General features: G+C 47.1%; 3 protein-coding genes and 1 long non-coding RNA gene across 31 annotated transcripts; 3 read left to right on the forward strand and 1 right to left on the reverse strand.

Annotated features, from left to right (window-relative positions):
- The first annotated feature begins 386 nt into the window (after positions 1-386).
- On the forward strand, positions 387-46,439 carry PRDM10 (PR/SET domain 10). Of its 19 annotated transcripts, none has more exons than XM_035555889.2 (25): positions 4,224-5,846; positions 8,948-9,069; positions 10,625-10,814; positions 12,666-12,830; positions 14,490-14,549; positions 17,340-17,459; positions 18,481-18,688; positions 19,064-19,305; positions 20,362-20,565; positions 22,639-22,711; positions 23,188-23,305; positions 24,254-24,383; positions 26,608-26,835; positions 31,374-31,721; positions 33,523-33,678; positions 34,681-34,860; positions 35,620-35,730; positions 36,821-37,021; positions 37,604-37,747; positions 38,845-39,015; positions 40,156-40,296; positions 40,453-40,621; positions 41,235-41,347; positions 42,924-42,998; positions 44,186-46,433. In XM_035555889.2, exons 3-25 carry the CDS (start codon positions 10,722-10,724, stop codon positions 44,294-44,296), a joined length of 3,561 nt encoding a protein of 1,186 aa, XP_035411782.1. In that variant the 5' UTR covers positions 4,224-5,846; positions 8,948-9,069; positions 10,625-10,721; the 3' UTR covers positions 44,297-46,433. The 19 variants fall into 19 exon arrangements, with proteins under 19 accessions (XP_050571026.1, XP_050571025.1, XP_050571024.1 ...); XM_035555884.2 differs by having other exon boundaries at positions 4,224-4,617; positions 5,680-5,846; positions 42,924-46,433; XM_035555885.2 differs by lacking the exon at positions 4,224-5,846 and adding an exon at positions 1,272-1,379 and having other exon boundaries at positions 8,945-9,069; positions 42,924-46,433.
- Positions 46,440-46,718: 279 nt separating this feature from the next.
- Positions 46,719-65,696, forward strand: NFRKB (nuclear factor related to kappaB binding protein). Of its 2 annotated transcripts, none has more exons than XM_035555820.2 (26): positions 46,719-46,900; positions 47,522-47,675; positions 48,121-48,322; positions 48,418-48,545; positions 49,595-49,769; positions 49,983-50,084; positions 50,663-50,736; positions 51,146-51,230; positions 51,682-51,862; positions 52,592-52,700; positions 53,183-53,309; positions 54,210-54,275; positions 55,068-55,147; positions 55,235-55,278; positions 55,738-55,798; positions 56,683-56,857; positions 57,468-57,574; positions 58,041-58,164; positions 58,629-58,708; positions 59,414-59,634; positions 59,739-60,012; positions 60,338-60,556; positions 61,035-61,820; positions 62,541-62,647; positions 63,405-63,540; positions 64,306-65,696. In XM_035555820.2, the coding sequence occupies exons 2-26, from the start codon at positions 47,541-47,543 to the stop codon at positions 64,429-64,431; spliced, it is 3,924 nt and encodes a 1,307-aa protein (XP_035411713.1). In that variant the 5' UTR covers positions 46,719-46,900; positions 47,522-47,540; the 3' UTR covers positions 64,432-65,696. The 2 variants fall into 2 exon arrangements, with proteins under 2 accessions (XP_035411713.1, XP_035411714.1); XM_035555821.2 differs by having other exon boundaries at positions 55,741-55,798.
- Positions 65,697-69,665: 3,969 nt separating this feature from the next.
- ST14 (ST14 transmembrane serine protease matriptase) lies at positions 69,666-100,935 on the forward strand. Of its 9 annotated transcripts, none has more exons than XM_035555616.2 (20): positions 69,666-69,861; positions 76,582-76,816; positions 89,026-89,185; positions 89,392-89,519; positions 90,062-90,132; positions 90,599-90,759; positions 91,265-91,300; positions 91,735-91,972; positions 92,208-92,347; positions 92,802-92,899; positions 93,455-93,564; positions 94,515-94,645; positions 94,936-95,040; positions 96,065-96,172; positions 96,600-96,713; positions 96,906-97,031; positions 97,414-97,600; positions 99,100-99,359; positions 99,645-99,781; positions 100,349-100,935. In XM_035555616.2, the coding sequence occupies exons 3-20, from the start codon at positions 89,029-89,031 to the stop codon at positions 100,508-100,510; spliced, it is 2,469 nt and encodes an 822-aa protein (XP_035411509.1). In that variant the 5' UTR covers positions 69,666-69,861; positions 76,582-76,816; positions 89,026-89,028; the 3' UTR covers positions 100,511-100,935. The 9 variants fall into 9 exon arrangements, with proteins under 9 accessions (XP_035411509.1, XP_035411512.1, XP_035411511.1 ...); XM_035555619.2 differs by lacking the exon at positions 69,666-69,861 and adding an exon at positions 71,052-71,195; XM_035555618.2 differs by lacking the exon at positions 69,666-69,861 and adding an exon at positions 74,548-74,694.
- A 1,101-nt stretch (positions 100,936-102,036) lies between these two features.
- On the reverse strand, positions 102,037-104,732 carry LOC118252389 (uncharacterized). The gene is made up of 3 exons (XR_004780123.2): positions 104,596-104,732; positions 103,177-103,274; positions 102,037-102,589 (listed from the first exon to the last, which is right to left on the reverse strand). It is a non-coding gene; the product is annotated as an uncharacterized LOC118252389 (long non-coding RNA).
- Between the last annotated feature and the right edge of the window lie 31,724 nt (positions 104,733-136,456).

Genomic DNA, 136,456 nt, shown 5'->3' on the forward strand with positions numbered 1-136,456 from the left:
TTGATTGCTCATGGAAGGGACAGGTCAGTACAAATGGAGATGACTTCAGTATACACCTGGGCCTCAATTTAAAAGACTGTATCAGGCTTTTACAAGACAAAGTGGAGAAGTAGCTTAATTGCACCGACAACTGACCCTGCTGTTATTCTCCTAGGGCAGAGTAGGAGGAGAACCAGTTTTTGTAGAAGCTGTGAGTCATCTTTAACCAAAATCTACCCTTCCTCCATCACTGGGCTTTGGGTCACTTGGCCACAAGAGCCCATAGCAGGGTGTGCAGCCAGGACCAACGCTTGCTGTGCGTGCTGGTGCACAAACACGGCGCGCGGAGCGCTTGGCGATAAACCTGGAAGAAATCTTTGCCGGAGAAATCCCTGCTGGACCGAAAGACTTTCTGAGCATACGCTAATCCCAACTCTGGAATCAACAAAGCTGTATTTTTCCATGCGGCCATACTACAAACACTCCTTTTAGGTGCAGCGACAAAAATATGGCAATAAACCCCACCGGAATGACCAATTAGCCAAATTCCCAATGGCAGTAATTATTGCCCTTGCTCGAGCTGGCATGTGGTGCTCAGACCCGTGTACCACCGTGCCAACCCTGAGGGGACCCCGGAGCCCCGGGGAGCATTTTTTGGGTGCATTTCCTCAGGGTTTGGCCATTCACACATTTTACTAGCTGTGGGCTGAGGCGCGGCTCCGAGGGGAGCCCGCAGCGAGGAGCACTGAGGGGGCAAAGGGATGGGGGTGAGGCGCCCCCCGGCGGCGGGGCACGCGTCCCCCTGCGGCGGGAGCCCACGGGGAGCTGCGGGGTCGCCCCTCGGAGGGGCTGGGAGGGGAACCGGGCCCCGGCCCCGTCGTCCGCCGGCCCCGGGGGCTGAGGGCCGCGGGCCCCCGCCGCCAGGGGGCGCCCCCTCCGCCCCCCTCCACACCGCCTCCCTCAGCGGGGGGCGGAGCGCCGCCATGAGACGAGCGCTCGGATTGGCGGGAAGGCGCCCGGCGGAGAGGAGCGCGGATGAGAGCGGCGCTCTGATTGGTGGAGGGCATCCCGGGGGGAGTGAAGGCCCGGGTAGGGGTCTCTCCCCCCCCCGAGGATTGCCCCCCCCCTCCCCTTGCACCCCGGCCCCCTGACCTGCCTGCCTCCCGACTCTTTTCTTGACGACTTTTGCGCCCCGTCTTGGCGGGCGGCCGCGTTTCAGCCAATCAGCGCGCGGCGCCGCAGACTGTTGCCAGGCAGATTATGGTAATGAGGCCCGGGCGGCCGCCCCCCCTCCCGTTCTGCAGCTACCATTGTGAGGTGAGGACAGGTGGGGGGGTTTGGGGCCGCCGCGGGGCCGCCGCCGGCGGCCGGGACGCGCCACCCGCACGGGACCCCCTCAGGTAACGCGATGGGACGGTCCGGGAGGGAAGCGCGGCCCGGGGGCGCCGCGGGGCCACGCCGGGGGTTTTGGACTTGTTGTTTTAGTCGCACCCAAGATGGCGCCCGGAGCTGGCGGCTCCTTAGCGCTGCGGCCGGGATAAACCGTTCGCTCCCGCGAGTGGGGGGGGGGGGAGAGGGAACAGCGCGCACTCATTCCCCTCCGCCCCCCCCCGCCCCCCCGCGGGAGAGGTACGGTCCGCTCCCCCCCTCCCCGCCCCAGCCGGGATCCCCCACCCGGCCCGGCCGGAGGGAGAGGGGGCTGCCCCCACCCCTGCTCCCCCCCCTCCCCCGATGGTACGGTCCGGACCCCGGCACCTCAGTAGCGGGGGGGGCGGGGGGTGTATGCTGGAGCCATCTTGTTCCCCCCCAGCACTGTGGGCGCCTCAGCCCTCCGTGACGGCGGGCGGCTGCCCTCCCACGGCCCGTGGTTAGGCCGGCTCCCCTCCCCTCCGCAACGCAGCGCGGCCTTCGGTGGCAGCCCCCTTTCCCCCCCCCCGTGCCGCAGTGGTTGGGGCCGACCGGCCTGTTGGGCGCCCTCACAGGGGGCTGCCGGCGCCTCGCGCTTTCCCCCCGGGGGGGGAGGGGCGGACAGCGTTGCCTGCCCGTCCTGGAGAGCGGCGCCGCGTGAGGGGGGGAGCGCCTGCCCCTCCTGATTGGCCGCGTGCCTCGCGCCCCCGTTTCTCATTGGCCTAGTGGGAGGAGGGGGGCGTTGCGCCCCCTCCCCGGATTGGCTGCCCGTGGGGACGCGGAGGTTATATAAGGGGGAGACAGTGGGGGGCACCGCCAGTCAGGTCTGTGAGGGGCTCGGGGGGATGGGGGCGTGGTCGTGGTCTGGGGCTACCATGAGCTCCCCCCCCCCCCCACCTCGAGCCCTGCGGGGAGCGGGGACCCAGGGGAGGGCCCGGGGCTGTGGCGGGGCCGGGCCTGGTGCCCCTCCCGCTGCCTGAGGGGCCCGGAGCTTCGCGGGCTCGAAGTAAGGAGCGCAGCCACGCGGCTGGGTGTGGGGCTGTGAAGTCTGGCGCTGCTGTGCCAATACTGAGCTTTGTACTGGTTTTAGCCCCTGCTAAATACACCTGCGGTACAGATAAAACGTGTGGCTGTCTGATTCCTGTTTATTTCTTCGGTGCTATTGCTGTCAGGTCTGTGGTGCTGAGGTGCCACGTCCTTTCCTGTGGCACTGTGGTGTTGAAGCAGTGGCAACTTGTTAAATTTCTTGCTTGGAATGAAAAAAAAAGAGACCCTTGTCCTCTGCCTTGCAGGCCTGGCAGCCCTAAAGGGCCAGCCGGTCCCATAAAGGGTCACTTTGCCTGTACGAAACACTTCAAGTCAGGCAGAATCACCTCTTACCTCTCAGCTGCTCGTGGCAGACCCTTGAAGTGGTCTTTCCAAAGTTTAAAACCTTCTGGTTTAGGCTGCTGAGCTTCACAGCCCCCAGGGTGAAACAAGCAGTCAGTTTTTGGGATGCGCTTTCTGGTAACCGCACCAACATTTCTGGCACGTTGGGGATGTATTCGTGGTTCTTTGGAGAATGAACAAGCTCAAGGCTGGGTCTCCCTGTGAAATGCGTATTAATGTTTCTCTTTAAAAGATCCAGTCTCTCATGGAGACTGGATCAAACACTTGCTTTCACTTGCTTTTTCACTTTTCATTTCAAACACTGATTTCACAAGAGGGTTATTTGAGTCTTTGGTGGAAATAGCAATTGACAATCTCAAGCTAACACCTTCATTTTTAGTGGGGAAAAAAAGTAAGAAGGTGTGTTTCTCAGCCAGTCCTGAAATGGAGAGCTTGTCTCCTGAATTGTGATGCTTTTTGGCGCTTTGCTGCATGCGTGCTTCTCTTGTGTACCGGGTGCTTCAAGTGAAGACAGCTTTATTTCCTTGGTTATAGGAAGAAATTCAGATGTAATTGTTAATATCTGTTGGAAGAATTGACCGCTTGCTCTTTGAGAGGTGTTGGTGTGAGGAGCTTGCTCTCATCTGGCACCCTTACTGTTAACCTGCAAAGAAACTCCTTATGGTAATTTGCTCTGTTGTTAGCAGCTACTTTCAAGTGTGTTTTTTGACCACCTGCAGCTGCTGTCAGCTGTGTAAACTGAATTTTAATTGACTTGTAAGTGTAGCTAATTATGGAGGCTGTTTTAGTATTGTGAATTTTGTTTTGACTTAAACATGAGATCAGGTCTATTTGCCACTTTTATTTTCATGTTAGTAGAACAGAGAAGTAGAGGTTATATTATAGCCTTTAACTGGCTTCATGTGTTAAGTAGCCACCTGTTTTAATGCACAGATAGCCTGATTTGCCCTCTGGGGTCTCATGCACTTCAGACAAGCAGCTATTTTGGAACAGGCAAGTTTTTTGCCTTTTTTTTTAATGTTCAGAGAAGTGGTAGTTCTGTCTTTTGAGATCTTGAAGCGCAGCAGTGATTTAATGCAGAGAGGTGGGAGGGAGAAAGCAGCATGAGCAGTGTGCAGGAAGGGGAGTGAACTCCACCTTGAAGTGGAGGTAGTTTTGGGAAGGTGCCTGAGCAGGAGGAGGAATAGGAGGCAAAAGGAAGCTGGAGTGAAACTGAGCGCTGTGGGGGTGGTATGGTTTTGTTGTCTTCTCCTGAACCATGAGAGTGTCTCCTTGAAACCTGCATTTGCAGCTCCGTAGATCACATCTCGATACAGACCTGTTCTTTTCCTTTTTTTTTTTTGCTTATGTTATTCTTGAGTAGGTGTCTTCCCTGTTTTGTTCCCTTACCATATTTCTCCCTCTATCATTAGTCAGCCAAATCAATTAAGTGAATGGGGTCACTGCCTCAAGCAGCTGAAGCCTGAGAATTGTGGTGTGTGGTGGTAGCAGACAGTGATATCATAGGGACTTCAGAATACGAAACATTTGAAAGAAGGCAACGTGAAGAATGCGGGAACACATTTAGGAAGCTGAGTATGGGAGGAAGACATCGGTTATTGGAGTGGGTATCTAGTGGTGAAGCAAGTGGGAGGAGAGGTGACTACAAAGAGCATCACGTGTATCTGGATAAATCTAATGAACTTGTCTCTTGTCCTACACAGAAGGCGAAGGACAGATACAGTGAGAAACACGTGGTTATTCAAGAATTTAAATACACAGAAAGAGGGAACTGCGTCTCCAACCCTGTCCGTGGAGGCCCCCTGTAGGATGTCAATACCTCCGGGGGTTCACCTGCACTGGGTGATTATCTCCTGGGTTTTGTGGCATAAGCAGTTAGACTTTTAGCTACTTACGTGATGCACTGAGAGAACAGCATGGTTGCACCGTGCTGGCATGCTTTTGACAAGTGCCGTTGCTATTTTGGCACTCGGGCAATGTCCTTTCTGTTGCACGCCGTAGCAGAGGGCTGGCCTTGGAGATCCAAGAGGCCTCTTGCACTGTTGCTGTGATGATGGATGTGATGCAAGGATATGGGTAGATCGACTCATTATGCGCAATTTGAGTAAAGAGTGAGTTTGTGTTTGGCTGAGTTCTTCTATTTATTATATGACTAAATAAATTGAAGCCATTTTTCCTTTTGTGGCAATAAATAATCTCCGCTGCCCCAGCCTGGTGTATGATTTCCATTTCTAACTCACCAGTAAAACATAAATATTGGGCTCGTATATTACCTGATTATTAACAGTCAGCCAAAATGCACGGGGGCCAGAGTTCCTTGAAACAATATGTGCTTTTGATGAATGAGGATGCAGAGGAAGAGACAGCAGTCGTGACTCAGTAGTCAATGAGGTTAGAAACCCAGCGTGCTTCCCAGCCCTCCTGCTGCAATGAAAGCATCTTCTTGCCAAGGGATCTCAGGAAATGCACCAACTCTGCCTTCTAGGCAGGCTGGGGTAATTAACTTAAGTGTGGGATGTAGCTTTTGCAGACACATGTGATGTTCCTTTTGAGCATCATAAATCATTTTCATATTAAAAGCTGGAGGAAGACCCACGGCCATAAAACCCCTTTTGTAACAATCTTGCTGTCCTTGCATGTGGTTAACATTGAAGAAGGGTGGTCAGTGAGCTCAGTGCTTAAAGGATTAAGCTAATAGTCGCTGCTGTTATTGCTGCAGGGAACCCCAGTCTATATGCGAGCCTCTTTTACACTAGGGAGTAAATCACATTAGCTGCTTTATGCACCATTATTGTAAAGTGGATTCTCATTTGAGATACTGCAGTGGCTTTATGGCTCCCCGAGAAGGGAAGCGGACTTTTCCCCTTGCCCAGCTTTAATATTCCCCTGTTCTTGTCATCTCAGGGAAGGAACAAGAATGGATGTTTGGCAGCCACTGGCTCGGGTGCTTTCTCAGCACAGAGGTCGCTGCAGGTGAAGCCCCCGGAGCTTTTGTCTGTGTATCTTCTCGTAGAGTCCCATCGTTGAGAGAAAGCTTCCTTCCCTAACAGCAGGGATGCAAGGAAATACAGGTGCTGTTGGTGATGCCTTTCTCTGAATTTCAGAACTGAGCTTCCCTTTGAAGCGCCGTGTGCTTTCCCTGTATTCGATTTTTGTCAAAAATTCTTGCGTGCCAAGTACAAAAGACCAGTGCCTGCTGTCTTCTGAGGTCTTAAAACACCTCTCCTTCCCGTTCCCTGCCTGGTAGGGGTCCCAGAGCACCACCAAGGTGACGTGGTTGGGTGCTGGGCTGCTCTCAGGGGTTAGGAAGGGTTCTCAGCAGCACTCCCACCCTCTGGGAGGTGGCTGAGGGCGTGGGTGTCTCCTGCTGTGGACAGCGAGGCTAACAAGGACGTTGGTGTAGGATGGGGAACGAGGTTTTGCCCCTGAGCAGCAGTTTCTCATCCTCCAGAGCCGAATCCAGGGAATGGGGAGAGCTGCTGGTTGAATAACACAGCCTCAGATAAAACAAGGTGCCGCAGGAACAGGAGAGGGGTTGGAGTGTGTTGTGGCGGTCAAAAGGAGTTTTCAAGGGAGATTTCCAAAAGATGACCTGCTCAGACAACGACCCAGAGAAGTTTTGCACACATCAGGAGCTGCAGAGGGGAGGCGTCACCGTTAGTGGCGTTCGGGATTGGATGGAAAAGGCAGGAACCGAAGAGGAAGGCCAAGGCCGTAGGTCTTTGCCAGCTGCAGGTCCCCGGAGGGTATTAACAAAGGAAGGTAAATGTAAATCGCGTACAGAAGTGAACCTGTTTTGTCTTGAAGAGGCTGTGTTGGTTTACTTGTGCTCACCCGATGAGGCAGGCAGCTGGATGTTTTGGGTGCGCAGGCAGGGCAGCACTCCTCCTGCCCCGCGTGTCTGCCGGGCGCTCTGCAGCTGTGGTTGGTGCCCGGTGCCTGTGCTGGGAAGCCTGAGGGAGAAGCGGAGCTGCCTGCAAGCATCCCTTCCGACCTCTGAGCATGCTTCTGCCCCCGAAAAACGCGGGCAGCACCCCAGGGGCTCGAGGGCTGCACCCGTGGGTGCTATCTCAGATTGAGCGCCGTAATCAGAGGCCCGGCAGGCAGACAGACAGACCAACCTCTGGCTGAGCTTATCTCCCATGGGAGCAGACGCTTGGTGCCAGGGTGGGCCCCGCAACGTGGGCACGTGCGAGGTAACATCAGCGTTTGGATGTGCCTTTCTTCTGAAGGGCTGGGGGCTGTGTGGGTTATATCTTACCACGCTGACGCTGCAGCTTGTCGCTGCCCTGCCGCTCTGACACCCTAGAGAGATAAGGGCTTATATTTATACCCGCTAACATTTCAGCCTGTGTCCGGACTGGGTGAGGCATGCCTGCTATTCTGGGGAGGAAAATGCTGTCTTCACGCTCGCTGTAAGCGGTTCAGCATCCTGCGTGTTGGCATCGCTTCCTGCTCACGGGCGCGCTGCTTGTCGGGTTGCACCTACGTGTTGGGGTGGGACAGCTGCGGTCAGCGCATTGGGTGGTAGTTCTCCAAGCACGTGTGCCACGGTTATGCCCAAAGTTTCACACTTATTTTTGCTAAAAAAAACACAAACAAACAAAAACAACACAAAACAAATAAAAAAACAACTAACAAAGCTTTGAGGTAGACCCTTTGAGAGAATGTTTCCTTACACACATCTCCCAAACTGATCAGTGTAGACACCACGTAGTCTAACGTGCTCATCCTGATTCCTCTGCAGCTAATTTGGAAAAAAAAAAAAAATACCGTGGGTACATGTGCTGAGCTGGGCATCTGTTGCTTCCCTGTGCAGTGAGACATCTCTGCGGAGACAAGTCCCCAGGGAAATAATTAGTGTCTTGAGGCACTGTGGCTGTCAGTGTCACAGCTGTAATGGGTTTTGTTAGGGGGATATGGAGGAGAAAAGATCACGTGGGATTAATGAGGGAGAGTGTCCTACGTCAAAGGGCCGCAGAGCAAATGACTTGTCTGTCATCAGCGCTGGCAGACCTACTCAGGTGTTTGTTTTCTGGTAGTTTCGTTGTCTCTGACGTTGGACTGGATCGTGCTCTCCAGCTTGACCATTTCTCAATGCCCTAACCATCTCACTGACTTTGACCAGCCAAATTTCAGAGCTTGCTCCTGCCTCGTGCCCTCTCCGTTGCCTTTCCTGGGGACCTCAGTGGGAGGCTGGCCGCTCTTGCGCTGCCTTCTTACTCAGCAGATCCAGGCTTCCAGGGAAACGCGTCCTTCTGCGTGCTTTTTGCTAGCAGAAATGCTACGAATTCACAGAGATCCAGTCTCCTGTAGGAACGTGTACCAGAGGCTAGATTTTATAGTACAGGAGCTGAAGGCATCAGCAAATCCCGCAGCTGATATTGGCTGCTTGGTATTGCTACACAGGTGGCTGGGCTGAGCAGTATATATACTTTTTATTTCTGTGAAGAACAGCAATAATGTAACAGGACCATTTATAGAAACTACAGCACTAAGCCACTGAATTGCCTCAACCTTGCCTTTTTTTTTCCCCTGAGACTGAGATTTTGCTTGAGATGTTAACCCTTAGAACCATTGCAAAACCTGAAAATACCATCGTCTTCTTTCCTTTCTGACTTTTTAGTACTGTTTTTGTAAATATGAATCTTCGTGTCCAATGTTGTCTGTGAAAGACCTCTCTGAAACCTTGAGTCTCCTTTCTGCTCAAGTTGTAAGTTATTTGTGCCTAAAGGAGTCTGCAGGAGTGAGTCAGCAGCTTCTTACAGACCTCCAGTGTCTGCTTGTGGGGACGTCAGCCAAAAATCCTGCTACTTGTTGCACCATATGGGATTAGCCATAGCCATACCTTTCTCTTAATCACTGCTTAATTTAATTGCATTCTTGCTAATAAGATAATTATATATTAAAAACAAAACAACAGCAAAACCTTGAAGCCTAGTGTTCTTTAATTGTTCTGAGCAATTAGGTATTGCTTAATTGATTAAACTACTGGATAGTGCTAGTGCAATTACCTGAATTGGCTCGTGGCATCTCATGACGGACAAGAAAAAAAAGAGCTATTTGGGATGAACAAAGCCAAACAAAATTGACAGGACAGGCATTTAATTTTATGCAAAATGGTTGTTAGATTGTGTCACTGCCATAAACGCGGTCACTTTTCTTCCAGCAGTTGTGTGATCACCTACACCCGGTGGAGTGAGTGATGGAGTTGGGTGAAAGTGATAGGATTAGATAGGAGGAAATCCCTGAATTAATCCTCAACAACACAGCTTTGAGATCGCTGGATGAAAGGTACTGTGGAGGGATGGATAATGCTTCTTAATACAGCAGAGCTTGTGGGCTGGAATATATAAATAATATTTGTAAATGACCCAATTCAGTACTCAGAGAGCAAGGCTGGGTGTTTGTCCCAATCATTGTTTGTTCCAGTTCACTTCTCATGCTAATGGGATCCCCTTGCTAAAGTGTAGTCAGCAGGTACATGTGTTTTCTTTCTTTTCAGTGCTTTTCTGGATGCCTTGTGTTGAGAAATAGGGAGCCTAGTAAGAAGTTGATCAGCCTGCAGTGTGTTGGGTGCTGCTCAGCATGAGACAGCACGTTAGGCTCTAGCAATGCCCAGAAATATCTTAGAAATACCTTTCCCAAAGTTTCCCTTTGTATATGTGGAAGTAATGTGATTTTTGTGATCCCCTCCCTCCTCTTTCTGTTCAGTGATGTTAGCCTGAGACATTTCTGTACCGTTAATTTATGGGTTCTGGCCGAGGCCCGTGGTGTGGTGCAGCCCGTGCTCGGGTCCACAAAGCCCACTCATTGCTGGTGAAATCAGCAGAAGGCAGAAAGTGCCTGCTGCTTTTCTCCTTATCTTTTTTTAGCTTGTCAATGACAAGCCAACTGCTAGCATTTATGGGAATAAATTATGACTAAAATAATTTGCATTTAAAATGCAAATGAATGAAAGCGTCAGTAAGGAGCCTTCTGCTTTCTTCGTGGCGCACAGACAGGGTACTGGCACGGGATCAGCCCAGTGAGGCACTGAGTATAAAATAAAGTTAATTGGACTAGCTGAAAAATGGAATGGGCTCAGCTTCATGCTAATTCCTGGGCCTGTGATTTAATATGACATTAGAGAGGAAGAGCTGGGAAGGTGCTGAACCACCGACTAAACGAACCACCAGAGCTGTAAATTACCCTTCCGAGATTCCCAATGGCAGATTGAGAGGCCCCAATAAAATTGCAAGAGGTGAATAAAACCTAGCTTGGAAGTGATTTGTCAGGATCTTCAGGCTTACATCACTTAAAGTTTCATTGTTCTTTTTCTGGAAGTTGTCTGTTGTAACACTGCCTGAATACCAACGGGCACTGCACTTCCGTGCAAGGTGAAAGCTATCTGTAAGTGTGAAGCCGCTTGGTTCTTGATCAAAGCCTCTTTCAGATGAACTGGGAAACCAGCACTGTGTTTCTGAATGTATTGGTTTCTTGTTAGGAGCTTAAGGTCACTGCTCTGCACCATGTATTGATTTCTGGGCCTGCGTGTGCCAGACGGGCCGTGTGCCTGTGGACTGCTGGTGGCTGAGGAAGGAAGTGCAGAGGGGATTCAGGAGGTATCTTTCAGTGCAACTTCAGCAATGGTTGACTTGCTTCCTCCTTAATAGGATGTGGAAAATAGTATATGGCATATCAAGAATGGAAAATGTGAATCCACGTGCTCGTAAAGCTGACCCCGCTCTACTCTGGCAGTATGATCCTGTAGTGCAGGAGCTGATGATAACCTCATAGCCCCCTTCCATTGCAATGAGAACTGACTGTTACACTCTTGTTTTGATGTCTCCATCTCCTTTCTTTATAGCCATGTTACTGAAGATCCCCTTGTCTTCTGGAAGGAGAAACACGGAGAAGAGATGAATCTACTCAGCCAGACATTCCTCCAGTAGATACTTCTCACCATGGAGCACCACAGCAGGGAGGAGATGGACTCAAAAGAGGAAAGTCCTCAGGTGTGGCCTGACTCTGCTGAGCAGGAGCAGAATACTGCTCAGGTGACTAGTGCCTTCCAGAGCTCCTGGTTTCTGCTTACGCTGAATTAGGCTTGGCGTGGTGGCTTAGCAAGCAGGCGTTCCAATTCGGCTGTTTTTTATGGTCTGGAAACTCAGTCTGTGTTTGAGAAGAAATACAAACACGTCTGTGATGATTCCAGATTAAAGCTTCAGAAAGTGAGCTGCGCAAGCTGCAGGAGTGAACACACAGACATCTGAAACAAGCTGAATGAAACCAGCTAGTAGCTATACAAGGTTCAATGTCCAAAAATAAATATACATGTATACGTATATATAGCCACATGGGAAAGTGAAAGGGTATTCAGATTAATGAATATTAACAAAATCTGTGGTCTGCGACAGCCCGTTTTGTTGGCATCAGTCGAATCAGTTGGAACTGTGGGTGGACCTTCAGGAAAGTAACATGAGTAATTTTTTCCAGTCAGACATCTGGGTAGTGGGGAAGGGAGAAATGTTAATTTTCACTGACTAATGCAGTCAGATTATGATGTATGCAGCTAGTCCCTCTGTCTCTGAGACAATGCAGCTGAGAATTTCTAGAAGACTGTAATTTGATTTATTCTTCTGAATATGTTATGAAGAGGGTGCTGCATGTCAGCTGAGCCACAAGCCAAGACATCCTGTCTTTCCTGGTAATTTCCACCTTTGAAATTTGCAAAGAAAAACAGCTTTTAGTAACCTGTGTTCCATTATCTATAAGGTGGGGATAACCATGCTGTTGTTTGCACATGGCAGCTAAAAGGTTTGATTAGTATTTGCAGAGTGCTCTCCAAATGTGAAATGCTGTGTGCATCCTTACTGTAGTGTTTGCATAAGGATTTATTGTATGAAATCAGTGCTTAGCATCCCCTGGGAAGTACCAGCTGTCTTCTGAAAGGTAAGCTAAAAGGTGAAACAAAGTAAATAAAATATGTAAATGTGGCCTCTTTTTATGTGGAAACATACAGTTGTGGATGTGGATACTAAAGCTAGGTTTCCTGATAACTGCTACTTTTTCACATGCACTAGAACTGGTTTTTTAGTGTATAAAAGGTGTCAAAAGATGAGTATTCCTATTACCACTGGAATTAGGTATTCTACCTTGTTTAAGGTAGGCCACTGATCATCATTTATGATCATAATGTTCTATCAAAATCAATTTATTTGGATTTGAACAACTGCCCTGGAGGTAACTTGTTCTCAAAGCCTTCGGAATCACTGCTTAATGCTTTCAGTTATATGTTTCTCTGTTTATACAGTTGAATTTTCTACTGATACTGCATGTACATGCTACAAAGAAGCCATCAAACACATACTATTGCTGCCTCTTGATAGGTGCAATCGTATTACTTGAAGCAGCAATCAAAGTTAATAGATACTGCTAGCCATTTGTCAAACAGAAAAAATTCTTCCAACTACAGAGCTAGCTGAATGAAGTAATTATCATAAATCTAGAAAGCAAACTGAAAATAAACGGAAACAATGTACCAATGAATCTTACACATAACACCAGTTCAAATCTGAACTTTTACGAACTTACAAAGGATGATTCAAGAACTAAGTATTAGAAGGCATCCTTTATACCTGTTGGGTCTTGAGTTAAAATGCAGAGTAGAAACAGAAACCAATGGTAGTTTTTATGTCCAGATTTCTATTTCGCTAGCATCTTTTAGATGAGATTTTCAGTTTGTATTATATAGTGAGATTTTTATTGTTTGCAAAACAATTGGTTAGGTGTTTGGGGCAGATGGTTCTCTACACTTTCCAAGGTGCTGCTGTCGCTGATGTGTTTTGTATTGTTTCCATAGGTGTATCTCTGCAGAAGTTTCAGTACAGGATCTGTTTTTCTTTCAGGTGCACTTTGTCCCTGAAGGAGGGGCAGTGGCACAGATTGTGTACAGCGATGAGCAGGACCGTCCCTCGCAGCAGGTGGTCTACACGGCGGATGGCACCTCCTACACCTCCGTGGACACCTCGGAGCACACGCTAGTTTACATCCATCCTGTGGAAGCTACGCAGGCATGTGTGGTTCTGAGCCCACCCCGTTTTGGCACCTAGAAAATGAAGCAATCTTGAGATTAAAGCCAATTCCCAGCCAAGTGATACGACTGGAAAATAGCAGGCAGTTATTCTTAATGCTTTTATCTGCCTGTTGCTGAACAGGGACTTCATGCTGTTCGCTTCAGTCTGATGTGCAAATGTGGTAATCAAAGGATGTTGGGGCTATGAATTGTGAAATGCTTGTTATTTCACTAAAGATGGACGAGATGGTAATTAAATCAAAGGTGTTTTCCAAAACACTGATAATCTCTTCAGAAATTCTGCCTCTTCAGTGCTCAGTAAAAAGCTGAGAGATCTGTGTGTCTTCTGGAAGAAGAGTCCTTGTTTTGCATAGTGCAGCTTTAATAATTGATTGCAACATTAACAGCCTTGCCTTTTTGCAGAGGATCTCAGTGTATTCAATCTAATTTTGTAGTTTCTCTTCAGAGAAGTTGTTGATTGCATAGGCCTAGGTTTTTTCTTCGTAATTAGTTTAAATACTAAAGAGCTTTTTTCCCCTCTGACAGCATGCATTTATATGGAGTTAATATAGTGTGCATCTGTACCTCTGTGTGGACAGATTAAAGCAAAACAAAACAAAAACACAAATAGACATGCTTCATCACGAATGTTTTATGTTCTTTGACAGAATAGACTAGTAGTGCTACGAAGTGCATGTACTTGACACCAGCAGCGCTGGCATAGCCTCGTGTGGCGTGGTCTTTCTCTTGTGCAGTCCTTAGCTATTACATAAAAAACAATTCTTACATGGTGGGATGTTTTGAGAGGATGAGGTATTGTGAGAGGATGTCTCCCAGTAAGTTACTGACCAGGTGACTCCAGAACTCTTTGAATATTATCACTTTGTCTAAATTAAAAATGGACTGTAGTAATAAGACGCTGCCATGCAATTGGGATGAAATCATCAAAAAGCAACAAGGGAATTCTTCTTATACCTTCTTATATCATATATATTCTTTATTTTATTCGTGCCAGATTGCTTCAAGCTCTGGTATTTTGAATGTTGGCAAAACAAGCAAGGCTGACCACTGTCAGTGCATAGTTTTCCTCTAAGTTTTGCTCTTCCTAGATGGAAGCTCTCCCACCAGGGCTGTTCTTGCAGACTACCATAGGAATATTGGTGTTGCCATGTCTTTTATGAAATAAAACCCAACACCCTAGCCATAGCAAATTCACATGGAGGATGTGCCTGATATCTGCGTGCTCTGTTTTGAAGAGCTCTGTTGTGATTGCGGAAAGATAAAGTTAAGAGTTATCTTCTGTCCTGCCCTCAGTATTATTTAGCTTTCACACAGCATTTCATCCTGTAGAATTTATCAAATCATCAATTCACAAAGTGATTTCTGTGTTTTAAAATAAATCACATGAAGCATTTTGAATATATAGATGAGAAGTGCAATGTAAATGTGATACTGTTTTTCAGGAGCAGTACCCAATTTCAGTTTAACTTCTGTGCATGTAGATTCACATGGTTAAGATTAATTCATCTGCTGTGTTAAAACCTAGCAAAGGAGTTATTCTTACATGGATCATTTCTTGGTGTCAGGGTGATATTTGTGTGAGGTGGGAGTAAACAACCCCGAGGCCAATTTGATAAGCCTTTTTCACTTTGTCTAGACTCTGTTTACAGATCCCTCCCAAGTGGCTTACGTCCAACAGGATGCCACTACACAGCAGGTAAGAAAGACATCATTTTCTTTGGCCCTGGAACTGTAAGGAAACTGGTACAGAAGGTACAGGGACATTGTTGTGGTGATAGAGCATAATGAGCTCTCTCTCTGGATTTGTCAAATGGCAGTCTTCAGTCGTTGACAGTCGTCTGAGTGATCATGAGCAAGAAGTGCATGTTAACAAGCTGCTATTATCTTGACTTCTTTGTGCATGAATGTCAATGAAAAGATAAGAGAATTTGAATTTAATTTTTAATTCTTGTTCAGCAAAAATACAAATTTACTGCCCCTGATCTCATGAAAAATCTTTCAACAGTGTTGCTTTAAATGAGTCAACAGACTGATGCAGCTGACTTTATTTTAATGTCATTCTGGAAAGACTGTGTTTGTGGTTGTCCTCATGCAGATTCTGATCCAAAAGCCTAAATGTTCATAAAAGGCTTTCAAGGGATAGAAGTTGGTCTTGATCCAAGTTGCAGATCTACCAGAAACTTCACAGGAAAATAACCATGAAACCTGAAGAAATTCAATTACTGGTTCCCTTATCTTACCAGGGCATCCCAGGTGTTGTCTGATGTGTATGCCAGTATGAAGTGGACTGGGAGCAGAACAAAACTGGAGGCTTTGCTTATAAAGTTTTGATGATACAAAGGTTTTGATGACTTTTCTTTTTTCATTCAGTATGGGTATGAGAGTTTTGTTGTTATTTTTTACTATAATCTTTGGAGACTGCATTGTGGTAGTCAGGTGTAGGTATTTGCAGTTCTAGATTTCGAGTTCAAATTCTACTCTTTTCATAGAGACTTAAAATCATTACTGCTTGTTGACTTTTTAATGACATGTGTGAATCAAAGTGTTAGGTCTGAATCATTACCATATTACTAATGCTATCATTAAAATGTGTACTCATTGGCAGTCTTGGGGCAGAGTAAAGGGTTGAATGTGCATTGAAAATCAAGTTTCTTCTTGCGAAAAGGAGGCCTCCTAAACTGAGGCACAAGCAGGAAGCTGAATGACTCAATAAAGGTGTTAGCTGTTTTCTTCCTGTTCTCTCAACATATTTGAAGGTGTTGTTTTGGATTTTTTTACCACATCATTCTCCTCTTATAAGGAAGCCAAAAAATGCTATCTGATTGTCTCAAAGCTTATTCAACAAGCTTTATCAGTAAATATATGATCAAATTGGAAGGACAGAATACTTATGTGCAGTGTAAATGGCATTCTGACAGCAGAGGATGTGAGCTGTTGCTATAATGCGTTGAGTATCAAGGGCGTAAATACTTGTCCGTGTGTCCTCAGCCTGTCCTCCCTTCCAACCCCATGACAGCAGCCTCAGCAGAGTGGTCTCGTGGCAGTTACTGCCTTTGCAGGTGTTTTTACATCAGCATTTCATGCAGGACATCCCTGAACTAATGACAAAGCTTAAAATAATAATTAAAGCCCCTCTTGTCTCTGAAAAATTTTACTTCAAAAAGAAAGGGAAATGTGGTGGGTTTTTTTGGTGCTTTTTTACATGCTTATATTGCTTGCAGTGTCTGGAAGTGACATGGAAATGAAAGTAGAGATGTTTGAAGGGTGATTAGTAGAAAGAAATGCTAATATGTGGTACAAATAGACATAAGCTTGTATGAACTTCTCATTGCTGGCAGACCTGGAGGTGTGCTATTGAGTAATGATGACTTTTCTATTGCTACTTGGCATCAAAAATGTCAATAGCAGACAGTCAGGGTCAGCCGTTGTCCTGGAGGTTTCCTGTTCACTTTCACACGCTTCCCTGAAGTCTTTTTTTTTTTCTGTAGATTTTTGAGCAGTTTCATAAATTACTTTTAATATATCTTTAGCAACTAGATTTGAAGTTTTAAAACTGTCTGCTTATGTTATGGATTTTCTTGTCTGTTCTCTTACTGTTGGCATACTTCACTGTTCTCAGTTATCGATATTTATTAAACACTCTGTAGAGGGACAGGACGTTTAATTTTCGTGTAAAAGCTGTTTAAAAGTCAGAGACACAAACTAGTAGCCACGTAATGTCAGCCGTAGAGAAGGATGAAAAATCATGCAGGATAAGCGTGCAAGTGGCTGTTATAGATAAGCAAGACACAAAAGACAGGAGAGGTGATTCTTAGGATCTTAATTCTGATTTGTTTTTTATCACTGGGTGGGAGCAGTATGTGAGTATGTGAGCAGTATGCAAGAATTTCTTACTACATATATAAATGAGTTCAAAAACAACCAAATAAGTATGGTGTGACTGAATATTGAAATAAATAATTGTTGGAATCCTCTCACTTTGGAGTGCTTGAACTTCCAACAAGGTCTATGCACCATTTTGTTTTATAATGGGTCTTGGTTTGCTTGAGAAGAAGAAATACAGGCAAAATCAGGAGAAAATGCTTCTTCAAATTTACTTTCTTCCTTTTTCCTTTTCTCTGGAAAAATAAGATGGAGATGGAAAACAAAGACTTCACTCAGTGGTTTTACCGAGAGCCAAAGAGCTCATCACATTTGGTTTTAGTCAGTTTGAATTCCAGGCTGGATGGCACCTTAATTTAAAGCCAGGAGTAGGACATAAGAAACCCAAAAGCTGCAAAGCCTAGATGGAGTTTTGACGCTTTTCTCTTTGTCCCTGGCTTTTCAGGCTTTGTGCAAATCCATCATCCCTGCTACAAACATCATTAAAATGCTGCAGTTTTTGACCTAGCGTAGGACTTCAGGGAGCTTTGCATGCAGGGCACTGCCCATATATAAGTGACTGATGGAAATGATGCAGTGCTAAAATGAGTGCCTATAATTTTAGGTAACTGTGCTCTTGCCTGCTGCTGCTCAGAGCATGAATCCCACCAACCTGTCTGTGCTTGGCAGCGTTGCTGAATCCCCCCAGCAAATGGCTCTGGAGCAGGGTCAACAAGCAGATAGAGTAAGTTGCCAGGCACCCTTTTCTTTTCAATGTGAAAGTACACTGATTTCGTTGCTCCATTGTCTCAGGTGGTGAACCGTGTCTGAGCGATATGGGAGGAGATACAAAAAAAGCTGTAGCACAGATTTGGGCTGTCTTCCATCATCTCACCGTGGAATGTGTGGGGATTTTTAGGAGAGATCATGTACCTAATGTACAGAGAAACCTGTTCTACAGATTGTTCTGTCTTGAGCAACCTCCTTAAAATACTCTTCTCAGCTTTGAAAAACACAGTTAACAGCAGGTGTAACTCTGGCTGTCACATGGGACCGGCATCCACTGGGTCTTTTTGCCAGTCTCTTAAGACAGCTTTACTGTGTGTGGTGTTTCTTGTTCTACACCTGAGAAACCTCTGTGGGTGATGGATATTCTGTGCAACGCACACCAGTTGTTTTTAACTTTTTTTGTAGGGAAAGCAAAGGAAAATCTTCATTACAAATAGTGAGAGAATACAATGCCCTTAAACGTCTTCCATGTCTCACAGTTTATATCTAGTCCTGGTGTTATCTCCTCCCTTATTGATCTTTACATGTGTGCTCTGGGGATTGTTTTCATTTGATTGTACGATAGGAGAGAAAAGATCATATGCCAAAGTACAGGACTCTCCAACTCGTACAAAAGAAGCTAAAACACAGCTTTAGGCGCTGGATAATTTCCACAGAGCCTGGACTTCGTTTAATTGCTGGAAACCTTCCATGAACTGTCCAGAAACTTCTCGCTTTGGTTTCTTCTCCCTTGAAGTCAGCCTTTGTGCCAGGGTTGAATTAGGCAGTGACACAGCTGTCCTGGGTGAGAGTGTCAGCAGCAGGGATGTGAAACATCCCTCGGCAGTCATTTGTTAGGTAGCTTCACTTTCCTTCCTCCTCCCATTACCAAAGGAAGCAGAAAGGGTAGACTAGCAAGAGCCTTCATTGCTTGTCCTTGTGAGAGTGTTTTTCCTTGTGAACCAGTTTTGACTTCTTGTTGTGACTTCTGTCCTCAGGCATCGTTACCGGTGCATAACCAGGTGTTACCTCCTATGGAGGCGGTGGATGGTTCTGACCCTTTAGCACCTCTGCAGAATCAGATGGGAAGGATGGAAACAAAAGAGGAAGATGACGAGGATGAAGATGAGGATGAAGATGGGGAAGACACTGACATGGATGAATGGGACCCAGATCCACCTCGACCCTTTGATCCCAATGATCTGTGTAAGCATGTGAAGCAGTGTGTAGTGTATCAGCCGCCCTTCCCCTTTCTGTTTTCTGCTTTCACCAGCCCTCTAATAAATGGAGTCAAAGACCATTCAGACTTTTGCAATAATAACTAATGTCCTTTATATCCAAAAATGTATGTTCATATTCAGTTGTCACACTTAAAAGACAAGATTTTTGTCTTAGGTGGAAACTGTGAACCGCTTTGTTCTTTATTTTGTGGGAGGCTGGCCTACGTGTTTTAAAATGTAGACAAACTGTTGGAATAAACATTCCCACAGCTGAGCCAAAGATGCTCAGAGAGATAAGACCGTCTCTTCTGAGCTGGTGCGTGAGTGTCCACCTGACAGTCGTGTCCTCTCTGGGTTACAGGGTGTGAAGAGTGTAATAACGCACATCCCTCGGTGTGTCCGAAACATGGACCTCTGCATCCAATCCCAAACCGGCCTGTGCTGACTAGGGCAAGAGCCAGTCTCCCCTTGGTGCTCTATATAGACAGGTTTTTGGGAGGCGTGTTCTCCAAAAGGCGTATCCCCAAACGCACACAGTTTGGACCTGTGGAAGGACCTCTGGTTAGACAAACTGAACTCAAAGACTGCTATATCCATCTGAAGGTAAGGGGGTGTGTGAGGAGGAGGGAGGAATTTGTGTTCAAACTTCGATTTCCATGGATTTGAACCTGTGGCTCTGATGTGCTCAGTTAGTTCACCAGAGATGTTCTGTTACTTCATCTCTGAATGTAATTCAGAAGTATCCAGCTTGCTTTGCTCCAAGTCTGCTCTGCTGTCCAGGGAGAGACAATAACCGTGGTGAATATTCCGGCATTATGGTGTTGTGATGTACGGTACTCATAATATGAAATATGAAATGCTGTGAATCACTCTCACATAGGCTGAAGCAGCATCTGGAAATAAAAATAGCAGTAGACAAAAATAGTCTTGAGGATGTTTTGCAGCCATTTTGCATCATGCCGTAACTTAAGTTAAAAATATTTTTTTCTTCCCTTTTCCCTCCTTCCTCCCACAGGATGTGGGGGAGAAGAGATTTTCTCTCTCCTACTCCCCTTGCCAAGTCTATTGGCATGAGGTAAATGGATTTAACTAACTTCTAGCCATGTATTTACTGGCTTGATTATAGGAGGTAGTCCATTGCTTGCAGGAGATAAGGTCCACAGTCTTAGGAGCACTACTCTCCGTGGTGGTCAGTGTCCAACAAGGACCACAGGCAGATTCGGTAACCAAACAAAAGTTCTTCTAAAGAAGTGCTTCTTCCAGCTTGAGGCATTGTGAGTCAGGGAATAAAGGGAGAAGTGGGTGAGTCAGATAGAAACATCTGACAGCAGACGCCTTATAGCCTACTGAAGCTTCAGCTTCTTGTGCCTCAGTTATAGTCATACATCAAGTACTGTGCATGACCCTTTTAATGATGCTTCTTGCTCATGAAAGCCATGGAAGGGTACGCTGTGCCCCTCTAGTTAAATCATTATCTGTTTTAAAGTATTTTCCTGTGTGCTGCCTGTTTCTGGATCCCCATTAGTAAAGAGAAAATCTATGCCTTCATTGCTTTCCTAATGTAAAAGTTGTGTAGTCGTAGTAGGGTTTTTTTGAAACTCAAAATCTTTTGAACCTGCTGCCAGAAAGTTAGTCATATGTAATGGGATTTTATTACAGGTGTCTCTTGATAAGGGTGACAGAAAAGACAGAGATTTGCAAGAGGACCTGTGGTTTGAACTTTCTAGTGAGGCTCTTTGTAACTGGATGATGTTTGTGCGTCCAGCTCAAAACCATTTGGAGCAGAACCTGGTTGCGTATCAGTACGGCCACCATATTTATTACACAACCATTAAAAATGTGGAGCCCAAACAGGAACTCAAGGTATGGCATTGCTCATGTTTTGAGACTTATTTTTCTACTGATGTAGCAACTCTGAGATTGATTCCCTAATAAGTGTACTTCCAAGTGTCAGAAATGATTGCTGTTAATAGCTGGAGCAATTTTTTAGGTCTTTTTCCTCTGATAAAGCACATGGTGGCCTGAATCAAATGCCACTGAAGTCAGTAGTCAGCCACTTATGGATTTTAAATGAGCTTTGGCTCAGTTATAAAATGAGGAAGCTTAAAATAAGAATATGTAAATGATTTGCTTGTCACTGTCATGCTTTACACTGCATATATTTTGCTGATGCAATCTAATTTTTATTACAGTAGTCTTATTCTTTTTAGTTCTGGATGCCCTTTCCAGTTAGTCCTATGTGCCCTTGACATGTTTTCTGGTGCCTTAAGTGAATGTGGTCTTTCACTTTACCTGGCTTTCCTGGAACTTTTGAAACTTTGCATGTGGAAAATGATAATGGATGTTGTGACTTTCCTGTGAGTTACTTTTTGTTCCCTCTAAAATGTATTGATTACTTTCAGCTCAAAGCAGCATGGCTGGTTTAGATGGCCTTCGTTTTTAACATCCAGGGAACTGGAGCAGGGGGGTGGGAGGGGAGGAACAGAATTAAAAAAAAAAAAAAAAAAAAAAGTAGCAGAAAATTATTGAAATTTACATGCAAGAAAAAAACATTTGAAGAACAACAATTTAACAAAAAAAAAGTTTTGAACAGACGTAGCTATACCACAAGCCTGGTTACACACTTGTTGCTGATTTTTTTTTTTTTAAGAGTAGGATCTGTTTTCCTCCCCTGAAATCAGTCTTCAATTTGTTTAAACTGAATCACTAGGAACCTTGTTTATCCATTTTAAGCATCATTTTTCAACTGTTCTTTAATCAATTTGAAATCAGACCTTAATTAAATCTGTACAGACCTGTCTGTAGAAGCACCATTTTTCTTGCTCCATGTGCTAGTAATGTCTTTTGGGGTAAAATCAGTTTGATAATTGGCAGCAAATTACCCAAGCTCTACAGTGTGTTTTCCTCGCTAAGTGGATATAAGGCATTGATACAAATTCAGTCCAAAGATTGAACTAGGAGGATCAGGCAGTTAAAGTTGTGGAAACTTGTGCATTGCACGTCAGGTGAGTAGTTTAGGAGCTCCAGGCTTCCACCTTTGTCCGGTTAGTGAGGTGGCTGCAAAGTAACACATACCTGCTGAGTGAGTCTTCGAAGGGGTTAGAAGTGTTGTTCTCACCACTGCTGTGAAAACACCTGTGGCCCACTCCACGCTTAAACTTGCCCAGGTTTCTCATGCTGAAAACCTGTTAATGCCTTCTTGAAGAAATCTCTTTCAAAATTGAGTCTTTGTAATAAAACAGTAAGATAAGACGAGAAATGATGCAAAAATTCTTAGTTAAATGTAACTATCTGATTTTAGGCTCCAGTAACCTTTGTCTTTCTCCCTTGTGTTGGTCTCTGCTAAAGGTGTTCCCCAAATTGCTCTTAAAAAGAAAGTGGGTCCAGCATGCTGCAGTTTGGCAGCCAGTCCTCTGTTCCGGGAAGCAGGACCGTATTGCTCCAGTCTTTTGGAAGTGGAGGAACACTTTACATGAGTCTCTGCAGACCATGCTGCCTGTTGTCTGTGTGTAAAGAGAGCAGAAAAGAAATGGGACATCCCCTCAATTTAGAACTGCTCCATTCCTCGTGGTAGAACTGCCCTCTCAAGTTATAGTGCCTTGCTGGCATCCGTGCTTTACAGTCATACAGTCAGATCCAAAGAGATTAATCTCATTTCCTTTAGAACTACTGGTACCATGTGTGAGATTAACATTCATATTAGGAGGCTATACCTTAAAATTAAATGGATGTGCTTTCTAAGCAAAGCTCTTCTATTCATCAGCAGGGGTATATTGATCTCAACAGGCTTTATTATCGAGAATGAAAGGAGCAATAAGAATAAGAGTTGAGGTGAATAAAGTAAATGTGTTGCCTAAAAAATGTTGACGAACACATTCCTCTTAGTTCTTGTTCCATCTAAGAAAGTGTTACGTTACCTTGTATTTCCTGCTGCAGGTGTGGTACGCTGCCTCGTACGCAGAATTTGTGAACCAGAAGATCCATGACATATCTGAGGAGGAAAGGAAGGGTAATAGGCTTTTCTGCTTTCTGTGTTTCTGGCGTGATGGTGCTTGGGTGTTGGATTTCTCGGTTTCAAGTACAGGGCCTATATGCTGCTGGAAAGAAGTGTGTTTCTGTGCTACTGCTTTAGATTGAGAAATTTCTGTTGACCTCACATAGCTTATACCAGAGCCACACAGTTCTGTAGGTGCTCTTCCACGCAAGGGTTTACTTCAAAATCTTCTTGAATTTCAAGCAGTGTATGGAGTCCATGTGAATTTTCCCCACTGACCTTTTTGTATTTCTACAATGAGCTGCAGTCATGTCACAGTGCATGGGGGATAAAAGCAAAGCTAAATGGAGTTGTGCTGGGTATTCTGCAGTCTGTCTTACCTTCAGGGGAGAAATATGGCCCACAGAGGATAGAAATGCTTGGGAAAAAAAATGAAGCATTTAATTGGTGGTGACTGAAATGCTGTTATTGACATTTCCGATGGAATATAGTTCTCAGAGAGCAAGAGAAGAACTGGCCGTGTTATGAGTGCAACCGTCGCTTCATGAGCTCAGAGCAACTCCAGCAGCACCTTAACTCCCATGATGAGAAGCTGGACTTCTTCAGCAGGTACTGAAAGCTTTAGCTTTGTCTTTATATCACTGTGGTGCTTCCCAAAATTTGCAGAAGGAAGGGGTTTTGCCCTACAGATCTTACTAACCAACTTGGGGACACATGAGAGAATGGCTCAGCACTGGAAGGTGAGAATATGGCACCAGGAAGCTGACTGGTGTAAGGGGCTTCACAAAAGAAATAGTTAGAAGAAAATAAATACCCCCATTGAAATTGGTGAGTTTTCTGTTTTTTTTTTTTTTTTTTTTTTTCCCCAGACTTAAACTGCAGTATTTCATTCTAACTAGTGAAATACTGATGCTTCTCCGATGTACCCAGATGCAGAGCTCAGAGAGTGAGACATCTAGTGCTTTGGCTCCCCAGTGAGCTGAGAAGATAGTTACCCCAACCTATTAAAAGCTGAATCTAGAAACATCTTTCAGGGAGAAAGAGACATTGGTTCCTTCTTTTTCCTGAAACTTAGCAAGTGGCTGCTTTTTTTGTTGTTGCTTTTGTTTTCCTTTACACAACGTTGTTCCCTTCAGCTTACTGCCTGACATCAGTGGCTAAGTGCCTTTTTGGGGAGGGATGTTATGGCTTCAGGTTTTAAATTGGTTTCTTTGTGCACTTGTTCCATCTACCTGAAAGTGCTTTTCAGCACACTGTACACTGGGGTGTTGAAGTCGGAGAGTTGCCATGACTGAGGACTTGCTAGAAGGCAGTAGTCCTTTCGGTCCCACAATTTTAATGTGTTCTGGGCTTTGATTTCTCAGAGTGCAACATAAATAAGTACTAACCAATGCACTTTTTTTGCCAGAATTTCTTCAAGTTTTGTTATTTACTGCAGGCCATTGTTACTGAGTTGAATAGGTGAATAACAGTTGCTGAGAAAGAATGAGTAAAATGAGTGGGGATTCCAAATTCATCTCTTTTTGTCTCTAACCTGGAGCACAATGTGTTCTGCAGAGCCAGAGGCAGAGGTCGTGGGCGAGGAAAGAGGAGGTTTGGACCAGGCAGACGCCCAGGGCGCCCTCCCAAATTCATGCGTATGGAAGTAACCAGTGAAAATGGAGAAAAGTGTGAAGAAGGAACACAGGTATACTTGGGGGATGGAGAAGAGGAGAAAAAAAAGATATTGCGGGTTATAAACTTCCAACGAGAAAAAATAGGGGCATCGTTGAGGGTGCACTGCTTTATCCCCAAGTAAATCTTGTTTTTTTCTAGCTGTGATTCTTTGCCAGGGGAACACACTACTTTCCATCTCTAAAGTTTGTAAAACCTCTTCCATTTCTACAGCAACTTTTATCCCAAAGCACTTAGCAGTGAGATAGGTTATTGCGGCTGTTTAGCAGCATCACAGAAGTAATTTAGACAATAAAACTGTAATGGGAATTTAGGTTCACATTTGTCCTTTCTGGAACATGAAGTCAGAGCCTGCTCTTATAACTGTTGCTGGTAGAATTAAATCAGTTTGAGCTATGATTCTTTATAATGTTTTAATATTAACAAAAGGTCCTTCTGTAGACATAGTTACTGCAAAAAGTTCTTTTACAATAAGTTGGTTATAGTTGGTTTTGGCTGCTGGTTATATTCTGTAGGGACCTAATGTGATGCACGGATATAAGTAAAATGCTGAAGTCTGTCTAATGCTGACCAGGCTTAGGGTTACCACCAAGTCCTTTTATGAAAGGTGTCACAAGGAATCAATGGCTCAGTTTTATGACTTAGCTGAAAGCTGATAACCGGAGTGGTAATTTTCCTCTGGCATCTCACTAGGTCATGGTTCAGTGCTGCCTCAGAGGAAGGAATGTATACATTGCCTGTGAGTGCCTGCTGTTTGTTTTCTGAGCATGCAGTATTGCCCTAAATTTGACATTAAATGCAGACAGTTGCAGACGACATCACCCTCTTTGCAAATGGAACCACAAATCAGCTCCATTTAGGCAAGTAAACATAATGCTGCGTTGTAACTCTTCTCTCCAGAGAGACAAGGCTTATTGGGCACGGTCCCACACTAATGGGTGTGAGTGGCCTCAGGGCTGGAGGTGGCTCGCATCCTCTGAGCTTGGAGCATGGCCCAGAGTTAGCTCACATGTGTCTATACAGATGAGCAGGGAAATGGTTATGTCCCAGGTCTTTGGAGGTCTGCCCATCTTGCTAATGACTAGGCACAAGCTCATCTGCCTGAGAACTTGAGATTCGAGATGTCATGACCACAGTTTAGTGTCAGCAAGTGAGGAAATTTGCCACCTAGACCAGGACTGGACTTTGAATAGTATACTGCTCTGCAAGTCTCTCTGTCTGGTAAGTGTTCATGGTTTGTAACAGCTGCACTCCTCTGGCATCTCACTGGTTTTCTTCTCCCTTGCCTGCCTTTGCACTTTGACAGCACCAGCATTGAGCTGATACTTTTGGTGCCCAGTATTTGTAGCTTGTGCTTTTAAGTTGCCTTAGTTGCATTGTAAGTGACTTCACATAAGGATCTATGTGCTTTTAAATTGCCTTAGTTGCGTTGTAAGTGACTTCACATAAGGATCTATGTTGGTTTTTTTTTTTCCTTCAAATACTGGAGGCTTACATCCCAGAGTTACTGGAATTTATAAGGAAAACAAATGTAGATTGTGGCGTGTACTTCCTGCTCCCAACACCCTCCCTCTTTTTATGATAATGTTAAGGAGGAGGAAAACAGCTTTGTGTGATAAATATAAGTAATGTATGCAGCTGGGTAGATGAGAGTATGCAGAGCTTGGAAACTGGATAGTAAAACACACTGCACAGTATAACGATCTCGTTTGTCACTCTCCGGTTCATCATTCCAGCTAGTTTGCTAGAAAGGAGAGACACTGCATATCAATACATGATAATGTTTCAAAATGTCAACAATTTCAACAAGAGAGAATTTCTCTGCTTTTCCTGGAGGCCTGGTCTGTGCTACTCACTTTTGGTCTTAAAATTTCTTACAGGTCAACCTACATCATCTTTGATTAAAGCAGTAATGGAGTCACTAGTGCAGAAGAGTTTGTTTGGCTATTAACAGCTGGATCTCTTTGATTGTCCGTGTCCGATCAGCTGTGGATAATACGATGGCCAAAAAAGTCACCTACCTGCAGCACTTCTTCCCCAGTGCTCTGAATGTTGTTGCTGTAGGTGGAGGGGAACTGCTGAGAGCATCAAAGGAACACATTAGCAAAGAGTTAGTGTAGACACATTTTGTTTATAGCTTGTGATTATGTAGAAATCTGGTTGTCTGCTGAGTAATATCAAAGCATTTTTCAGTGGGTGGGGGGAATAATCACTGGTTGTATGATTTGCGATTTCAGGACTTGCTGCATTTTTCCAGCAAGGGGCAGTTTGATGAGGCCGGACAAGCAACACTGAATGGGTTGGAGCAGCAGGAGCAGACTCCAGTGCCATCAGAGACACAGTCGGCACTGGAGCAGCAGTCAGAAAACCACCCACTACAGATCCAGCCGCAGCACGATGAGAGCACGGTGCCTACACAGAGCACCATGACAGCAGATGACATGAGGCGAGCAAAACGTATCAGGGTAAGCAGAGAGGATGGCGGCTCATGTCTTCTCTCACCCTCTCCACTTGCTGTAATGCACAGAATGCTGGACCTGCCTGCAAGGAGCAGCTGGTCCTTTTTTCCCACTGTAGTATCCATTTCCAAGTCCTGAACAAAGCATCTAATTCCTAGCAAACTTCTTTCTTCTGAGAGTAAGACAAATATCATGTAAAGAACTGGTATCTCATGAGATGCTATCGAGAACTGGTGACCAATTGGAGCTGATTCAATTCCAGCACAGTAATTCTTTCACAGGAGCACAGTCCATCCGAGCTGGCAAGCAGGAGCGCTTCAAACAGCCGGCTGGATCATGGTACTGTGGCACAGACTAATGACTTGTTCACAGCACCATCTGTCTCTCTCAGAACTCTTGGCTTGCAAATAGTTGCCAAAGAGGAACCACGACCTCTGTTTAGATCCACTTACTTGATGATGATAGTGATAAAATACTTTCTTGGGGTAGCAAACCTGCCTGTTTGTGCGATTAAAACCTATGCTAACAACTTTGTGTACAGACAGCAAATGCTTCAAACCTGAGCTTTGTGTCAACTGGGTGAGCTGTTTTTTCTCTACTGTGCGTGGGAGGGAAATGATTCAAGCAAATAATCCTTCAAGCCATGTAACTGTGAGATTGGTTTATTTAGCCGAAAATCTTTGTCTGTCTTCCATGTGTAAAATTTTGATTACAGAAAGGAACAGCTGCAATTGGGGTAAGACTTTTGCTTTTAGGGGATGAGAAAGGATTAGAAAAGAGTTGAGTAACTGTTCTGTATAGGAAGATGCTGAGCCGAATTTTGATCTCAGTTTAGAGCAATATGTGTGCAAGACCAGTGGTGATGGTGCCCCATAAATACAGAAGGAAGATTTTGGCAAACAGTAAATGTGGGAAGAAAAGGAAAGAAATTCTGAAGTTATTTATTTTTGTGGCTTAGCTTTTGTTCCCTGAAAACTTATACAAATGTATCACAAATAAGAGGAGTGCAGTGGTGGTTTAGTCCTCAGTGACATGTTTGTATCACCAAATCCCCCCAGCTTTGTATGTATGCAGCAGCTTGAGTTCAGCAGAGTCCTGGAGATGTTTCAAGATAGGGGCATTGGCAGAATGGCACACGGGTTGTTGCATAGCACCTTTCCACATTGCGTCAGGCTGAGCAACAAGAGTTTGAGATAACAGTAAACTAGCTGCATTACTTTTTAACCACTGAAAAATCGCATCGAGCTCTGGCACCCTATACATGCTCATTCTGTCCAACTATTCACAGCACCTTCTTATAATAGCATGAACGTAGTATTATAAAAGAGCAAATACTTGGTTTTATAAGAGCGTAGTATGTCATTAATTTCCAAAGGACAGGTCGAAAGTCTTGACTGTTGCTTATGATCTGGAGACCTGTGTAGCTCTAGTTCTTCCTTATGACTGATGTAGCACTGCATTTGCAGAAACAATGATCCTTTGTGAATTGCTTCAGCTTTTCTAAGGTTTAAGGCAGTGATGTTCTGAGAGTGCTTTCATTCTAGCTGGAAGTACTGAGCTCTGGTGCCCTAGGTTCAAGTCCTGATAGGATCAGTTCATTTTTCAGCCTCTGCTTTAGAGCCTGTGGAGTTTCCGTGGAGATCTGCCCTTAAGTATGGCAGTCCTTCATTAGTATTGAAAAGAGATACACCCACCCAAATCCTGTAAGAAAATAGAGCTGCATCGTTGTCTGCAGCCAAAAGGAATATATGTGTATTTTTAATTTCAGCTCTGGACAGCATGCAGAGTACTTACAGGCTGATCTCAGAAACTCCTGCATTTCCAAATGGCTTTTTTTTTTTTTTTAATGCACGGACCTGATCCTAACATGTCCTTCATGTAGGTGTCTGCTTTATTCAGAGGAAGCAACTGGTATGATAGGGATATGATTTGGAAGGTACAGTCATTTCCTTCGTTCTGAAAGAAGAAATGTAACAGGTTGTATAACAAAGGGTACAATCAGTAAGATGAGGTTCAAAAAGTCCCCATGCCTCAACTTTCCACCCTTCCAATCCTTGTCTCCTTGTCATCCTGCCCTAACTATTCCCTTTTGCTAAAAGCATTTCATTCTCACTGTGGCTCCACAGTACATATTACATCATTATAATTAACTCTGAATCTGAAAAAACATAAAAGGACACAAAACACCTTCAAGATTATCTGTGCTTTTTATCTTTGCCCTTTAACTCCTCTTGGGCAGTTATTAACTATAGGGTAAACCTTGAAGATCTGTTTAGTGTTTCCTAAGGCAAAAATCTCAATGGAGAGAAAACTCTAGCTCGAAGAGCTGGCCCTCATAGTGACCCCCAGAAGCAGGACTACTGCAGAAGTCAAGGCTTCTGTTTTAAAGTCCATTGCATAACATAAGTATTTTTCTCTCCCTCAATGCTGCCTGCTCAGCTGGAGCTGCAGGTAGGTTTGTTTTTTGTTTCATTGTGTGGTTTTTGTTGCTGTATCTAATCAAATGGTACGTAACAACATTGCCTTCCATGTTTTGTCCAGCTTCTGTGTACTGTCTCCTGATTGACCCCCCACATCATCAGTTGTCTTATCTGTCCTTCTTTAAGCAACCAATGTCCAGAACTGTTACCTGAATAACAATTCACATTTTTCTAGTCATTTTCATATTAACTAATTACAAATTGAAGGTGGATGTTTCCATTTTACAAACGTCTGGTGTCACTTCCAGCAGACCCCTGTGTTTCCCATTGTCTCCATTTTGTCATCTGTAAAATGGAGATGGCCGGAAGGGTTCATTTAGCTCTCCTGTCTGAAACTGTTTGCTTTTTTTGGTCTTTGATAGTAAAACAGTTGCTATCATGTTCCTTTTCCTGGAATGGAAATATGGGTTTGCCTCTGCAGTTCACATGGTAAAAAGGATTATTCAGGTTCACTAATTTAATCTCTAGCACAGCATTTCACAGTATTCCCAAGCTGTTTCCTCATTACAGCAGAGGAGCTCCTAACTTGACTTTCTCAATGTCAGCTGCTGGTGCAGACTTATGGGACAGCAAATGGCAGCCCAGGCATTACCACAAGAAAAGGAGAGAGGAAACCAGGGAAATCTGTTTGCAGTAGTCTTGACTGCGTCTCATGCAGAAGTATGTAATGCTGAATGTGGGTAAGCATAGGTGCCAGCAATATTCTAGCACTATTTCTCCTAACTATCATGATGTAGATCCTGCATGTAACATCTGAACAGAGAAGGCATCAGTAAATGACAGGGTGTAGATCTTACTGTGCAGAAGAGTAAATGCTCCTCAGATTTCTTGCAGAGAAATAGCAGTATCATGGTCTCTTTTCCATACCATATGGGTGACAGTCTGCTGTGATATTTCATGCATCCAGACATACAATTTACTTCAAGCTTTGCAACTTACCAACTTAAGTTATCATCCAATATTGATATGCAGGCCCAGAACATCCTCACCTCTTTCTGTAGCCAGCATGTCCATCACTAGCTGTTCACAGCTCTGGTATTGGGACTGGAATGGCTCCATTGCATTAATCTAAAGTGGGGGGAGGGAAGAGGAATAATGAAATTTTGCAGAAAAGCATACACCAAAACAAAGCAGGGATTGGGAAGCGAAACTGCGTACAGTAGAAAAGTGCAGAAAAAGGGAAAGAGCAGCCTAGTGTATTAAATCTTCAAATGAATATTTGCACAACTCACATTATGCTCAATTCACAATATTCTTAGTTTCTTGCAATACCAAGAAAAGCAATTTCAAGTTTGACTGTGTATAATCAACTACCCTTTTGAGTAGCCAACAAAATCTATTGGATTTTCTCTTGATTTAGCACTGTGTGTTTTTTCGTTCATCTTCTTCATTTTCAGGCTCCCACACATGATGCTAAATGGCAAAGAAGTACAAACTGCTCACAAGTTTCCTACCTGTTGCTTGTAAATCTGCCATTCTGCCCCTGCTGTAATGTTTTGAAACTATTCCTTTCAATAACAGCAAAAAGGTTTAGGCCAACACCTCTCGAATGTATATTCCACCAGAAGTTTTCTAGGCAATGCTAAACCACTGCTGCACATCTCTGTGGTGATCTCTGCAGAAGTTGATTTTTGTAACGGGCTGTCGAATTTCATAAGCCCTGCTCCTGCATGAAAGGCAGAGCAATAGGATGGTGGCTGAACCATGGCCCAATCCTGAAAAATGAGCTGGAACTGCAGCTCTCTTCTCAGGCCAACGTCTGTAGTTTGGCGAGGGATTTAGTTTTATTTTACAGAAGAATGCCATGCTAAAGACAAAGGTTAGCTAAGTCAGCAGGAAACAGGGACAGAAGAGGGAACTTCGGCATTCTGTTTTCCTAAGCTGGTGCACAACTGCAGGTATTTCCTTTAACTTCTGTCCGTCACAGCCTCCTCTTCTGTGAAATGGAGACTAACTCAGAAGTGTTTTCTGAAGTTTAAGTTCACTGATCTTCTGTATTTTATCTTGAAAATATTTGTATATGGTCTCTGTGCATAATAATAAATGCTTTGATGTTTCTTTCAGAATGCAGCTCTTCAGCACCTGTTTATCCGGAAATCCTTTCGCCCGTTCAAATGCCTCCAGTGCGGGAAGGCGTTCCGGGAAAAGGACAAACTGGATCAGCACTTGCGGTTTCATGGACGGGAGGGGAACTGCCCTTTGACTTGTGACATCTGCAACAAGGGCTTCATCAACAGTGGTGCTCTTGAGAGCCACATGAAGTTCCACATGGATCAGAAAACGTACTCCTGCATTTTCTGTCCTGAGTCCTTTGACCGCTTGGATCTGCTTAAAGATCATGTGGCCATCCACGTTAACGATGGGTATTTCACCTGCCCTACCTGCAAAAAGCGCTTTCCAGATTTTATCCAGGTGAGATGCCATCCTGATTTAAAGTCTTGCCTGTTGGGTTTCTTGCAAGCTACTCTGTTTAAGAATTTTTCAGTACTGTTTTTGTATAGTACTGCATGTCTGGGCTTTCTTACAAAATAAGGGGCCCATGTCTTCCAAAATTAGGAAGAATGACCAAGCATTGCTAGATGTTGTTTTATGCTGTTAAAATGCTTTTTCCACTGAATCGTTAGATGTGGTATTTCAACATACATTAGAACGCTCCGTACTGCTGGAGTCCCTTATCCCCTGGAAATCTCTAAAGAAAGAGGTCTCAACTACCTTTAGTCAGCACAAATCCAGGGCACAAAAGGAATTGTGTTTTGCTGGATCCAGCTTATACTCAAATGCACCTTTTCCTTTTTGTTAAAACTCTGAATCAAAAAACAACAACAACAACAAAACAAAAAACACATGATGTTGCATGTTACAAATGTTTTTTCATCCCTTGACTGTTTTTGCTAGGGTAATTCATTTGAAAACCTTGCAGAAATGCCAGGGCAGATCAGTACAGTCTGCCTCCTGACTGGTCCCTCAGGCTGGGTAGTTTATTCTTCCCATTCTCTGCATGATGCTTAGGAGAGGTTGTGCTGGAGTAGTGAGTAATGTACCTACTTTGAGCATTGGAGAAGACCATCAATAGAATTTAAGTATGTTATTTTCATGGTTGGTAAGGAAAAAAAACCTGAGATGTACTGTGCACGCAGTCGTTATACTTCATATGGACAAAGAGGTCCATATGTCTTGCTGAGCTGCTTGACTTAAATTGAAATGTAGAAATCTAGTTTATGTCAAGTAATAGGAACTGATAGACTGTTCGATAGGCTAGAGATGAAAGGATGGGGAAAAGTGGTTTACTAATATAATTCCATCACTGCAAAGAAACTTCATCTTCTGTAAATGTTGAACAAGGAAAAATGTTGATGATTCAGAAATGCTTTTCTGCAGCCTAATTCCCCTTAAACTTTCCTGTGAAATTGACCAAGTCAGAAGATTGCACAGCTTTTTTCCAGCTATTTGGCCTTGTTTTGAAACTTAAAGATGAATTTTTCATTTGGTGTTACATGAATAATTAAGTTTAGTCATTATAGATCACTGCCTACTTCTTAAATGCTTCTCTGAGCAACAGAGCTGTTCCTTGCATGATCAGCATTAGAAGATGATAAAGATTTCATTGGAAATCCAATTCTTGAATAGTGCTTGGATTTCATGTCAAACCTCATTAGTTATTTTATTGAAGAAGAAAGAAAAAAAAAAGATGCTTCAACAGGTCAAGGGTAGTCCCAAAGTATGCAAAAGTAATTGCCATTCAGGAATCCTTTACAAATGCTTTTCTCTTGGCTTGCTTTTTTGCCAGTTGTAATTGACAGCTCAGTCTTCCTGACTGAAAGGAATTAGTCCCTGCACTTGGATTTCTTACAAATGAAGTAAAGATAATGAACCTTATATGAACATGTTAACTCAAGGTTGATTCAGTACAACCAGTACATCATGGACTTCTGCTGCCCATTGAGTACTCAACTGTGCAATAGCTGATGCCTTCAAGAATCAGTCCTGAGGAAATTAAATTGTCTATCCAGATGCATAAGAGACGTCATGGCTTTACAGAAAGTATCACCAAGATATCAGCTGTTCTGATAAACTTCAACTTCTTTTTAAGCTAGAGCAGATTAGAGAACTCTTAGAACCCTTTTTTCTTTTTTGTTAAGGATTTCTGAGACTGTTAACTGTTACCACGCACACGCACGACTAAATTCCATTATTCTGTGATCTGCAATTCTAGGTCAAGAAACACGTACGCAGTTTCCATTCAGAAAAGATTTATCAGTGCACAGAATGTGACAAGGCTTTCTGCCGTCCTGACAAGCTGCGCCTCCATATGTTGCGACACTCAGACCGCAAAGACTTCCTGTGCTCCACGTGTGGCAAGCAGTTCAAGGTGAGATGACTCTTGACTGGATCATTCCTGATAGAGGTGCAGAATGACATTCTTTGCCCCCCTTTCAAAGATAAGGTCATTCTCTCAGAGGTGGAAGAAACCAACGTGTAAACATGCTGGACTTGCCTGCAAGGTGCACTGCTTTGTGTAGCGGGAGATTAACAACATACCTTTCTGGTAGAAAAGGTGCAAGATCCAGCCCAGCATGCTCTGCCCAAATAGGGTGTCTCATGTATCAGATCTTATTTCTAATAATTTAATAGCAAAGGCAGTTTCGTCTGCTTATTAAAAACTGGCTCATTACACAGCTCAATTGCCAAGTGCTTGTGTTGTATTGCTTCTATCAAGTTAGCTAAGAAAACTTACTGATATCAATGGATTAATAATATTCATGGCTGAGGTGCCTGTGTCCACGGAATGCATCTTGCCAGCACGTAACATCCAGACATCTTTCCAGATCTCTCCAGAACAGATGGAGCAGGCTGAGGCACGTAAACCGTGGTGGCAGCAGCCTCTTCTTGCTAACTTAGTTTCCCATGAGGTACTAAGGGACTTTTGGTGAAGAAGCTCTGGACACAGCATGTGCCCACAGAGGCAGGGTAACATCTGGACAGGCTCGGTACCATTGTGGGGCATGGGGCCATCCATCATCAGAGAGCATTAAGCGATGCGAGTTTCTAGGCATCCAGAATTACACCTAGAATATAATATTTTAGATTAATTCAGAGAAAAGCCAGAGTGGAGGGGTTCATTCTTACTGAAGCCACTAAATTAGCATTAGCTTGGCTTCTGCTTCTGTGGCTGAGCAACCTCAGCTACTTTTGAATGATAAAAGTAAGGCCAAAGGGTTCCTGCTGTGCTGTCGAGCGCATGCAGCTCTATCAGCAGCACTAGAGAGAAGTCAAAGAGAAGTCTGAACAGCTTACATCGTAACTCCTGCTTGTAGCAGGAAGCAGTGCTGATATTGCTGTTATTTATTCCCTGTGATTGGTCTTCTCTTAGAGGAAAGACAAACTGCGAGAGCACATGCAGAGGATGCATAACCCAGAAAGGGAGGCCAAGAAAGCTGACCGAATCAGCCGCTCAAAAACTTTCAAGCCTCGCATAGCTTCCACTGACTATGAAAGCTTCATGTTCAAGTGCCGCCTGTGCATGATGGGTTTCCGCCGGAGGGGAATGTTGGTGAGTGTCTGTGTGCTCTAGCTTCTCTCACAAATACTGTACTCACATCTGAGTAGTTGAGGAATAAAGGTACAATTCCAGTGGCTGGAACATGAGGATGCTGTGAAACTGGGATAATTCTGTAGCTGGTTTGAGATTATGCATCTTCTTTAAACCTGTGTGTCTTCCCTCCTCAGCAAATGTGTGTATTTATGTATTTCATTGCCTGTCTTATATGTCTGCTTGTCACCACCATATCTCAGCACTGTGTAATGTTGATTGATTTGTAATGCGTTTAACAGAATATGTGATTAATATATTGCATAGCTCAGCCTTAACTGCCTCTCAGCTTTCACGATGGTCTTCCCTGTTCTTTCCTCCTTCTCGAGTGGGGCCTCTGCTGGCCAGGCCCTGTAATTGCCGCTGTGGCAGGATGTTTGCAATAAGATGTCTTGCTGCATATTTTATGAGGGTTGTGATCTCTCCTAGCAGAGGTCCTTTGCATTACCTTGTTCTCAGCTACGTGAGGTTTCTGACAAGTTACTTTACCCCTTACCATCTTAGTTTGAGGGAGACTGTAAATAAGATCTAGCAAGGCCATATTTACCTTCAGTAGCTGATTGTGAATGCACAATAACCCTTGCAGCAGAAAATGCTTCTGGTGCTGCTGGCTAACATCACTACAGTTTTGGTTTGGCAGTTATCCATGTCTAGGAGAAGGAGCAATTGTTTAGCTTCCAGATGTAATATGCTCTTGTTCTTCTGTTTCTTTCTCCTAAGGTGAATCATTTATCAAAGAGACATCCAGACATGAAAATAGAAGAGGTGCCAGAGCTCACGTTGCCCATCATCAAACCCAACAGAGATTATTTCTGTCAGTACTGTGATAAGGTATGTAAGGAAGTCAGCCCTCAGAGGGTAGCTCAGTCCTAGACCCCTATGCAGGCAGTTTGTCTCTGCATAGCAACATCTGGCAGGGTTTGCAGCTCTTCTGAGGAGCTTGCAAACAACGTTCCTGCAAGCACTGTCCAAAAGAAATTGAGATGAAATGCACTGAGGCCAAGACATCTGAATACTAATAGAAAATTGCTGTCCTCCTGTGGTTGCTGTGTTTGGAGTAGGTACGATGTAAATACTCTGATCCAGCAAGCAGTGACCCGCCTTTAGCCTTGTATCACTTTTTGCAACACAGGACTAAGTATTCTACCTAGCTATAATTCCTGAGCACTGTTTTTTTTTTTTCTGGTTTCTGTATCACTTCTAAAAGTGAGTCTGTAACTCCTTTTTATTTTAAGCAGCTTACTTAGTCACATGCCAGTAATTCCCAGTGTTCAGTAGAGCCTGAAGCTTCGTCTGCACTTTGGTTTCTGTTCTTACTCTCTGGCCTTTTGCTTTTTATGTATGTGGGCCTTTATTTACCAGGAAATATATTTTGACTGACTGTTCTTATCCTTAATACATGCTTCAGTGATGACTCCTTCCTTTCGTTTAAAGGGAAAAAAAGGATAGTTTTTAAGTAATGCTATAGCATATTCATTTGTTTGTGCCTAAGAAGTTGTTATAAAAAAATATTTCAATTACTGAACGCTATTAAAGCAATTTGATGCTTCATGCAAGAGTGGATGCATCACCCTTCATGACAAATTACAACTTTTACCAGTGGCTTCCCTGACATTTGCGCTTCAAGAATGAACTAAAAAGGTCTTCCTTTCACTTCCTGTCCTGTCCTGCTGTGATGCTTTGTTCTGGCATACAGCATGTTCTCAAATAGCTTCTGTGTCCTACACAAGTAGTTGCTTTTATAGGCTGATTAAACACCAGAATGTGTATGTCTGTCCATGCGCGATGTAATTCTTTGGGGTTTTAACTAAACGTACTGTCTAAGGCAACATGCAGACCTTCCCGGTGAAGACAACTGGTATCTCTTTTCTGTGCTGACCTTGGGCTTATACCATTTTCATTCCAAATTTTCACCCCACAGGTGTACAAAAGTGCCAGCAAGCGCAAAGCGCATATCCTGAAGAACCATCCTGGTGCTGAGCTACCTCCAAGCATCCGGAAGCTGCGCCCTGCAGGCCCAGGAGAGCCAGATCCCATGCTGAGCACCCACACTCAGCTGACAGGCACTATAGCCACCCCTCCGGTCTGCTGTCCTCATTGTTCCAAACAGTACAGCAGTAAGGTATGGGGGTCATCTCCTGGCCTCAAAGCACAGCCTCTCCCTGGTGATGCTCTTTCACCTTGGTCTTTGTAATCTGTCAGTCTGTAAGCAAAGCTCTTTTATTCTGAGCCACAGTGCTGGTTTCATGCTGCGTACTGACAATGCAGGCGCAGCCTGCTAGCTTTGTGGCAAAAAGGTTCCCTAAATAGAGGACATGAGCTTGAAAGAAGAAATGTAAATGCTGCCAGTATGTGGTCACGAACAGAAAAGCTCGGAAACTACGCACTTTTTAGTTGCAAGGGAGAAGGGTAAGGAAACAAAATGGGGAGAGGGAAGTGACCCCAAAATATTTAGCTATGGTGGTGTTAAAAAAAATGCTCATGGGTTCTTTTGAGGCAGTGCTTCAGTATCAGCTAGCTCTAATCAACAGCATTTTTGTGATCTTTGTTTCCCTTTTGCTGACCAGAAAATTCTGTAATATGAATCTTCACGCTGCTTTACTGAGGGAAACCTAAAAGCTGCAGTCCACGTGGCTGTTAGATTTCAGCTGACCCGAAGCTGAGAGGCCAACCATCTTTCTAATGCTCTTTTGCATCTCTGTAGACGAAGATGGTACAGCACATTCGCAAGAAGCACCCGGAGTTTGCTCAGCTCCCTAACACAATACATGCCCCGCTGGCGACAGCTGTCATCAGCTCCACTCCTGCCGTTCTAACCACTGACAGCACTACTGGAGAGACTGTTGTGGTAAGGATTGAAGATGTTAAATCAGGCCAATGGAGGGAAACAAACAGGACAGAAGCCCTCTGGCTGTAGTCTTAGTGTTCTTGGCAGATATCATTTTAAAGCATGTGTTAGGACACTACTCGAGGTCACTTATGTTCTTGAATCTGTGCTGTGTTTTTACTCGTCCAGGAGTTATAGTTTTTTCTAGAGCTCTAAGGATTTACCTTTTTTCCTACTCCATTCCCTTCAGACATGTGCTACTGACTCCACGTAATACTTTTACATATGCCCAGTTAACTCAGGAATTCACGTCGCATGGATTTTCACTGGGGCTATTCTCCTGGGGTGCTGATGATCACAAGGACATGTTAAACAATGATAGACAGAGAACTGGATCAAACTCCATTCAGAGGAGTCAAAATTCTCCTGTAATCTTCTGGGCAGTGCAGTACTGAGTGTTGTGAACCTCCAGTGGTTGATTTCTCCACTGCTAATGCATCAACTGCTGCAGAAGTCAAAGTGGAGAATAGAAAATCAGTCTTGTGTCCTTTAATGATGCTGGGATGCTGCAAAGTTTTTAAAAACCGTATTAGCAACATTTTAAAACTCCTATTTGAAGACCGAAACTGGATAAGAGACTGTTTGGCTTGATAGTGGGCAGATTCACCCATTAAATGTTACTGCAAATTTTAGAAATACAGTTGTCAAGAAAAGCATCGCTCTGGCAGGTGAGAAGGAAAGGTGGAGTATGTCTGAGGAAGCAGTACTGTATTTGATAACAAAAATCCTGCACTTGGAAGAGTTGTCTCTCAGTTTCCCAGACAAAAAAGTGTTAAGTCAGAATGTTTGTTTTTTTTAATGATTATTGTATGTTAAGTTTACCCTGGATGATCCCGAGTAGCATTTAGAGAGTAGAGCAAAACTAGCAGATGATCCCTGGTGATGGCCTGTGGCCCCATCAGCCATGCTCTGTATGCTTTAAGCTCTTGTAAAGAAATGACTAGGCTCAATGGCATAAGTGTTATATTCAGTGCGGTGAAAGAATTACAGCCCTGCAGAGGTATTCAGTCCAGAAGACAATATGAGACATTTTTCTTTCAATCTTTCTACCTGCGCAGACAACAGATTTACTGACGCAAGCGATGACGGAGCTGTCCCAGACCCTCACAACAGACTATCGAACTCCCCAGGGAGATTACCAGCGGATCCAGTACATCCCTGTGTCTCAGTCCACGACAGGCTTGCAACAGCCTCAGCACATACAGCTGCAGGTTGTTCAAGTGGCCCAGGTGTGTAACCAGCTGGGGAACTTTATCTGCTTTTTGACCTTCTTGTATCAGGCCTGTGCTTCCTTGGGGCTGTATTGCTGGGAGGTTTGTTAAGGAGTAGTTACTTAAAAAAATAAAGCGGTGTAGAAAGATTGCTTGATGATGGATAGAGGTTCTATCAGAAACATCCTGTACTGGGCATAAATTTTCCTATCAGTCTTGGTCACCTTAATGAAGAATTCATCAACAGAGTCCTAATTTATTTCTATCTGGGCAACTTCACTTGAGTCTTCTCTAGGCTGGCTTTCCAGCAACTGGAAAACTGGGTCAGTGGGTGACCTGCTTTTGTGGTTGTGAGGACTAATTTATACTTCCTTTTCTCAGTAAGCCAGAGCCAAAATTTAGAAGTACAGAAAGCATTTGCTTTTTCATTCGTATTATCTATTAGAATATTCATTCTCTGTGATGCTCAACAGCCTCCTAAAAATAAAAACAGAGTGTAGCTAGAATAAGTGAGCTGAGGAAAATTTGTATTCAGGCAACTATAAGAAATCACCACAGTCTTCAAATCCAGTAGGTACTGGATGAAGCTGGAACTACCATATCTTTGTATATGAGTCTGAAATTCAGTGTTCTCTCACCTAATTATTACCAATTTAGTTATGAATTTGGTTGATAAAGGCCTAAACAACTGCCCTAGTTAGACCATGGTTGTTTTTACAACATAAGAGCACAAATACAATACAGGAGCACAAATTCCTGCAGCTGATACTAAATTTATCAAGATCTGAGACTTGTAATTAAACTAATTATTATTAACAGGTGTTGCTCCAAACAGCTTTTAATCAGTAAGACTGAACACTTTGGCTTGAGGCACAGTTATCTCAAACTATAGTACAAGAGATGCAGTTCTTGAGTATGTGTACTTTATGGACAGATACTTACAAAGAGGGATGGCCCAGTGGTTGTGACACTAATCCAGTTTTTCAGACCTTTTGGTTCCCATCTAGCCTCTGCCACAGACAACTTGTATGACCATAGGCAAGTCCTTTCTGTTGATACCACCAGGATGTGACCACCTCAGTGCTAAACAAAGAAGTTTAAATGGCTGCTTCTGCAAAGAATGCAAAATACACACCTCTGCTTTGATTTTCTGTCTAGGCTACCTCACCTCACCAGTCCCAGCACTCCACAGTAGATGTTGGGCAGCTTCATGACCCCCAGACGTACACACAGCATGCCATCCAGGTGCAGCACATCCAGGTCACAGAGCCATCATCAGCAACTCAGCCATCATCACAGGTATTTCACTCTTCTCCGTGCAGCTGGCATATTACATATTACAAACCCCCCATGCCCCCATTTTCCCTTGATAAGGAGGCTATGCTTATAACAGTGCAGAAGCATGCAACCCTTGGCATGCTGGAGAACACTTACTTTTTTTTTTTTTTTTTTTAGGTTGGGGGTCAACCTATGAGTCCCTCCTCACAACAATCTCAGCAGGAACTTAGCCCCTCGCAGATGCAGACAGCTACATCTACACAAAACCAATCCCTCCAGCAGCAGCAAGGGTCTTCAGTCCAGCACACATATCTTCCCAGCACATGGAACTCATTTCGGAGCTACTGTAAGTGTCAGCAGTAACTGGAAATTTGGCTAGTGTGTAGAACTGCTATGTTCTCCGTTATACCAGCCAACAAATGGGAGAGAATATCTTCCAAATGGGAGAGCATGTCTTCCTAGATCTTTATGAATATTAAACAATTTTAGACAAATGAAAATGGTTGTATTAGCTTTTTTTTTTTTTTTTTTTTACTGTATGTCTATAATTACTTGGTATGTAGTCTGGACAGGCAGACTGGGCACCTTTAATGCAAGGATCCTGCATTCAGCAGGAATCCATATAGTGGATAGCAGCTTGTTCAAATTTGGATGGATGCTTCAAAGAGTCATACAGGAGATGAGGGTGACATGAAATGATTTCATGTCCATAAAGCTCTGGATGATAATTCTGTGATTTCTTGGGGGTAGAACAAGCTGTTAGTTATATGCATGAAGAGAATCCTCAGCCAGTGTTAATCTGCTATAATTCTCTTGAGCAGAAATTCAGGTTGCAAAAAGCCTTTTAAAACTCCACAGGCCTCAACAACTACTCTTGTTATTGATGCAAGACTTTATTATCTTTCAAGGTGGTCCTTGAGTTTGATTGAATATTTTGATTCTCCAATTTCAATTTTCAGCATCTGAGATTCAGATGATGGCCATTCCTCAAGGCCAGTATGTGATCACAGAGACAGCTGTAGGTACACCTGTCACCACTGTCAACACAGGGCAAGTGAAAGCAGTTACTCAGGTAAGGAAAAGAATCATGGCCTTTTCTTTTTGTCTAGAATAATGTATCATGCTTTTAAAGCTTTTAGATTGAAGGTTAAAGGAATGCTAAAATGATGACAGGGCCACAGAGAGCAATGGTGCACCTAGAGAGGTCCATAATGTATTGTCTGAAAGGACATTGGCTTTCTGTAACGATTGTAGCGAGTTCCATGCTGGGTAGAATCTCTAGGCAAAACAGCTAAGAAATGCTGTGTCATAGGCTAAGGCGAAAACTGCTGTTGGTGAAATCTAGTAATGTTGTGGACTTTGAGGTTACAAAAGGGAAGACATAATCTTCTATGCATAAGGGAAATCATATTTTTTTTCTGAGGTAGCATCATATTCCTTCATGTGTCAAGAACAAAGTTTTCTGCACCTAGACATTTGCAAGGCCCATGCCTGTCAGACCCTTGTATGACTCCTTGAGGTTTAAAGTGTTCACTTACTCACATTTGTAGGAGAAGGTACGATTCAGTGGCAGTAAAAATATTTACAACTAAGCTGTATCCATGAAGCCAAGTTTCAGAAACATTTCTGAGAATTACTGTCTCACCTAGGAAACAATCCAACATACACACAGACACACAGACACAGATTTCTAGGTTGGAAGAGACCTCAAGATCATCGAGTCCAACCTCCGACCTAACACTAAGTACTCCACTAAACCATATCGCTAAGCTCTACATCTAAACGTCTTTTAAAGACCTCCAGGGATGGTGACTCCACCACCTCCCTGGGCAGCCCGTTCCAATGCTTAATAACCCTTTCGGTAAAGAAGTACTTCCTAACATCCAGCCTAAAACTCCCCTGTCGCAACTTTCGCCCATTCCCCCTCGTCCTGTCACCAGGCACGTGGGAGAACAGACCAACCCCCACCTCGCTACAGCCTCCTTTAAGGTAACTGTAGAGAGCGATAAGGTCGCCCCTGAGCCTCCTCTTCTCCAGGCTGAACAAGCCCAGCTCCCTCAGCCGCTCCTCGTAAGACTTGTTCTCCAGACCCCTCACCAGCTTGGTCGCCCTTCTCTGGACTCTCTCGAGCACGTCCATGTCCTTCCTGTAGCGAGGGGCCCAAAACTGAACACAGTACTCAAGGTGCGGCCTCACCAGAGCCGAGTACAGGGGCACAATCACTTCCCTAGACCTGCTGGCCACACTGCTTCTTATACAGGCCAGGAAGTGTGGTAGTTTTACTACACTGATATTGGACACTCGAAATGAAACTTCTGCTGGAACATATGGAAAATGGAAGAAACTTTCAGAATAGTTGTATCATAAATTGCTATTTTAATTTCTAATGGTGGATTAACTGTATAAATAGTTTAACTGTTCATAACTAACCCAAATTTCAAAGTAGTCCAATGTACTTCAAAGCAAGGGTCTGATTTGTGTTACCTTGGTCTCAGAAATAACACTTGAAAGCATTACATCCTCAACTTCAAAATTTCTTGTTCATACCAAAATGTCTTTCAGCACAGCAGCAGGAAAGTTGAAGATGATTACAACAGAAAAGTTATGGAAGATGAAACAATTACTTATTTTTTATATTCTTCATGCAGACTCACTATGTGATATCTGAAGGTCAACCTGATTTGGATGTCAAACAAAACTCTTCGCTCTCCAGTGAGGTACAGGTTGGTGTTTCCCAGCCACCAGCCCATGCTGATACGTTGGAATCTCAAACGAGTAATCAGCAGCAAACAACCCAGTACATAATCACTACAACCACCAATGGGAATGGGGGCAGTGAAGTGCACATCACTAAACCAAGAACTTTCTCAGCAGAACATGAATGAAGAAGCCTTGCATTGTCATTTGCTTGTACTTTCCACCTCCCCCAGAAGCCCAAATATATGGGTATCCTGGAGCTCAATATGTTTTAAAGTATATGCTCACTTAACTTCAACTAAAATATTGGAGCTCTTCTTAATGCTTTAAGAGGGTTGAAGTCCTCAGTGACCATGAAGAAGTACTCTCAAAATCCTTCTGGGATACTATTTTATGCAGCTTTTAACAAAAAGGACAAAAGGAGAAATTAAACCTGCTTGCCCTGGACTTTTTTGGCATGTCTGCTGACCCTTGTTTCTTCCTTCAGGGAAGTGTCTCTGGTAAACAACTCTTATTTCAACTGGAAGGGAAAAGCTTGCCCAACTGAAGGCTAATTGGCAGATTATGTTGTATGTGTATTTTTAATAGGAGCTGTTAAACAAGAGTATGGCAGAACCGCTTCTTCTGTCTTTGTTTCAACAGCCAAGGTGAAAGGGAATATATGCTTGAGAGCAGACTGCCTGAAGAAAAAGGGCAGCAGCAAAGCAATGACTGTGTATGTGTGTGGGGATGGATATAGCAATGAAGCTGTGAAGACGTGCAGAAGCAGTCCATTAAATTATTATTTTTCCAACCCCTCAAACTGTTTACATGCTGTCTCCCCTGCCCTACTTTACCAAGCAGTTCCAGAAGAAGGAAAAGTGCAGTCTTAACCCCATGTTTGGAACAAACTGATCAAAACCCTAGCAGCACATAATGGTAATACAGAGCTACTGTTATCTCTTTTCCCCTCCAGAGTTTGCAGGGAAAATTGCCTTTTTGCCTGTAAACAAAAAAGTTTCACCTTAGCCTGCATAGCAGCTTCTGCTGTGACCTCTAGCGATAGTTGTGCCAGGAGAAGCAGGTACAGGAGTACACCTCTGAAGATGCAGGGTAGTTATCTCTGTTGCCACCTCAAAGTGGATGTATTTTTCTCTTGAAGACTGAATGGAGAGTTGGTTATGCTGATTTTCCAAACACCTTGTTAACAATGCACTGTAATTCCTTTGGACAGTTTCATAAAATGACCAGCCTTGGACTCAGGAAACACGTACAAGAAAAACACCAATGGACCACTATTTATGGGACACAGAAAGCCATCTGCAAGAGTTGCCTGCTTTGGTAGACCTGGTCTACGTACAGAACTCATGTTATTCTTAGGGACCAGGAGAAAGGGAAAGTTTTATCTTTTAAGGCAGTGTATTTTTTTCTTACATAATTCCCCTTCATGGGTCTTGTTGGTTGGTTATTTAATGCATTCTGGTATTTGCAAGAATATGACTACATCTCCATTTACTGTTGATGGGATATACTGTTTGTGTCTAAACCTCCATTCACTCTGCTTGAAACCTCATCCCAGAATGTCAGTGCACCATAGGATACATTTATTTATAAAACAAAAGCAAATAAGTAAGTTTTGTCTTAATGGCCCTTGAGAAAGGCCAGAAGAACTAAGAGAGGATCTGTTTTTTTTTTTTTTTTAAATTAATTTCTTCTTAAATTGCATCGAGCGTGAATCTGGAACTCTTGTGTTTGTACTCCCACAGATTGAGATGAGGATTAACCATGTGAGTAGGTGTTACACATGTTTACAGGTTGTGGTGTCAGGCCTTACAGAGTTAAAGCTCTTAGACATGAGAGAACACTCAGACTCAAAAAGTGGATGTCTTGTTACTTGCTGGCAAAGCCTTGTAGCATGTATTGCTTCAGTAAATAACATTTTAAATATGGTATGGAAATAGTGACTGCACATGATGAGGTAAATCCTGTTTAAAATATTGGACAGCTCAGAACTGTTTCAAGGTAGCTTGAAGTGAGTTGCCAAAACATAGATTAATTTGTGCCTGGGATTTCTCTTCTCTTACTGCAACCACTGTACTGGGGCATTAACTAACAACTGCGGCATTAACAAGATTGGTAAAAGTTAATGAAGACCTGAGCTCCCATTTAGTGTAGTGCAGTGATGAGTCCTTCAGTTCAATGGATTTGGGAGGTCATCTACTTTAGCAATGCAGCCAAGCAACTGCAGTTGTCCTTGATTCATTTGAAGTCATGTTGCTGAGCACTTCTGAGTAACAGGCCATTACAATGTTCGTCTGGGCGAGCAGAAGGGAGCTCTTGGTTTTGGCTTTGCCTTGTGGCATCTTTTTCAAGAAAAGGGTCTGTTTTCAGACTGCTAGATTAATAACACGAATCAAATGTGGTACGAGTAATAGGAAAATGGGAAACCTGGAAATGGGATATTGCAAATGCACACTGTTCTACAGGAGCATTTTTTAAGTCTTAAAAGCTCTATAGTCTTTAGAGATGATCAAACTTTGTCTTTAACGATATTGCAAATGTGGGATAAAACAAAAAAACTTTGTTATATTCAACTTTGTCAGAAAGGATCACAGAATGAGGTTGCTTGTTCTTGTACCAGTTATTTAAAGCTGAAAACTACAGGGTGTTCCAGAAAACAATTGTAAAACAGCGTCTTTGAACTCACATGTTCCTTGTCAGAGTTTCTGCTCTGTCCCACAGTAACAGTAGTATACTTATCCATCAGCTTGACACCAGCATTAAGTGATTCACTGTGTCTTAAGTCAAACTGATGCCTCATTGGGGGAGAAGCGTCCCTGGAAATCAAGCATTGTGAGTTCTCATTCCAAAGTAATAAAATATAGTGATTACCCAGACTGGGGGAGAGAGCAGAACAGCCCCACAGCACAGCTGTGCTACAGGGACTGCTTTTAAAAAGAAGACAAAAGCAAAACACAACAAAAATAGCCAAGTTTGCTTTTTTTTTTCCAGTTTCTGCAGTGCAGAAGGCATAGGATTTACTATATTTTATTCTTTTTTTTTTTTTTTTTTTTTTAAACCAGAACCACCCCAAACATCTGTCTCTTAAAATAATGTCCTACTGGAGCTTAACGCTGCAGTACTCTGCTACCTGCACAGGGCACGTTTTGCTCAAAGATGGGAATTGCCATGGGCCCTTCTGGGGCCTCAGGCTTTTCTGTGTAGGTGTTTTAGGTCAGTTTCTGTACCCCCACCCCGTTAAAAATTAAAATTTAAAAAAAAATTTACGCCTCTCAGACTGCTCGGGCACTTGGGACAAAACGTGGCTGTTTCCATGGGATGCTGCAGTGGCTGTCCCACATCGCTCTGCCCGCTGTTATTTAAATGTGTATGTTTATTGTACATTCAGTGACTGTTCTAGTGTTAATAGTCTTGTGCTACCTGGCAGGTGTAAAAACGAAATTAATAAATTTCTTTTTTTTTTTTCTAAATACTGAGCAGTGTGATCTGTGCGGGTTTCCCCTGGCATTCCACCCTGGGTGAAAAAGGGGCTTTATTTATTTATTTAATTATCCAAACACGGGCTTTATTTATTTATTTCTGTATTTATTTATGCATTCATTTATTTATTAGTTCCGGTTTTAACCGCCTTTTCCCACCGAGAGCCCTGCCCTTTCCGGGCCCCGTCATGGCGGCGGGGAAGCGACGCGGCCTCCCGCCCGCCTTCCCACCCGCGGCTCTGCGCAGGCGCGGCGGGGGCCATGGCGCGCGTGCGCGGGGCCTTGAGCAGCGGGCGGCCTGAGGGGGGCAGCGGCTGAGGGGGGCAGCGCCGCCGGCCCCGGGCCGCGTCCCCCCCGCAGCGGGGGTCGGGGGCTCGGCGGAGGGCGGCTGGGGCTCGGCTCCCTCGGTCCTTGCGGCCCCGGGGTGAGGAGGGGGCGGCGCCGCTGAGGTGAGGAGGTGGGCTCCGAGGACGGGCGGGGGGGGGACGGGACCCCTGTTTTAAGTGATTTTTTTTGGTGTTTTCTCCGCGAGGTTTGTGCCTTTGGGTCTGAGGAGGCTGAGGTTTGTGCAGCTGTTCCCAAATCCTGACCCCGGCCAAATCCCGGGCTGTAAATTGAGCTTAAAGGAAACCTGAACTTAGACCCGCCTTGAGCTTTGCGTGCTCAAAACCCGTCAAAATGTAAACGTAGTGACTTATTTGTGGTGCTTCCTCCTGCTAGTGACAGCTGCCGCGGGTAGGAAGCGGCGTGAAGCGCTTTCCTGTCATGCTGGGAGGGTCGTGGCTGGTGGCCCAGCGTGCCCCCCGCAAGAGCACCCCTCTGGTGCCACGGGCAGTTCATGTCTTCCTGGGGTCTGTGTCCCTTCAGCAGGCTGTGCAGCTTGTGCTTAAACCACTATTTAAAATCATAGAATATCCCGAATTGGAAGAGACCTACAAGGATCATCGAGTCCAACTCCTGGGTTCACCAAGTGCAATGTTCACTCAAATGTTGTCAGCCTGGGATGGAGCTGGTCTGGGGGCTCTGGTGGGTACCGGTGGGTGAGGTGAGGGTTTGCTGCCCTTGCTCAGGAGCCGCAGAGGGAGGAGAATGGACTCCCTGGATCACATGCTGACCGACCCCTTGGAGCTGGGGCCATGCGGGGAAGGAAATGGCACACGGATCATGGAGGACTGCATGCTGGGCACAACGAGGGTTAGTCTGCCCGAGGACCTTCTGGAAGATGTGAGTAGCACTACGAATGTTTTGTGTTCCCAGAGCCTTGACAAACAGTATGTTTACCTCCTGTCCTGGGGCTTACAGAGGAGAGCAAACTGAAAAGGGATATGTTTCTGACCCCTGGAAAGGGAATTGAATAGCACTTTGAATCTTGTCAGTAAAACAGTAAGACCTTTCTGTCACATTACTTTTCTAGGTAAAGATCCCTTTTATTTTACAGTTATATTTGAGAATAGAATAAAAGTTTTGTTTGTTAAAAGTTTTGAATTTATTTGCTACTTGATAACAGTATTTATTTCGTCAGCTTTCTTCCTTACACTGTTGCTTTCTGTGTTTGATGTGAAACACCGTCTCACGTCCTGTGTTACTTAGCTGCAAAAAGCCTTGAGGGCTAGAAAGTTGTTAAAGACGTGTACACATTTTCTTCACTATTGTTTTTTCCTTTCTGTAGCCTGAGATCTTCTTCGAAGTCGTCAGCTTGTCGACATGGCAGGAGGTGCTGACAGATGCGCAGCGAGACCACCTGAAAACATTCCTGCCTCGCTTTCCTGAAAACAACCGAGAGCATCAAAACAAACTCATCTCTGCGTTGTTCAGTGGCGAAAACTTCCGTTTTGGAAATCCACTGCACATTGCCCAGAAACTCTTTCGGGGTCAGTGAGTGTGATACACTTCTGTGTATTTTCAGTGTTAAGTTCTTAACTTGCCATTAATGAAAACTGAGGCAATTTTTACCTCTTTGTTATAGATGGGCACTTCAATCCTGAAGTTGTGAAATACCGGCAGCTCTGTTTTAAGTCCCAGTACAAACGCTACTTAAGCTCTCAGCAGCAGTACTTCTACCGCCTGCTCAAGCAGATCCTTGCTTCCCGCAACGTGAGTATCTTGTCTTTGGGGCCTGGTCATCGCCTTCTTGTGTTCTGTAATGAACTGGCTGTCTTTACAACAAAGTGTCTTGGTGTTTGTGCATTCCTAGTTCTCAGAGGACTTTCTGTTACTGAATGCTGCTTTTCTGTTTTTCCAGTGGCCTGTATAATATAAGAACACTAGAAGCATTGTTATGTTTGCAAAGATGCGTATCAAACTTCAGATTTTGAATCTCTCATAGCTCTCACTTGTGTAGCATAGCATGTTTTTTCCATGCCCATCTCACCCCCTGGCTTCCTTCTTGGCACTTCATTTTAACAAGTGAATCTGCCTCAATTTTTCTGCCATTTATGTCATTGTGAAACAAGTAACTTTGCTAACTAGGTAGTTGTGTGAATTCCACAGCCTCATTGGAGACTGGTATAGAATAGATAAAAAACTCTGATTCTGGTGCTGTAAATCCCTGATGAAGCCTTCCTCTGTAGATAGTGTTGTCAACTTATCTCTGCCACCTGAAACGTGTCCTTTGTAAATGCTTGCTTATCATTTCACTAAGCTTAGGCATCGCAACATACGGTATGCATGGATGAAGAAGAAAGTGGCTTTATTAAACACCCCATAGTGATACAGGAAAAAGAATACAGAAATGTATAGGAAGCTATTTCTTGTATAGTCATAAGGGATAAATCTTTTCTTCAAAAGAGTGTTCCGTGTTTGCGTTACACGTTTGGTATGGAAACTGTACAAGTGGATACAAGACCAGTGGTTAGGGACCCCTGAACAGTCCACATAAAGTGACAGTGAGGCATTGTATGTGCAGATGAAGATGCAGAAACTTATTAGCTCCCTTCTTGCCTTTTTCACCCCTTTAAATGATGGTCTAAAATACTGGTTTTAAAGTTGCCAATCTGACAAATTCCCTTACTTTTTAAGGGTTGTAAAGAACTGAGCTAGTTAGCACATCAGCTCCAAATGTTAAATATCCTGAAAATGTGAGTTAAGCTTAACCACCCTCACTTAACCAAGATATCTAATGTCACTCGTATCTCATCTTCCAGCACTTGCTGGAGTTAGCTAGGAAAGGAGGCCCTGATATGACCCTGAGGAGAAAGCATTTCTCACCATCATATGACGCAGAAGAACGGGACAGACGGGCACATCGGCGCTACTTGAAGATTCTGAGGGAAGTGAAAGAGGAGTGTGGAGATACCACCTTGTCTTCTGATGAAGAAGGTAATGCCCTGTACTCAAGGAAAGATTTAAGTGTGAATGGAGAAAAAATATTTTTTTATGTGAGGATAGCCTCTTCAATAGAGGAATGAAAACTGGACTCCAGTTTTAGTGGTTGCACGCTAATGAACATGGGGTTAGGATTACCTAGGTTTGGGGGTGATACGTCTTGCAGAAATGTATTTATTCATTTATTTATTTATTTGCATATTTAAGATCTAAGCTCCTGGCCTCCAAGTTCTCCAGCACGTTGTCCAAGTCCACCAATTCCCCTGAGAGTGATACCCACGTTATCAACCTTGGATATGAAAACAGCAGGTGAGAACCAAACTAGGTGTCAGTAGGGATTTGGGGATGAGAATTACTTTGAGAACCTGCAAGGATTTGGCGGGGAAAGTCTGTTGTTTCATGGGAAATCATGTAATGCTTCTTTTTTGTTGTCCCCAAAACGTCCAGATCTTCTCACGTTTTTGTTTTCTCCTTGAAAAGCTAGTATTTTAACATAAGTCTTTACAGGTTGTGTAATGCTACTGATTTTTCTGTTGTATTTTTCCTTAACGGACGAGCGATTAGTATAGCATGGTTTGAACTGTTTTGGAGTATGTGCTAAGGGAATCCCTCTGAAGGTTGCTGTAATCAAGCCTGCAAAGCCTTTGTGCAACACACCTGTTTCTCACTTTTCATTTCCGTGCTTGCATCAGCGAATAAATCTGATCAACCAAGGAAGAAAGCGTTGAAATAAACTGGTTGATTAAAAGACTGAATTTCCTTGACTTACTGAAATGTGAGGATTACTGAGAATGGGAACAAACAGAACACGGTATTCTAAGTAGTCTGTAAAGTAAGAAAACAAAAATCTGCAAATTATCTGACTTTTTTTGTTGTTGTTTTTGCAGACAGGATAGAACTTGGGGAAAGTGACTTGAAGATGATGCTGAGGAAGCACCATGAGAAACGAAAACGTCAACCTGTAAGTTGACAAAAAGTCTTGGGGGGGCTGGTACTAGATGTTACCTGTTTGTCTTTTTTCTTTTAGCTGTAAAGTGCTTCTGGGTGACAAGAAGTGTGTGTGGCCACCCTTCAGTCCTTTAATGTAATCTATATTTAATCATTGGAGGACATATACAACTCTTGTTTATGTTTACCTGCTTAGAAGTATTCTGTAATTTTATTGATGTGTGATTACTAAACTTAGTCAATGAAAAAATTGGATTTCAGGGTTGGAAGCCTTCCCTGTTTTTATTGCAGTGAATAACTTTATATGCTGATCCCGGATAAGTTTGACACATTTCAGTATTTGGTTATCTTGTGTACTCTTGTTGCTATTTTAGTGCTTTTTGCTTTCCTGATTTTCCTTTCTATCCTGTTGTACCGTGTAGGACCACCCAGATTTAATGACAGCAGATCTGACTCTGGAGGACATCATGACTCGTGTGAATGCTGGCAGGAAAGGTTCCTTAGCAGGTCAGTGGCTGGAACTGGTACTTGTGCATTGCATAAACACAGGGTATCAAAAGCTAGGGATGGAGGAAGTCTCTCCTGAATGCTCTTTACGTAGCTAGCTAGCTGCTCTGAAATTGTAAGTTGCAGTTGCACACAGGTAACTCCAGTTTCTATTGAAGGTGCTTCCAACTAATTGATGGAATTTAACTTGTATTTCTGCTCTAAGCAGTTACCTTCACCTTTCTGATTCCAAATATGTTGGTTTAAAAAATCAAGTTTTTCTGTAAAAACAGTGCATTAAGGGGAAAAAAAAACTCATGGAAGTAAGTAGGAGGATGGAATGGACTGGTAGTGAATGAGTTTGCACTACATACGTTTTTGAATATATGCTTAACAATATAGTTAATGATCCTCACTGAAATATAGTAAGATGTTTTCTCATTATTTTTCTTACCTTTTGTCATACCTAAAGCCTTATTTGACCTTGCAACCCTCAAGAAAAAGGTGAAAGAAAAGGAAGATAAGAAGAAAAAAAAGCTGAAGATGATTAAATCTGAGGTGGAAGATCTGGCTGACTCTCTTAGCAATGCAGACGGAATCCCATCACTGTCTCAGGATCCGTCCCCCATCCCTCTGTCATCTGTCAAAGAGGAGTAAGTGCTTCAGGGGGCCCTGAATACTTTGAGGGGATGAAGAGCGCAATGGATGTTGCAGCTCAGATTTTTGCAGTACCTTTGCAGATCTTACTAGGTGTAGTTACCTCTGTTTCTGTTTTGTCTGGCTTTTTCACCCATGATGGGATGAAGCAGCAGCAGAATTTCAGAGCTAAGAAGAGAAGGCGCGCTTGGAGGTGTGCCTTCTCCTATTGATGAAAGGCTGAGAGAGCCGGGGATGTTCAGCCTGGAGAAGAGAAGGCTCCAGGGAGACCTCCTTACGGCCTTCCAGTACTTAAAGGGATCTTACAGAAAGGGTGGAGAAGGAATCTTTACTCGCGTAGATAATGATAGGGCAAGGGGGAATGATCTTAAACTAAAAGAGGAGAGATTTAGATTAAACATTAGGAGGAAATTCTTCCGTGTAAGGGTGGTGAGGCCCTGGCACAGGTTGCCCAGAGAAGCTGAGGATGTCCCATCTCTGGAGGTGCCAGGCTGGATGGGACCTTGGGCAACCTATCTAGTGGGTAGCATCCCTGCCCATGGCAGGGGGGTTGGAGTTAGGTAATCTTTAAAGTCCCTTCCAGCCAGAGCCGTTCTATGAAGGACATTTGTCTTTGGTTTTGTGCATCTTAGAATGGGTAAAATGTGGAATGTACATCTCTGTGTATGAAGGTGTATATTTACTCAGAAAACTTGTACTCTGCTTGTGTTTTCCTTCATTTGAAGACCTCTTGAAGAGATGAAGCCATGCCTTGGTGTAAATGAAATATCTTCCAGCTTCTTTTTCCTTCTTTTGGAGATACTGTTTCTGGAAGGACCTGCTAGTCTCTCTGTGGTAAGGAACCACCCACATATTTAGGAACCTTTGCAGAAAGCAAAATTAGGTTTTAGGATTTGTTTATAGCTCTGTAATAGTGATTTTCTCCAGAAGTGTCCTGCTCTAAATTACATTAATGTAGATTCCACACACACAGAAAAAAGGCAACTCTTTGGGAGTGCATATCACATTCTGTTTTTTAACGTTTCATAATTCTACTCTATTGCATACGTAAATCTTTCCATACCTGTTTTCAGATCACAATTAGATAAATTCTTTATATCAAAGCTGGTGATGGTGGAGAATTTTTTCTCTGTTTTTGGTGTCTGTTGTCTGAAATACCATTTTATGGTTACTTGGAAAAGTCAAGTGATCTTTTTTATGAATATAAAATCTTTCTTTCCCTGGACGCATTCAGCTGTTTTGCTTTCCTCTTCTGTTAAAAAATTCATAGTTTAAAGTGTGAGATCTTTAATAGAATATTTATTTTTCCTTTTCAGCTTGAGGATAAAGTTCTAGATTGGCAATCTTCTCCTGCCAGTGCACTAAATAACTGGTTCTCCTTTGCCCCTAACTGGTCTGAACTGGTTTTACCTGCCTTACAGTACCTAACAGGTGACAGCAGAGGTAAGAATGGCTGTTAAAGATACTTAGGGTGCTTGTATCTCGGTTCCAATCAGTGCTGGTTTATATTATACCTCCAATCAAATTTTAATTCATCATTACAATAAATCATTGCATTGTTGACAGTGTTTTTATTGTAAGCTGTATGGCTTTCTTTTTCTTGATTGTGGTAGACTCAATTTGCATGTGGACAGTAGATAAGACCCAGCTCGATTCCAGTGTATGTGAAACTGAAACAGGCAGTTTTTCCTGTTTAGATTGTGTGCTTCAGGCAGGATGTTTGGAGCAGGAAGAAATTAGCCTTTTCCCAGTACAAAGAGGTTATGGTTGTCTTTGGAGATAATGAAAAATAAACTAGATGATGCCCTGAGCAATCTACTGGAAATGTGAAGTTGGCCCAGCTTCGACCTGGGGCTTGGACCAGCTAAGTTCCACACATTCCTTTTAAACTAAGTTATTCTGTGGTTCTGATTTGCTTAGTTGGAAGTTTTAAAGGGAGAGACAATGTATATTGTTGTGGTCATTGCAACGTGGATCCTTAATGTTCCCCACAATACTGGTGAATACCATAAATCTGAAGTTCGTTTCATGTGAGCTCAGGAAGTAGTTACCATACAGCAGCAGTTCTTTGTGCCTCACAGCGTGTGAACAGGATCCCATCTGACAGCCTGTAGATGAAAGGCTCATTATCCTGTTCTTTTCTTTTCTTGGGATTGATCTGTTACTCCGAGATGCTAACCTTTCCTTTGGGCAAGTATAAATTTAGAGGTGCGCTTACATAATCACTTTAAAATGCTTCATTTGTCACTACGAGTCTAACTTGACAATTTGCATTACAACAGTAGGATTTAGGGGGTTGCTCTTGTTGTTTGCTGTCTCTGAAATGCACATCTTTCATTGTAGATGTTCCATCCAGCTTCTCGCCTTTTGTTGAATTCAAGGAAAAAACTCAGCAGTGGAAATTGCTTGGTAACTTGTACTTTTCTATTATTTCTACTATGTTAAAGGTTGGTGGTTTTCTCCAGGACTCTAGCTTGCTACAGCCCAGAGAGAAAGTCCAGCAGAGTTATTAGTTAAGTTGTTAGACCTTTTGTGTTCTTTTAGCTGAGCAAAAATGTCTTTTACATTCAAAGCTTTCACAATACACTATTTTCAAGAGCAGACAGAGAGTAAGTGAGCAAAGGCATTGAACTTTATTTATGTTGCTGACGTAACCACGTTAAATGTGCCCAGACTCATACTGAGTGAATTATAGACGTCTAGCATTTTTGATTTTTGCTTTAGCTACTAGGCAGAATTTTTGATTCGTAACTATAGTGACTCTTGGTCATATTCACAGGCTTAAACTGGCTGAGATTTGGAGTCAGGAAGGTATTCCTCCGGCCCCTTGACAGCCTTTGGTGGAGGTTATGTAGGCACTTGTTTCTGCTCAGGGACTTGGTGACTGGGTTCACTTTGGAAACTGGGGACCATCTGCAAATGTAACGTTGCTGTATCTCAAACAGTATCTTGGCTGCTATGCCTGGAGTTGGAGCACCATCCTTCATACCAACATAGGGGACTTTATAGGTTTTAGCACTTTCCTGAGCCTGAATGTGTTTAAGTAGTGAAACTGGAGCATCTGTGAAGTGTGTAAGGCGCCTTGTGACTGGTGATGCATAGAGGTTGGAAGGGAGTAGGAGGTGGTTGGGAAGTACAAGCAGCAGCTGGCTTAATAACAAATTATTTCTATTTCCTATGTGTCTTGATTTCTTGGACTAGGTTCTTGCCAAGATCATGAGAAGGAATTGGCAGCGCTGTTTCAGCTTTGGTTGGAGACCAAGGACCAGACTTTTTTCAAAGTGAGTCAGAAAAATGGTATTTCAGCGGCCTAAAACCTGATGGGCTGTATCCAATGCTGACATGTCTGTTTGGTTTTTTTTTGGTAGGAAAATGAAGACAGTTCAGATGCTACAACACCAATTCCCAGAGTGTAAGTACATAATACTGCTTAAAAACTTCTGCGGTATGTGCTAAAGCTGTGGAGTTTGGTCCTTGCACCTCTAGATCTGAGCAACTGTCTGCTTAAAAGAAAAATATTTTGCATCATGGGGCAGGAGGGAATTTGTTAGTGTTGAGTTTATAAATGTGTTAACTATACTTTGCAAAGTCAGCTGAGTTTTCCCAAGTTCGCCTGTTATCTGAGCAGACGTGAAATCTAACTTGCATCCTGATTACAAGGTTATTTACAGTCCTTGCTTACTTTCAGGTAGGCTATAGAGTGTACTTTAAGATCTCTGCGGGACTTAATTATATCAACATAAATGCTTTCAGAATTTGTTCTATGGTGCCGGAAGAATTTGCAGGAAGGGTGAGGTGGCTTATCCTTTGGGATAGTCTTTGTGGTTGCTGTGGGCTTGTTGCTCAGAACTGATGGTGATCTTTGTTTCAGAAGGACTGACTATGTAGTCCGGCCTAGTACTGGAGAAGAGAAACGCGTGTTTCAGGAACAGGTGAGAAAATAATCTTTTTAATTTTAAATACACATACTGAGAGATTTGGCCGTTAAATCAAGAGAATTTGTATGGGATGGGAGTTGTATACTCTCCAAAAACTTTGTTAATACAAAAGATTTACATGTTTTTTCTGCCTTGAAATAGGTATCTCAGCCTCAGATAACTAGCTAACAATATAGCTCAGCTGCTTATCTCAAAACCAGCTGTATTTCCAATGGGTATTGGGCAAAATTGATATTGTTAGTGCCAACATTTCTCTCTACTCTGCCTTCTAGCAGATGAAGATGACATATCTATATTTTTTTGAACAAGTATGAGTGTAGAAAGCAGAAGATAAGTGGCAATAAGTGCACCCATACATTTAGTCATCTTTTCTGTAGTAGATACAAGTTTCATTGTGTCTTTAAGGCTTGTGGCCTTGCTGGAAAAATGTGTATTTTATAGGGTAAACACATGATGAGGCGTCTTCTCCCTGGGTACATGTGCTGTTTGCATGGTAGACCATCCGGGTTAAATTTTGGGAATCTCTCTTGCCAGATGAGAGGAGGAAGAAATGGCACATTGCCACTGCAAGCAGAGCTGTTTGCTGGGCAGAATGCCTGTCTCTGGCACCTCTGTAGTCTGCGCAGCTACTTAAGAATGAACCTGATATATTGCACCTGGGCACTTTGTTTATGTGCTGCTTTATATTCTGCTTGAAGTAGATAACGCTTGTATTGATCCAAAATAAGTTTATACAGCAATATTTGAGCTTTTAATTAAAAAAAAAAAAAAACACACTTTATCTACAGAATGGTAGTAATTTAACCCATACTCAGTTGCAAGCTTCAAGTCTTTGCATCTATATATGCTAAATTTAGTCCTCTCGTTTAAAAACACAGGAACGATACCGTTACAGCCAGCCCCACAAAGCTTTCACTTTCCGTATGCACGGCTTTGAGTCAGTTGTTGGTCCTGTGAAGGGGGTGTTTGACAAGGAAACATCATTGAACAAAGCCCGAGAGCATTCTCTCCTGCGATCAGACAGACCAGCGTATGTCACCATCTTGTCTCTTGGTAAGGCGATGGCATCCTTTGCCAAAGATATTTTTTAAACAAAAGAAAAAGGCACTCTTGTCCACCCAAACAATGACTTTAGGAATCTACATTATAAAGGGAAAAGTGGATGAACTGGTATGACATAAGTGAAGAAGAAAGAAGAAAAAAATTTTTGAAATAAAGCTGATGGAATGCTGGGAGCAGGAATAACTAGAAGAGGAAGCATCTGTTACTTTTTATCTGAGACAAAATGGGAAGCAAAGAGGAGAGTCCATGAGGCTGGCTGAAGCTAAGGCTCATATAACTAGAAAACAAGGAGTGGTGGTTTAAGCCTGTTGTTGTGAGATTGGGGCATTGCAAAGTCATTCAGGGTTTGCGTGCTGGTCTTCACATTCGTTGTTCCAGGCACCAAGCCAACACAGTTGATGTACTTTAAAATGATCGTTTTTATTCTCTGCTCATATAGTCATCAGAGGCCCTGAGAGACGATGGGCACTAGCTTTTAGTGAGCAAGTGGGCACTATGAGACTTGGAGATAAGAAAGCAGTACAGAAACGTATTTGTCGAAGTATTTGAATATAGCTATCAGGTTAGGGATGGAAGCTTAAGCTTTAATTTTCTATTTCAGTTCGTGATGCTGCCGCTCGCCTTCCTAATGGAGAAGGAACCCGTGCTGAAATCTGTGAGCTGCTTAAAGATTCCCAGTTCCTAGCTCCTGATGTCACAAGCGCTCAAGTAAGTTGGATGCTATCTAGGAGAATCAATTGTATTCTCATGGAAAAACACTGCTGAGACCCAGGCAGTATGCAGTGACAAAAGCCCAATAATTTTTATGCTGCTTCGACTGGAAAATGAGAGCTCTGTAGTATTATGGTGAGCTGCTGCAAATCTGTACTAAATCCTGAAGGAAGGAAAATAGCTGGAAAAGCCACGGGTTTGACACTATGTCACACAGCTGCTCCAATATGAGATTCAGAAACAGGCAGTTTTCAGAGCCCTCAGGTTTGGTGAAGCTCCATTTAATCCACAAAGGCAAGCAGAACCCCATGCTGCAACATCTGCTCTCAGTCAGTTCTTACTCAAATGAAGATTGGTAGCAACTGACTCCGGTTTTATACCAAATAGGATTGGCTTTTCTGTACATGACCTCTGGCTAGGCCGACCTGGGACATCTTGTAATCCCGTGAATTCTGAATTTCAGGTTAATACTGTTGTTAGCGGTGCTTTGGATCGATTACATTATGAGAAAGATCCCTGCGTGAAATATGATATTGGACGCAAGTTGTGGATCTATCTACACCGGGACAGGAGTGAGGAAGAGTTTGGTAAGCCTGGCTTGGTGGTACTGCTTGGTTCTGTATCTTCAGAACTGAGAATGTCTAAATCTCATATTGTTTTTCACTTGCCATGCTCTTGAGCTTCTTCAGTCCAGATGGATAATGAACATTAATTCACCAGTCTAGCCTTTTTCTCTAGTCACTTTGCTAGTGTTAGTCCATCAACACTTAAATCAAGTCTTGCAGAGCAGTGTATTAGTTTGTAGTGAGTATTTGTTACAAAAATAGTGCTCTGGAACTCTAGATTTATTTAGGTTGACAACTTCAACACATCTTTGTTCCAGCCTTTTTGGGCTGATTTGCCTTGGCATTTTTCTTTATGCTATTACACGTCCCCGTGTGCATGTGTGTTTGATTTCTTTTCTGAAGATGAACTTACGGTTTTGGATGGCCCCTTTGGTAACTCAGTTTGCTTGTGTTCAGGATCCCTAACCAGTAATTTGTATTTGCAGAGCGGATCCATCAGGCTCAAGCTGCTGCAGCAAAGGCCAAGAAAGCTCTTCAGCAGAAGCCAAAACCTCCAGCTAAAATGGTAAAATTTCTTTGCACAGATGCTTTTGTGATTGGGAATGAGGTATGGGTTTAACTTGATCTGTAAATTCTGTATCCAACGAGGCTGATAAAAAATTACCACCTCTTTTATTGCTTTTTGAGTTAACAGTTCATTATATTGATGAATGTGAGAGTTAGTCTAGTACCAGTGCACAGAACGAAGTAGGAGAGAGGGAGCTTTGCGTCTCCCAGCTTTGACTGTAATCCATGTTGATCTTAAGAGAAGAAAGGTCAACGGAGTTCATTTGGGTTCCTCATCTTAGGGATGGTCTCTTCAGATCCAGTTTTGAGGTTAATCTGTAACAGAGCGTGTGGAACATGTCTGCTGCTCTCCCTCTTGCAGTGCTGAAGCTGTCAGGATTTGGATGTCTCTTTTATTTTTTTGGTATTGATATGAAATATCTCTAAAACAGTCACAGCTGGCAAATTAACCAAGGTGGATATCTGAATCTTTTGAATGTTTGTCACTGCTGAGATGCCCTTCTCCCTGAGAACATGAGCAGCCACACTGACCAGCCCGCTTGTGGCTGCAGGTGAGGAAGGCAGGCCATCACTCATCTGTGACTTCAGGAGTTTGCACCAGGGCATCATTTGTAACTGTACAGATCCATTTAAAGTCCTCAGAGAGCAACAGTCAAAGCCATTTTTTGTAAAGACCTTCATGTTTGGCATGGTTTCTTTGCAGAAGTCTAGTAGCAAGGAGAGTTCTGTGAAAGCACTCCCCAGCAGCGCGTCAGAGCCCAGTCAGCTGAGCCTTAGTGACTCCAGCATGCCACCAACTCCAGTGACTCCTGTGACACCGACTGCACCAGCATTGCCAGCAACGCCTATTTCACCCCCACCAGTGTCTGTAGTTAGCAAGAGTGTGTCTAGTGCCGGCTCAGAGCCTGCAAAACCCAGCCAAAGGTATGCTCCCCTTCTGTCTCATACATCAGGTATGAGTATTCCTGGTTCTTTCTCAGTTAGGTTCTGCATCTGTACTGACCTTCTGGCTTTTATCTTTTCTATAGTGTTCTCCTGGTATCATCCCCTACCATGCCACAGCTTGGGACGTTGCTTTCCACAGCCCAGAGTTCACAGACACAGCCTGGGCCCCAGGCACCTCCCGCCCGGGTGGTAAGTCACACCACGTCCTCAGGACTGCCGCAGGTCCGGGTGGTCGCTGCCCAGTCCAGCCTCCCAGCTGTGTCTCAGCAAGCCCCGGTGGTAACGCAGCAGCAACCTACATCAGTGCCTCAAATCCGTGTTCCAGCTACAGCCACGCAAACCAAAGTGCTGCCTCAGGTAAGACTGGCTGCATGGAAATGCGGGAGTAGCTCTGACTTCTAATCTGTGGATCTCCCTCGTATTTCAGTACGGTGCTCAGGGATTGCTTGCTCTCTTGGGACATGCAGTAAATGCATTACAAAGCATAGAAACTGTTACATATAAATAATGCTGTTTGGTGTCCCTTTTTTGTCCCTGTTGCCAGTTTATATGGCACCATTAATTTGTGCATTGCAGTAAAAAGTACAGAATTTGCGTGCTAAGGCACGAGACAGAAAGAGCAAGTATTAGTCAGGCTTGTGTTAGCCTGCTCATAAGCTGCCTCTGTGTTGTCTTGCTTTAGGCTGTGATGACTCTACCAGTAAAAGCTCAAACCAGCCCAGTGCAGGTGCAAAGACCAGGAACCTCCGTGGCAGGACAGACAGGCATCACCGTGACAGGACTGTCCGCAGCGCCCAGTCCCGCTGTGAAGCCAGTAACAAGTTCTCCAGGCAGTTCTGCCCCGAGCACCTCCTCTACCACTGTCATCCAGAACGTGGCTGGCCAGAATATCATCAAGCAGGTGAGAGGGAGGGAGAGACAAGCTGTTTTTCATTTGTTGTGACGGACATGATATGCAGATGTGAAAAGAGTGAAAACTACAGTGAGCTATCATGTCTGAGCTGGTGGACCATGCAGCTTTGGGCAAGTGCTGGTTTGCTGTATTTGAGCCCCATTTTCATGCACAGGTGAAAAATGTGTTAGCGCAGGTTCTTTAACTTACCATCTTCAGGTGTTGATCTTTTTCATTTGTGCTGTTTGAAAGAGGAACCAATTCCAGAGTATTTCATATGGTTTTGTGAAAGCTATGTAATGAGCAGCCCAAACTATTTTCAGCAGTGTAGTGAGCAGTAGCATCCTGTTGAATGCTAGTCGCTCCAGTCCTCACAGGAGAAAAGAACACTGTGCAAACATCAGCCTGTGGGGAAGTTTTACTTTTGTCTGACTGTGCCTTGGACTGCATTCTGGTTTGATGTAGTTGTTTCTCTGATCTTTTCCAGGTGGCTATTACAGGGCAGCTTGGCATGAAGGCGCAGCCGGGAAGTGGCATCCCACTTGCAGCTACTAATTTTCGGATCCAAGGAAAGGACGTGTTGCGCCTACCGCCTTCCTCAATCACCACGGATGCGAAGGGACAGACTGTGTTGCGTATCACCCCGGACATGATGGCCACCCTGGCCAAATCTCAAGTCACTACTGTCAAACTGACTCAGGACCTCTTCACAGCAGCTGCTGGAAGCAGCAGTAGTGGCAAAGGCATCTCTGCAACTTTGCACGTGACATCCAATCCTGTCCAGACTGCTGATTCTCCGGCCAAGACTAGCACAGCCACTTCTTCTTCTTCGAGCCCAGCTGGCAGCACAGTGGTTAAAGTGACTCCTGACTTAAAGACTGCGGAGCCAACAAGCTCCGCTTTCAGACTGATGCCTGCTCTGGGCATGACTGTGGCAGATCAGAAGAGCAAAGCCATTACTACAGTGGCATCCACGGAGGCCAAGCCAGCTGCTACTATAAGAATAGTGCAGGGGCTGGGGGTGATGCCACCCAAAGCTGGGCAGACTATTACCGTAGCTACTCACGCAAAGCAAGTACCCTCTTCCTCAGCAGTGAGTGTGGCTGGCACAGTCCATACCTCAGCTGTCTCGTTACCAACCATGAGCGCCACAGTTTCAAAAGCAGTTGCTGTGGCCTCGGGAGCTGCAGGGACTCCAATAACTATAGGCACAGGAGCCACCGCTGTGCGGCAGGTGCCTGTCAGCACCACGGTAGTATCTACGTCACAGGCAGTAAGTAACGCTGAACTTCTTGTGGAGGTGGGTGAGAAAAGGAATGATGGTGTATGAGTGATGGTTTCTTTCTGAAAACTTCTCTTTATGTCCACAAAAGCTCAAATTAAGTACTGTAGAATGCAACTCTGCAACTAATTTCATGGTATTGGGATTGTAACTAAATACTGAATAACCAGACAACAGTCAGCTGTCTGTCTTCCATTAACTCCTGTTGAGAGAGTGAGATCAACTTGGCTCATCAAAAGTTCTACTTAGTGCAGTTCAGCATCATGCCCCATGCCTCTGAAATAATTTCTTTTGGAATGGGGTCGCAACTAGAAGTGCTTGTTACTTGTATTAACATTTATACTGGTTTGTACATTAATATAATCTTAATGCCCAAAGCTGAATGTACTGTAAACTGTATCATGAAAGTTGAATAAGCTAATTGACAGTGCCATGGTTTCATAAGGATAAAAACTCTGTGCAGATGCAGTGATCCTTCCCAGAGAAATATTGTAGTGCAAGGATGACGTGGGTTTGCAGGTTTGAGGCAGCTGGGAAGTGAATGAAATGGAGGTGAATTTGAATTAGCCTGAAACAGCACACAGATTCCATCAGCAACACTGCTGTTGGTTTCTACTCCCGGGGCTCCTGAGCAGCAAGCTGAGTGGTAATTGCATGTTGCCAAGCAGTTTCTCTCCCTGTGGCCCCTCACGTGTTCTTCAACTTCTCTAGGGCAAGCTACCAGCACGAATAACGGTGCCGCTGTCAGTGATCAGCCAGCCAGTGAAAGGCAAGAGTGTGGTGACTGCCCCCATCATCAAGGGCAACCTTGGGGCCAAGTGAGTACTTTGCATCCGGTAGTTTTGCTTTAGGAATAGGCTGAGGCAGTTCTCTGCTCAGTTAGGTTCCTGGGGCTTTAGCAAGCAGGTGGTGGTAGTGACTTAAATCTGTTGACAGGCCCATTAACAGCAAGAAACTGAAGGAATATGGTGCCTGGCAATGAGAATGGAGTCTTTGTGTAGGTGCCCTGAGATGTAGGTTCTAGCAAGAACAGTGAAGAAAATAATGTTCTTTGCCTTGAAACCAGCTATTAGATTAGTTCTTTGTTTGAGCAAGAATTAAGCTGGTGACGTACCTAAAAATATTTGCAATCTGAGACCATCTCTGTTAAACTAGTGCCGTGTTAACTGCCTCAGTGCAGGTTCCTTTGGCGTTCAAGTATTGCAGTCTTTCTGTTTATTCTTCCATAAATTCTGGTAGTGTCTGCCTCAGTTAATATTTCAAGGCAGAACGCTGCGCGCTTAGCTGTTTTCTGCATTCCTTGGGAAGTGTTCGGGTCTGATCAGACTCGCAGACACAGTTCAGAGTTAGAGGGTTTGGTTTGTGTGATAGGTAATTCTCATCATGAGAAATGTTGACAGAAACTTTTCACTTGTGTATTTGCCAGTGTTGTGAGACCAAAAAAAAAAAAAAAAGAATAATTAAAATCATTAGTAAATTAGCTAAGTAACTGCAATCTCCTAGCAACTGAAGAATAATTTGTAGAACTAGCCTGCTCTGCTGTTTATTGACCTTTCAACAATTCTCTTTCCTTAGCATCAGTGGCTTAGGTAGAAATATCATCCTGACTACGATGCCAGCAGGGACAAAACTGATCGCTGGGAACAAACCAGTGAGTTTTCTGACTGCACAGCAACTGCAGCAGCTGCAGCAGCAAGGCCAAGCCACACAGGTAATGGCAAGGAGAATGATGCTATTATTTACTTTTTTGATGACTTGACATATTCACGAGGACTTTACGTTTGATGCATGGGTTTCCATAAAAAGTACAGGTGCACGGCTTGGCTGTAGTGTTTGCATTAAGTACGTGCACTGCATCGTTTCCTTTACTTTTCCTGCATCCAGTTACGGTTTTTAATTGTTTTTGAAGTTCTGATAGTATAATGAATGTAAAACTAAAAGTCCTGTCAGGAAACATTTCCAGTTGTTTGAAGGATCGTTTTTACAGGCTTGGTGTTTTTTTGTTTGTTTTGTAGCGCTCTCTACTTCAGCTTCTGCAGGTCACCATTTCTTGAAGAAATCACATCGCTTCTTTGTATAACCATCTTTCAGTCTGGAAACCTAGAGTTCTGTAATTCCAAAAGAAGTTATCTACTTTAAGAGCTGCTAGTAACAAGTCTTCAGAAGTGAAATATCCAATGGATCCAAGTCCTTCTGAAAACTTGTAATAGCAGCTGATATATAGGTTTTTATTCAAATTAGGTTTTAGTTCTTCCTCTCTAATCTTGAGACCTCTTGCCACCCTCCCAAGTGAACAGTGGATGGAAGGATATTCTTGTGCTGTATTCTGCTCCTGATATGTTTTGGTGCTTGGTCTTATTCACATAACTGAATTTTTGGTGGCAGAAGCAGTTAAATTAGCAGTGTGATGCAGGTGCAACGTGTCACCAGGTTGTTCTTGACATGAGTTGAATTTTTCTCTTTCCATTTCAAACAGGTCCGAATTCAAACAGTACCAGCCTCCCATCTCCAGCAGGGAACGGTGTCTGGCTCAACTAAAGCAGTTTCCACTGTGGTTGTGACAACAGCTCCATCTCCAAAACAGACCCAAGATCAGCTGTGAACAGTGGTTTGAAAACAGATTGCTTTCCAAGAGCTTCCCTGAATCTGCTGTCATCTTCCATCCTACCACCCAAGGCAACCAACCACAGTCACGGCTAGGGATTGGACTGGATTCTGTCACGTGCTGAAAGCAACACACATTGCTTGTCTGGAGTCAGCATTGTGTTGTCTAGGTAGAAATTCCACAGCAAAAGATGCTGTATCTATAAAACAAGATGTTTCAGTCCAGAGCTGTAGAGCCAAGTTCTGTGGCATTCAGCATTTAAGAAATGTCTTCCTTTTCTTTGTTCTTTCCATCTGAAAGTCTTTTTACAAATGGCCATCTGTCATTTCTGTGCATTTTGGGTTGTAGACAAGGCAGTTAATCTTCCTTAAGGGTCTTCCTTAACCAGGAAAACTTGCTTGGAAGGGGTAGCTCAATGTTTTTTCAAAGTCATGAAGAGGAGGCATCATGCATCCTTTCAGTGGAGTCTAGCTGTCACTGATTTTATATATGTGACTTAAGATTGTGGCTTGGACACCAGGGTTTGTTTGTAACATATCCTGGAAGTAGAATCCTAACACATTCAATGTAGTATTTATATAGAGACTTTTAAAATACCTCTGCCCTATCTCTGAGCTCAAACTTCTGGTTGAGCAGATACCACTTCTGTGTCAAATTTCTGTCAAGGGTAGTATGAGAGTCCCTGTTCAGGACGGTTCTTGCTGTAAATAAAAAAGCTAGTACCCATGAGAAGAATGAGAAGTGGAGGAGATGCAAAGAGTCACTGTGTGAACAAGTCTGTCAACAGATGAGAGTGTATTGGAAAGGAAAAAGAAAATGTTCACCAGAAGCACCCTGTTTTCATTTTCCACAACAAATAAATCTTTTTATCAGTCAAAAAAGACTAGCTTGTTTTAAAAGTTTGGAATATGTTTTCAAATATACCCCAACTGTAGTCTCTTGGACTCAGGAGAAATATTTTAACCCATGATCCTGGCCTTCAGTTTGGTTTTTATCTTTACAATTTTCTCTCTTTATAAACTTGTTTGAATTTTGCACATACCGGAGATGAGTTTGTTGCTGTTCTGATGTGACCTTGAAGCTATCTCAGAATGAGATCTGAAGAAATGTTGGACCACGAGAAGAATAAAAGTGCAGAAAGCCTTACGAATCTCTCTGCCATCTCCATTCAGTTTTGTACAGCTTGTTGTTTCATGTACATGATTGTCTAGCTTGTCAAGGGCTAATAGATTGTTCATCTTCCTTTGTAAGATGGTTCTTTCTAACATGGTTTCTCTTGTGGTCTCTTTTTTTTTTTTAAATGTGTTTTGCTCTGAGTTACGTCTTATTAAATATAATACATTTAAAGAGCCAAGCCTTAAAGTTCAGCGCTTTCCAGTGCTCGTGGAGCTTCATGACAGAAGCCTGAGCTGGAGCTTTGTGTGTTGCTGTTCAGACCAACTGCAACTAGGCAGAGCAAACTGTTCTGCTGAGCTTTGGGCTGGGCATGTCAGTCTTTCTGTACAGTAGCTGCCCTACTTACGGGTGGGCTGGAGGAAACTGGGTATTTAAATTTACAAAGTAGCTAGCTGCAAGCATTGAATAAGCAGAACGCCAATACACCACTTTAAAGCAAGCGCTTCAAATAGTTTATATGCCACAGGAACAGAATATGGGGTGATAACGCTCTTTTGAATACCTGTCTTACTTTGTCGATTTTTGTGCCTCTTGTACCTTAAGTCTGTCAAACAAGTAGACAGCCAAAAGGCTGTGGACTGGGAGGTAGGCGAAGACATTCTTAAGTCCTTGTACAAATCCTTTTAGTTGTGAAGCTAAAAATGAGAAGCGGAAGAAATACAACTTCCTTGTATTGCTTATGTGAAAGAGCCTCTAAATTCAAAGAACAATCAAAGATAATCCCGCTCTGTTAGTTCTATTTATAATAAAGTTCTCAGTGTCAAAACTTACAATCAAGTGCTGAAAGATGATTACAGTGTGAAGCACCTTAGATTTCTGTGAATCCTCTTGCAAGTAGCCCTGTGACTTTGTCTCCAGCATTAAGTTTAACAAAACAAGAAATGTGCATCTTGCATGAGTTCAGTGCGTCTCCGAGATTGTTGCTGCTGAGTTTTAAGAGTCTTGTTTGAATCATTGCCATCTCCTTCCTTCCATAACTGTCTGCTAAACTGGTTGCCTTCATGAGCTACCTTGACATGCATGACTGCTTGACTGGAGCCCATTCTCTTTGCTTTTGAAGCCTGTGATCTTTGGGGAAAGAGCATCAGTCACTGTCAGTTTCTGATGTGGAAGAGCTACATGCTGGATGGAATTGCACGCTGCCTTGCGAGAACAAAGTACGGCCTGTTCCATGGTTCAGCTGCCACCTATCCGATGAGTTCCTTCCACTTTGGTTGAAAAATAACCTTTAAGCTACTGCAAGTATAGAGAGCCTTTGGTTTTAATAAGTAACTTAATTTCCACACAATATACTGAAGGGCAGAGAAGGGCTTGAGTTAGTTTTTTGGGTGCATGCTGGGACTAGCTGAGGGTATATTTAAGCTAGGCTGTGTGTCTAGGTGGTGTTTGCTCCTATGTCCCCTTGCACTGGGGAGTGAAAACTGCTCCAGACGAGTACTGCTGAGCTGCACCCAGGAGCACACACGCATGAGTAGAAGCCCAAGAGAAAGTAGTATGCTGACAGTAGCCCTTTTCCAACAGTTTGGCCAGCAAAGGCCTGAAACTGAAAGGGCTTTCGGTCTGATACATCTCTGCCATTCCATTTTTTAATTAAAAAAGGTAAGTGCAGCCTGTTTCCGTCACAGTGAGATCCTCACTAGAATTTCATAAGAGCCTTAATTGTTTCTTAAAAGTTGTGGGGTAGGTTTATTTCTACCAAGAGAGTATCATGTAATTATTGCTTACATGAACTGAGTGTGCTACACAAACTGCTGCAGGCCATTTAAAGCCACTCTAACCTTTATTTTAACAACTGCCCATTTTATTTAAATCGTGGGGGAAATCTGTATTTATATACCTCAGTAAGATGCCCTCATAGCCTAATGAACTCTCCTTGGCGTTGCTTCAAATGTTCCTTCTTAAAAGCAAAGAGTAAATTGAGCAACAACCTGCCCATTTTTAATAGCTGATCTTCATTTCCCAATTGTCTTGAAGTCACCAGCACAGTTTTTAGGTAAATACAGAAGCCTTGTTACTTGTTTTTCACAGGGAAAAACTGAACCATAGAAACAAGAACAAAGTAGCAGCAGACTCAGCTTTTGCACTTGGTTCTGCCTCACATGAGTGCCTGATATTGGGACCCTTCTGTCTGAGTACTGTTCGCAGTGCAGTATATGATGGCAGTCTGCTGTTTAGGCTTTTCCCACACAACCTTAAACACAACGACTTGTGACAGTAAGTGGGAAGAGACGTGGGGAAAGGAGAACGTGCTGCTGTGTCCTATGTGCCAGCAAGAAGACCGCCTCAAACAGAGATGTGTTTTGGTACTGCAGTTGGGTAGCAACGAACTAACCTCATTCTGAAACTTACTTGAATCATAGTTATGTGGTAGGTTAGATGTGTTGTAAATCAAATGGCATTCACAGTGCTACACTGGGCCGTTCAGTGGTGGCTAAATACATCATTCACTCCTTTTTATGGTCACATCCAAGTGCAGCTGTGGGAATTGCCACCAGCAGAATGGTTAAACATTAACACTGTCCTCTGCTCTAGCCTTAAATAACTCAGGGAAAAAAAAGAAAAAAAAATAGTACTTCTGTGCCTTGATGGTCAGTTTGCATATTGAGGTGCTCCTCGTGGGCTGGTTCAGTTGTTTGTACAATGGTGCGAAAACTTCTGTGAGCCAGGCAACTGGTGTGTGCTGGAACTCGCCACCATCTGTTCACCTCGTATTTCGAGCCGCGCTGAGTTACTGACCTGGTGCTTCATTCGATAAAAACCTCAGGGTGGCATTGCTGTAGCTGATAAAACTTTTGAATACAACCTGAGTATGGTCATTTAATGGGCATTCTGTGAACGTGTACCGAAATAGAGGGTCATTTTTGCAAATCACGGACGCCATTCCTCCCACTGTGCCTCTCCGTGTCCAGTCCTGCTGCGTACCAGTAAGTGATGGGATAGCCAGGGCTAACAAGGAGTAGAATAACAGTGTGCTAGGAGAAGCAGACGGTAATCAACATTAAAAGTGCAGTGTGGGTGGACAATACGCTGTGTAGTTTTGAGTCTGGACTCCATTAGCACTCCAGCATCTTACAGTGGCACAGTGTATCTCCCGGTCTTTGCTGCCAGGAGGTATCAAAGAGATGTGGCATCTGTTTGCAAAGGGAAATGATGGCTTCCAGAGATGGTAGGCTGGATTCGTCTTCCTTAACTTGTGCTTTAAACTTCTAGGTACAGAATCTGAATTACTCACCACTGAGACCTCCAGAGGCCAATTCATCTGATCTCCCCCAGATTCTTCCTGTAGGATGAATCGCTCTCTGGATATAACCAATTTTTTCCGTGGACTATAAAAATAATTCTGGGTGACTAGCTTTTGGCTTTGACTAACTAATTTGGGCTTTTAAGTAATTAGCTTAGGGATGATGCATCTTATGTAAAGTGACCAATCCAAGAGTATGTGGGAAGATTGTGGTAGTACAAGGTATTAAACTCAGATCTCTCAGATTCCATTTAGTTTTATTGCTAAATTATTCTCGTTTGTCCCGAGACATGAGCCTGTCAGCTGACAGAACTCTCAAAGTTTTAGAGTGTGATTTTTTCCCAATATAGCGTAAACACTTTGCCTTTAAAATGATCTCTGATACTTGCTTTCCCACAAGTCCAACGGAGTTCATACCTGTGAACTGTGGTAAGACACTGACATTCTCATTCACCTTTTAGAGGAGCCCTGATTTCTTTTCAGTTATAAATGCTACCAGCAATTTCCAGTTTGAGCAGGGATTAATCTTGTGTAAGGTGTCCTGCATTGAGGCAGGACTGATAAAACTGATAAATCGGAGGTAAAAGTTTTAAGGACCAATTTGTTCACTTATGTCTAGAAGTATCTGCCAAACTAATTTGGTAAGCCTTATATCTGTGTCTTGTAACGTTACTTTTTCTCACTGTCCTCCAGTTTGCAAAGCCTGGAGCAAAGTAACTCATCTTCCAGAACCAAAATCCTTGAGGGAGGAACATACTGGTCTTTAATAGCTCCAGGACCAGACGGTTTTGCAATGACGCTTAGAGAAAACAGAAGACGTCACCAAATCCAGGAAGGGGCGCTGCTAAGTGGATGCACTGATCCAGAGCAAGGCGGTGGTGGCCTTGAAAGTAAAAGAGCAAACCTGCCAAAGGTCGTGTCGTCTTACCTGCTGTGCTGATGCTGCAGAAAGAGTTAACAAGGACCTGGAAGCAAGGACCTGAAAAGATGCTGACGTTGTTTGGAGCTGGGTAAGTGACTTTAACGTGCCGATGTGTCACTTTGAATGACTTTTCAGCAACGGGAACATTTTTTGGTTTGTCCCTAGGGAAACAGTGGTTAGTTGGTATTTATGAGACAGAGGGAAACACTACATGCAAAAATATGCTTGATTACTTATAAAAGTATTTGCGCTGAGGGCTCTTTGACCACTTAAGCAAGCTGCCTGAAAGCCCGTGGTGAGAATTGTTTCTTCCTTGTTCTCAGTTACACAGTGAAGATATGGGTATGGGCAGACAGTCAAAAGCCCTTGAGTCACTGCAACTTTGTGAATTACTAACATCTCTTTGCACTGCCTTATTCTGCATGGAAATAAGTTCTATTTCATAGCTGGGGTGGCCTGAGTGTGTGTAGTGTAAATGCCAAGCAATAAGCTGGTGAGCTGTTGTGTTGCGGTTTGCTTTTAACAGTGTTCCTGTACTGAAATAACTCTTCCAACTCAGGTTGTCGGGTAATGACTCTGAAGCTGCCTTAAAGCTGGTGAAAAGCAGAGAGAGACAGTTATCCGTTCTGTCAGTTGGGTTGTCACAGTGTCATATGCGGTCTCTGCAGGATGCTGGCAACTTAACAAAAATCATAAACTTCACTGAGTTATTCCAAACGTGCTAGGAGAGCAGGGCAGGCAGGAACATGTTAATATGCAAAACTGAGGATTCCCTAAAAAACCCTAAGTGCTTTGCTGTTACAAAAATAGCACCCTATGTCTTTGAAAGGTGATGTGAAGGTGTATTTAGGTAGCTGTGGCCAGAAGGAAGAGCCCACAGTCAGAGGGTGAGTCCTGCAGGGGCAGTACTTCTACAGTCTCTGTCTCCTGCTAGAGCAGGACACGTGTAAATACAGGCAGTAAGGAGCACTGTTAAGCGTAAACCAAGCTGCTGTTTATGTTTTTATTTACACTTTGTAATTAGAAAGCTGGGTTTGTGTCTGGTTTGATAGGATTTATTCTGGTTTTGTTTTTAAACTTGTGTTGTGGCTGTGAGTCAAAGTGACACAGACACGGTGAAAGGGCGCTGTATCTGCCCGGAGTCAGCAAACTCAGGAGCTCCTTCCATAGGGACAAAACAGTGCTGCTCTTGCAAGATGCAGGAGACATCGGAATGGCTCTCAGCTTCAGGCAAGCCCACACCACCATCGTGTGTTTCAGAGTAGGCCGTAAGTAGCTGAGTAGATTGGATTGCCTCTGCTGGGCGTACGGCAGCTGTGTCACCGGCTGTCGTGGTCCTGTTGCTGCTACCTTGAACCCTGGCAGCATCCCGAGTGGGAGAGTGCTGAGCATTTCTGCTGTGCCAGAGAGGCTGTGGATGAGGTAGGTGGTTGGCTTTGTGCATCCAGGCTAACAGGTTCACCCAGCTGCTAGTGTTCGTACTGTAGCGATGCAAGGAGAGTCCCACAGGAATAAACTCCGGGGACAAAAATCCTGACCAAAGACACAGAGCAACCGAGGGAAGGGAAGAACAGCTCTACTATCTGTCGTAGGGCAGGCTTCTATAGGAAGTTAGTGTCTCTTTTGAAACAAATACATATATACTTGGAAAAAACCAGGCAATAGGTTGTCTTAACTCCGTAAATACCTGTCAGTTTTTCTGAAGCTAGAAAGCAGACATGTCTACTTAAAGCTTATCTAGGAACTATGGCAGGAGAAGTTCTTCAAAACCCATTCAGCAGCTTCTCTTTCTTTTCCCATTATTGAGGGAACTTAGTATTTATTGTTTGTAATGGCATACACTGATCCCAAGGTGCTACCGAGATGGGTGAAATCCCTCCAGACTCCCTGTCATAACACACATTTGCTAGAGAGTGAGCACCTCAATCTCTGCTAAAAGCAACTGCAGATAAGGATTCTGGCATTTGCTCAGTTTTGCATTAGAGCTGTCTGCTGGCACAACTTTCTTTTCCTGATTCAAAGTCATCTGCAGAGGTTAATTTTTTAATCAACTTCCTTTTTTTATTCTATTACAGTGTATGGAAGATATTTTGGATGGTGGCAAGGTGACCTTCATTTTTAAAATCTTTTTGTCATGAATGACTAGCTCCTTTGGCAAAAGGGTTCTTCCCAACAGAACAAGTAAGAAATATCAGCAAAAGATAGGAAGTATAAATGAGCCGACAAAAATTCCAGTACACTTGAGATTTCCATATTTCAGATTTCAGTTTGCTAGGCAACAGTGTTTCCTAACTGGCTGGAACATGCAGAAGCACTAGCAGGAAAACAAAGGCCATTTTAGGCCACATCTCTCCATTGTCAAGGCCATTTTTTCTGCCTGTTTTGTGTGGCACAGCTAGCGTGATAAAAAAGGATGCTACTGATGGGTTTTGACACATGCCAAGAGCCAGGGAACTCCTTGATGTACTGTTTTCTGCCAAGGTTGTTTAAGGTCATTTGGCTCTTTTTCCTTAAAACTTAAAACACGTTTTTTGAACTACAACACACTACAAGCTCCTGTGACCTGCAGGACAGGTATGTTGTCTGGAGTGAAGCTGCAGTTTAAGAATCAGTACCAGCAAATCCAGGTTAGGTTGGATCTAGCTCAGGTGCCACACGTGCCTGCATTTCCTTTTGGGTTGGCGAGAGCACCCCACAGAGCTCTGGCCAGCTTTGTGTTCCCTCTGTGGAAAGAGATCAGATTGGAGCAGGGTGGGTAGGCAGCAGCTGGCGCTGCGTGGAGCTGGTGTTGGCTGGAAGTTCAGGGAAGGCTCGGAAGAGAAGGTGAGTGTGCCCTTAGTGATAACTGACGGAGATGTTGAGATAGTTTATTATATCAAATCATCTTATGGAGCAGCACGGCATGGCACTCCTTGTGCAAGTTATCTTTTCTTAACCACACTGTTGTTGTTCCAAAGGGCAACCAAAGTGCCTTGCCATAGCTGCTGGTAACCAAATCCGTAGCTGCTGGCAGGCTTGTGATTTCTGATGAATTTCTTAAGGAAAAACTGTCAGCATCTGTGCATCTTCTGCTGTAAGGCTGTTTTCTCCTGTGTTGAAAAAGGTGATGTGATAGAGCATGAATAAGTCTTGCTTTGTCTGGCAGGGCTGCACCAAGAAATATTTGGAAGATTCAGGACAAGCTTCTGGGTTGGGAGGCAATACTAAGCAAGCAGACTTCACCAAAGCCCTGGGTGTTTCTTAAGCAGAGAATTCACAATAAAACATCCACCTGTTCTGATTCAGTACAGCGTAAAAAGAGGATAATTGCCTGTATTCAGTGCTGCTCACGTTTTGTAGTTATTACTGTGCAGTCAGAAACATACTTTGGTGTGGTTGAATCAGCACCCTCTGGCCTGGGGGAGCGAGAGTACCAAAATGCTAAAAAGAGAATTACTGGAATTATCCAAGCTGCTCATCAATAGTACTGCCAAAGGAAAGTGTCCTACAGGAGGATCACCTGCATCATATGTATAAATTCACATATATGTATGTACATATATATGCGTGTAGGATATATGTAATAAAGCAGCTCCTAATGATACATACCTCTGTGCTAGGAGTGCTGTCACACCCAGTCCTCTCGGTCAGCAGCTTACCACAGTCAGGTTCCCTTTCTCCCTCTTGCTGTGTGCTTCAGGTTGATGGCAGACAGCTGCTGTTTTCCACCGTGTTCCCCTGTCTGTGCCAGCCCCCCCTGAGGAGCAATCTAAACTCTCCTAACTTGTTTAGGGCAGAGCTCAGTACCAAGAGGTCTGTCCCCACACAAACACAAGCGAGTTGATAGCTCGCATCTGTCAGTCTAAATCGTGTACGGAACAGGACAGAAATGAGGGTGAGGATTATGTCTGCTCTTACACAATAGGGGCATTATTCTTTAAGTCAGGTGTGGTCGCCCTTTTGGCTGCATGACCTAGGTGAAAATGCTGAGATCAGTGGTTCTTCATTTCCTTTTCTTCTGTAGCCAAGTGCTAGTCCTGCTACAAATATTCAGTACAGCCTCAGCTAACTTCTAAAAGGCAGGGGGAAGCACTTTAGTCTTTCAGAAACAAACTGCAGGTATATGGGTGTGAGAACTTCCAATAAGAAAGTCTGCTTTTAAAAGCAAAAACCTGGCAAAAAATCCCTCACTCTATTATTATGGAAAGGGACCAACTAAAACTTTGGCCCAACCAGGTTTAAACGTTAAATATTCCAGATGAGGTACCTCTACTTAGGGGTTTTGTGCCTACTCCAGGGCCCCACCAGGAGAAAGTTATAGGTGAGGTTCTTTGTACCATAGCATATCCTGGTTTGTTATGAGGTGAATCAGTTGCTGATGACAAATGCTGCTTGCTTCCACGTAGGTTTTTCTGTGAGATTTCCCTGTGCTTTTGCTATTGGTACAAAGTGTATGCTCCTCCTTTGTGTAACTGGATTTAAAGGTATGCTGTATCTTGATGCCATAAGCCTACTGATTCCCTGCTCATCATATAGATTTTCAAGGAAATGTAGCTAAAGAGATTACTTTGTTATGAGAGCACAAGTCAAAAAACCCTGATACAAATAACAGAATTAACCTGTGCCCTACACAGAAGTCAAGAAATGCCGTCTGCTTGTAGGAAGGACATATTTCAGCTCTTACTGTGTTTATAAATCTGCTGTCTCCACCACTGTACTTAGCACTGCTGCCTCCTATTGTGAGTGCTGCTGCAGATGCTAGACACTCTCCCACAACGTGTTTTCCTTTGCAGCAAGATCTACACAGCTTGCTTGCAGTCAAAACTTCCCTGTGAATACTGCAGAGCTGCCCTGTGCTGGGGCTGAGACAAGTGACAGTTCAGGTGCCACCCAGGAGATCTATCAACTGACATGAAAGCAGCTCCATCACCAGCAGTATAAGGTACACAGCCTCTTCCTTCACTGTCCTCACACCCCTGTGGCAGAGGTTCATCTTCACCAGGTTTGCCATTACTGCCCATCCCTGAACAAGCTTTTTTTTTTTTTTTTTAAATCTTTTCACTGGGTAGAAATGGTGTGTGTGTGTGTTAGAGGAGAGCTGCTGCTGCTGCTGCTCAGCAGGTTTCCAGGACCCCATCTCATGCTTAGCAGTGGTTCCCAGCCCCTGCTGAATTTGGAGAGGCCTCTTGCAGCTCTCTTGGTCTTCCATGCCAAAGGGTGCTCGTCCCTAAATTAAAGGATCAGTTTCTGCCTGTGGAAGTGTCCTTGTCCTTCCCAGGATGCCCATATCCTCGTTCTGCTTCTGCTCCTGCACCGCTAAATAGAAAGTAAGGTCACCTAATGCTAGAATAAATTGTCTTGGGAGGAGGGGAGGCAGACAAACGTGCATAGTGATCTTACTTTTGGGGTGGAGAATGGACTAGAGCAGGTCCGCAAGCCTGATCTAGCCAGCAGGATGTTTTTTCATCCACCCTGCTACCTCATCCTGGAGAGTACTAGCAGCATCTAGGACAGCACGTATCGCTTCTCACCTCTGGCAGACTGAACTCTGTGGGTGAGTTCACGCCAGTTTTCCTGCTTTAGGGTGGGCAGGTTGACAGCACATGCAGTCTCGCCATACCCCACTAGAGGGATAACTGGAAGCACACCAGGCAGCATGTTGACTGAAAGGCAACAGAAGCTGGACCGTACAAACTTGGGGAAGAAAAAAAACCAACTATATAACCCAGTATATACCATATCCCTCACTAACAAAGTGAGAGAAATAAGAGAAATAAAGAGGAATAAGTGAAAACTCATTTTTTTTTCCGGTTGTAAACAGCTGAGGTTACACCCACACAAAGTCTGAACTTTTATTTTCTGTTGAAAATGAGGAAGCGTAGCATGTGGGCACAAGTTAGATCTACTTGTTTGTAACAAGCCGAAGAGATATAGGCAATTCCAGTGCATTGTCTGCATTTCTCTCAGTCCTTATGCATTTGCAGCTTGTCAGGCGGACAGAACCTTAACTGACTTTGAATCTTGGGCGTGTCTGAGTGTGCAGCTGGGTTTCAAAACACACAGCGGCAGAAACCTGGCAGTCAAGCTTGTCCACTCTATTGCACTTACAGTTTGGTTGGCAAACTCTGCTGTTGCTGATTCAGAGCTCACTAAAGAGGTTCTCCTTTTCATGAGCCATGGAGGCGCTCAAGAAAGACCCAGCAAACTGTAGAGTCCTGGCAGCAAGCTTACATCCTATGACGTATTTCCTAGCCCTTTGGATTCCCCGTCCCACAACTGTCAGGTGGCTGGTTCCACAGGGACACAATAAATTATCCCCCTTAATTTTGAAAGTGTTTCTCAGCTGTCTGGGGCATGCTGGAGAGCTGAGGGTGGACTTTCTCATCGCAGACTGGTTTCATGCTATCACATCCTTTGCTCACTGCTCACGCCCATACCTTCCACAGGATGGAGCTGGTCATTAGTGCCCTGTGTTCTGGCCAGCTTTCATGATCTCAGGAAGGCTCTGTAATGAGCACTGATCTGGCTAAGCACTAAAGCAGGTGGAAGTGGCTGGTATTACTGATGTAAGGGGCAAAGCTACTTGTGATCCCTGCCAAACTTATGTTCTGGAAGCAGGACTCCCACTCCAGAGTTCTTGAAAGAAGCATTTGAGATCAAAGGTTAAGTTCCCATCCAAATTAAACAGTAATCCTTGAAAAGCGTTCTGAAAAGTAGCACCACAGCTCAGCTCTGCCTTCATCGTATCAAGTGGCCAATTGAAGGCAACTTGCTGCACTTTTACAGGTCCCATTCTCCAAGGTCAGTAATTATTCTCCTTGCATTACAGATGGAGAGGCTGAATCACACCAAGACAACTTGCTTCAGGCCTGAAAGCAGGAAGAGCTGTGCCTGTGATCATCAGTTGAGTGGTACCCGATGTTCACCACCAGGTCACGCTCCTTTGCTCTCCGGGGGCTGCCGGTTCAGCTGAAAACCACGGTGCTTCTGGATGACGTTTTCCTCTCCTCCCACTGAATCAGCCCTTTATTTACTCATTGGAATGCAAAGTAACAGGACACCCTGTGAGTTTTATCTCTCTCCCAATCTTTTGTATCGCTGTCCAAGTTGCCAAACCGGATTGAAAGTTTTTCGCTGCAGACATATGTGGGGTGGTTTCAGGCTTGTCTGGCAGGAATCTGGGTGGGAGGGCACTGTCGGTGAAATTTGAATTTAGGAGTCACACTGAGAACAGAATCCTTGAGACACTGCAGTGAGGAAAACCCTTTGTCACTGACCGAATCCAGCCCTTCACTGCTGTGGCCATGTGGATGGACGGTGCTCCTTGGTGGAGCTAGAATTACTGGGAACTGCCTCCACCAGACGACGTTTCCCCTGCAGGCAGCCTCCTTCGCTCCTTGTGTAAGCAGCTATGTTTTCCCCTCTTTTTCCTGCATGGCATTTCCAGGGCTGGGAGCTGATGTGGAAGTATTCTGCCAGCTCAGGCAGTGTTGGCTGCCAATCCCAGAAGCCAGTCCGGGTCTCCTTTAGGACTCTCCTGGGGGTCGAGCTCCCTGTGGTTTAGCTCTTGCAACTTGTGTACACTTACAACAAAGGCAGACTTGGTTCTACGAGTTTTGGTTGTACCTAAAGTAAGTAATCTCCTTCTTCCTAAAGGTGTGTTAAACCTTGACTTTCTGCTCTCACGCTGCTGTTGTGGCCATACTGATACAAAGAGAGAAGGTTAGGTGGAAGAGGTGACAGCTTTTATTGAATGAATTGATATAAGTGGGCAGAAATGGAGGCTTTGTTTGTTGCTGACTACTACCATTCCAAGTGAGTAAGTTGCTTGATCTTTCTGCTTCAATTACATCTTTCTTAATAGTGGAGACACTGACTTGCTGGGCTCAGTCAGACTGGAGAGACACATGGAAGTGTCTACTACTGCAAAAGCACGTGGCAGACTGCTTATGAGAATTGCTGCTTTGATGTTTTGGGTCTTTATAGTGGTCAGAAGGTGGGGGCCATCATCTACCGTGGTGACTTAGCCAGTACTACAATTCCACTAAGTAAATCACTGTGCTTCACCAGCAAAGAAATGGGAATCCTATCATTTAGGACTCTGGACTGACTGCCTCCCAGCTATATAATATTTTATATTTAGCACATGTATTGCTTTCTTGTTTTCCCAGCAGTGATTACATCCCCTTGTTCAAAGACCCATCTGGGCTAATGAATTAGTTTGTAAAATGTCGGTGGCTTGAATAACAGGAAGCACGGAGCGGTCACAGCTCCGTGTGAAACCAGGAGTTGTGGATCTTTGCAAGACACCTTAGGCCTCAAAGAGTGAGTCTGTGTCTAGCCCTCATTAGCCACATCCCAGAGCACAGTGTTTGCTTGGCACCTGCCTGGAGGAGATGAATTGATATGCAGGAGAGGACGAGAAATTTGAAGAAACAAAGAGCAGTGGTTCAGCTCGCAGTAGCTACTTTGTACCTGCAATATGCTGTTTCACTGGGGTGTTAAATCAGACTGGGGCACCTGCAGTCAGCCAGGGAGGGAGTGGCTGTAAAACTGGAGCGCTGGGCTGGGCTGGGCACCAGCGAGAGAGCTGAGAGCAGCCCTGACATCAGCCAGCCAGGTAGTTTCAGCAGGCTGACTAACAAAGCCACCTTTTGAAGGGGAATACCTTAAATCCGGAGACACTTCCTGCTGTGCTGTGCTCAGCAAGCGGAGGGGATTCTGGTAGCTGATGAGGGGGCTGGGAAGCAGTGGCAGAAATATTTCTGTAAGAGCACAGAAGTGAGTTTTTTCACCTAAAGAGAAAACAGCAGGATCATAGACCTGACATCATCTCTTTTTCCCCGCGGAGACATCTACAAACGGGACAGGAAACTTGCACTCTGCAGGAGACATTTTAGAGCAAGGGCAAACAAAGGTAACCCAGCAGACATCTCCCTGAGGCACTGGCAATCAGCAGACAACTTCTCTTAGGCCAAAACCAGTTCTGGGACACGTGAATGTTCGGTTGTGGAAAAAATCAGTTTCAGGGCTGAAATTGGTGTAAAGGACGGCCAGTTCAGACTTGGTATGTTGGCACAGACTATCACGTGTAACACAGAGGAGGGAAAAGTTTTCCAAGAAAGATGGTATTGGTTCAGCTGTCTTTAGTCTTGAATAACTCTTGAATGTAGGAAGCCTAGAAATTAGTGTGTGGCGGCCACCTTTCTGAGAAGAGGAAAATGATGGAGTAAGACTGTGTCAGGAACGCAAATCCTGGTGTTGAAAGCCCTCTCTCAGATCTACATTACAGCATTCTCAAACCCCAGGTGTTTGCCTTTTCTTGTCTGGGAGCACCCTTTAATACCAGACCATCCAGGAGACTGCAGATCTGTGGACAGGCCTCGCAGTGCACGATTTGGACACACGTGCCGTTACTGCTGCCTTGCTTGTTGTTTTGCATCTGGTCTGCTCTGGTCAGAGGTGGCTCCTTCCTCAGGTGCCACAGCCTGGCAGAGAGCAGCCTTCAGGTTGCCATTAAGGAAACATTTGGCTTTGGCAGCCCTCGAGCGTACCCAATGTGAGTATTTGCAAAGGGTGGGCTCGTCCCTGGGGGAAAACCGTGTGGGGTGGCGGTGAGGGTTGTCTCTGCGGGGAGGTTTCGACGCAGGACAGCCGCTGTCAGCCCGGTAGGAGTTGTGCAGAGGGAGCCCTCCTGCTATGAAGGGATCCTCCTGCCCGACGGGCCCGTCCATGCCGAGCCTGGCGGGGCGCAGGGAAGGGCCGCGGCCGTTCTCCCCCGGGCAGCCCGGTGGCGAGCGGCGGCCGGCGGCTGCCCCCCTCGGCCGGGCACCGGGCGGCCCCTTCCTGCTGCCGGCACCTGCCGGGCGGCGCCGAGAGGAGGAGCCGGGGCCGGGGCCGGGGCCGGGGCCGGGGCCGGGCTCGGGGCCGGGCTCGGCAGCGCGGGGAGCGCCGCGCCATGGCGGCCTGAAGCGGCCCCCGCTCGCCATGGAGCCCGCCGGCAGCATGAAGTACAGCGCCCGGCCCGAGGTGGGTGCCGCGGGGATAAGGGGGAACGGGGCCAGCGGGGAGCCCTCGGGGGGTGAGGGGAGCGGGGCGCTGTCCCCCGGCCACGGGAACCGGGAACCGCAAGGCAGCGGGCTGTGGCGGTGCTAAATCCCGTCAGCGTCAAGTGGAAAAGGCGTGCTCGGCTCTGGGGTCGGCTCAGGGCATGGGGCCACGGCGTGGAGCTGGGACGCGGCAGTCAGGGTGGGTATCAGGGAAAGGTCCCTCACCGAGGGGTGGTCGGGCGCTGGGACGGGATCCCCAGGGACGGGGGCACAGCCCCGAGCCCTACAGAGCTCCAGGAGCACTCAGACACACGGCGTGGTTCTGGGGGGGTCCTTTGGGGACCCAGGAGTCGGGCTCCACTCCCCGAGGGTCCCTTCCAACGCGGGTATTTTATGGTTCTGTAACTGCGCCGTTCCACCTCGGGTATTTTTATAAAGTACGCCGTGGTGCGACGGAGACAGGTGAGCCGCAGGGAGGCGAGCAGTTTGCCGTGAGTGAAGCCGGGTTGTTTAGCAACAGCCCCAACTAAACCAGTTCGAGTCACCAGCACGCCTCGCGTTAACCCAGGGCTTTGGGGCTTTGTTAATTAACCGGTGTATTATCTCTGGGCTTTGAAAGGGAGCGACTTTTCACTGCAGTCTTTGCTTTCTGAGGAGATCCTCCTGGCTGAGGGTCGGGCAGGGACAGCACACCGCATCACACTGTTTTGGGGTGGTGCGTCCAGTGCTTGTTCAGTGCCACAAAGCCATTTGAAAACCGGACTTTTAAATTAAACCACGACCGTAGTGTTTTCCAGCTCACCTGCAGGCTGTTTGGTGTAGGTCCCCGAGTTCAGGGTTTAGCGGTTGTTATCTGACGGCGGCAAAGCAGCAGGTTGTTTTAGCACTGAGAAAGCTGCCCTACAGCAAGAAAAACAGTTTTCCTTGCCTCCAGCCCCGTGGTCTGCGTGCATCGGGGCCGCGGTGACTGCCAGGAGCGCAAGGAGTCACTCACGCCGCCACCGCTCTGCCTCAAGTCCTTGTCCCCCGACACCGCTGTGCCGAGAGTGGGTTGTTCTGCAAAAGGGTGTTTGGTATCTGACGGCCGAGGAGCACCCTGACGGTGTCTTAATGCCACAGGACAGCCATGCCTTTGGTACGTCCTCACGGCAGGGCCGGGCGCTGGAGCCACCCCATTTGTGCCAGGGCTGAGCTGCCAGGAGCCGGGACGCACCGCGTCCCCTCCCCTGGTTCTGGGTACAGCAGGAGCTGATCTGCTCTGGGAGGTCTCCCCCTGCAAGACGAGTGCTTTTGAACGCCCCTGCTGCTGTTGGGCTCGGTGGGCCTACAAATATTACAGCAGAGCAAACGTGAGTGTTTTGCAATGGCCGTGCTTCCTCCTGCAGCTCTCGGGGCAGCACGAGGGGAAGCTGCCGCTCGCCCTCGGAAAGGTGCAGAGCTTTTCTGCCGGTGGGTGAGCTGCTGCTCGGGCCAGTTTTGCTGCTCTTCTTGCCAAAGGCAAACAGGGATAAGGAAGGCATGATGAGAAAGAGGCTGGGGCTAATCGAGAGTACGCGAGACCTTTGCTCTGTAAACAAAAGATCACTTTGTTGAACTGTTGAGGGAAGAGGGAGAGCGTTATTGAGGGCCTGACTGGGGAACATACCAGACCAAAGGTTCTCACCTTGCCGTTTCCATCCAAAGGCCACCAGGGCCAGCCTTACACACAGGTGTGCTGCGATATCTGGGCAATATACCAGGGCAGAGGAGAGAGCAGCTCCCAACGGCTAGCAGGGACGGACCTACTGGGAGAAGGCTTTGCCTGGAGGAGGTTCTGGTGTTTCCCCTGCTGTTGACCCCAAGCATTCAAATGTCTTGGCCCAGAGCCACGTCAAAACTGTACGAGTCAGTAAAGAGCGTGGGTGAAATGTAATGATGAGCTTGGGCTGTTTCGTCAAGGTCTGGAGTTCAGCTGTTTTTGTGAGCCTCCTTGAGAGTATTGTTGTTGTTCAGACAGTGCTCTCTGCACCATGGAAGATTTAAGAGTTTTAAATAAGCTATTTACAACTGTGGAGTGCTTCTCTTCTGGTCTTTGGAAATAAGCATCTTATAGGGAAGAATTTCAAGGCTCAGAGCTATACGTATCAGGCCTATAAGGCAGCTTTAATTCCCTCTTCTCCACAGGAATTACAAAGTCTTAAATGAAAAAAAAAATCACTGCTGTAACAGAAACACAAAGAAATGGGGTCACTTCTATGAGCTGCTGCATTGCATGACACAGCTGCGTTGATAAGCCCGGTGCGGGGCAGCAAGCCAAGCCCGTGCTGTCCTGTGCAAACATTAACTTAGTTTCTTCTGTAATTAACCTAAAGGAATTGAGTTTCTCGCATGACTCAGGATGGTCACAAGACAATTGAACGCTATAGAGACTTGAGCTGGAAATCCGTGTGTGGGATAGGTGCGTGACTTGTGCCTTTCACTATTGCACTTGCCCTCAGTGCCTGGAAGGTGGACAGTCTGTCTGCAGGACTCTCTGTCCCTTATTTCCTGCTCCCTGTTCCCTCTTCGGTTTGGATGCCATCGTTTTATAGTGCAATTGCCCTTAATAAGGAACTGCTGAAGAAAAATAAAACACTGGCAAAGTTTCGAAAGTGTTTTACTGCCAATATTGGGGCAACACGGCGTGAATATGCCTTAAAGAAACACAGCTCTTCTGTTTGCTATTTCCATGGATTTCTTATCAAGAATTTGAGAGAAGTTTATTTTTATCGGCTCTCTTTCTGGAGCAATACCAGGGCTTTCAGCAAGAGTTGGTGCAGGCGTCGATCTCGAGAGCAGTGGAGCTGTACCTGAGCTACTGGGTGAAGTGAGTTGCACGCTGTGCACGCCGCGTGTCAGCAGCTTTTAGGTTTTGTTGGTGTGTTTGCTTTTGTTGTTGGGTTGGTGGTGGTTTTCAGTTGGAAACTAGCTGTTTCCTCTAATGCCAACACCATAAAGCTGGTTTTGGCTTTCAGTGTGATCTGGGAAACTTGGGGTGTTGAAAAAAACAACTCTGTGCCCTTCCAGCACAGCAACAGGTTAGCCTAGCATAGCGTAAACCCCTGTAGGGTCCCTAAGATCCGAACTGCCCTTCTGAAACGTCCATTTCTCTGCCTCGGCTAGGCTCAAGGAATGCACTCGGTGCTAACGCACTGCTTGAGCCGTAGCTTCCCTTTCTGCACCCCCATCAAACCTCAGGCTTGAGAGAATAAAATGTGTTTCCAGATCTGCAGTGAGAAGTGATGGGGTCCACAGTTTGCTCAAATAGACACGTGAGGGACTTGTGCCCTCTCCAAAAGAGGGAGCTTTGATGCAGGAAAGCAGCTGGACGTGGTTGTAAGCAGGGATGGGAGATCCACGAGCCCACCCCCTTGATCCTGAAGGCTGCAGGGTCCCAAGCTCTGAGCCAGGGTTGCTGGTTGGTGAGTCGAGGGGTTTCATTCCTCTCATTTCCAGTACCACGCTGCTCATGTGATGTTTGTTTCAGATTTTATTGAACACCTCCCGAGGCAGGTGTGGCTGGAAAAGGGGAGGTGGGAATTGCCTCTCGGATCACAGCCTGGGATCTGAAGGGTGTAATTACCCGAGAGTCAAGCCACACGGCCCGATGACTCTGCTTCATCAGAGACCTCTCCCAGGTTCCTTTCCTTGGCCACGGACACTTGTGTCAGTCTTTAGCAAAGTCTTTGTCCTGTGCAAACGTGGAGCAGAGGGAAGGAGCCAGGCTGCGGAGAAAGGGCTGCGAGCAGAGCCTGGGGACGCTGCCTTGGCTCTTCCCTCCCGTGATCTGTGTGGATTTGTGGCCTGAAAACCAGCCTGTGTGTGAGATGCTGATCCCAAAGGGGCCCGTGCTTTGTAAACCTCCCCAAAACCTCTTGCTGGGGAGAGAGCTGGCCTTTCTGGGATTCCCCATTGCGGGAAGATCTCTGCTTTCCAGTAAAACTTCTCCAGTCCAGAGTATGCTGTGGCAGTTCCCACCCTCCCCGTGTGCCTGCTGGATTTCCTGCTGACAGAATTAGTCACTTCTGCAGCTTCTGGTTTGTCCAGTCGGGCGGATTGCAGTTGCTGTCTAAAAATACACCGTGCGGCTGGGTTACGGAGGAGTGGAGAGCTTTGCTTACGCACAGGACTTCTCCCGGAGCTCTCATCGCCGAGGAGCTGCGTGCAGGAGACCTCCAGGCGCGATGTGAATCCCTCTGTGCACGCTCCTTTCCCAACCTTCCTCAGGGAATTTCTACTCCGGGGGAAACCGAGGTGTGGAAGAAGCGGGGTGCCCACGAAAGCCAGATGTAGAACACAGGATTCCCAACCCGTGATTTGTTTGTTGGAGAATCCAGGCTTTACAGAGATGGGAGGGACGTGTTGGAGGTGCTGTAGGACACTGCGGTTCCCCACACCACAGCTCCAGCGTGGGCTGTCACTTGCTCTTCCAGCTCAGGAAGAGGCTTGGATAGTTAAGCACTTAATTCCTGACTTGCTACCACCCCCAAAGGCTATTTTGAGAAACCCAAGCACATCCTGATACATAAGCAGCTCCCTTTTGTCATCTAGTGGCTTTTGGCTTGTGCAGAGGGAGTTTGCTGCTGCTGGGGAGTCCGGTGGTGGCGTGTCCTGGCTCCTCATCCCAGTGGGGATTTCTCTCTGACTCCTCCACCTGATTGGCATGAGACTTCCCTCCCAGGGCGCGCACCAGCCCGGCTGATGCTCCAGCCAGAAACCTCCGTTCCTGCTGCAGGGAGCGGTGACGTTGAGGACTGAGTGAGGAGGAGCAAGAGGAAGTAACTGGACCTGTGACTAACGTGGAGAGAACATCAGGAAAGGTTTTCTATTAATGTTTATAGAAGTAGTTTCATTGAGACGGGTGCGAGGAGTCAGACCTTGAGTCAATTTGTGCTGGCGACTGCTTCTTGGGGAGCCATGGGCAAGGTGAGAGCAGGGCGTGCGCTCACATCCTCTCTGATTTCTATCTGCAGATGCGTCGTGATGAAGGGAATGCTCAGCATGTGCCAGGGAGATGTCCAGCAGCTGTGAGGAGATAAAAAGCCTGGGTGCCTCTCGATGTAACTGTGATCTTTTGACTGTTTTTGCTTTTGATTCTGTCCCGTTTCTGCCTAGCTGAGGGGAGTGGTGAGCAGCACGAGCTATTTCTCCCTGACGGGCAGGAGTGGCAGCAGCAGAGGGGCTGTGTGGCACAATGCGTGTGAGGGGCAGAGGCTGAGCTGTGCTGTTTGGATACAGACGCGTCTGGTCCTAAGGTCAGGCGGGTGCTTTTCGTGCTGCGCAGGGCAGGGACGATTACTCAGAGGTCAGGACGGGGCCTCGTCTGAAATCTTCCTGGCAGGATCCGATCCGGCATTCCCGTAGTGCCTGGGAGATGCTTCAGATCCTTCGTATTGGTGAGGTGCTCTGCGGGGATTGCTGCTGCTTGCCCAGCCTGCTGCGTGCAAAAAAGCAGCCTGACACAAGTGCCAGAGGAGGCTGGCGGCCGCAGTGGTGGTCTTAGGTGGGAGTGTGGGCGAGAGGATGAGGCCTGGTGCTCAAACCAGAGGGCAGGGGCAGGAACCTGTTGGAATCCATTCTCATATCTGACTGTAATCACCGAGTAACGTCTAGCCAGTAAAAATATCAGTGACGGCTTCTGCACCTTATACAGGAGTAATAATAATAATAAATAATAACAATAATAGAACTAATCTGCCAAGAGTCCCCACGCTCCTCTAGCTCCCCTGGGTGCTGTGGATATCACTGCTGTCTCAGCAGTGTGGCAATGACACGCTGCAAACTCCCAGCTTTAATACCCTTCGTCCTTTTTTCTGAGATAAGCAGAGACGTTGTCTAAAGACAGATTTATTTGTAAGATCTTTTGCCTAACTTGCTTTGGTTTTGCTGCAGCCGCAGGACTGGTGTGTGTGCTTATGTGTAGAGGGGGAAGGAAACCGCGTTGTCTTTCTGATTTAATCACTCTGGTTGTTCCTGTCTAAGTGCTTTCTCTCTGCAAAGATACAGCCGTGAGCTTGGAGGGTGTGAAAACGCTCCGGCCATGGAGCTGAGTGTTTCGCAGCCTGACCTCGTACAGCACTACCGTAAACTCGCAGCCGAGCCCCAGACTTCTCCGCCAGCGTGGTCCCCTCACCCGGCTCGATGAAACTGAGCCCTGGGGAATCGTGCAGAGGGCTGAAGGCACCCGCGGCCGGAGACGTGGCCACGTTCCTCCTCCTCGCAGGGACTGGAGCTGGAGCGCATCGCATCCGCTGAGCGATGCTGGCCGGACGGTCAGCGCTTGGGGAGGAGGACGCTGGCTCTCTGTGCTCGCTGTCCCCTGTGAGCACCGCCGCACAGATGGCAATACGCCGTTTGGATCAGCTCCTCCGGGCGGCCAGGCTTTGAATAGGGGTTCCTTTGCTCTCCCAGCTGCTGCAGGAGGCGATTCCTTCGTGCCGTGTTACCACTGCTGCAACCCTTCCATATTATGCAAGAAGCGCAGGATCCCTCTCTCAGAGAAGAAACGCCATCTGGCCGAATTTGGCCTGCCAGGGGAGTGCATCATTAGGCTGAAATTTAGCAGCCTGTGCCCAGAAGTTGTTACCCAGGCTGGGTACAGACACGGCATTCCCCTCTGAGCTGGGGCAGGCGGCTCTTCCTGCTCGCCCCGGGAAAGCTGCTGCTGCATGAACATCACTGGAGCCCTGGAGGTTGTTCTCTTGCCACAGGCTCCTGCAGGTGTTAGAAGCGAGTTAAATACTTGCCTTCTGCTAGCAGCAGCACATCGGATGGTGTGCCAGGCTCCAGGCAACCCTGATTCTGACTGAAGAGTGTCTTGATCGGAGGCATACATGTGTATTTAAGTTCCATTTGTGTGCCTCCTGTTAGGAGTTTCCTTGGTTTGTATTTTCAAGTTTTCCCGTGTGATCGTAGAAGGGAAGCAGGCGAGAGCACCCCCGTGGCACTGTCCTCGTGGCTTTGCAGAGCCTTCTCTTCCTTCTGGCGGTGGCTGGATGGTGATGACAGAAAGCAGTCGGGCACCGCCGGGGCGCTGTGGTTTGTGCTGGTTTCTTTTTGCGCAGTAATAAATAACACGAATGGAGGCTTCCTTCCCCCGCGCTGGAGCGGAGAGCCGTTCAAGGGCAAACGCGGGTTGTTCCGAGAGCAAGCGATGTGAAAACGCGCGGGCTGCTCTCATCTCGACGGCCTTGTAGCCAGTGTTTGCAGAGGATTACATGTACGCAGCCTAACAGAAGCGGAGGGCAAGGTGCTTCCCCTGCCCTGTCCCAGTTGGTTTGCGAAGGGCCTCGGGCCAACACGTCAGGAGGAGAGGCTGTGCTGAAGTGTGGAGGCTGGGAGGAACTTGGAAGAAAAAAAAAAACAAAGATGCGGCAGGAGAGGACAGAGGTTGGGTAAGGAAAGGGCAGGAGGAGGAGGATGGATGGGCTGTCCTGCCGGGAGAGCGCACCTCGCAGGGAGCATTGCTCCTCCTGGAGGTGCCGTGGGCTCAGAGGTCTCTGCCAACGTGCCGTGTGCTCTGTGCGCTTCTGGGTGTCTGTGACATTCGTCTTTGTGCGGTTGGTGATGTTTCTGAGCTCTGACACTGGCTGAGAGAGGGCAGGCGGCATCCGACCCGGCCTCACGTTTGCAGGGACGACGTCCCCCCCCCCTTGCAAAGCGCACGAGTGCGTTTGGAAGCGGCGAACGTGTGCCGGTGGGCTCTTTGTGTTGTCGTGTCCTTGCTGTCATCCAGAGCCCTGTGCCCCTGCCTGGCCACGCAGCCAGCGAGCTGCCAGATCCCCGTAAGGCTCGGGACGGCGGGGCAGTGGCAGGGACGGCGAGGTGTCCCCTGCTTTGGGCAGCTCGCAGCGGCCAGAGGGATGCTCCTGCCCGGGGCAGGCAGCAGGGACGCAGCTGGGGCAGGGGGGAGCAGGTCCAGGGCCCCAAATTTCCCCGCACCAAGCGAGCTCTGGGCTTTCTCTGGAAACAGCCGGGCCTGCATCATGTGCCAGAGCCCTCCCTGTGTTACGGGGCAGGGAAGGAGGGACTGAAACCTCTTTCTGGAGGACATTTCCAAATTCCTGGCGTGTGGCTCGGTTCTCCCAGCTACGCCCTCCAGATTCTGCAAGAAGAGCGTGAGGCAATCCCTCCTCCTTCTTGCGTGGGCCGAGTGGACATGCGAGGCGAGCTTGTCTCATCGGGGCAGCGCTGCGATGGGAAGCGGGTTGTCCCTCCCACCTTGCCCCTTTCTGAGGATGGAGCACGCTGCTCTGATTCCCTCTCTGGCTGGCGCAGGTACGTTGGCAGGACAAGGATGGAAGAAGGTAAACCAGGGCCAGAAGGTGCAAGAAAGGGAAACTCCTGGGCGCCGAGGGCTTGCTGACGTTCCTCCCTGTGCAGTGGTTTCATCCTGTGCGTGCAGAGCTGCTGCAGGGCTCTGGGCTGTGACCGAGACCTTCCTCCTGGTGAGCCGGCCCGGCGCGGGGCGGTTATGGCTGTGTGCTGCAGGTGGCACCGGGTGGCTGCCTCGGAGACCTGCCCTTTATTTTCCGTCACGCTTTGTCCTGAGAGCCTGGCTGTGGGGATTCGTTCTGTGGTCGGCTTTTTGTTTTATTTCCTTTACCAGGTGTTTGCTCCGAGGGGGAAATCCAGGCAGAGTTGGAGGAGCGTTGGCCCCACAGATGCACGGAGCTGTGTGGATGTATCGGGAGGAAGTAGCTCGTTTTCTTCGTTTACAGGAATGCTATTTATAGCAGGCTGTGTCCGTCGGGGTGAGGGTGACGCGCCTGCCGCACAGCAGGCATTTCGGAGGGTTGGACCCATGCCTGCAGTTTCATCTGCCGGGAGGCAGAGATCTTGGAGGTTCTGGGATTGTGACCTGCCGTGGTCATGGGGTGTGCAAGGGACTCGCCCCGGAGTTTGCTCGAATTGATCACCTTGGATTGTGCCCAAAAGGAAGCACCTACTTCCTTCTGGTGGGTGAGGAAGAGGCACGTGCTAGCGCCGCGTGTCTGCGAGCAGAAGCCTTCGGGGCTTGTCCTGCCGTGGGTGGCTGCGGAGCTGCTGGCAGCGAGGCGTGTTGTGCTCTTGGTGATGCTCTGAGGCCGCAGCTGACGGGTGGCTCTGCTCCGTCCTTGCGTGGCAGACTGCCCTGGGGTTGGACGTCTGCAGAGCAGGCTTTGGGAATGGCCTCTCCATTGTCCTGCTCTCCCTGCCCCTCCTAGGACATGAACAACGTGGAGGAAGGGGTGGAGTTCCTCCCCGCCATGAACTCCAAGAAGATGGAGAAGCGTGGCCCAAAGCGACGTGTGGTCGTTGCCATCATGATCGTTGCTTTTCTGCTCATCTCCCTCGTCACCGGCCTCCTGGTTTGGCACTTCAAATGTGAGTGTGAGGTTCAGCTAACTCCAAGAGGTGGGGTGGGGGCATGCCCCGGGAGCATAGCCCTGCTGCTCTGGGCTCGGGGGAGCTTCGTTACCGTGCGTTGCTCACAGGGGACCTTAGCAGCAGTGACAGCCAGAGCTTCCAGAAAGCAGGGAGCCCGTTTCTACTTCTTCTGACTGCCTTCTCTGTGAAATGTCGCCTTCCAGACAGGAACGCGCCCGTCCAGAAGGTTTTCAACGGCCACCTGCGGGTTCTGAACTGGGATTTCACTGATGCCTACGAGAACTCCAGCTCACCAGAGTTCACCATGCTGGCCAAGAAGGTGAAGAGCACGGTAAGAGTTCTCTTGGATCCCTCCACCTGCTTTTTTTCTCTTGCCCCGTGGCCACGGGGTTGCTACATGCAAGACTCCTTGGAGCTGTCTCGCTCCTCCTAACTCTCCCTGCTCGTCATGAGTTGTTTGACTCGCTGAGCTGCGCACGGGGAGCGTGCCTTTCACCTGGATCTTGGTGTCACAGCTCCACCCCAGTGCCGCTGTGCCTCCCTGCCCCTGCAGCTCAGCGTGCCTGTGGGGCTGCCTGGGCAAACCCCAGCACCGAAGGGTGAGCCAGGTCTGGGGTCAGGGTCAGAGAAGAAATGCAGCTCTGCGGCTGAGCAGGCCTTGGGGCTGGGGGCTGAGGCCAGAGCTGGTTTCAGGAGTCAGGACACTTCTCCCTTCTCCTTCTTTCAGCTCTCCTTCTTCCGCTTTTTGGCCCCTGCAGGTTCCTGCACCCCAGGGATGCTGGGTACGTGCTCTGATTTTCCTCTGTCTGTCTTTAGCCTTCCACCCCCCTCGCTTCTAGCCGTGCTGAACATTCCTCTTTAAACTCCTTTTAGGTGGAGGAGATCTACAGGAGTCATCCAGATATTGGCCCGTACCACAAGGAGACAGTAGTAACTGCGTTCAGGTGGGTGTCAGGAGATGCTGCTCGGGGGTGGGAGTGTAGGGGGAAATTCTGGGGTGTCACATGGCCACAGACCTCTTTGCTGGGCTGCTCTGGAAAGAGGTGGCTACTGAGGTGCAGTAGCCACCCCAAGTGACATTTTAAAGGGTGGGCAGTGAAAAGCAACCTCAAAAGCCTCGTGCTGAGACAGCGTATTTTCTGCCAGTCTGTTTCTCGCAAGGAGAGGTCTTGGGGAAGTCAAGGTGTGGTGCAGTACAGCCCTGTGAACCACTGGCAGCTTGGGAAGGGATTCCACGGGCTGGTGGAGGCCTCTGCTGGGCTGCAGTTTGCTCAGCTTGTTATTGAGACTCTCCCTTCCCCATGGCCATCCTCCAAAACGGGCTTACCAAGTAGCCTGGCCCTCTCTTCGGATACATCAGCCCTCCTGTGTCTGGCCTTGCTCTCATCCCATAATCTCCCTCCTCTGCAGCGAAGGCAGCGTCATTGCCTACTACTGGTCAGAGTTCCTCGTCCCCAAGTACCGCGAGAAGGATCTTGACAGGGCCATGGCAGACAAGCAGAGCCTGATCCAGCAGCTGAACCCGCGGCTGCGAAACCCCGTGCTGAAGGTGGAGTCGATTGTCGCTTTCCGTGAGTGCTGTCTCAGTGACTCCTGGGCCTCTGCGTGGGACTGGGGAGGAAAGGGGGGCTCGTGGTGCCTGGCGTTTCACTGGAGGGGTTTTGCTGCCAGCTGCAGCCCTCCTTTGGGTGCCTTTGGCTACAGGGGCAGCTTGAAGGGTGAGCGTAAGGACCCAGCTTTCACAGCGCTGCTTTGGTGGTCCACGAAGATGGAGGAAGGTGTGCGGATCGCTCCCGCTCATTTGAACACTGTCTTCTCCTCTGAGCCCCTCTGGAGAGGGCCAGGGATCAGTCCTCCCTCCTGCGGAGGATAAGTTCGGTCACTCAGGTTCCTAGGGCACGCACTGGGGCTCTGCTCGTGGAGGCAGGGGAAGGAGCAGCTCTCCCCTGGTCAGATTGCCAGGAGGCACCCCATAAGCAAAGCCACGTCAGTGCAGACCCCAGAGACCTCTGCAGCTTTGCGCACAGGGACTTCCTACAGCTCAAAGGATGACACCACTTCTGTTTCCTCCTGCAGCTGCTGACCCCAGCATAGCTCAGTCTTCTCGGGACAGTAAGTACTGTTCTTCTTCAGTCTCCTAATGGCCTCTCTGCATCCCCAGGGGTCTCCAGGGTGGTGATTTCCCTTCTGGGGTGAGGAGAAGCCTGAAGGGAGGTGCTCTGCCTGTGGGGCAGACCTCCATGTGCTGCTTGGAGCTGCTTTGGGGTTGGCCAGACTAGCTGTTATCTAGCAGTGGTGGGTTGCCCAGTCTGTCCTTCCCTTTTGTAGATGGAGGGAGATAACGAGGGTGCTCCCTAAAGGAGGCATCTCCCCAGGGACGCCCTGCAGGCAGGCGAGGATAACGAGTGCCACGCTCTGCATCTTGGGGAAAGGCAAATCAAAACCTCAACGAGTCTGCTGTCCTCTTCCTTGAACCCTGCACCCACGGGAAAGATCTCTCTTCCTCCACACTTGTCCTGCTAACTCTTCCCTGTTCTCCTGGGCAGATAGCTGCCTTTTTGCCCTCCACGCCAAGGAAGGGGAGGTCACCAGTTTCACCACGCCGGGGTTCCCCAACAGCCCGTACCCCAACAACGCGCGCTGCTACTGGACGCTGAGGGCAGACGCCAATTCCGTCATCAGCCTGACCTTCAGGACGCTGGAACTGGAGCAGTGCACAGATGACGGTGACTACATCAAGGTGTACAACTCTCTGAGCCCCGTGGAGCCCCACGCTTTGGTGAGGTGAGCAGAGCATCCCCAGGGTTCGGTGCTCCTCCGTGGGGTGGGGAGATGGGGAAGAGGGTGGTTCGTGTTAGCTCCCCATTAAGTTTCTGTATGGCACTGGTGTGAGGTGGCAGGGTGATGGTGAGCTGCACAGGAGTGCTGCTGGGAGCGGGGCTCCTGTCCCTGCTCCTTGGTGGTCGGTGCCACTGGAGGCTCTCTCTGCAGCTAATAGATTTTGTTCCTTCCTTCCTAGGCTGTGTGGGAATTATGCCCCTTCCTACAACCTGACCTTCCTGTCCTCCCAGAACGTTATGCTCGTCACGTTGATTACCAACAAGGAGGGGAGATTCCCTGGCTTTAAGGCCGAGTTCTTCCAGCTCCCAAAGATGAAAGGTGGGTGTAGGCCTTGGCCCAGTTTCCCTCAGCATCTCTCTGCCAGGGCAGCTAAAAAAGGAGGTGCAGCTGTGGCTGCAGTCAGTTTGCCAGGGATGTTTCCAGGGCTGGGAGACGTGGCAGCAGGTCTCATCTTGGCTCTCTGAGCCTGCCTTGTCCACAGTGCTCTTGGCTGCTGTAATGATGTCCTGTGAGGAGGGCAAAATAAGAATTATGTTGGATTAGACATGCAGATGGATGTATGCAGGAAGCACCTAATTGATCTCCTGGGTTCTCTCCAAGTCTTGGAGCAGGAGCTGCTTTCTCTAGAGATCAACTTAACCTTGTTAGAGGCTGATGCATCTGCCTCCTTTCCTGCCTCCTTTCCTGCCTCAGGCCATAGCCAGCAAAGCCTTGGGAAAGCCACGTCTCTTTGAATCTCTAACCTGTTTTCATCTTCCTGCTTATCTTCCAGTCTGCGGTGGGACTCTGAAAGGAGAGAGCGGCACCTTCACTACCCCCTATTACCCGGCACACTACCCCCCAGCCTTGGACTGCGTCTGGAACATCGAGGTAACACAGTCCCCTCTTAGCTTTAATTAGTCTGTCAAATAAACCTGCTTTTGCAGGACACAGTGCAAATGAGCTCACAGCAGATGCTGCCTAGAGGCTTAGCCTGACATGGCTGGAGGGAGGCTTTAGGACTGGTGTCAAAGGCAGGAGCGGCTGAGAGAGGCCCAAACCCTGTGTGACGCTCACCGTAGCCCCCAGTCGCTGTAACTTTACACAGAGCACTTGAGGATTTGGGCTTCGGGGCAGACCTGCCACTTGCTGGTAAAACTGGTGGCAGGGCAACCTTTTGCTCTGGGGGAGCAGGCACTGTTGACAAAGGCCTGGCTTCAGCCTCTGTTTTGTGCTGGGATCCTGCGGTGAGCAAGCCAAGCGGCTGTCTGAATGACAAGGGGAGCAGTAATGGCTTTTTGGGAAGGGAGTTCTTCTGTTGACTTCTTTTCTTTTTTGGTTGCCTTCTGTCCCTCCCCTCAAACACAACCTTTATCCCATGAAACTTATTCCCATTTTCTGTGCTTCAGAAAAACGGCGTGCCTCTGTTTCTGCTTCCGTCTGCAGGTTCCCTCTAAAAAGAACGTGAAGGTGCGTTTCAACATGTTCTTTGTGCTGGAGCCGGGGATCCCAGTCAGCTCCTGCCCCAAGGACTACGTTCAGATCAACAGCACGAGGTAGGTGTCAGGCTGTCTGTCTGACCTGTGGCTTCAGTCCTTCAAGTGGAGGGGCTGCGTTTCGTTATATGGCACCTTGTGCATTCCTTAAACTTGCTGGGGGAGCAAAGGTGCTGAAGCTCTTTTGAATATGATGAGGCAGAAGAGTGCTTGGGTCTGACCTGCTCTCATAGCTCAGTGCCCAGTCTGGGGATCAGACAAGTGGGTTTGTTGCATGCTGCAGCTGAAAAAAAACACAAAAGGCAGGCTGTGGAGTATCACATATCACATCCTAGGCATCACATGCAGAAAGGCAGATCCATGCAGAAACATCTGGCCCGATTTTGCTTGAATGAGTATTTCTCCATTATTAGGGTGACTGCGTTGCATTCTGTGATGCACTTACTGTTACGTTTACTGTTAACTCTTACACAATCTAATGGAAGCTGGACTGAAAATACAGCTTGGTACTGCATATGGGAAGTGAGCGGGGTTGTTTCACAACATTCTTGGTCAGAGAGCTGGCCCTTCCTTGAGGAGGAAGGGTTTCAAAGTCAGAATCTGTGGCTGCAGCCCTTCTAGTTCCCGCAGCAGTGCCTGTGTAATGGGGTTTCTTATCAGCCTGCCATGGGGTGGGATCCTGGGGCTTTAGAGGCTGCACACACCCAGAGACCTGATGGGTCCGAGATCAGAGAGACAGCGATCAGCATGCCATCACGGATCTAGATGAACTTGTGCCTGGCTGTTTTCAAGGCCCCAACCTTCTGCCAGCTGCGCTAAAATTCAGCTCCTGTGTGCGGCCCTCAAGGTCCAGCGCCTCGTGCTGGAGTTGGACCTGCGCTCTGCTTCCTGCTGCCTTAGCTGGGTGTGAGGAGTGACCCTCTGTGGCAACGGGGAATGCAGGGATGGAAGAAGGGCTGCGCAGTGCTGATCTATAGCACTGCACTGGTCTTTGTGTTGTCTCCCTTCAGGTACTGTGGGGAGCGTTCCCAGTTTGTGGTGGCCAGTACCACCAACAAAATCGAGGTCCGGTTCCACTCAGACCTGTCGTACACAGACACTGGCTTCTCTGCTGAGTACCTGTCCTACGACTCCAGTGACCGTAAGTTGAAATCTTGAGGCTGCAGAGGGAAAATAATTTGCCAGATGTCTGCTGCAGACTAAATAACTTCTCCTCTGCTGCCCTGTAAATCCGGAAGCACGCTTTTGGGGGCGATAGGAGCACGCCTTATTTTCCTGCAAACCTCCTTGTATTCCTCCGTTCTGAGGAAAAGCTGTTTTTAATGGTGGATGCTGTAAGCAGGCCACCCAGAGCACCAGGACTGTTGTGTGCTTCGGGGAGGTGCCACGGAGGGGAGGGCTCACATCTTTTACCCCTTTCCTCCCTCTCAGCCTGCCCTGGCAAGTTTGCCTGCAACACGGGCCGCTGCATTGAGAAAAGCATGCGCTGCGACGGGTGGCTGGACTGTGTAGATGGCAGCGACGAGAGGTCCTGCGGTAAGTCTGTCCTTTCTTTTGGCTTTTGCTCGGAAGGGTGCACTGCCCCAGGGGGCTTGGGGTGGTGCTGGGCTTGTTCTGGCTAACGTGCTGTAGTGCTGAGCCCTGCAGGTGAGCTGCCTGCCCGCACCAGTACTGCCTCACCCTGCACACCAGAGTGAGAGGCCATTGGTGTGGGGATCAATTCGGGATCCTTTCCAATATAGGAGATGTGGGTTCATGCCAATCTAGTCCTCTCCCAGTGGGATCTCCCTTGCTTTCCAGTCCCTCCCAGCTGGGAATGTGTTTTTCCATTTAATCCTCCTGGCTCTTGAGGATTTGGCTGAGGCTGTCTGAGCTGGGTGGATGCGTTGTGTTATGGAACTGGGCAGGACCTGCAGAGTACATGTGGAAAACCCGTGTGATGCATGGGTGTTGTTTCTTTGTGCAACAGTTTTTCCTCTTGGATTCACAGAGCAATCCCATAGAAAATGTGATTGTCCAGGGTCTGAAGTTAATTAGAGATTGAGAGATGAGAGCATCTGCTTTGGGTTCTTGGTCCCAGGTCTGGGGCTGTTTTCTGAGGGAGTGTGCTGCTGGCCTGGCTGCCCTCTCGCTGCCTTGGGTGGTGAGGGGCCACCCCGGTGATCTGAGTATCTCGAGTGCTCTCCCACTGTTATAGCAACGTCTTTCATTGCAGTGCTGCCTCTGCCTGTCCTGCTGCTCTTAGGCTGGTGTAATGTGAACTTCAGCTTTACCAGTAGCTTAAGACATTTCAGCTCTCCAGATAGTTGTGTCTGCAGGGCAGTGGAAACACCGCTTTATAGCTCAAGTGCGTGTGTATTTATGGACGTGTGCCTGGCCCCAGGCTGCTGTGATGTTCTGGTGCACCTGAACAAGTACAAGTTCATGTGCTTGCAGACCCACTGGGGGAGCCACACAGATCTTCCTGTGTTGTTACGGTGGGCACGATGGCAGACGTGTAGCTGGTGACCCACGGGTGCCTTTGCAGGCCCTCCCCTGATTCCTCTCTGTCCCTTCGCAGTCTGTACCGAGCAGCAGTTCAGGTGCCAGAACGGCTGGTGCAAGCCCAAGTTCTGGGTCTGTGACAACGTGAATGACTGCGGCGACGACAGCGACGAGCTGCAGTGCAGTAAGTAACTTCCCTGCGGGCAGAAGGCTGAGGGCTTGAGCAAGGTGAAGGGGGTGATGGAGGCACGTGGTGCAGAGGAAGCCAGGTGCTGTGCTGGAGCCCAAAATGGCACGGAGAGGCCTCACCTGGAACACTGCAGGGGAGCTTTCCTTGAGACAACACAGGAGCCTCAGGTGGGAGCTTGAGGATGAGTAAAAGTGTAGCAAATGTAACGTTTTGGGACAGGAAGGATTGAACAAATTGGTGGTGTGCAGTGTAGAGAAGAAAAGGCTGGGGGCACAGGCAATGGGTGTTTGTGTTGTAGCTGCAGAGGCTTCACCTGTCCTAGGGGAGAGAGAGGTGGATGCAGCCATGTAGGTTTTGTGCCCTGCACTTCCCCGGTGAGGTGTTAGTGCCCGGCTGTTCTCAGGAGCTGCCCTTTCCCCAGGTTGTGGAAACAGCAGCTTCAAGTGCGACAATGGGAAATGCATCCCCAACACGCAGAAGTGCGACGGCAAGGACGACTGTGGAGATGGGAGTGATGAGGGCAGCTGTAGCAAAGGTGAGGATGGGTCTGCACGGGACCTCCCTTGAAATGCAGCCTCTTATGGATGTGCTCCTGGCTGGGCATCCTGGAGAGCATTCCTGCATCTGGTGGCAATGTCCTGGGGAGGGCAGAAGTGGTGAAGGGCTCCCGAACAGCACGATTTCCCCAGAACTGGGACTAATCCTTCTCCCTTTGGCCTGCCTGCAGGAGGTGCAACAGTCACCTGCAAGGAATACATGTACAAGTGCCGCAGTGGACTCTGCGTCAGCAAACAGAACCCAGAGTGTGATGGCGAGCAGGACTGCGAGGACAATTCTGATGAGGACAACTGCAGTGAGTACCCACGCAAAGGGGGAACGTGGCTTTCTGGGATGGACCCCTCAGAAAAACACTAAAGCGGGGTGGAGAGAGCCCATGGGCATTTTTACACAACAGTTCAGATAGCTGAGCTGTGTTGTGCTGAGTGTCTGTGTTGTACAACACATTTAGAGAGGGCTTACACAGATAACAGACAATAATTTGTCTGCACATTTACTGACGTGGCCAGTAAATGTTTTAGCAAATTTGGTGTTTGTGCTCCTAAGCTGATAGCATCAGCCACCCCTGGTGTAGGTAATGGGGCACTTGTGCTGCAGGAGGTGTCCCAGAGGAAAGAAGGGGAGGTGCTGAACAGAAACCAGAGTATTTAAGTGCCCCCTCTCCTTCCTCACCCCAGACTGCGGGACCCGCTTCTTTAATAGGAAGTCACGGATCGTCGGTGGGCAGAACTCGGACATGGGAGAGTGGCCGTGGCAGGTCAGCCTCCACGTCAAGGGCCAGGGCCACGTCTGCGGGGCCTCGCTCATCTCGGAGACCTGGCTGGTGTCTGCAGCACACTGCTTCCTGGAACTGCAGGACGCCAGGTAGGTGGGAGCCGAAGGGCTGCGTCTGCCGGGCTCACTGAGCTGGGGACCACTTCGCTTTGCTGCAGAGCCTAGGGACACTTACTGCAGCTACTGCCCGTGACAGATTTTGGGCTTGGCCACTGCCTCATTTAGCACCCTCAGAGAGCTGGATTTTGGGAAAAGTCTTGTAGTGAACTGGAAGCAGACATTTGAAGTACACAAGTGTTCATTTGTTGAGATGTCAGATCAGTGCCCTGTGCTCTTGCAGTCACTACAGTGATTGACACGTGGTGGGATTCAAGGTGACGGGGCACCCAGACAGCTGCACTCCCACTTCTAGCCATTTGCTTGTCTCAAAAAGAAATGACCATTTTTACAGGCACTTCTCCAGAAAACTTTTTAAGATTGTGGGCACGGTTCATGAGCTAGGCTGTCTGCGCCAGCTCTGCGAGCCGGAGCCTCACGCTGCCCCGTGCCTTGTGACTCTTGCAGCTGGCAGCATATGCAGAGAAAAAATCAGGAAGGCCAAAGCCCAGCACGAGCTCAGCCTGGCCACTATGGTTAAGGATAACAAAAAATGTTTTTATAAATACATTAATGGCAAGAGGAGGGCTAAAGAGAATCTCCATTCTTTACTGGACAGAGCGGGGAACATGACTACAGAGGATAAGGAAAAGGCTGAGGTTCTTAATGCCTTCTTTGCATGGACAGGTTGGGTCGATGGACAGAGGCCAATGGGGTGAAGTTCAACATGGCCAAGTGCTGAGTCCTGCACTTTGGTCACAACAACCCCATGCAGTGCTACAGGCTGGGGGCAGAGCAGCTGGAAAGCTGTGCAGGGGAAAAGGATCTGGGGGTGCTGACTGATTCTCGCCTGAACCTGAGCCAGCAGTGTGCCCAGGTGGCCAAGAAGGCCAACGGCCTCCTGGCTTGTGTCAGGGACAGTGCAGCCAGCAGGATCGGGGAGGTGATCGTCCCCCTCTACTCTGCTCTGGTGAGGCCGCACCTCGAGTGCTGGGTTCAGCTTTGGGCCCCTCACTACAAGGAGGACATCAAGGCCCTGGAGCATGTCCAGAGCAGGGCTACGAAGCTGGTGAAGGGCCTGGAACACAAGTCCTGTGAGGAGCGGCTGAGGGCACTGGGCTTGTTTGGTCTGGAGAAGAGGAGGCTCAGGGCAGACCTCATTGCTCTCTACAGCTACCTGAAAGGAAGCTGTGGTCAGCCTCTTCTCACAGGTAACTAGTGATAGGACCAGAGGGAAGGGCCTCAAGTTGCGCCAGGGGAGGTTCAGGTTGGAAATGAGGAGACGTTTCTTCTCAGAAAGCAGTCAGGCATTGGGACGGGTTGCCCAGGGAGGTGGTGGGAGTCACTGTCCCTGGGGGTGTTCAAGGAAAGGTTGGACCTGGTGCTTAGGGACATGGCTTAGTGGGTGACATTGGTGGTAGGGGATGGTTGGACCAGATGATCTTGGAGGGCTTTTCCAACCGTAATGCTTTTGTGATTCTACTCACCGCCAGCCAGTGGACAGCCTACCTGGGCCTGACCGACCAGGGCAACCGCAACGATGCCAACGTGCAAACGAGGAAAATCAAGCGCATCATCTCCCACCCCTACTTCAATGACTACACCTATGACTACGATATTGCTGTGATGGAGCTGCAGAGTCCTGTGACCTTCTCCTCTGTCGTCCAGCCCATCTGCCTGCCCGATTCCACCCACCAATTCCCCGTGGGCAAGGACCTGTGGGTGACTGGATGGGGAGCAACTGTGGAAAGAGGTGAGCACTAGCAGTGGATTTGGGGCTGCGTGTGGCTATAGGGAAAAGGGCAGATGGGAGAGTCCAACTTAAGCAGAGCAGTTTGCCTTGAGACTGGCATCAGATGAGGTTCCCCTGGGAGTACACGCAGTTAATGGCTCAGTTCTGCTGGGAAAATGGTATTAGGAAAAAGCAAGTTGTGGCAGAGCCTGGGGCCAAGAGAAGTGCACAGGTTGATGTCTGCACAGGGGAGGGAACTGCTGCTCAAAAAGACCATGTGCTTGAGCTGTTCCTCCGTCCTTGCAGGCAGTGGTGCCAGCATCTTGCAGAAAGCAGAGATCCGGGTGATCAACCAGACCATCTGCAACCAGCTGCTGTCCGGCCAGCTGACGCCACGCATGATGTGCGTGGGGATCCTGACGGGAGGCGTGGATGCATGCCAGGTAGGCAAGTGGTGCGACAGCACTGGTTCAGTGCTGGTAGCAGGAGGCGTAGCAAGCCAGGCCCTTTGCTCAACACTTTTTATTCTGGCGCATTGACACGCGTTTCCCCACTTAACACGCTACACAGCTATGTGGATCCTTCTTGGTTCAGACAACAAATCGGAATGCTTGTCAGCAGCAAATTGACTTAGTCTCAAAAATGGCTCCCCAGGTAGGAGAGCGGTGCAGCTGTCCTCTGCTTTATCACTGCTACTGAGAGCCTTAGTTAGCAAGACAGGCCCTTTGTTTGGCTGTTTTTATTCTAGCATTTTGACTCATATTGCCATGCTTAAATATTTGTTACAAATCTGTACGATTCTTCCTTGACTCAGGGAATGGCTCAATTGGAATGGATGTGAGCAGGAAATTGTATCGATTTAATCTCAAAAATAATTCTTTGGCCTTTGAAGGGAAGGGAACCCTGGCGTTAGTGGTTATTTCATACTACTTTGTGATTGTTTTTGTCATTAATACTTTGCTAGACTTTGTACTGAGCTGGTGCTTACGGTACTGTTTGTTTTTGTGCAGGGAGACTCTGGAGGGCCCCTGGTCAGCGTGGAAGCCAACAGTCGGATGTTCCTGGCTGGCATCGTGAGCTGGGGCGACGGCTGTGCACAGCGGGAGAAGCCTGGCGTCTACAGCCGGCTCACTGCCCTGCGAGGGTGGATCAAAGAGCACACGGGCCTTTAGGGACACGCTCAGCCCTCTGTGGACACGAACGTCTCTTGTACACCGCCAGCTGGACGCTGACCCAGCCGCAACCAGCGGGCCCGTGGCATTGTCCTCCCTGCACATGGCGGCGGTGAGCAGAGCGCTGCCTCGACTGTGAACTTCAACCCTCCCTCTACCTCACTGTGAGTGAGTGCCTGGGACTCCCAGCCTTGGACTGTTGTCCATATTTAAAGCGTGTGTGTACCGAGCAGCCAGAGCTGATGTAGTTTAGGCCTTAGTACTTCCACCCTGAACCCAAATCTCAGTTTAGAAATCAATGCCTAGATATAAAAAATTTCCCTTTGTGGGCAAGCTAGTGCAGCTCCCATGAAGAACTTGAATGAACAGCCAAATCTATACAAAACTAAACTAAAAACAAAATTAAAGATTTTTTTTAAAAACTGTGTTTTTAGAGGCAAACTTTACTGTGACAGGTTCAAAACCAAGCTTTCAGAATATATTCCACCTCCTTCGCTTGTTTTTGAACTGCCATCTGCACCCCTTTGTCTGGTCTTCAGTGGTGGAGGGTGGGGGGGGAAGAATTTCTCACTGGGGTTCAGCCCTTTGGATCCCACCACTGGCACTGTCCCGGGCCGTGGTTTCCTGCCATCCTTTGCCTGACTTAGCTTCTGTCCTCCTCTGCGTCCAAGGCCTTGTGAGGATCCAAGGGCTGCAGCACTGAAGGAGAGCAGTAAGGCTGAAACATGCTGCCACTCACCTCGAGGGAAACCGTGCAGGGGTCTGCCAGCGCTCCCTGGGTGCCATCTTCTGCCTTGAGGGCTGGACAGGGTGGCCTTACCCGTGTGCCTTAACACGATGCTCTGGGTTAGCTGGCAGCTTCAGCTGCTTGTTCTCACCAGGCAGCCCTGCACTCAGGTAGCTGTGTTGGACAGGCCCACCCCACAGTGACTTCCTCTTCCTCGCTGAAGGCAGCCTCCAGGGACAAGCTGGCAAAGGAGCTGAAGGGCTTGACTGAACGCGTTCCTGCAGCTTGTCCCTGCAACGACAACACGGGTTGGCTCTGCCGGCTCCAAGGCTGACAGACACCAGACTCTTCTGCTCTTTTTACTTTTGTAAAGAAAATGCAACAATGTGAGTTCTGAATGTGCTGATTTGATTTCTTTTTTTTTCTGTGTAGCCATGTCCTTGCCCTAGAAGAGCACACTCCCGTCAAGATTAGTCAGACCATTCTTTACCTGTAAATATATCGTTTTGTAAAACTCTATGAAGTGGAGATGCTCTAATAAACTGGGATATTTTCTAATCCTCTGGCTCTGTGATTCTTATGTGGTTCTTCATGGCCTTCTGTGCAGGTGTTCCTGACCTAGGGAACCTGCAGCACAGAGCCCTAATCCCAACCATTCCCTGTGAACAGCTCTCCAAGGAGGAGGCTGAGCATCCTAAATGGAAATACTGCAAAACCTTTTACCTCTCCTATTCACAGCAGCTCCGCCAGGCCCCAGCATGCTGTTTCAGGCATCCTCAAGGACAACAGCCAGGTTCCAGTGTTTACAGAGGCTGGAGAGGCCCAGGAGGGTGTTTTTCACACTACTCCATGCACCGCACACATGGAGGGGCGCTGAGCACTGACACGGGGCAGTTCCGGAGGCAGCTTCCCACCTGGAGACACACAGCAGCATCCCCACAGCCCAGCACTCACCTCCCGTCAGACTGGTGGGCGCTGGTGCAGGTCACCACACCGAGCTGCTGAGCTGCCCGCCACGGCTGGCACCAGCGCCATCTGGGCACACGAGTGCACCACCTCCTCCTCATGCAGGAAAGCGGGCCCTAAGGAAAAAGCAGGAAAACAAACAAAAAAAAACCCACAGCACCGACCTGTTTCCAGCCTGGATACAGGGTGCAGCTGGTTTTGTGCAGCACATGGCTGCTCTGTTCCTGCCCCCTTCCTTCTCCAGGCAACAAAAGGATTTTAACTGCTCTGTAATCTCACCACCGAGCTTCTGAGGAGGAGATGGCTGGCAAGCTGGAATAGTGTCCAGGCACTCCAGGAGCAGGGCTCCGAGGGTTTGTAGGGCACAGCCTCAGCCTCGCTTCTCTCTACAAAGAAAGAGAAGAAACCTTTTAATAGCTGTGCTTCCACAATGCTGCAACGTAAAAGTGTTTACTGTGAGCCCTGATCTGTCTGACACAACACCGGCACCTGGGCAGCCCAGGGCTGGGCTGGGCAGCAGGGCACCCCCAGCTGCAGCTCTCCCTTCTGGCGGAGCTCTCAGCAGGTCCCGTGGGAGCGATGCTGGCTGTGGCACAGCCGCCCTGAAGCCATTTGCCAGATGTCCTGGTACAGGGCGCCTCTGCCGCAAGGCACGGCAGTGCTGGGAGTGGCTGGCTGCAGCGTGGGGGTGTGCTAAATCCACTCTGCACCCCAAGGGACGGACTGCAGCAGGAGGACCCTGCCCAAAGTCACGCTGTAGCTTCTGCAGCTGCCTGCAGAGCCAGGCTGCACGTTGCTGTGTGTTGCCCTGTGGCTGGCACCTCAGCACCTCGTGGAAGCAAGCTGCCGTAGGCACAACATGCAGCTTCAACGCTGCTTTTGTGTCCAAACCACTCTCTGCTGGGGACTGTCCTGCTCAGGGGTCTTCCCTCTCCCCACACACCCTCTTGCAGTTCCTGTAGTTTTTTCCTACCTCCATCCAGTCTCATCGCTGCGTGGCTCCAGGCATGGGTGCGGATGAGTCCCGCGCTGTCTGCTGCCCGCAGAGCCCAGACCAGGCCGATGGCATCACTGGAACAGAAACAGGATGGGAACAGAAAAGTCATCCAGGCCCCAAAACTGCTGCTCCCCACCTCCCGATCGATCGAGCTCCATCCAGAGGGGCCCAGCCCTTGCTGCGACAGGCTCTCCGCAGAGCAGGCAGGAAACAGCTGCTTTGCTAAATCCCCAGCCATGAGCTCTCATCAGCACGAGAACAGGAACCTGCCCTGGGGCTGGAGCTGCCTGCCTCGGCTGGGGCACTGGGGGCTTCCACCCGCTGCAGGGGGATGCCTGCTGAACCACAGCCGCTGGACTGCTGCAGCACGCTGCGCCCACTGGTACGACTTGCCATGGATGCGAGGCCACCTCTGAATTCCTGCAGGCAGGACTTCACATTAGGCAGGACAGGGAACGGAACAACGGCCCTAATATTTAGGACTTCGTGCTGTCTCACAGAGCTGGAGCAGGCAGGCCAGAGTCACTCTGCTCCCGTCACCCCCTGACCTTGGGAGGCAAGGCTCTTCCTCACGCAGGCAGACCAAGAAACCTGGCTTGAAAAGTTCCTCCCTGCACTGCACCAGCTCTGTGACACAAGGCCTCGGTGCCCAGCACCGCTCTTCCCCAGAGGCCTGATCCTGCTCGTGTCTGATGCAGCAGGTGTTACCCCAGAGGGAATTCCACGTTTCTGCATGCAGAGGGGCCTGGAGACCCTGCTATAGGCCTCTTGTGGGACAGAAGCTTTTCCTCTTCCTCACTATAAATAAATAAATATCACCAAGTGAATATTCCACTGCTGTTTTTGAAAAGATCGGCCATCAGCCTGAGACACTGCATTTCTGCTACCAGACTCCACGCAAGTGCTTCCACAAGCAACAAGCAACACCAATTCCCTCGGCACGTTTCAAGCTGTTGCTACCCTTCTTGGTGAGGCACAAAAGCCCCGCAGTGCTTCTTTTCCTCCTTAAAAGCCCAATGACTGGTACAAAGCAGACGAGGGGCTCTGAGGGAACAGCTCGGTCCCACAGCAGCAGGGTGGTCCCGAGAGGCTGGCTCCGTGTGCAGCCCTGCCTCGGGCTGGAGCACGCAGCTCAGCAGTCGGTCTCGGCTATCACTTGAGATAGGCTCTACACTAAGCATCATCTGCCCTGAATTATTGGGGGGAGAAAGGGGGGTGTTTCTTAAAAGCCTTTTTGGCTCACGCATCAAATTCATCCCTGCTTTTGCCAGCACATTTCCTTTATGCCCCAAACATATGCGTAACCAGACTGATTGTCTGCAAGAGGCTGCGCTCCTTTCTGCTCCAGGCCACCCCTTGGTAACCCCGATGAAAAAAAAAGCTCCTTCCTCCCACCTCTGCAGGCTCCCAGCGTCACCCAAGGCAGAAGGGGGCAATTGCAAGGCTTGTGTAACACCGTCTGATGCACGAGGGAGGTGAGCAGGGGAGAAAACGCTGCGTTCACTCCTGGCATAGCTTTGGGTGTGTGTTTACTGTGCCTGTAACACAAGATGAGTCTTGTTTGCGTTGTGGTCTTGAGGGTTTGGCAAAGCAGAGCTCAAAGAAGTGGTTGGGAGAAGAGCCGAGAACGTTAATGGATGGCTGAGCTATGACTCCAGCGTCACCTTCACCTCACCAGAGAAAGACCAGTATCCTCAAATCTGCCTCGAGGGTTTGATAACCCGATCCAGGGCATTTCTGTTGTACAGAGAGAAGAATGAGTGCAATTCCCCCCAGAAGAGGGAGGAAACTGCCATTACAGTGCTCTACTCCAAAGCTTTGCAAGGGCCCACTGCTTTGAAGCAGCGCACTTACTGCTTTGGTTCCTGCTGTCCAGTTTCTGTGCTCACCATCTCCTGAGGACTCATAGGTACAACACAGTGCAGCAGCTCGCTCTCAGCTGGATGAAGCTAATGGCAGGGGCATCCAAAATGTCCTGCAGGAGACAGGAGAGAAGCAGTGGAGCAGCAGAGAGCCCAGGTTTGCTAGCAGTGCCCAGTTCTCACCTTGGCTGTTGGCTTCCTGGTGCTGGCTGCTGACATGCTGCAGGCCCAGGAAGGGGGCAGAGAGACCAAGGGGAAGGTATTTTCCCAAGAGGATCCGATTTCCTCCTTCGCTTCTCGTGTTCCCACCACTAGACCCAGGGCCTTTGCCAGCACGCCCTCTGCAAGCCCGTAGCTGCATCTCTTACACAGAGGCTCCTCAATGAGGCTCAACGAGGAGCCTCCGTGTAAGAGGTACCTTCCTCCTCACGTTCTCCTCCCTGCTGCTCTCACTGCCTTATTTCAGCCTGATATAGCATGGCGGGGAGGAGTGCCAAGAGTGGAATTTCAGATGAAACATTACCGATTGTCCCTGTCCTGGAGACACTCAGGGGGTGAGGGACTCCTGGAGGCCCAGCTGCAACAGGAGCAAACAGGCCCTGGGGGGTAACAAAAGCTGTTTTACAGGCACATTCCTCACCGACACGCCCCTCTGAAGGCGACCCCATCCCTCAGCACCCAGGTGACGACCACCGGGGCTCCCAGGACCCAGGGAGCCTTGTCACAAGGCAGGGTTTAGGATGGAAAACGCCTCCACTTCGGAGGGGACATGGACTGACAGGGCCCGGGCGGGCACCTCACGGTGCCAGAGGAACCGAGCACATCCCAACCGGCGTTCCCACAGCATCAGGTGAGAAAAACCCAGAGGGACCACTCGGAAACCTCAGCTCCTGCTCCAGCCCCTCATCAGGATTGAAAATAAATGGAGGGGGAAATAAAAGCCAGACAAACCCAAGCTGCGCCCAGGAGCGCGGCCCCACTAGGTGTCTCCCTCAGCCAAGGCACCAGGCTCCCGCAGCACCACCACACCGGGCCCCGGCCCGAGCTGCACCCCAGGCACCTCTCACAAGGCCAGAGGGGAGGGAGCCAAGAGGAGCGAGTGGAGAGAGAAAGAATGAGCAGGCAGGGAAGGAAACTAGTGGAGGCAGCGCTGGATGGAGGAGAGAGCCAGGCAGCCACAGCAGTGGCTCGCCTCAGCTCAGTGAAGTGAGTCACTGACTCGCCTCAGTGAGTTCCTCGTTTTGGGGGGAAAGCGTCTCTGGGTCAGCCCGAAAGTCCCCTCCCTCGGGTTAAAGGTCCGAGCTGGTGGCCAGCAGCCCGCTAGATTTGTTCTCCTGTTCACCAGAAGGTCCCAAACTATTTCCCCTCTGCAGTCGTTTGGATCACAGAGCTGAAAGGTGTCAGAGGAAGCGCTCCTCCTGCTCATTAAAAGAACGGAGCTGTAACCCCAGGCTGCATGGTTCATTTCGATGCGGGGCATTTCTGGTACCGTAGGGTTCAGGCACCACGCGGAAGGAAGAACGGCCTTACACTTGTCACTCTCTGCACAGCCCAGCGCAGCGCTTAAACCCAGCCCAACCCCAAAACCCAAAGCACAAACCCCAGCATCCACAAGGCTAAGCGATATGAAGGTTGTGGGACACCATCCTCATCATGGTACCTTCAGCCCCTGCTCTGGCCTCCTCCTCCTGTGCTTCGTTCATCTCCCCCTGCCTCAGTGTCCCCCAGCTGCGTGTCCCACCTCACCTGCGAGGGACAGGCAAGACTGAGAGCCCTGGGCTGCGGCAGGGCCACGAGTGAGGCCAGCAGCAGCTCCCTGGGAGAGGTGGAAGTGCCACTGCTCAGCTCACTGCTCCCCAGAGTCAGGAGAGGATCAGCATTTCTTCCTGCAGACCCCAGACCCAGTCCCCACATGGGATGGAAGCAAAACACCAACACGAGCTCTGCAGAGGCAGCAGATGAGACCTGAAACATCCCACACAAGTCAGAAGCGATGTAAGCCCAGCCCGAGCTCATACTCAAGCAGGTAGGGGTGAAACATTGCTAAACTGGGGTTGGGAGCTGCTAGCAGTCACACCGAGCAGCAGAAACACAAGGTTTGTATAATCCAGCAGCAGCTTGGCTGTGGCGCAGGCAGCCTGGTCCCCAGGCACACAGAAATAAGAGGGTTTGACATTTGTGTCTCATTGCACCGGTTGTCTTAGAAACTGTGAGAAAAGTAAAGAGATCGGGGATCCGAGCGCGATCGCAGGGGCAACCTCTCACCCCAGGGAGCCGACACAAACACCGGGGTCAGGGAACAGGGAGCCGGGAGGGTTTTGTGCTGCTGGGAGCCCCCCGGACACCTCTGGGGACAAGGAAAAGCCGCGTCCCGTGGAAGTGACCCCAGGCAGGGCCGCCGGGAGGTCAGCTCCTCGAGAGGCCAGTCCCAAAGGGGAACAGATGACACGTGGAAGGCAAGCCACCAGGAAACATGCCAGGTCTTTGGGAGGAATTACAGCCGATGAATCAAAGGAAAACATCCCACACGATTGTTTGGAAAACCTACCCACACCGCCTGGCGGGGCAGCCTGGCTGCTCCCGTGGACATGCACAGGACCGGGTCTGCCCCCGGGTTCTGAGCTGCACAGAGCATCCTGCCCCACAGCCCTCGTGGTGCTGTTCCAGGCAGTTTTACCAACAGAGCAGCCTTGGGTGCTTAAAAAGCCCTCTTGGGCTCAAAGAGGATTTGACCTAGGGCACCTGAAGCATTTTCTCCTGGTCTCTTTTCCTTAAAAGCTTCCGGTTTTCTCTAGACAAGGCACGAAGGCTCAGTCTCACTCAGAGACACCCCACAGGGTGCCCACGTCCCAACGACCAGCCTCTGCCAGTGCTGCATTTTTGGCAAGTCTCTGCCTTCTCTTCCTGCCCCCAAGCAACTCCTCCTGCCCCAGTCCCTATATCTCACCATACGTGACCGTGTCCTTTACAGCCATTATCCCAGGTGTTTGCTCCCTTCTGCAACCGAGCAAGGCAAGGTTTAAAGACCCCACTTTGCTTCCTTCTTGTCCGACACGTGCATGGCAAACCCAGGGGGATGGAGAGCTGCTACACACTTTTCGGAGCAGGCAAAGGGCAGACAGCACATCCTAACCGTGGGGAATTCACTGCAGCAAGGGCAGGTGAGAGCAGCAAACCTCACGTTGCCTAAGTGGAGCTGAAGGGGGGACACTCTGCAGATGTTTTAGGGCTTTGTCTTCTCTGGCAAGCAGCCTTTTGTGCAACCACAGCCGCCTGCCCGCAGCAAAGCGCGCATTCACACTGCCAGGGAGGGAGGTGTGCTCTAACACCAGCCTGTCCCCACCGCTCCTGAGTGCTGGAGAAAGCAATTAGACAAAAAAATAAGTGCAAGCAGTGAAGCGTCTGACATCCCTCACAAACTAGTAGACTCGGGGTCTTGCCTTCTTCCTCCAAGCCATTTATCAGTATCATCCCAGTACCCCCCCGGGCTGCCTGTAGCCTCCCAGTATCCTCCCAGTAATAGCAGAGCCACCCAGCACTGCCAGAACCCCAGAACTGCCTGGAGCCCCACTCCCCTCCAGTACTGCCTGGAGCCACCCAGTAACTTCCCAGTGCCTTCCCAGAGTGCAGAACCTCCCCCAGCACCACCTCGAGGACACCAGTACTACCCCAGCGAACTCACTACTGCCTGTAGCTCTCCAGTACCCTCCCCCAGTAGCCCCAGTGTCCCCCAGTGCTGTCCAGAGAACCCAGTACTCTCCCAGTGCCCTCCAGTACAACCTATAGCCCCCAAAGATTTTCCTAGCAGCCCCCAGTATTGTCTAGACCCTCCTAGTACACTCCCAGTGCCCTCCCAGTATTTTCTAGAGCCCCTTAATAATCTCCCAGCACCCCTGGTGCTGCCTATAGCTTCCTAGTGCCCCCAGTGCAGTACAGAGACCCCCCCAGTACTCTCCAAGTGTGTCCCAGTATTGTCCAGAACCTCCCAGTACAGTCCCAGTGCCACCCAGTGCTTTCTAGATCCTCCTACGAAAGTCCCAGTGCCCTCCAACGTTGTCTAGAGATGCCCAGGAGGCAGCGGGAGGATGCAGGGGGTCTCTGGACAGCACTGGGGGTCACTGGGAGTTTGCTGAGTGGCTCTAGGCAGCACTGGGAGCGTACAGCAAGGATCTAGGCAGCACTGAGGGGCGGTGGGAAAGCTCTTGTACTATCACTGGTGTTGTATCTGCATGTGCTCGTTATCAGTTGTGTTACTGCTTGGCAATCACAGCTGTGCCAGCAGGGGGACTCACTTCACATGCCACTGCCTGCGTGTTGATGTGTTTCCTGACGTATTCCCCAGCCTGCCGACAGGGAGACGAGCAGAAAAAGAACAACCCCCACATTAATCCCCCCAGCACCCAAGCTTCCAAGGGGACTGCCTCCCCGACATCCTTCAGGAACGACCACCTCAGCCCACGGGCAGACTTCCCACCTCCCAGTTACTTGTTAGTTTGTGACGGCTGAGGGCTCGCGGCAAACACCCAATGCCTTGGCTCCGCTCGGTTTCTGTGTCCAGCGGGGCAAGAGGAAAATACCTTTCCTCCCCTCCAGACCTCGGGGAATGTCAAGTGAAACTGCTGACAGGCAGGGCAGCAGCCACGGAGTTCCTGGAAAGCGCCTGCCCAAAGACACGCGTCCCAGCTGTCTGGCACAGCCGGCAGACAAATTGGGACAGGCCCGGGGCTAGGATGGCAGGGCAGGGATGGAGGTGTGCGAGGCGGAGGGGTCTGCCCACGTTTGGGAGCACAGCCCTTGTCAGAAAGGCAGGAGCAGGCCATCTTTATGGGGTATTCCCAGCGGCTGCCGCTCAACACGGAGCAGACAAGCAAGCCACCTGCGCAGAGCACCAGAGCTCGCACCTAACCCAGCACTGTCCCTCCCGGAGCTCACAGCAGGGAACAAGAATGACCCCAGATTGTACAAATCTGTCACCCACCGGGAACAGGAGGTGCTTTGGCAGAGCCAGCTCCAGCAGTCACCTCACCTAACTCCAGCTGCCAGGCGGTTCAGCCGCTCCGACAGGGGCTTTGGCTTTCTCCAAGGAGCTGGGAGTCTCTCGCCCCGCACCGGTGACCCTAAGATCAAGGGCTGAAGTTAGATGCCTGCTTTCAAGCAGACGAAACTGGACAGCTTCTTCCAGTCTAGGTCTGCATGGGATCTACCGGGGAGGCAGGGAGGTGTGGTTCGTTCTGTATGAACAGCAAGGAGTTTTCCCCTACCTCGCTCACCCCAAAGAACTGCAATACCCTCAGCAAGAGCCAGACCCTGGTTTCTGTATGACCAACAGACCGACAAGAAAAGCAAACATAAGAAGAGAGCCTCTCTGTAGGCTGCAGCAGGCAGAATGAAACCTGCAGCCTTTCAGTTCCAGACCGACTTTTAGCAGTGGCCAGCATGGCACTGCTGAAGCTCATTTCTATCCAGCACTGAGCATCTATCAGGCCTACTCAGAGGACACGGTATCCACCCTCCCTGATTTACAGCCTCTCTTAGAGCAGCCCAGAGGACTTGTGATGGGATGCTGGAGGCAAAGAATTGCCCCTCTGACCTGCCAGGTTAAGCACCCACAACAGAGGGTGGCTGTTCCTCCAAATCAAGCAATTGGCAGCTTCTGCTCAAAGGAAACCCAGAGCAGCCCCCACAGGACATGGCAGTGAGCTGCAATTTGGTTATTTCCCTACCAGAAGGGCTCACGTTTTAGTCAGTGAGAAGCAAATAACTGCAGGACTGGTAAATCCACCTTGGGACCAGCCATCCGGGACGAATTCTTTCTGTGGCACGTCAGCACCGCAAGGCCTTGCCTCAGCAGAGCTCTCGTGTGATCCTCACGGTCTCTTTGTGCGAACGCAGCTGGCAACAGACACGGCACGCAGGGCAGGAGACATTTTGTGGCACCACGAGCGGTGCCTTTCAGAGGGACGTGGGATGCCCACCGCAGCGCCGCTCCTCTGAGCAGCGGTGTCCTGGCCTGGGGTTCATTGGCACAGGTAAAAATTTTTCACATCTGCTGCACTTACAGTAAGAGGGATGACAGCTTCGTTACGAATGCACAGAGCTTCCAAAGAAGAACAGCATGGAGGGTTGCCTTGGAGACTGCAGTAAGCAATGTGCTGCCAGATGACTGGGTCTCATACCACAGCAGGCACTTGCCAGAAGGGTGATCTCAGCGGTGCGCGCTGCATTATCAAACATTCCTTGAAGGAAAGACTGAATCTGTGCAAGGATCGGGTGAATCAGGCTGCAGGGAAGGTGGTTCTTTATGTTACCCATTAGTCATGTTCCTTGGCTTTGCCCACCCCCAGCAAGCACCACGGCCGTGGCGCTCAGCGGAGCAGAGAAACCTCCCTTCCCAGGGGAGCAGCAGTTCCTCCCACTGCACGCCGAGGCCGGTGGGGCTGCGAGGCGACACAGACCCACCGACTGCCCTCCATTCCCCCGGCAGAGACACGAACACAGGGTCGTTCCCTACGTCTGGTCAAACCATGGCAGAGAAGAAGGGTTGAGGACCCTTTTGCTCATTTTGGATAAAACATAAAACAGCCTCCTGACAAAATAAATAGCTGCCCATCGCGTTGTGCTACACCACCACACACCTCTCAACTGGTACCAACTTTCTGCCCTAAACATTTCTGCAGTTATCCTAGTTGTGGACTTGCATCTAGTTTTCTCCCCTGCATGACCACACTTTAAATATTTATTCCCCTCTTCTTGTGCTGGCTCCCCTTTGACAGTGTCTCCGAGGCCTGATCCCGCTCATCCTTCACGGAAGATGGCTTTATCTCATCGTGACCAATCCAGTTAGCAGACGGTATTTTAAGAACTACTTCAGCATTAGAGTCAAGCTACTGGTTACACAGCATTGGCAGCACAGACAGGATAAGCAAAGAAAGCAACCCATGGGAAAATCTCCAGCTTGTTCAGAAAAAACAAGCTTCTCCACGAAGTGTTAGGCACAAGCAAAGCCCCAAAATAAAGAACAGCCACTACCGCATGTTCAGGTTGCCATTTGGTTCAGCATTTCAGGGGTAATCTGATCAGTTTTCACCAGCTGCAGGTATGCTGACATGCTGTAGAAGAAAACTTTACACGAACCTCTAAATTCTCTAAAGAGCCACAGGTCTCTGGACTCGTACTACCTACACCATCAATGCTTGTCAGTCTTTGAGACAAGCGTCACCATCGCAGCACCATAGTATTCTCCTTTCCAAATATCCAAATTTCTCCATTTTGCTTAGGACAAGCATCAAAGCCACCCAGAAAGAGTTAACCAGTACTCATATAACCTGATGAGCATTAGCCCACTGTAGCTTTGTGCTGGCCACTCTTCCTCGGTGGGGCTGGAATCGGGGAGAGGAACAGATCAGGTGGAGAATTAGGAAAACATCTCTCATGGCAAGAAAACTGCCAGGCCTCCCAAGGGAAGCGATGAAAACCCTGCTGCTTGAGTCACTTAAAACTGGATGAAGTACAGGAAAATCCAGTGTAGGGAACAAGCCTTCCCCCATAGGGGGAAAATGGAGAAGTTGGATGACTTCAGATCTTTCCCATCTCTAGTTTATATGGTTCCAGAAATCTGCAGAGGCGGTAGTTCACACAGCACACAACAGGTAAGTCAGACAATCAATTGTTGCTACCAGACCTGCTGCAGAGTGAGCCAACCTGATCAACGCAGCTCATACAAAGGTTTGGGGCCCTGGACTGCCAGAACCACACTCAGCTTGAGGCGAGGCGCTAATGGGAACAGAGACCTCAGCATCCAGAGGAAAACCCACACCCTGTGGAACAGCCTGGGCACGGCAGCTGCCTTGGTAGGTTTTAACCTCAACTGCTTGAGTCTCCGAGATTAAACATTTAAGACAGACATTATCTGAGAAAGGAATTTACACGTCACATAGTGGAAGTGTAACTTTTAAGTCTTTTCAGACAAGTTCTTCTAGTCACTTGCTATGTCCACAGCCTCAGCAAAACAAAGAGCCAAGGAAATATCCCCAGTAACACTGAGCAGGATACTGCTGGCTTTGTTGTCTAAAAGCCACATGCTTCAGAAATTTACTAGCTGGGGCGAGGGAGAAAACTCCACTGGGAAAAGCTCGTTCCTTGATTATCATCAGCCTTTCACACTGTAGAGACAACTGCTGCTAACGCCTGGAAGAGACAGATCATTAGTTTTGTAGCAAACCCCAGCAAGGACAAGATAACTCGAACACACGGTTCATCCATCAGAGACCTGCAGTGGCCGCTGTACTCCCCAGTCCGCTAGCGGATCAACTCACAAGGAGAAGCCAGCCCTCGGAGTCTGCCTGGATCCCTGTAAGGCGGCAGCTGCCCATGCAAGGACACTTGCCCCTGCCAGCGACTTGGCAGGGCAGCGAGGAGGTCTATTACTATTGCTACGCTAGCGGAGAGCCAGCCTGCTTGTTGAAACACGGTATTTGCAGGATGATGAATTCTGATTTCAAGATAATTTATAGCCTCAGTAAATAAACAGGCTTATGGCTGTTTAAACAGTGTTTAAACAGTCATATACAACAGCCCTGGGCAAGCACACTGAAGAACAGAAGAGCTGTCTGAGCTGGGAACAGATAGCAGAAGAAAGCAAGTACAAAATACTTCCCATCAGAAATGAAATGCTTCCTCTCTCAAAAACAAAACAACCCCCAGCACAGCTCTCGTTCACCCTTCTCCCCATATCCGTGCCAGAAATTCAAAACATCTTTAGCGTGACGTGGTGTCGGGTCACCATCCACCAGGTGCCTTTTACACTGCTTGATCCAACTCGCTGTACCTGAGCTCACACCAATTTCACCCCCCCCCCCCCCTTTGGGCAACTGTATACAGTAAAAATTGTACTTATGACATTATTTTTTTTTTTTTAAATGGGATTGACAGGACTAGCAACCCTGGCAACTGTTTTAGACGGCAAATTAAGACACCTTTGAAAGCAGGGCCTTGGGGATCCACTTTTTGCTCTGTTACCGGAGGTGTTTCGGAGTAAAGGACGTCTTTGCTCCTTCCCCGCCCTTCTGTTTTATATGTACTCTTCCAGGGAAGCTGCAATAACCTGCTGCTCCAAGAACAAAAGAAATCATTAGGGGCTGGAGACACCAACCTGGGAGAAAGCAGCTAAAAGGTAAACGACAGGAAACAGCCAGCCTGCGGTTACTGAAACACACTGATCCTCTTTTCAGTGGAATTATTCTGGACAATGTAAGGGGCTGGATATTCCCTAATAGTCATGGGATGAGAGGAAAAGGAAAGTTTCAGCTGCCTACCAAGGATTGCTCCCAGGAGGAAGGCTCAGCTGAATCTCTTCTTCCAGGGAAGGGACAGAACATTCTCCCTGCAGCCAGCTTATCACCCCACTGCAGGACGCAGGGGGATATAGGGACAGCCCTGCCAAGAGCACGGAGGAGATGAACTCATTCCCTCCCCCATGTGCATGTTCCTATAGATCAAGCCACTTGGAATATTTATCCCATGTTTTGATCATGCCTATGGGTCTGTTTGGCTTGCTGCCCTGAAGAAATTACAAGCAAGGAAAGGGAAATTGATGAACACAACCTGACCACTGCGTGGGGCCAGAAACCTTGCCAGTCTTGGATAGCAAATACCCACCCTGAGCAAGGCGGTTACAAGCTCAGAGCAAGGTGCTCAGAGCAGGGTGCCCCAGAATTTGCTGGTGGACCTGCTGGCACCTCGGCCAGGCACATGGTCAGGGCAGCAAGGAGAGCCCAGCAGGCAGAAGCTGGTGCCCTCACACCACAGCTGAAGCAGAGCATGAGGTAGAGCCAACGGGGCCACCAGAGCCAGCAGTGAGCGAGAAGACAGTCTTGTCCGTACAGGATCCGAATAGCCTCTGACATCAGGGTAGCTGTGTCTCTTGGACAGGAGACAGCTTCTAATCCAGCCTGCTATTTCCTTGTCAAATAGCCTCAGGCAATCCTCTTAGCACCCTCCATTTCCCTCTCTGACACAGAACAATACTTTGTAATGGGAAAACACGCAGGACCTTACTACCGTGGCGGATGACCTCATACAGACATGAAGAAGGCTTCACCCCAGCAAACCTATTTCACAGGTAGTGCAGCCCGCCTGCACTCACCTGAGGGAACAGAGCAGAGCTCCCAGGAGCCCAAAGTGTGGGTTCCTCTCCAGTTACTGCGTTTCACTCAAGGCAAACAGCTCATGCTGCGAAGGCTGCCAGGACTGCCGATCCCTTCCCCGGCCCAGCAGGAACAGTTCTCATGTAGGCGGAAGGAAAGCGGAGCACTCAAGGGCTGAGTGCTGGCCTAGCCCAGAAGGTTGGCATCGGAGTCCGAAAGCGTGGATGGGGAGCTGAATTGCCACAAAACTCAGAGGAGCTTGAGATAAAGCCTGTGTCATGTCTCTACATGTACGTTGCCTATTCTGAGCCAACTGGAAGTCCTGTGCCTGCATTAACTCGGTGCCAAATTAGCACTAAAGGATCCTGCCTCTTAGCTGAGTTCACGGCTGCTACAGGGTGCCAGTTCAGACCTGGTTCACGTCCAGAAGTCTCTGAACACAAGCAAAATGAACATGCACCTACCTGCAAAATACCAGAGGCACTCAGACAGAAACAGGCCAGGTTCAGAGTGAAGTCAGGATCTCCAGGGACACCACCTCAGTCTCCCAGAGGTCAATTCCCCAATGCCCTGGAGCACCCTGCTCAGAGTGTGGTGAACCATGGTGGTCAGGTGGCAGCAAGTTACCTCACGTCATAGGACACAGAAAGAAAAAAAAAGAAAAAAGATAAGGTCATGTTTGCTAAGGCTTCATTCATCTCACATCTGACCCAGAACACAATCAGAACAGCTCGGGTGTCTAACACCCGGCTAGACACTAGTTGGTGCCATATGAAACACCCTGCGACCTCTGTCTCTTCTTTCTCAGAAATTGAATCTTCTTGATTCATTGTCTCTTCTTTCTCAGAACTTCGCAGAGAGGTTAGAGTATTTCCCAAACCTTTCCACCAGATGCAGTTTTGCTCACAGGCGTAGGTGTTACTGAGAATCGCTGCTGCTGGGAAGAATTGTTCAGCAAACACACTTTGAACAGGATCCATACAGAAGAGGTTTGTATTTCCTGAATGGAAACGAAACCCCTTTATATAGGCTGGATTGGAGATTCAATGGCCAGAGTGTTCCCTTCAGACCTTATTTTCTTTGGAGCTTGAGTTTACCCCACATGAGACATCTGGCACGGGACTTACAGGATACAGTTTGCTTTGGCACTGGCTGGGTTTGGAGCTCACAATGTTTAAATAGGATTTTATGAATTGAACAGTCTCACTCTCTTCTGTAATGCTTCAAATTAAGGTTTCCACATATGCCTTTAATAGAGATTCACTAAGACACTTATTGCATGTTAAATAAACATCACTCAGTGAAATAGAACACCCTCACTGAGGATTAACAAACATACAATTCAGTCAGGCTGCTGCAGCTGTTAAACCTCAAATACAACTTCAATGTCATAATCAGTCATTTTATTAAGATAATAATTGCCTTGTTAATGCTAATTAAATGACTAATGCCTTCACAGCCCCGTGACGCTGTGCTCTGATAACCCCTCAAGTAGACACAGAAGTCCGTTCCCTCCCCAGCTCCAGAAAGGCTCAGGTTGGGAATGAGGAGATGCTGCTCACCGTCTGCTAACCCAAATAAGCTTCCAGACAAAAGTTAGAGAAGCATGATCTGGTTGTTTGGAGAATGAGTGTGGGTGCAAAAAAAATGAACATTTGGGTTTTGTTCCTCTCTCTGCCTGAGAGGAGATGGGCAGGTTAGTCAATCCAAATGGTGAGAGACCAGAGCTTGTTTTTAACCAGGTAAGCAGGGCAGAGGAATAAATACCAGCCAACATCACCAGATGTAGTACTAGCAAAGTAAAAGGGGTTGCTGCCTAACCACAAGGCCTACATAAATGTATATGTCACGCCAGGAATGCCTCACTGGGACCTTGCTTATAGAGCTGGGGAAGCCCAGGCGACCCGCAAGCCCGACGCTCTGCTCAGAAGCTCTCAGGCCGCCCAGCAGCTCGGTGGGGAACAGAGGATGCCAATCTGCAGCCCGCGCCTCCCAGCGTGACACTGCAAGCCGAGCTCTTTCCCCAGGAGTGTCTCAGGCGATGCAGGCTCCCAGCTCTGTGCTCAGTACATCAGACACAGCTGTTCAGCCCCCACAGTCTAGGCACTCGTGCAGCAGTCGGGCCCAGACTCCATTGCCCGGCTGTTCATGCTGACCATCCATCATGAGATGGACCAGATGTTCCAGCACGGGCTACGAAGGGGCTTAGCAGCAGCCTTGGAGCCTGCAGCCAAAGCGATGTTGTAACACTTGGCTGCCTATGCAGAGAGATTCCCCTGCCCCTCATTCCCAGGTTTTGGTAATGGTTATTACATTAAACGTTTAAAATAAAGAAAGCAAAAGTGGATTCCTTGCATCCTCGTCATTTTAATTAGAAGAATATCTTCCATAAATGGTAAATATAATTGACCTCATCTCAAAAAAGGCAGGGAGGAGCAAGTTACCGCTTGCCATGTGATAGTAACATTTATTGTAGCTCAGGGATTCAACCTATTAGCACAGGCAGGCTCCCATTTGTTAGACTATAAAATAACACGTTGCCAAGCCCTATAATGGACTGCAGATTTAGATATTGATTAATTGTTAAAATATCTCCGAAATGTACTATGTTAAAAGGGAAATGACCTCATGTTTCCTTTGAGACTCCTCACCTTCCTCCTACTTCAAGAATTTCTCCAGCTTGGCTTGCTGCTATCATTGCCATTCCCTTGCTGCTTGGGACTCCAGCACGACTCACACGAGCCCTTTTTCAGTCAGTTCTCAAAAGCAAATGCTAACCAAGTCCAGCTCAAAAAAGGAAGAAAAAAAAAAGACAGACTCCTTTTTAACCTGCTCACCTTTCACTCAAGCTTCTTCTACTGGCACTCGGGGAAAAAAAAAAGTCACATTCAAACCAAAAGGCCTGCAAAGACAGACCTCCGTGGTTCAGGTCACTTTGTAAGTAGACGTGCTGTGGTTTGAATACAGAAAAGAAGAATAAGAGAGATGCTGACTGTGCCAAGTTCCTGACCCCGTGCATGGGGTACAGGGAACTGAGACCCCCCAGGCCCACGCAGACACCTGATGTCTCTGTCCAGCTTGCAAGCACAGGGCTGCATCCCTAAGTATGCCCAGAGTTGATTTTTTATTTCATTTACTTCTTCCTCATTCATTAAAAAACAAACAAACAGGAAAGCAAGAACATAAGAACACCCTTGAGATGCACAAGCACAAAGCAGTGTCACACGAGCGTGCCAAAGCAGGCGAATCTGAAATTCAAGGTGCTTGGATCAGAACGTCATCTCACCAGGAGAGAGACGCTGAATCCTGCTCCAAGCCCGAGGCTCCAGAGAAGACGTTTGGCAAGACCAGGAAGGGGAGGCTGGTAACCATGACAACTGCTCCTTTCTTGGTATCAGACAACAGAAATGACTCCTGAAGCACGGGCCCCATGACCACCACCGCCTCCATTTCCCCTCTCTCGGGACAGCTCTCCATCAGTCATGCCACGAGCAGAAAGACACTGGCACGTAACACAGCTTCCCGGCCTCCAGGAAGACTTCCCCTTAATTCAGAGCCCCCCCGATCACCACACCTCCCTCAGCACGCTCCTCTTGCTTCTGGGTCACAATTTTCCCCATTTCAAAACTAACACGGGTGGATCCTGGGCTGCAACCTCCATGCACTTTGCTTTCAAAGGCAAAGGACAACAAATGGAAAAAGCCACATGAAAATAACGTGGGCACTGACAAAGAGGCAAAGCTTAAGGAAATCCACCATTTCGTGGCATAATTTCATCCACCTAGAACAGCAGAAGCAATTCTGAAATGTGCAACTTAATTCTCATTGTTATTCACTGTACACGTCAGGTAAGCAGATTTCGTCTCCACTGGGCAACCACATCACTGATTTTTATGATCTGTGCACAGCGCATAAGATTAGGAATAAAATTAAAACTATTCAGATCTCAGCACTTACGCGATCATGGCACAGGCAAGAGGCACAGAACAAAGCAGCACCCTCCCAAGACACTTCTCAGGCATCTTAAACAGCTCACACAGAAGTAGTCTTCCCCCTACCTTTCACGGCATCTTCCCAGCACTTCAGGCACCTCTTGATTGCGTTGTCTTCCCAGCATGTTCATCCGGCTACGAAACAGAGAGCTGCTCCAATAACAGCTTCAGTGCTTCAAGACACAATTTGTTATTTTCTCTCTCCATTTTGGTTAGAGAAAAGGGATTTTTAGGTCCCTGGCCACCCAGGAAAGGGCTCTAGCAGCTGGTTGAGCTAGAAATGGAAACTAAGGAGTTGGTGGGGGGTTAAATCCTGCATTGGCGTTGCAGCTTTCTTGGATCTTTGTCCCATCTCAGGATTTTTCTAGATTAACTTCACTTTCTTAAAGTGAAGGGTTTTTCAAAAGCTACAACATAGGCACCTTGCCTCTTCTCCCAGCAGCATCCTGTAACTTTCCCTTGCTCACCAAAGTGCAATGGGATAGACACACAGTCGCCACGCAGCTTTATCCCCGATCCCAGTTCAAACAGCATCGATACGTCAGCATTAGGCTGTACCACTCACTTTCCACCTTGGCTTTCCTGCATGTTCCCAAACACAGGATACTGAAAGCAACAGTTTGGTCTCCTGGATCTGATGTTAAGCAGTTTCGGCCAGGGCCTCCAACGTTCATCTACAAAAACATGTCCCTGCTTAACCTCCACTCACTTGCCTTCAGATTTCCACTTTTTCCTCCCCTGAATTCCTCAGTACCCCAGGAAGGGATAAGGAAGCTCAGCAGGCAGAAGGCAGGGCCCCGAGGAGCAGCATTTAAACCCAGCCAGGTGCTCACACTTGGCCTAACGCAGTTTTGGGTAGAGCTGCACCTGGCCCCAAACCAAGCCTGGCCTGACACAAACCTGCCTCATCCCCACCCACCACAGACACTCACCCACCAATGTCCCAAAACAGCCAGCTTGCTGCCTAAGCAGCTTTTCCCCAAAAAACTGCCCCGTGGGGCAGGACTGAGCACCTGCTTGTCTGGCCTCTGTTTCTTGCAAGGCACCCTGTGCAATCCACACAGACCAAAGAGAAACTCTGTGCCGTAAAGGGAGCCAGGACTGTTTCAGATGTCAGTGCCTACAGCTGCTGTGTTGATTTTGAGGGAACAAATGTGCCTAGTGAAGCAGAGAGGTTAACATAACCCTGTCACTGCTCAATGCTACAAAAAGCATTAAGGTTCAAGGAGTGAGCACAGAGATCTGCAGTGAGCACACAGAAACCTTATTTGGAAGTGTACTGATTTAAACACACAAAAGAATAAGAATGGAAACCAAATGTACAGAATTTCAAAACTGACATCAAACAAGCTCCGCAGGATGAACTTTCAATTAAACTATATTAAAGGCCCCTTCTTCAGAAAAAGCACAGGGCCTTAAAGCTGTCCTCTTCTTTAAGATTTTGTAAGGAATTCCCCCATCGTGGAGGTGAACATTTCTGGGGGACTGAGCTTTGAGCTGGGGAGGACAGGTACCCCCTGCCTTGGGCAAGACCAGCAGAAAGGAAGAGGAAGAAGACAACAGAGAAGTGAGGAAACGTGGCTTCCAAGAGAGCTTTCCAGAAGGCAGCGGCTAGTGAGTCACAGTCTCACTTCATCAGATGCTGTCTGGACCACTTCTGGCCTGGGACATCATCTGGCTGATCCAGTTAAACGTCTTTCTTTTACCACTAAGCACACATCACTCGAACAGCGGCGGAGGAGATCGGGAGGAGAGCTCAGGGAAGCATTACGGATAGAAGAATCAAAGGCGGGCGACTGGTCTGCTTCAACCCGGGCACTGAGGTCTTGTAGGGGTTTCTGTCTGGGAAGCAGATGCACACATGTAGGTTGGGAAATGGGGAGGGAGGAGGGAGAAGATATGGCAGGAACAGGAAAGTGGAAAGGTAATAAGGGATTACAATTTTTTTGTTTTATTTCGAGCCCGTGACTGCAAGCTATTCTTCCCTTACTTCAGAAAGACTTCTCAGCCAGCTCTGCCAAGTGCTTTGCAATTCACAGGGAAGAAGGTGCTATGTGAACACGGGATCTGAACACTGCTTGGGAGCCTTCCACTTGCTGAAAAAACAACATGGAAAATAAAATTTTAAAGGAACTCACAAACAGAAAAAAAATCAGGAAAAAACTCTGCTGGACCAAATTAGGGAATGAATTCCCCTAATTACCACAAGATGCTCCCCAAGTCTGACAGTATCTCTTGGAGCAGATGTGTGCAAATAATATTTCCTCAGCCTCCAGCCTGCGTGGGCAGATTCCAGCACCAGCCACTAATGTTAAAAAATACCTAATGAGCATCGACATTAAAAAACTGCCTTGGCTTTTGGTGTCTGCATTTTTCCCATCCTCCAGGCCAAGCTGCAAACATTTTGTTGGTATTATTCACATCAGAAAGTGCTTGATTACAAAAACCAAACCACTAAAATCTGGACCCATGAAAGCAATTGCTAGAAAGGAAGGACTGCAGTCCTTGAAGTTATAATATAGAAAGAGTAAGTACAAAGGGGCAAGTCTTGGCTTTTTCTAGCAGCGACAGCAAACTGTATCTGCCTTGCTGGGAAGTCCCTGCAGGTCTTATTTAGGGCTGAAGAATTATACACACACACACACATCCCAAGCAGGTTTCTCTTCGTAATTTCCCGTGTGATTAGCTGTACCGGAAAGGCTGCACGGCAGTGGCGTGTCTTGGAGTGATATCTTTGCTGAACAACAGCAAGTTTGCAGCTGCAGAAAAGCATCAGATAAAATTGTGCCAAGTTTTTCTCCATTGTGCTTCTCTTGCTGCTGGGAGCTACAGCTAACTGAGGAGGAAGCAGCAAAACTCTTGCAGGTTCTTTTGATCTTTGCCCTTTGTGGTGCATTGACAAGCAAAGTAAAGAACTGGGCCCTGCCAGAAGAGATATGGCATGGGCAGAGAAGGTGGGAAATGTTGCTTTGGTCACAGGTCTAGCAAGGGCTTTCGCAGAGACTAGATGTATGCACATCATCAGAAAAAAATAAGTAAAGGTACATTCTTTTTCTTTTTGAACCAGTGCATCTAAATTGGTACCAAGCCATACTTAGGGTATTGGAGGGTACTACAGGCAGAGGGAACTTTTAAACAGAATTTTCCCCCACATTCCAGGATGAAGAAAGAGGGGGAAAACTCTCCTCTGGAGAGCTGGAGAAATGTGATCATACCATCGAGGTACTCAGAGAGGCTCTTTCTTGCTTAGGTACCTGTGGAGGAAAACTTGGGGGCAGACATACTCCTCCATAAGAGGAAGAGAAATATTCTCATTTTTGAAACGAGTACAAAGGATGAAGTGACTGGCCCAGGGTCTCAGAGATTTTGTAGCAGACCCAAGAATAAATGTTCTGAATTCTGCCATCCTTTGCCTCCCCTCTGCCACTGGTGCTATGGAGCTGCTCTCCAAATGTTCAAGTGGAGATCATTACGGTAGCTTGTAAGAACCACTTCCTAAGTATCACTTTTCTACCTCCTTCTCCCCTCTCCCTTGTTCAGAGCAAGCTCTCTCTCTCTCTGCTCAGGAATCTACGCTTAAGCTCAGAAAGCAACCATTTTAATTAGGCAGTGATTGCTTTAAACAGAAAAAAAATGCTCTGGAATGAGGGCACTGAGAAAATTTCCCTTAGCCTGTGGTAGCCACTTGACCTGTTATCAGAGCGATGCTGTGCATGGCCTCTGCAGGGCTGCATGAGGACAGAGATGAGATTGCTTCTTGGAAGAGCGAGAAATTAAGAAATGTTACTTGAAACCTTGCCAGCTAATCCTTCAGAGGGTGAAGGACTGGCCCCTTCAGCACTACACTGACAGCAGGTATCTTTCCTGCTTGTTTGGAGTTCAGTTTCAAAATCCAAAATCTCACCCTCCTCACAGCCCCCCTCTCTACCCCCACTTTCCATCCTCATTTCTGAATGAGCTCCAAGGTTGATTTCCTGCATGTTTGAATAGGACCAGCTTGACACAGCCTGCCTTGGGATGAAATCACCAACTTGGCTTGCCTTCTGTCTGAAAAACAAATCCTTCTGCAGGGCTTTCATCTAGAAAAAGGACAAGGATTCTGAAACGCAGGCAGGCCTCTGCCAAGTTCCTGTGAACTGGTGCCTGAGTAAAGCTTATGTTTGCTGTGTATTTAACTTAGCTTTAATAAAGGTTACCTAGCTGAGATTTTACACTACAAAACAAAAAATGAACCTCTTCCTGTTTGCCCCACTAGTAGCTCACAATAAAGAAACAGAAATACAGGTAAGCGAGATATGGGATGCTTACAGAAAGTGGATGTTTCCAAGGAATGGGAAACCACGCATGTGGAAATCCCACACCGTGTTAGCAAAGACCAGGGCGAGCTCAGAGAAAGGAAAACCAGGGCACCAGCCTCAAACGACAGGGGTTCTAAAATAATTCCCTCTTTTCCTTTGAGTTCTTCCATGACCAAATCATGTACCTGATGGGAATAACATCCTTCAGGATCTCTGGGCTACAGCTTTCCCATTACTCTGCAGAAAATGGTGAAGATGATGCTAATTTATGACCTAGGAGCTCATGCAAGCAGTGTCATGCAATGGCTGGACAGTTAATGGATATAAGGCATGAACAGAGAGTGAGGGAATGGAGAGCAGCCAACCTGGGCAAGTTTCCAGTCTGGTAGTAGATGGTATGACATGTGCTGGGGCCTGATGAGGGTTGTGGTTCCTGCACTGGTTCTGGGACATGGTTGCTTCCATGACAGTCCCCAAATCTGACAAGCAATTGATGGACTGCAAAACACTGGAGCAGAGAAGTACAGTAGGAGCTGTGGGTTCAGCGATGAGAGTTTGCTATGGTAGGGCACCTGCATTCCGGAGGGCGTGGGAGATGAAGGACTAAGTTGTCCCAGCACAGCCTACCTTGATGAAGGCATATAAAGGCCGTCTGGAACAAGTCCCAGTGCCACAACAAGATGACGTGACTGAAGAGCAGCTGGTTGATGAGATGGGGAAAAAGAAGAGTGGGACAGACTGAGGGAAGGAGGGAGGGACATTTCCCCCAAGCTCCACTAATGCTTTAACAGTAAAGCAACATCCTTCTACATTCATGGCTATACCATACACATTTCTGATTGTTTCTTTGAGGGTGACAGGAGAAACAGGTCTTTAAAAAAATAAACAACAGCCTATATCGCCATAAAATTACTAAGCAAAGGCCTGCTTACTCTGTGGTCTGGGCTCAGCATAAAGGGCAGGCAATACACCTGCCACGGTGCTATTCATTCTTGGGAATTTTCTCAAGCACGCTCATCAGCCCAACCTTGCCCAGTTTAGCTGTAGCTGAACCACAAAATGTGGCACTACAACTGTACTACATTGTGCAGGTGTTTACTGGGCACGTGCAAGCAGCTACAGGCAAGGCTAGGTTACATATCTGCTCTGCAGGAGCTTGCACTAATGCTTGCTAACACTTCTTCTCGTTGGAGAGCTAGGGTCTGAGAGCCACCATATGGTTATCATTGGTACCGGAGGAGCATGCGGCCAGGACATGTGTAACTCACATTTTCCTCTGGACCACACTCAGCCTGCACTTGTTTATTGTGGGGGTGGGACTGGAAAAATCATTGACTCACCATCAGGAACAAAACATTTAAAACCTTGAGTTGAAAATGACTCTTTTTTAACCAAGCTTTTCTGCTGGTGCACAGGAAAGAGAAGAAGTATTGAGTGGGAATGTCTGCGGGCTGTACAAGCGGGAAGGGACATGGCACTGCTCTGGCCAGAGTCAGGTTTCTACTCCAACCTTGCTCTAATCTATAGCTGGTTGAGCCCACACAGAAAAATAAAGAGCCACGATATCTCTGTTCCTCAAGCCATGTGTTTTAGATATCATTGCACTTTGAAATGTTTCCATCCAAAATGGTCTGACCATGTATCTCAAACTGCCCACCCATCAGCTAGGATATAATGATGTGGACAGACTCTACAACTGGCCCATACTGTTCTCAAATACAATGTGATGGGAGACGGGGGGAGTAAGGGTTTAATGTGGAATTCAGTGCATTGCAGGTACAATACCCAGCTCTGCTGAGCATTTACTGGCAAATTTGTGAAGTCATTTTGCAGCTTTGTGCCCCAGCTTACCTATGTTACTGGATCAAAGTTTGCAAAGCATGTGCGGTTCTAACAGTGTTTTTATCATCTACAATAGAAGAAAACACACCTGTAGAAAAATCAAAGACATAAAATGGCTGTGGGCAAAAAGTCCTCACATTTGTGCAGTGCTACCCTCTGCCCCATCCCACAGCTGAATTCAGCAGCTGCACTTGGGTCTGCTTCAGTGAGGCTAGCTGAAACACTCCTCTACTCACAAAGTTCCTGCAGATCTAAGGAGGCTCTGCTGGGTCTAAGATCTGAGCCAGGCTTAAGCCTGGGTTCTGCTGCATCCAGTTCCATTTGCCATGATGGGTTCTGCCAAGCTTGCATGAGCACAGGAGAAGCTTCCAGTTCTAATTCTCAGCTCTGTTCTCTTGCCTCTTTCCATTCTTCCTCTCTCATTCTGCTGCCGGAAAACACAAGAACAATGGAGATTAGCCAGATCTCAAAGGCCTTTCAAGTGTTTTCCAAAAAGCATGAAACCTCTGCCTCTGTTCCTTGCTGACGTCACGCAAAGCCAGCTCTCCCCCACCCCACGCTCTCCCAGACATCTGAGAACAGTGAGTGCCTCACATAACTGAAGGGGGTTCCTAGCCTCAAATCTAACAAACAATAAGACAACTGAACATCTGGAAGGAACAGATGTTCTCAGATCCCTGGAGAGCGTGTTTCAATATGCACTTTCTACCACCCAGGGCTGCCTGCCCATGGAGAGGGGGAAGATGGGTTCCTTGGCAGAACGGCACCCATCAGCCATGAATCAGAGCTGTTGGTTCTCTAGTACGTAGGTGTGTTGGTGGCTCACTGCAAAGAACAGCTACAGATTGGACTGTGCTGCTCACCTGATGACCTTAAAATGCACAGCAAATGCAGGCAGATCTTCACAGCATATTTGGATCAGGCAGATTCAGGAATAACTAGGAGTAAGCTGCTGGCTGAAGATCGTGCAGACAGGCACGTACAGAGTCAGTGGGCCAGATCCAACAGCCCCGTACTCTTACTTTTCAGAAATTATTCACTCTCAACTCACAGCAGGGCTCACAGGAGAATGGGTTTGCTTGGTTCGGTCCGTGAATTCTCCGAGCAGAATGAATAACACAGTTCTGCAGGTGAAAAACAGAGATTAAACCCACAACTGTCAACTGCAAAACAGCCATCTCTGGGTTCGACACCAACACCACTACTGGGGCAGGAGCCTCTCGTCTCCTCTTGCAGACCAAGCACAGACAGGAACAAAATACACCTGTCCGTTAGCCGCAACATCCGAGTGCCCTGCTCAGATCTCCTATTTTCCCCGCCTAGCACCCAAAGGAGCAGGAGGCGAGCAGCAGCACAGACCAGCTGAGGCTGCCAAGGTTCCGCGGGAAGGACACTTTGAAGACTGGCCCCGTGCTATTTTTGCAGCCCAGCCCTGTGTGTCTGTTTTGCAAAGTGCCAGATAAACTTCAGTCAGACCCTCTGCGCTCTCACCTTTGGAAACGAATGAGTGAGATCATCCCTGCTGGGTGAGAAAGGGAAGACCTGTGCTCAGAATGTCCCACCTACGGGCAACAGGGAAAGAGGAAAGAACATCGCCAGTGCCACAGCCTAGTCTGTACTCAGCTAAGGCGAGCCCCAGAACTCCAAACGCATGGAAGTTTATAGTGCAAATCCACCAGGCATTAATCTAGTTCAGTCACTTCCAACACAGTCACTAAGCTGCCAAGCAGCAGCATAGGGAGTTACATAGAAATAATCTCAGCCCCAGCTTCTTGTGGCATCATAAATTGCCTGTGTCGTCAGTCAGCAGAAACCTGAGATGAAATTCTTTCCTTTGCAGTTAATTATTTCCAAGTCTTTGCAGCCTTTGCAGAACTGGTGAAAGGTGCCGAATTGACAGCCCTGAAGAAATAGGCTTTCCATTTGTCTACGGAGGTAGGGAGAAGTGAGCGAACAGCGAGGACTTCAGCCTGCTCTGCCGATGTGCTGCAAAGCTTCTGCTCACGTTGGACTACTCGTACTCCTACCAGCCCATGCTGAGCAGCTCTGTTGCGCGCCCTGTGAAAACCACAGCCTCAAACTTATGTAGCTTATTCACTGGGCCAAACCCTATGTGAATTTTACCCCATGTGCCTGGCAGCCCTCTTAGGGTGAAGCAGCCTCCTCCAGACCTGCTGCTGACGTTTATAATGGCCAGGTGCAAATCTTCTTGCACTGGCCTAGAGCCATGAGACAAGCATGTTTTTAAGAATTTCACCCTCCTACCAGACAGTGTTTTTCAATATTTTGCATTAAATCTTCTGCTGTATTTGATTAGCCTGCAGCAGCTGTTTTCCACTCTCACAACAAATCATAAATCTATAAGCTTATGTGTGAGAGACTGTCTGTGCCTGAGAATGCATGTGTCTGAGAAACCGTGTGGCTGCACAGCTGTGTATGAGCCCATACCTGAATGTAGACTTGAGAGAGATAGGGCAAATCAATGAACCCTTATGCATAAACAAGTCTGAACCTATGTTGCAGGCCATACAGTAATGCAGGATGGCTTATACAAGCTCGTGTGTGCAAACGTAAGAATTCCCACTTGGATAATGCAGACAAATTTGTGTAATTCGGAGAACATGAGAATCCACGTTAATAAATACTTGACTGCACCGATGTGAGTTCACATATGTGCATATGCTTCTATGAAGGAGAGTTTTAACATGAGCATGTACAATGCAGGAGCATGGGAATATCAGAGCACAGGTAAAAGTGTGTGATGCCCTGGAGATGCACCCATTACCATGCCCAAGAACATGAATCGTGTGCAGTCGTGTTTGTGATTGTATGTACTCAGTCAAGAACCACTTGTTGTGAGGCCAAGATCCCCTGTCCCATGGCCAATTCAGATAAGGAGTGCAAATGGCTGAAAGAGAAGGGAGGGGAAACTGTTACATACATTAAAAAAAAAAAAAAAAGCGTTATTCAAAGACTATAAAAGGCAAAAGTTTGGATGAAGGAGAAGAGAGAAGGTTGCCAAGTTGTTACAGGAAAAAAAAAAAAAAAAAAGGAGCAAGCTGCTGCCAGGTCTTGGCACGTGTGCTTTTACTTGTATAAATCAGTCATTCTAGACCTATGGTAGTTCTTGCTGACAAGCTGTCAAGCTCCTTGGCTGAGGGAATAGGGCATGTGCTTTACATGCACTTACAGAATAGTAAACTGTTATTAAAAGTGGAAAAAAAAGTCTGATTTACTTGTGGTTTTGCCTGCTCGGCTGTATTATCACAGAACAAATTCACTCGTGCATGGAGTACTGTGGGTGCATGGAAAACTACAGGCTAACCTCCCTGTGGAAGCACTTGACCTCTGAAGGGGATAGGCAGAAACAAAACATCTCCAGGAATGAGAATGTTAAATGAAGAAATGGGCTTAAGCCACAGAAATGCTGTGTGGATTTCAAACAGCCCAAAGCACTGGGGGATGTGGTTCACCCATACTTTGAACTGGACAGACACCTGTGAGCGTCCCAGCCTGATGCAGGAGATGGGGAAAGCACCTCTAGGCAGGCTTAGCTCAGGGTTGGGATTGGACCCATTGCTCTATAAACCCCAGGCTCATGAGCTGGGCCCAGAGCAGAGCAGCCAACAGTCCTGAGCTGCCTGGGGTGCAGGGAAGGGAGGAGAAGCCTGCTGGTTTTGATGGCAAGGGAAACTGGGAGGCACGTGCTTTGTCTGAAGGCTGCTGGGACCACTGGCATGAATGGGCTTTAGACAGCAGGAGATAGGAAGGATAGATGTTCAGCTTAGGGGAAGAGAAGGGAATTAAAAGCAGAAAAGCCAAAAAAGGATTTGGAGATGTTACATGAAGAGAATAAATAGATAATTGTCTGTGGAAAACCTGACCAGACTAGTTCTCTCTGTATTGACTTTGCAGTTAAGTATAGCCTCATCTCTGCCTTCCCATGTTACAGAGCATTCAGCCTGTTTTATCACTCAACAGGCAGCACAAATGAAGGCACATAAATAAATACAGGCACGCACCAGTCTGGACGCCTTGCCTGTGTTACCCCACCAAACACCACGTTGACATTCATTCTGACAACCATCCAGAACCTCTCAGCCTTCCCAAGGCTGATGTCTACTTTTCTCGTCTATCCCACACTAACTCCGTTTGGGCAGTAATATGGCACCCACGATGTCAGTCCACACACCAGACTCTTAGGAAACAAGTTTGTCAGGCAATTCAAACTTAAAGGAATAAAAAGAGGAACCCAACAAAGACATGAAACTTTATGTTGCAGTTTGTAGCAACACTTCCAAAACTAGCTTTGCTTGGAATGCAGAGGGTTTGATCGTGCTCATCTAAGACCCACAGAGTGCACAAAGCATCATTATCGGAAGAGACTGAGTCTATCGGTATGTCTTTGACTGTATTTCTCAGTTTATGGGGTGCCAGGCCTCTGCTTACCTCTGGTGGAACCTGCTCTCATCACTCCCCAGGGCTGGTTTGTCCTCATTAGCAGATTTATACCACTCTCTCTCTGAGTGTTACTGCTTACTTGTTGTAGTCACATTTGGAGGAAAATGCTTAGAAGATGAAAACAAATTTAAACATTATTAAAAATATATATTATTTACACATTATTTTTAAAATAACCTTCTGCTAGCAGAACAAAACAAAACCCAGCAACTGCTGCAGCCTAAATCTCAACCCAGACTGAGATCTCATTGGAGCACGCAAGCAGACAAAATGCCAGTAATAATCCTACCACTAACTCACAGGGAACACAAGTTCTTTGGGACACAGACTGTGGATACAATGGAAAAAAAAAAAGCCAGGAAAAAGAGATGTTTGTGTGGATTTGCAAAGCATGCCTGGAGCCTAATCAAGCACTCCAGGTTTCCAAATCACAGCTCCTGGCCCCAGCTGATGGACTTGCTGCCTTGCTAGTGAGCCTTCGACACATGACCAGAACAACACGCAGGACACTTTGGGATGGGTTGTGCTGCTGAGGTCTCAGGGCGGATCATGGGGAGAAGGTCAGGCTTGTGCAAGACTTGTATGCTAAAGTAGGTCACTGATCCAACCTATCCATTTAGGGTTATATGCCTTACTGATGACTTCAGCATCTAACTGTCTTGACAACACCAGTGAGGAAGCACTGCTGCCAAAACATTAATGGATCTAGGGCAAAACTCAGCCCCAAGCAGGAAGCCAGCGCAACACCCAGGCACCTTAACCACATGCAATGCTTAACCAAGATCTGAAGTGCATATAAACAAAATGAATCGTTAGCGAGCACGTTCATAACACCAAGTATGTCCCTGGGTGGTCTCTGCAGTTACACAGTGGTCTGCATCCAACGGGTTCAACAACCTCTCTAAATGTTACTGGGGATCACTGCCTGTCCTTTACAGATGGGGACAGTGAGGCACAGAAAATACCCACATTGCAAACCTAGGGGCAGACTCTTGCCCAAACACTGACTTGTGCAACAAAGAACTGTCACTGGACGCCATCAAAAAAACACAGGCTCTCGGTTTTTGAACAATAACTGCATACACCCGAGCCCAAGTGAACCAAAAAAGCAAGTGCAAACACCTCAGTTGTTAAGTGCATAGTTACCTCAAGTAGTTTATTTTGGTCTTCTTTAAAAGGAGTGGCTGTGAACAAGTCATGGGGCATGGGGGATTAAAGGAAGGGGGAGTAAGAGGTTAATTGGATTCTATTTGGAGAGGGATTTACGTTGGCTGAGTTTTTTCAGTCAGCAGCGCATAGTGGAACATGTCACTTGTAATTGAGCTAATGAAACACCTCTGGAGATAAAAAAAAAACACAAGCTAAATTCAGACTTGGCTGAGAGAGTTGAAGTTCATTCACTACAAGGTTATGGAGAGATGCAACTGCTTTGTTTAAGGACAGTGGACTGGAAAGGTAACAGCTGAATCAGTTTTACTTTGCAAAATCTGTTTTTTCTCACTCAAGGCTGCTGGACCAAGGGGTAATTAGGCAGACTGTTTTGTTAAGGACACTCTTCCAGGACAGGAATCTAAACTCTGCCAATATGGTAATGCGATTTAGTAAGTCCAGCCTCTCTCCTGGTCTAATGATATTATAGTTGTTTTCTATAAATAGAACACCGAGGGCAAGCACTTTGCTCCATGGTTATGGTAGTGGAACTACACATGGCTTAGCTGAGAGAGGGCTGCAAATTCCTGGCCTTTTTGATGCACTTTTATGGTGGGTTCCCATCTTCCAGCGCAGCTCCTTTCAGTTTTCGTAAGGAGAAACAAGGGACTGTTTTCTAGTTTTCAAAGCTATTACAAACCCCCTCAGACCTAAAGCCAAACTACCAAACATGACTTGAATGCAAGTAAGGGAATACTGGTTTCCCAAGCTTGCCAAAGAGCTAAGCCAGAGTCCTGCAGGGAGCTGTGTCTTCTTTGTGAAAAATGTTAACGTATTGAAAATACCTTTTCTTCTAAGTCAGGAAAAAAAAGGCGCTTTTAGAAAACCATTACTCCACTTCTTCTTAACCCCGGCCTCTTCTTCAGGAGTTTAAGAATTGAGTTAGCTTTAATGAGAAAAGAGGATGTACTTGACACCCCTGAGAAAAAAAAATCACAGTACCGAATTTTATGCAGTTGTACAAATAATGTTACAGGCATGAGGACCTCAGTCTTTAAGTGCACTAGAACACTTAGGTGCCAATCTCACAGCTCAAGAAACCCTGAAATGATGTGGCTGCACCCTGTGTAAGAGAAAGCCATAACAGCACGTAGCTCTGCATAAAACACTAAGTTACTGCATAAGAAGGCAGAGTGCAGACTTACGGCTATAGTCCCTGCATAGACTGAGATGGCAAAGAGATCCTGGAGGTTGTGTTTTTTGTATGCTGCTGAGAGCGATACTTGTACAGCACAAATTGCCTTCTGCCATTTAAGTCTTCCTGCTGTGGTTTGATTCTTCCCTCTTCTGATTCTCCCTGCTGAGGTTGGATTCCTCCTTCTCTGGTTTTAGGAAGGAAGAGCAGCAGACAAGTAGCTGCTTGGTCTACTAGCCGATACCTAGAAAATGGAATGTCTCGAGTTAATGAAGGTATCAAAATAGCCAAGGTGCTGAGGGAGAAGAAAATGTACCCTGGTATGTCAAGCGAGTTGCATTCTGTGCTGTTAGGTTCTTTGTGTCTCCCAACATCCAGCTTAGAGTCTCTGTGTTGGACAGCAAACAAAAGAAAAGCTTTTTCAGAACACGGGTACTGCAGACCCACTTTGCGACGGGAATTCAAGCTGGAGGGTTTCTGGCATCACCGCTAGGAACAAAGACAAAAACAGATCATGCCTGTTTACAGCTCTGCAGCTGATTCAGTGAATTTGTACAAATGGCAACCGATGGGGAAAAGGCCCCATTGCCACTGGTTCAGCTGCCAGTTCTTGAAAGAAAGGAATCCGGTACCCTCCCCCAAACTGCACTGCTCCTATAGCGCGGAGACAAAGAGGGGCAAAACCAGTAGCAAAAAAACTACTTAAAACATCACAGACATGGAAAAGAATGATCTCCATGGAACAGCTTTATTGTACTGAGGGCTCTATAGCCACTCGTTTGATCAGAGCCATACTTTAAAGGCTATCTGTCCTGGTTTATAAACCGTTTAATATCTGCGGAGCCAAGAGCTTGCTATTTCGCAGTAAGTACTATTAATTGTTCTGGTTATCATGTCGTGCAGTTTGACCTAACCTACTGATTTCCCTCCACTCCTGCCGCAAAACATCCATCACTTTTTAAAGGGTTACATAAAGCTACACAGAAAGGTTCTGGTTTGTGTTAGCTTGATTGCTATAGACTTTAATAAAGCACCCATCACAGTTGCCTAGCCACACAATAGATCAAACTCCTATAATTCTTTTCATGTCTCCAGAGGGGAAGGCTAAGCAAAACATAAAACTTAACCTCCCAGTGCTTTATTACTGGCCTGGAAAGATGTCAAAGGCCATGTGAGCTTTCACTCTTTCCTCGCTCCCTTACAAGCCACAGCAACAGACCGAGGGAAGAAAGCAGGGAAGGCAAGCGAGGGCAGTGAGACGGCAGCGTAAAGCACACTATTCATGACACCTAGCAGCACACTGAAGGTAATATGCAAAAAGACAAGTGTAAACAAGTGGCATCTGGAAACTCAACAGCTAAGATAGGTAGCTCTGAGATCAGTTTTTTTCCTCAACAATAAGGCTGCATGGGATGAAGCCACTTGTCCAATGTCAACTTGTGGCAAAGCTGGTAGGAAATCCAGTACAAAGGCTCATCACATCTGACTGCGCACGTAGGACTAGCGAGTGTGCTATGTTCTGTGGGTTGTCTTTGGCACTTTGCTCACTGAACCTGTTGCATATAGGGTAGTAAATTCACTGGATGACTCACACTAGCGTACACATCAGTGGGATGTGTAAGAAACCCATTTTGTGTAGGAGCCTCCAAAATCTGTTTCCTCCTCTCCCGGTGGTAGCAACAAGCTGGAGGCTCCTCTGCATCCTATTGCTCAAGGTGGAAGAGGCAAGGATGAGCAAAGAAACAGGTTTATGTCTTGTTCCCCATCTCTTCTTGAATGTGCTGCTCCCTGGATCAGCTGGAAAAATACCGGAGGAACAGAAAAGCCACAGGCTTTCTTTGATAAGAGATCCACCTTGGCATTGTTTTCTACATCTACCTCACAATGGCAAATTAATTCCAGGAGGTTAGCTCATGTCTGCACTAAGCCTTTAATGGTGCTGTACAGTAATTGCATCCTGCCTCTACCAGATGGATCACAGAAAATGAGTCAGGTACAACTCCTGTAACAACAGAGGCAGGACTTGGGCTTTGCCAGTACAGCCAGCCGGACAAAGAACTTCCCTGTGTGTTTTGTTTTTTTTTTTAACATGAATTCACGTACTACCAAATGGGTATTCGCTCTAAGGAAGCATTCCTCTCTGAGACACCAGATGCTGACCGTGCAGTGTGCAGCAGCCATGTTGCCTTCAGTTCCACTCAAAAACATCTGAGCGCCTGCCAGATGGCAAGTGGAGGAAACAATGTGTATACCAACAAGTATACGTGGGCCTTCACCTCAGCGGGAACCAGTGACACTGCAATCGCAATACCCAGGAAAACGACGTGTTACAGCTTTTAAAAGGAATTTTAAAATAGAAGGAACTCAAAATTAAAATGTTGAATTACCTCACTGTTAGAGTTAAAAAAAAAAAAAAGCTGCAAGCCTTAGAAGATAAACAAAATTCCGCCTCTAACACAAATAGAATTTTTAAGAGCAGTTTATTTCTCTGTTCTTCAAGATTCTTCATCCTGGGCTTGTGCTCACTTTTGAAAAAGAGGCAGATCTGAGCATTTTTTATTTTAAAACATAACAAGTCAACCCAACGCCACTTCTTTTTGTTTGGCTCTTTCTTTCTCTGTATTAATTTCAATTCAATCGAGGAGGCAGTTGCATAACTGTTGTTTATAATTGCTGTCACGTCAACCCTGAAACTGATCACTGTAACACTGAAGTTATATAAAAGGTTTTGTTAGGATTTTTGTTATTTTTCTCGTTTAAATTGTGGGGAGATGAAGTTCAACAATGCAGAGATGTTTTGGTTTTCCAAACTCTGATGTCTATTAATCCTGTGCTTTGGTGTCTTTTCTCTCCAGTTCTGTTTTACACAGTGCAGGGCTCTGTTTATGCACAGAAAGTCTCCAAAAACAGTTCTGTGCACCCCGGTAATACACAGGATATAAAATACACTGTGCTGAGTCAGAGAAACAACTAAAGAAGTAAAGTTCACAAAATGGGTAAGCTGTTAAAGAACAATTTAAACACATTTCTGGAAAGGCCGACTATTTAAATGCTTAAGTGGACTGGGACTGTAATTTACCTTGCTCTTCTGAAGCCAGTGGACTGTTACCCTTCAGCAATGTAGTAGCAAACCCTGAGGGATTGTTTCTTCTTCTACGCATGTCAAAATGCCTTCTTCATTTACATACATAAAATGATCCCGGAATTGAGTCATCTCCTTCACCAGCCCGTAAACACATCGTAGTCTCCTTGCTCCTCTCCCAACATTTCTGTTCATTCTTCTTTGACTCGGAGGTGTACTTACCTGGGAGACATCTCCCCTCTCTGCAAAGCATTCGGATGATCCATTTTACCACTAGTTTTCTGTTTTTCTAGAGATTTGAGTGCCAGGGACATACTCACAGGTATCTTGGGTCCAAGATAGTTTGAAAGCTATACTACACTGCAGTCTATCAAATAATTAGGGACTGTATTTGTTTTAGTGTAAACGAATACTGCCCATATTTATTTGATGATACTTCATGCTTAACAGTAATTTGTAATTGACATTGGCTTTTCTTAGAAATGGTCTGGAAAATGTCAGAGTCTACATGAAGAAAAAACTAAAGAGAAAACTATACTGAAGTGCCATTCACATTCCCCTCCTCCAAAATAAAAATATCTCAAGACCACAAAATATGTCTGCTCCCTTACGATGAGTATCTTGGCCTTAAGTCCTGCCTCTCTGTTTAGGGATGAGCACAGGATCACATGAAACCATGCCTCTGCTTTTCACTCCAAACGCAAGAGAAGTTTGTAAGGGCTAAGAGAAAAGCGAAGCAAGGTTCTTGCTGGAGTCTTAGGCTAGTAACCTGTTTCAGCCAATTGAGAATCAACCAAGAAAAGCATAGCAATACCGGCTGTAGGGAAGCAGCAAGGAAAGAGTTGGTCAATCGATGTTTTTATATGCTTCTTGTTCAAAATTCTTTCTGAATGAGCACATACAGATTGTGCGTGCGCGCGCGTGCGTGTGTACAGGGGAACAAGCAGTACTTTGTGGGAAAAAAACTGTTATCTTCTAAATGATGGAAGTATTACAAAACACTTGACCTAAGCATCGAGTTTTATACAAGCATATGGAAGACTGGGAATGCAGTTGAGCCAGATGCAGCGGATGTATTCTCAGAGATACTCCCACGTAAATCCAATCACGACTATGAAGAACAGTTGTATCCAAAACAACAGGGGATCTAAGAGTCGGTGATAGCGGCATAGCCACACAAATTAACATACAGTTGGGCAAAGGAGCTCTCTTATGCTGAGATCGTTAACT

Source organism: Cygnus atratus, chromosome 22 (assembly GCF_013377495.2).
Source record: "Cygnus atratus isolate AKBS03 ecotype Queensland, Australia chromosome 22, CAtr_DNAZoo_HiC_assembly, whole genome shotgun sequence".
NCBI lineage: Eukaryota > Metazoa > Chordata > Aves > Anseriformes > Anatidae > Cygnus > Cygnus atratus.

Excerpts from the sequence above, each read along its gene's own strand:
- PRDM10 (XM_050715069.1), top strand. The coding sequence starts at position 10,722 with ATGGAGCACCACAGCAGGGAGGAGATGGACTCAAAAGAGGAAAGTCCT. Across the intron at positions 12,831-14,489 it reads ATCCTGTGGAAGCTACGCAG|ACTCTGTTTACAGATCCCTC; the intron begins GCATGTGTGGTT and ends CACTTTGTCTAG. Across the intron at positions 37,748-38,844 it reads CTACTGGAGAGACTGTTGTG|ACAACAGATTTACTGACGCA; the intron begins GTAAGGATTGAA and ends CTACCTGCGCAG.
- NFRKB (XM_035555820.2), top strand. The coding sequence starts at position 47,541 with ATGGACTCCCTGGATCACATGCTGACCGACCCCTTGGAGCTGGGGCCA. Across the intron at positions 52,701-53,182 it reads GACCTGCTAGTCTCTCTGTG|CTTGAGGATAAAGTTCTAGA; the intron begins GTAAGGAACCAC and ends TTTCCTTTTCAG. Across the intron at positions 56,858-57,467 it reads TGTCACCATCTTGTCTCTTG|TTCGTGATGCTGCCGCTCGC; the intron begins GTAAGGCGATGG and ends TTTCTATTTCAG.
- ST14 (XM_035555611.2), top strand. The coding sequence starts at position 79,740 with ATGGAGCCCGCCGGCAGCATGAAGTACAGCGCCCGGCCCGAG. Across the intron at positions 91,301-91,734 it reads AGCTCAGTCTTCTCGGGACA|ATAGCTGCCTTTTTGCCCTC; the intron begins GTAAGTACTGTT and ends TCTCCTGGGCAG. Across the intron at positions 97,601-99,099 it reads CTGGAACTGCAGGACGCCAG|CCAGTGGACAGCCTACCTGG; the intron begins GTAGGTGGGAGC and ends ACTCACCGCCAG.